The sequence below is a fragment of the Cervus canadensis genome, chromosome 13, assembly GCF_019320065.1.
Source record: "Cervus canadensis isolate Bull #8, Minnesota chromosome 13, ASM1932006v1, whole genome shotgun sequence".
NCBI lineage: Eukaryota > Metazoa > Chordata > Mammalia > Artiodactyla > Cervidae > Cervus > Cervus canadensis.
Window position 1 is genome coordinate 72,146,037 of NC_057398.1, and position 106,819 is coordinate 72,252,855.

At 39.8% G+C, this 106,819-nt stretch overlaps 1 protein-coding gene across 1 annotated transcript; it reads right to left on the reverse strand.

The window, feature by feature from the left end:
* Window positions 1–14,620: 14,620 nt before the first annotated feature.
* Window positions 14,621–81,126, reverse strand: LOC122451770 (C4b-binding protein alpha chain-like). Its single transcript, XM_043484673.1, has 19 exons — window positions 80,951–81,126; window positions 75,874–76,040; window positions 74,478–74,657; window positions 73,415–73,514; window positions 66,357–66,442; window positions 65,995–66,189; window positions 63,353–63,535; window positions 61,774–61,971; window positions 53,723–53,905; window positions 49,908–50,105; window positions 46,288–46,470; window positions 31,811–32,025; window positions 27,901–28,110; window positions 27,531–27,809; window positions 27,379–27,490; window positions 24,197–24,490; window positions 16,727–16,897; window positions 15,552–15,727; window positions 14,621–15,037 (listed from the first exon to the last, which is right to left on the reverse strand). The coding sequence occupies exons 1-19, from the start codon at window positions 80,980–80,982 to the stop codon at window positions 14,873–14,875; spliced, it is 3,327 nt and encodes a 1,108-aa protein (XP_043340608.1). The 5' UTR covers window positions 80,983–81,126; the 3' UTR covers window positions 14,621–14,872.
* Between the last annotated feature and the right edge of the window lie 25,693 nt (window positions 81,127–106,819).

Below are 106,819 nucleotides of genomic sequence, written 5' to 3' on the forward strand. Positions count from 1 at the left end.
TATGCCTCCTTTGCTGCCCTGCCAGTAGGACCATCAGTACTATCTTTCTAGATTCCATACATATGTGTTAATATACAACATTTGTCTTTTTCTTTCGGACTTGCTTCACTCCATATAATAGGCTCTAGATGTATCCACCTCATTTGAACTGACTGAAATGTGTTCCCTTTTTATAGCTGAGTAATATTCCATTGCCTGGAGGAGGCATGGCAACCCACTCCAGTATTCTTGTCTGGAGAATCCTATGGACAGAGGAGCCTGGTGGGTTATGGTCCATAATGTCACTAAGAGTTGGACACGACTGAAGTGACTTAGCAGCAGCAGCAGCAATATTCCATTGTGTATATGTACAACAACTTCCTTATCTGAATGGCCAGTTCTTATCTGTGACTCCTGGACAAGCAAGTGTTTTAATTAATGAGTGGGTTTCCCTGTAGGAGCACTGCAAGATATGAGGACTTGGCCTCCCCCACTCCTGTAAATTTCTGTCACCTGAGAAAACTATAACTGGCCAGGAAGAGTCTTGTCCCTTTTCTTCAGAGCAAAGCTCTCATTAATATCTTCACCTTTATCCCATCTCTTAAGGCAGCTGGATTGAGGGAAAGCATCAGATCAGGAAAAGCAGCTTGCTTAACTACTCAGCACATACCATTCAGTCTTCTATGACTGAACAACCTTGATATCTTTCAACTGAGCCCTGGGTATTCCTCAGTATCTTTCAACCAGGCCTCCCTGGTATCTTTCAGGCAGCCCTTCACCCAAGTATCTTTCAATTGGGTTGTAATTCCTTTATATCTTTCAACTGAGCTCCATTCAATGTCTAGGCCATAAGTGGGTATGTCCCAGTATATTTCAACTGCCACCCCCCAGTATCTTTCAGCTGGGAGGGGGCAGGCAACCTGCCCCACTGCCAAATAAAACTCAGGATCATCAACAAACATGGGAGATCTGAGAACCAGGAGAGACTTACAAAATTCATCTGGCCTCTCTGAGGAGATGGATGGGTACAAGGGCTGCTGCTGGAACCAAAGCTCCAGTTACTCACAGAGTTCAGGGCACTTCTTCAGTCGCTATAACTGTTGACTTTAAATACGCACAATATGAGAGTAGCAAGTTAAGTTTTCTTTGGGGCGATATGAGGACTGCAGCCTGGGAGACAGAACCTCCGATAGCTCTGAGAAACTGTTCCATTGAGGTAGGACGGAAGGACGGGATATATGTGATTTCGGTAAAGTGGGAGTACATGCAATCAATCACGTTTTTTAAGAAAGTTTCTGCTTGTTTTGTGAAGCTTCATCTAGTCATGAGAAGCAGTAGTCACCATGAAGGATTCTAAATATGAGGAAACACAAGAAGTGGATTCATAAAATTTCATGCAAAATGGACACAGTAAAGGACAGAAGTGGTATGAACCTAACAGAAGCAGAAGATATTAAGAAGAGGTGGGAAGAATACACAGAAGAACGACACAAAAAGGATCTTCATGACCCAGATAATCACAGTGGTGTGATCACTCATCTAGAGCCAGACATCCAGGAATGCAAAGTCAAGTGGGCCTTATGAAGCATCACTATGAACAAAGCTAGTGGAGGTGATGGATTTTCAGCTGAACTATTTCAAATCCTAAAAGATGATGCTGTGAAAGTGCTGCACTCACTATGCCAGCAAATTTGGAAAATTCAACAGTGGCCCCAGGACTGAAAAAGGTCAGTTTTCATTCCAATCCCAAGGAAAGGCAATGCCAAAGAATGTTCAAACTACCACACAATTGCACTCACCTCACACCCTAGGAGAAGGCAATGGCACCCCACTCCATTACTCTTGCTTGGAAAATCCCATGGATGGAGGAGCCTGGTAGGCTGCAGTCCATGGGGTCGCTAAGAGTCAGACATGACTTATATGCAGAGCACATCATGCAAAATACCAGGCTGGATGAAGCACAAACTGGAATGAAGATTGCCGGGAGAAATATCGATAACCTCAGATATGCAGATGACATCACCCTTATGGCAGGAAGCAAAGAAGAATTAAAGAGCCTCTTGAGCAAAGTAAAAGAGGAGAGTGAAAGAGTTGGCTTAAAACTCAACATTCAGAAAGCTTAAGATCACGGCATCTGGTCCCATCACTTCATGGCAAATAGATAGAAACATTGGAAACAATGGAAGATGTGAGAGAGTTTATTTTGGGGGGCTCCAAAATCTCTGCAGATGGTGACAGCAGCCATGAAATTAAAAGAAACTTGCTCCTTGGAAGGAAAGCTGTGACTAACCTAGACAGCATATTAAAAAGCAGAGACATTACTTTGCCAATAGGTCCATCTAGTCACAGCTATGGTTTTCCCAGTAATCATGTATGGATGTGAGAGTTGGACTATAAAGAAAGCTGAGCATCGAAGAACTGATGCTTTTGAACTGTGGTGTTGGAAAAGACTCTTGAGAGTCTCTTGGCCTGCAAGGAGATCCAACCAGCCTATCTGAAAGGAAATCAGTCCTGAATATTCATTGGAAGAACTGATGCAGAAGCTGAAACTCCTGGCCACCTGATGCTTAGAACTGACTCATTGGAAAAGACCCTGATTCTGGGAAAGATTGAAGGTGGGAAGAGAAGGAGATGACAGAGGATGAGATGGTTGGATGGCATCACCAACTCGATGAACATGAGTTTGAGTAAACTCCGGAAGTTGGTGAGGGACAGGGAAGCATGGCATGTTGCAGTTCATGGGTTCACAAGGGTTCGGACACAACTGAACGACTGAACTGAACTGAACAAGAGTTGGACTCATAAAATCAGCTCCTGAGAATATCTAACTATCTGAAGACCTGTCCTGCCAGTTTTCTGGGAGCAGAGAGTGCTTCATTTCATTTCCGTTCTCCACTTTGTACCCTTGAAAGGGGTTGTGGAAGTCAGCAACTATAGCAGCACATGATTTAATCCTGGTAGAGGTAGATGGCAAGCACCTATGGCAAGTGCCAATTTGTGGTTGACACGATCAGTGGAAAAAATAAAGTCAAGAAATTCACTAATACATGTATAGTTGATTGATTGGTTAACAAAGGTACCAAGGTAATGCAGGAAGAAGGATAGACTTTTCAATAAATGGTACCAGAGCAGTTGACCATTCATATGCAAAAAGAAAAAAGGAAAAGAAAGTTTGACTCTTACCTTTTACCATATGCAAAAATTAATTCAAAATGGGTCATAGACATAAATATAAAACTAATTTGAGAACTACTAGCTTTCTTAATGGAGAAGGCAATGGCACCCCACTCCAGTACTCTTGCCTGGAAAATCCCATGGACAGAGGAGCCTGGTAGGCTGCAGTCCACGGGGTCGCCAAGAGTCGGACACGACTGAACGACTTCACTTTCACTTTTCCCTTTCATGCATTGGAGAAGGAAATGGCAACCCACTCCAGTGTTCTTGCCTGGAGAACCCCAGGGACAGGGGAGCCTGGTGGGCTTCCGTCTATGGGGTCACACAGAGTCGGACACGACTGAAGCGACTTAGCAGCAGCAGCAGCTTTCTTAAGCTAGTATAATATGCACTCATTCGTCTATGTATACCAGAGTCTAACATTTGTTATAGAACACTATCTCTAGCGCACACCTGCCTGAGCCACAGTCATTTAACTCCTTGCAATGAGTTAATGCGAAGTCAGATTTTAATATATCATCTCACTTTTATAAAGCAGCGGTCCCTAGCTTCCTTCCCCACACACCCCACTCCCAGGTCACACATCAGGAGGTAAGCAAGAATGGCAGGCAAGCAAGGGAAGCTTCATCTGCTCCCCACTGCTCATGTTACCTGAACTGTCCCTGCCTCCCATCACCCTCCCGCCATGGAAAAATTGTTTTCCACAAAACTGGTCCCTGGTGCCAAAAAGGTTGGGGACTGCTGTTATAAAGGAGTGATATATTTAGCTTTTTAAAAAACTCATGACCTGAGGTTGAAGACATAATCTATTATGTTATTCACTGTTCCTTATAAAATAACCCCAACAATAAACTGCTTTTCTATTTTTATATCAGACCAAAAAAAGTTCTCCTGTACAATAATGCTTTTTTTTTTTTTAACAATGAATGTAAATATTTGATCCATTATATTTCCCACTTTTGCTTGATGTTGACTTTTAAAAAATTCACAATGTGAGAGTTGCAAGTTAAGTTTTATTTGGGGGAAAGTGAGGACTACAACCCAGGAAAGAGAACCTTAGGTAGCTCTGAGAAACTGCTCTAAAGAGGCAAGGGAAAGGTCAATACATACGTGATTTTGGTGAAGGGGGAATACATGCAGTCAAGCACATTTTTTCCCAGGTTTCTACTGGTCTCATGAAGTTTTTGATAGTCACAAGGAATAGTCATCACCATGAAGGACTTTAGTGCTTGTCTAGATATGGGGGGATACAAGAGTTGGGCTCATTAAATCAGCTCCTGAAAGCATCTCTCTGAAGCCCTGTCCTGCCCGTTTTCCCAAGCACAGAGTGCCCCACTTGCGCTCTCCATCCTGTACTCCTTTCAGGGGAGGGTCAGCAGCTGTAGAAATCCTTGGAGTACCTCTACAAGTACCAATGGCAAGTGGAAATTAGTAGCTGACACTGAAAATAAACTCAATCAAAATTACTATGTAAATTAAATTTTAGTAAATTTACTTCTCTCTCTAACATGACTTTAATTTTTCATTTTTATTTTAGCAAGCTTAAACTATGCATACTACTATTAATATAAACTGATATATTCTTTTTTAATTTTGAAATTATTGTTTCTACTGCATAATGTGCCAAACCTTAAAAAAAAAAAACTACTTAACAAAACTCTTTAGCAAGAAAAAACTTCAGTTATATAAATACACATCATTTGTTATGTATAAGTGTTACAATGCATGATAGTTCATTTTATCTTTAAATCTAAAAATATCAGTATCAGAATGTTTATGATTTGCTAAAAATGATGGGTACACATGATTAGGAGTGAATTATTCACATTCACTATTAGATCAGAGAAATTTTAAGGAAATCTTGCTCCTTTTGTGACCCATTGCTTCCCTAAGGAGGCAGCAAAATGGCAGCACAATTCAGTTTCCATTCATATAAAATGTTATATCTGAAAGATTCTGATTCATCAACGTTGTTCTCCCAGGTTCTCTTATTAAACCTGAAAAAAGAGTGTCATATACTTACAGGTTGTTTCGCTATAGTCAGAGAACAATATTTAGCAGTAGAAACTTTTCATCAATCTTTTGTTCAGCTGTGTTAGTACCAAACTAGCATGTCATGTAACTTCATAGACTCTTTCTTCATGATATCCATTATTCAGCACATACTGTCAGCAAACCTGTAATGGAAATATAAAGATGAACTTAAGAGGGACAATTCCACTTAAAACAAGGAAATGAATACAACTGCTCTACTTTCTAGGCATGGGAGCCATCATTTCAAGGAAGAAAGAAAATCTTAGCACTAAATATGGGAAAGTAATGTTGCAGTGGAAATGAGTTGAGGATCTTAGGGAGAAGCAGAGAAGCAATAATCTCATCTTGCTTGGTAGAAGTTCAAGTCAATAAAGAAGCCAGCAAGAAACCGGAGGATCCTTCTTGGAAGAAACTGAATGGTATCAGAGAGGATACCAATGAACATTGATGCTTGCAGAGTCTCCTGAATGTATTATGATAAAACTAAGCTGATGAAACAAGGATAGTAGTTCATATCTTTTTTCTGCAATAGTACAGAGGCAGAACTGTATTCAGACTGGTCAGCAGCTTGTCCAAAGAGGTTATCAGGGATCAGGCCCCTTCCTCTTTGTTGCCCCAACATCTCCAAGCATGTTGCCCCCATGAGCATGGTGGAAGTTCATTCAGCAGCACCCTGTCAGCATTTCAGGCCTCAGAGTGTGAAAGAGGAAGTGAAAAGTAAGCAGCTTCCTTCTCAGGAAAGTGAGTAGGAAGCCGCACCCACTGGGAGGTTGCTCCAAGGGAAGTTTAGCTGAGGAGCCGTTTGCCCTGCTAATATCTAAAGGGGTAAGAGTAGTTCTGTTATTTACAGGAGGCAGGAACTACTAGGAAACAACACCTCCATTATAGCCCCCAACAAGAAAAAAATAGCTCACTGCCTAATCTCCCCATGCATCTAGAACCTAAATCAGTTTTTGTGGGCCTCACCCTTGAAAATGAACATACAATCCAGAATTATCATCAACAGATATTTGTGATGAATAGAAATTCCAAACTGTTATTAGTATTCTCTGAACTATGTGAGTAACCTTCACATATCTAAAGAACAGAATACTTTTTAAAATGCTGTGAACATTTTATAAAATCAATAAAATTATTAAAGTATAAAGTCAAGGAAATATCCCCAAAGACCGTGGGGGAGTAATGAGTCAGAGATGATGGTATAGGAGACAGAAAGAAAATTATAGGATTGGTAGAGAGGTTTGTTATCTGAGTAATAGAATACCCATAAATTTTTTTAAAAAATGGAGAAGAGAAATATGAAGAAACTATACCAAATATATAGAAGTTATACAAAATGTCTCTGAAAGAAAATAATACAAGTGTCCTTACAGAAGATTAGATATGAAAAAGTCCTATACAAGTAATAGTTAAAATGACTTCTGACTTTTTCACCTCAGTGTTGGAAACTATCACACTTAAGAAGATCCTATCTTTAAAAGTTCTGAAAGAAAATTACTTTTAATCTAGCTTTCTACATTCAGCAGAGTTATCAATCACATGTTCAAATAAAAACAGTTTAAACATGCAGGAACTCAAGGCCTTACTTTATATCATTTTCCTAAGCAGCTCCTTGAGGATGGCAATAGTGGTAAAGAACCCGCCTGACAACGCAGGAGACAAAAGAGATGCAGGTTTGATCCCTGGGTCAGGAAGATCCCCTGGAGGGGGGAATGACAACCCACTCCAGTATTCTTGCCTGAAGAATCCCATGGACAGAAGAGCCTGGTGGGCTGCAGTCCATGGGGTCGCAAAGAGTCAGATATGACTGAAGCGACTTAGCACACATGTATCATTTCCCAAGCAGCTCCTTGAAGACGTACTCCAGGAAAACGAGGAAATAAATTAATAAAGAGGAGAACATGAAGCCAAGAAGCTTAGACAGAGTAGGGAGGCAAGTATACAGACATGGGAGTATCCACTTCTGCCGAAGAGTATAACAGAAAAGTCCTGCCAGAATCACCAGAGCCCTAGCACGTCAGCACAGTCTGGACAATTTTTAAAAGCCGGTATCTCTGCTTTGTTTTGCCCAGACTTTCTTCAGAGCCTATGCAGGCTACTCTGACAGCTTGCAAAACAGATCAAAAGTATCAGGTAATTAGCACTTCCCAAAGGCAAACCTTAACATCTATGAGGGATGGAAGACATTGTACCAATACCTCATCCCTTGCCTTTGAGAGAGATAACCCTCAGGTATATGTTTGACACCCCTTTATAGCTTCCCCATGGGTTTAGGTTCCAGTCACCCACAGAGGTAGGTGGCCACCTTCCCTTGTCTGCTCATTATCTCACTCAATTTCTTAAACACTCATAAACATATTTTGAGCACTGACATAAAATTTACCAAGTATTTCTGAATATATAACACTGAAACAGCAGTTATCTATCACTAGATGAACTCACAAGTGAGTTTTTGCTGCAGAATACACTGATATGCTACAATGTAAAATATGAAATAGTTTTTCATCCTCCTCTCTAAAAAGTTTATTAAGATATAAAACTAATTCAAAAAGCAGTTAAAAGAAAATAAGCAAGGAAATGTTGCTTAAAAAAATTATTAATGATTTAAAAATTTTCTGAATGAGACTTGGTAGCAAGAGAAGGGGGCTGGGAAGAAGAGTATAGTCACTCTTTCTGGTGGGAGGTGAGATTAATGAGAGCCAGCGAGTGAAGCAGTAAGTGCCTGATAATTGTCTACATCTAACCTTAAGGAACGAGTCAACACCACCTCCTCCAGGCCATGCAGACTTTGTAAGTACATAGAGAGCACCACTCAGAAAGTCACAGATACAAAATGATCCTCTGTTTGAATTTCTTTTTCTCACAATTATGCAGACCCTGCTAGCACATGCTGGCAATTCATTTCTTGCTTTTGTTTTTCATGTAGTAAATCTGCCCACCTCCTGATAAGGCAATAGGAATTATATTCCATATGTTCTACAAGTTACTTTTAATATTTTAAATTAAATTATCCGGTTCTTTTCCTACCCTTTCACCAACTACCAGTGAGCATCACACTGAATGCTTCTGGTTAGTTCTTCTGATGAGGCTTTTCTAGGCCACTGAGTCCCACCAGCATTCTAAACAGGCTCTTCCACTCTCAGTGATTTTATTTTCAATGAAAAAAGTGGAGAAATAATATTGAAAATGCACAAAATGCTTACTGAGAGCAGAAAGATGATCAATTGGGAATTGTCTGAGGCACCATGGGGACTCATCCGGTATCCTTATGCCCCAAACGAAAAAGGGAAACTCAAAGGATTGTGCTACAGCCAGCTAAAACATGCGATGCAGAGTCTGATAAAGGGAAGTGAGAGATTTGAAAAGAGATAAAAAGTGATAAACAGGATCATCACAACATATCATATCACTTTTCTGCGTGATGCCCACATAGCTGTATAGAAAAGGCAGCTGCAGAAGAGGCCATCTGTGCTCCACTCATATCCCTACCCTGGAGGTCACTGGGAACAGCCCTGTAGCTGTCACTGCCTCCCACTGTTGGCATTTTCAGGAGGGTGCCCAGCTGGCGCCCACAGTGCAAGTCAGACGTCCTGGAAGATAGTGCTGCTAGAGCAAGCCTGCTCCAATGAGGGAAGAGGGGTTGGACAAATACCTCAGGTCCATTTTTAACTTTTTTAATGAACCTCCATACTGTTCTCCCTAGTGGCTGTACCAATTTACATTCCCACCAACAATGTATGAGTGTTCCCTTTTCTCCACACCTTCTCCAGCATTTGTTGTTGGCTGTGTGAGGTGATACCTCATTGTAGTCTTGATGTGCATGTCTCTAATAATTAGCAATGGTGAGCATCTTTCCATCTGACCTTTGGGCATCTGTATCTCTTCTTTGAATAAATGTCTCTTGAGATTTTCTGCCTATTGAGAGAGTTTATTCTTAGGTTGGTTGACAGGAAGTCCAGGGCCCTTGAGGAGGAGGAAGCAAACATTTTTTTCTACATTCCTTCACCTTAGTCACATAGGATGTTTTTCTTAAGCTCTGGGTTGCTACGGCAACAAACTATTTCACCTGAAACTAGCTTTCTTTATGCCCAGAGCTAATGATTATTCAGCAAAACAATATATCTTACTCATGGAACTGTTTTTATTAAGCTTTATGTTAATGATTATAATTTGGACCAATATATCTTACTTGGAAACATATTTTTCTTCAAAAACCTATGCCCTTGGTTATATGGATACAAAATATCTCATCCAGAGACATCTTACCCCAAGACTGTTTCCCTTGGTTAATCTGGTGTTGAGGTTATTGCAAGATGTATGTTGTGGGAGAGGAGCCTGGTAAAACTTTCACAGCCTTGAGGTATTTCTGTTATCTATGTTTAGCAGTCCACCAAAAAGTATATAATGACCCACCTAAACTAGTGATGGTGGGTACAATTCCACCCCCTTCCAGTGCCTTTTGCTGGAAGCTTTTCTCTATCCTTTCACTTTAATAAAATCTCTGCTACATAAACCTCTGCGTGACTGAGGCCACGTCTTTGGTCCTAGAGTGAATTCTTCTCCTTCAGAGACCACAAATCTGACACCATTCACTGTAAGCTATGTTTTTCTATTGGGTTTCTTTTTTTTTTTTTTATTAAGCTGTATGCACTATTTGTATATTTTGGAGATTAATCCCCTGTCATGCAAGTCATTTGCAAATATTTTCTCCCATTCTGTATGTTGTCTTTTCATTACAGTTTCCATTGCTGTGTACAGCTTTTAAGTTTAACTAGGTCCCATTTGTTTATTTTTGTTCTTATTTCTCTTACCCTAGGAGAGGAATCCAAAAAGACACTGCTGCATTTTATGTGGAAGCCCTGCCTATGGACCCTCTAGGAGTTTCACAGTATCCAGTCTTATGTTCAGGTCTTTAATCCATTTTGAGTTTAGTTTTGTGTGTGTTGTTAGAGAATGTTCTAATTTCATTCTTTCATTTGTCACTATCCAGTTTTCCCAGCACCATTTCTTAAAGAGACTTCTCCATTGTATATTCTTGCCTCCTTTGTAGTAGGTTAATTGACCATAGATGCATGGGTTTGTTTCTGAGACATCTATCCCATCCCATTGACTCACATGTCTGTTTTTTTTTTTTTTTTTTTTTACATGTCTGTTTTTATGCCAGTACTTTCTAATCGCTGTCACTTTGTTGCTTAGTCTGGAATCAGGGAGCCTGATTCCTCCAAGCTACGTTTTTCTTTTTCAAGATTGCTTTGGCCATTTGGGTTCTTTTGTGTTTCCATATAAATTTTAAAATGTTTTGTTCTAGTCCTATGAAAAACAACACTGGTAATTTGATGGGGATTTCATAGAATATATAGATTGCCTTGGGTAGTACAATCAATATTGATTCATCCAATCCAAAAATATATCTTTCCTTCGGTTTATGTCATCTTTGATTTTTTTGTCAGTGTCTTATAGTTTTCAGAGTACAGATCTTGTCCTTCCTTAGATATATTTATTCATAGGTATTTTATTCTTTTTGATGCAATAAGTGAGGTTGTATCCTTCATTTCTCTTTCTGATTTTTCATTGTCAGTATATAGATGCAACAGATTTCTGTGTATATAATCCTGCAGTCTCACTCCTGGGCATATATCTAGAGAAAATCACAATTCAAAAAGACTAATTCACCCCAATATTCATTGTTGCACTGTTCACAATAGCCAAGACATGGAAGCAAACTAAATATCCATTGACAGATGAAGTGATAAAGATACGGTATATTTATATAATGGAATGGTACTCAGTCATAGAAAAATGAAATAGTGCCATCTGTAGCAACATGGATGGACTGAAAGATTATAATACTAAGTGAAACAAGCAAGACAGAAAAAGACAAATATCATATGATATCACTTATATGGGGAATCTGAAAAAGATTTTTACAAATTAACTTATAAGCATAACAAAAAGACACTCACAGACATAGAAAGCAAATTTATGGTTACCAAAGGAGAAGGAGGGGTGAGGGATAAATTAGGAGTTTGAGATTAACATATACATACTACTATATATAACTCAGACTTAAACTGAAGAAAGTAAGGAAAACCACTAGACCATTCAGGTAGGACCTAAATCAAATCCCATATGATTACACAGTAGAAGTGACAAATAGATTCAAGGGACTAGATCTGATAGACAGAGAACCTGATGAACTATGGATGGAGGTTCGTGACATTGTACAGGAAGCTGTGATCAAGACCATCCCCAAGAAAAAGAAACACAAAAAAGCAAAATGGTTGTCTGAGGAGACTTTACAAATGCTGAGAAAAGAAGAGAAGCAAAAGGCAAAGGAGAAAAGGAAGGATATACTCACCTGAATGCAGAGTTCCAAAGAAAAGCAAGGAGAGATAAGAAAGCCTTCCTCAGTGATCAATGCAAAGAAATAGAGGAAAATAATAGAGTGGGAAAGATGAGCGATCTCCTCAAGAAAATCAGAGATACCAAGGGAACAGTTCATGCAAAGATGGACAAAATAAAAGACAGAAACAGAAGCAGAAGATATTAAGAAGAGGTGGAAAGGACCCACAGAAGAACTATATGAAAAAGATCTTAATGATCTAGATAACCATGATGGTGTGATCACTCATCTAGAACCAGACATCCTGGAATGCGAAGTCAAGGGGGCCTTATGAAGCATCACTATGAACAAAGCTAGTGGAGGTGATGGAATTCTAGCTGAGCTATTTCAGGTCCTAAAATATGATGTTGTAAAAGAGCTGCACTCAATATGCCAGCAAATTTGGAAAACTCAACAGTGGCCACAGGACTGGAAAAGGTCAGTTTTCATTCCAATTCCAAAGAAAGGCAATGCCAAAGAATGTTCAAACTACCATACAGTTGCACTCATCTCACACACTAGCAAAGTAATGCTCAAAATTCTCCCAAGAAAGGCTTCAATAGTAGGTGAACTAAGAATTTTCAGATGTTCAAGCTGGATATAGGAAAGACAGAGGAACCAGAGATCAAATTGCCAACATCCATCGGATCATAGAAAAAGCAAGAGAATTCCAGAAAAACATCTACTTCTGCTTCATTGACTATGCCAAAGCCTTTGACTGTGTGGATCACAGCAAACTGGAAAAATCCTTCAAGAGATAGGAATACCTTACCTGCCTTCTGAGAAATCTGCATGCAGGTCAAGAAGCAACAGTTAGAACCAGACATGGAACAACAGACTGGCTCAAAATAGGGAAAGGAGAATCTCAAAGCTATATGTTGTCACCCTGCTTATTTAACTTCTATGCAGAGTACATCATGCAAAATGCTGGGCCGGATGAAGCACAAGCTAGAATCAAGATTGCCAGGAAAAATATCAATAACCTCAGATATGCAGATGACATTACCCTTATGGCAGAAAGTGAAGAGGAACTAAACAGCCTCTTGCTGGAAGTGAAAGAGAAGAGTGGAAAAGCTGGTGTAAAGCTCAACATTCAAAAAGCTAAGCTCATGGCATCTGATCCCATCACTTCATGGCAAGCAGATGGGGGAACAATGGAAACAGTGACAGACTTTGTTTTCTTCGACTCCAAAGTCACTGCAGATGGTGACTGAAGCCATGAAATTAAAAGATGCTTGCTCCTTGGAAGAAAAGCTATGACCAACCTGGACAGCATATTAAAAAGCAGAGACATTACTCTGCAGACAAAGGTCCATCTAGTCAAAGCTATGGTTTTTCCAGTAGTCATGTACGGATGTGAGAGTTGGACTATAAAGAAAGCTGAGCATAGAAGAATTGATTGTTTTGAACTGTGGTGTTGGAGAAGATTCTTGAGAGTCCCTTGGACAGCAAGGAGATCAAACTAATCAATCCTAAAGGAAATCAGTCCTGAATATTCATTGGAAGGGCTGATGCTGAAGCTGAAACTCAATACTTCAGCCACACGATGCCAAGAAGTGACTCACTGGAAGACTCTGATGCTGGGAAAGATTGAAGGCAGGAGGAGAAGGGGATAAGAGAGAATGAGATGATTGAATGGCATCACTGACTCGACTGACGTGAGTTTGAGCAAGTTCTGGGAGTTGGTGATGGACAGGGAAGCCTGGCGTGCTGCAGTCCATGGGGTTGCAAAGAGTCGGACAGGAATGAGTGACTGAACTAAACTGATATGTAAAATAGAAAACCAACAAGGACATATTGTATGGCACAGGGAACTATATTCAATATTCTTTAACAATCTATAAAAGAAAAGAAACTAATACCGATAGATACATATCTGTATAGATAGAAACAGAGATAGGTACATATATATATGTATATATGTATGTATAACTGAACCAATTTGCTATACACCTGAAATTAACACAGCATTGTAAACCATTTATAGTCCAACTAGAATTTTTTAAAAAATCCTCAAATCTCAGTCCTCAGGAGTAGATTCTCAGTTTTGCTCCATACACGTTCAGAAGGTACTCAGCACAGTGTAGATCCTGTTAGCAACAACAATGATCCCCTCAAACTTGCTCCCTTTTTAGGCTGTCCTCCCTTCCCCATCTTACTACCTTGCTCTCACAGTGCTTTCCCGGATCAGAAACTAGATACTCACAAGTCTTTGACTCATGAGAACCAAAATAAATATCAGCCAAAATAATTCCCAATAGCAGAGGCAGATGACAGCTTTTAAGACAATGAATAAACACCTTCTCTATTAAGTAGGTTCCTCTAACCATTCAAGATCCTCTGTAGCATCTAAGGGTTAGGAAAGCCTGCTATACAACTTTGTCTTATCGGAGTACACTTGAAGAAGTTAAATCAATGAGACCAACATTCCCCATAGAGTTCTATGTACAAAACGGATGGGACAAGGAGCCAAGATATGAGTGGGACAGAGATATCAGAGGATGCAAGAGTTTGGAAAAGTGATAAATGCAAAGAATAAAAGAGTCCAAACACCCCAAGATATAAGTGTGATGGACACGGGTCCTCTCATGTGCGGGGTGGTTGCTCAAGCCATTTTAACACTTCTAATAAGGAAAATGGGACCAATCATTTTGAGGATTTGGGATTCCATTCACCAGGCTTTCAGAGTCTGTTCCTAAGGAAAGGATCAGGAGACCAAAACAGATAGGAATCCCCTTACTGTAAGGCAAAAGCCAAGAGGGACCATTACTGAGGCAGAGGCCAAGTGCATGGGGGCTTACAAAAGGACCTAACTGCCTCAAATTGCAGACAATGGACAAGAATTTTGGGGTGTGTTGATGTTTAATCTAAATACTGAGCCCCTGAGTAACCTACATATGGAACTGTAGAGTAAAGGCAATCCATGGAAATGTACTGCTGTGAACCCAAGTCCCTGTGTCCAAGATCCCAACAGTAAAATAAACGTATCAACTTTATGTATGTGTGTGTTCACAACCTTATTTTACAAAATTAAACACAAAGACAAAATGATATTGGATATGCTAATTTTTTACTTAAAAAATGTGTACTCTGTGTCCAGAAAAGCAAAAACATGAGTCAGAAAATCATCAGTAACTCCACAATCTCAAAGCACTAAATATTAACAAATTATCCTTTCTAGATAATTATTACCACAACTGGTGGTGTAAAAGAGATGGTAAATGTGATTAACTGAGGTGATCCGTATTGGAATGAAGACAGCAAGAAACGTTTTCCTCTCTCTCTTGAGAAACATTACAGTGATTACCACTCAGAGGTATCCTTTCTCTTATCTATCTGAAGCTCCAGGAGTGCAATCTCCAGGGACAGCTTGTACACTTCCAGGGCGAATTTCACCTCCTCTGGCCTTGAGAGGCACTGCAAGAGTTTCTTGCTTGCGATTACTTGCTCGCAGCCTTCAGGATACTCCTAGAGGAGAAACACATGATGAGTATGCTTGAAAGACTTCTCTCCCGATTGTAGGGGGCATAGTTCATGTGGAAACTGGCAGGGTTACAGATTCAGGACCAAGACACACCCCAGGACTGGTGGGTGGGCAGGAAAACCAGACACACCTTGTTTCCCACCATCATCTTCCTGAGAGGAATATAGATCTGCTCTGAGGCAGCCTGCCAGAAAGCTTCTGGGGGATCAGACACTACTTCTGACCATCTGGAAATGGGACAAGAGTATATCAAATCCTCTAGAAAAGTCGGGAGTCAGTACTACCAGGTCTGAGACCTCCACTCCAAAGGGGCTCAGTTTTCCCTGATCACAAGTGAGAACAGGAAAACTGCATCTCCTATCTGACCAGAAGGCTTCAAAGCAAAATTGAGAGTTCCTTTGAATGACTGAATCTTGACAAGCCAGATATCTCCTTTGCTGGCAGGACAGTGCTTCGGGGTTTAATAACACAAAAACTACCCCAAATTGTGTGACTTACCCACTCACACTTGGGTGCCGCTGGGGACCAGGTTCTGTCCTCTGAGCAAGTGATATTTTCTGAACCAACCAAACGATAGCCAGACTCACACTGGATGGTAATTCTTTCAGGTTCAACATAGCTAACCTTCTCCACAGATAACCTTCCATGTTCTATTGTTGGTTTCGGACACAATGCTGCAATGGAATCACAATTTTAAGCAAGTTACAGACCTAAGAAAAAACATACAAGCCTAGGGTACTAAGAATGAACTGTATTTAAGTGTTGCTAATTGTTTTACCTTTTTTTTAATCTTGAGGAGAAAAATAATATTCATTAGCATATTTACTGAGCATTGGGATAGTACTTTATCAGACTTTGGGGTAGATCTTTATGTGATTATCTTATTAAAGTCTCACTATTTTATCTAAGAGAAAGTGAGATACAGAGAGATTAAGGGACTTGCTGAGGGATATAACAATTTTAAATAGCATGACAGAATAAAAAAGGGTATGTGACCCCAAGTCTTCAACTATCAAATCAGCTTGTATCTTGTATCTTGATTCCTGTAAGACAATAGATAAAAAATTTTCCCTCTTGCTTATTACTCTCCTGTGTGCAAATGAGACAACGGTGGCAAATCATCCCTAAAGTTGTTGATGACGAAGTGATATTAAACCTGTGTGCCTGCAATAATCAGACCTGATTTTGACCTCTTGTCCCTGTAACTGCTGGAAAATGAGGAGTCCCTCACCACACAGCTACACCGTGAGCAGCTGGTGCCCTGCACTGGCTCTGACGGAAATGCTTGTGATTTCACAATGCTTGGCATCAGCCCACTGGGGCTTACATTCTAGACCAACTTCTCATGAAAGTTTTGCTGCAGGCCACAGCTACACTCAGATAGAATGTACCATCTGTAGACTATTTCTGGAATTACACAAGAAACTGGGAAATGGGGCTGCCTCACAAAGGTTGAATTCTATACCTGGGAGAAAGAAGGGGAGATTAATGTTCTTTTCTCTGAGCTTTTTGCTTTGGATACCATCAGACTATAGTGATTATTTTAAATAAATCAAATTCAAATGGGGTTTTTCTTTTTTTTTTGCTGCCTCTCACAGGGAAAAAACTGTGCTCTCAATCCTTTGATGATAGCCCCACCCCCGCCCCTAAAATGAAGAGGGAGCCAGAGTTACCTTTACACTGAGGGGTTGCAGGTGACCAGCCTGAAGAACTGCAGGAGAGTCTGTTCGCTCCAACCAGGGTGTACCCTTCATCACATTCATATTCAGCTTCACGTTCAAATTGAAAGTATTTAGAGACTATGTTACGTTGTCCATGGTCAATGCCAGGAGGGGATTCGCAATCTTGAGGTAAGACACAAAAGTGAAAAGAGGTCGGCATGTAGAATGTATATAATAACACTTCCTAGAACCTGTGTGGCAAAGTAGGCTTCCGTCTGTCCTTCTGTCTTCTCGGCCCATCCAATCACTTAGCCAAATGCAGGACTCCAGCTGCCTTCATGAAGGCCTGAGGCTCGGGAACCATGGAAAGGTTACAGTGGACTGACAAGCACTTAGGATTTGCTTCCTTTTTCTGAAAATTCACTAAACTTGACACTATTTAGGAGCCATTTTGGCAGGAAGACAGAATTCAGTCAAAGCCACACTGTACCGGTATCACACTCCACTGCTTTCATGCTAAATGCAGAGATGTGTATCTGGGAGAAACTAAAGATGCAAGATAAATCCACAGTCTCTGACTCATTGCTCCCAATAAAACCAGTCCACCCATCCTCCCAAGAATATACTCACTGTCCTCTAAAATAGTTCAGAAAGAGCTTATAGAAAGAATACAAATGATGGCTTGCATGCTGGAAAATAGACATGACACGGTGCTGGGCACCTGTGTGAAAGGGAACACTGTCAGGACCCACACACACTGCATGAGAACTTTAGATAAAACAGGTCATTGGAAATGCCTTCCCTGGTGGTTCAGACTGTAAAGAATCTGCCTGCAGTGAGGGAGACCCAGGTTTGATCCCTGGATCGGGAAGATTCTCTGGGGAGTGGAATGGCAACACACCCCAGCATTCTTGCCTGGAGAATTCCGTGGATAAAGAAGCCTGGTGGGCTGCCTGGTGGGAACACAGAGAGTCAGTCACGACTGAGCAACACTTGACACTTTTGGAAATGTCAGTAAAATATTAAACTGATGGATGATAGTATCTATAGTACTATCCTAAGATGCCTCCTTGAGGCATGGAAAATGTGATGCCAACAATGAGGTTCAAATGCTGAAGCTTCTGTGGCAAGTGGTAGAGAGAGTGATTAAGTGATTCAGAAGAGTGAGTAAGCTGGAGTAGATGTGCCACACACATGCAGGAAACTCCACCACATGATTATGTTGTCTGGGAAGACCTGGAAGATACATTTACCAAGGACAGAAGGAATATCATAATGAGACGAGCACCTGTATCAGAGACCAGAGCTGATGATGGGAAGGCATTAAAGAACAAGTTTCACTCTTAGCAATCACAGTCTGAGAGGTGCTCATTGGCTTTAGAAGCTAAGTAAATGTAATCATCATAAGGAGTGGCAAGTTAGAGATACAACCACAGTGAGATTAGGAAGATGGTTAATAGAACATGACATTCCTAAGAGCAAAAACAGATGAGCAGCCAACTAGATACAACTCAATCTGTACTGGAAAGAAATAAAGAATGGGTGACCAGGAGGCTGATGGCCTTCGGTCCATTGAAAAGTTACAATATGTTACTCAGTTTCTGCTTTGTGGTTAGTCACTCAGTCATGTCTGACTCTCTGCAACTCCATAGACTGTAGCCCACCAGGCTCCTCTGTCCATGGAATTCTCCAAGCAAGAATACTGGAGTGGGTTGCTATGCCCTCCTCCAGGGGATCTCTCCCACCCAGGGATCAAACCAAGGTCTCTCACATTGCAGGCAGATTCTCTACCATCTGAGACACCAGGGAAGCCCGCTGAGTTTTTGTACCTGTGCTATTAATGTTGTCAGGTCTGGAGATCACTAAGCAAAGAAAAAATTTCCAAGAGTAAGGATACAGCACCTTGAGACATATGCACGGTAATAGTTCCCAGTCTTTCAAGAGGACCTGTGTCTACTTTCATAGGTAACTGTGCACAGATGAGAGGTGCACAAAAATCCAAGAATTACTGAACACAGCTTGAGTTAGCACAGATACCTGGAACCATCAAGGTTCCCTTATTAAGCCACTTGCTGGGCATTTCCATTAGCTGTGAAAGTGTAAGCTGGATAGACAAAATTGGTCATTGGCACAATCCCAAATGGGTCCTTGGCCTCTGGGATAAGACCATTCTATCCAAGAAGACAAGTAGAAGTCATTGATATGACCTAAACCCTCCCCTTGGAGGCAAAGATACGTTCTTTTAAATATCATGTACTAATAGTTGGGGGAAAGGGGAAATATGTGCCACTCTTAAAGAATTAAAGATGCAAGAGTGGTCATCATATCCCCGTGTACTTCATAAGTCTGTCTCCTATGAAAAATTAGGATTCTGGAGAATTACAGTAGACTACTAAAAACGCAACAGCATTGCAGCCGCTGTACCACACGTGGTATCTTTGCTAGAGCAGATTAACATGTCTTCTGGTAGCTGAGGCCACTGATTCAGCACAGGCCTTCTTTTCCATCCCTGTCAGAAAAGAGCATCACAAGCAGTTTGCATACATATGGAAAGGTCAAGATCATCCATCTGCATTTTTAGTCCTTGGCTATGATAACACTTCTGTCCCTTTCATAACAGAGTCTGAAGGTATCATGACCATGCAGACATCCATAGAACAGCACATTGACACAGAACATCAATGGCATCATGTTAATTGTATTGAATAAGCAAGAAATAGATGGCATGATGATATCCCAGAATATGGAACTTAGAGAAGGAAGAAAAGAAGTAAACTCTGAAAGGCAGGTTCAAATAGATTTCAGCAGGTTTTACACTGTAGTGAAGTCACTCAGTCGTGTCCAACTCATTGTCACCCCATAGCCTGCAGCCTGCCAGGCTCCTCTTTCCATGGGATTTTCCAGGCAGGAGTACTGGAGTGGGTTGCCATTTCCTTCTCCAGGGGATCTTCCTGACCCAGGGATTGAGCCCAGGCCTCCCGCACTGCAGGCAGACTCTTTACCATCTGAGCCACCAGTAGGTGAAACCGGAAAGAAAGAAAGGAAAAAGAATAAACATCAAGAAACAAAAGGTAATAATTCAAACATCTAGCTTGTCTATTAGATGTGGCCTATTTTCACTGATTCAGAAAAGGGAAGGAAACCAGCAAGGTCAAAAGAATGTGAACAAACAATTGGGGGAAAAGAGAAAATTGGACTAAGGAGCAGTATTTTTTAACAAACTATCCACTTAAAAAGCACTCAGTAAATACAAACTTTTAACCTAGTGTGTTTTTTGTTTTGTTTTGTTTCCTTTTTCCAACTTAATGATGCTGCAGTAAAGGATTTTCACTGCAAGTTCATTTGCTGTGTTCAAATGATACAAACAATTTAGGGGTAAAGAGTAGAACACATAAAAGCATCAGAATCAAAAAAATCACCACCATTACACATTTTTTAAATTTTAAACTTACATTTTAAAATCAAATTATGAAAAAAGCATGGAAGGGAATGAACAATGGTATATTGTCTCTTTCTTGATGGAAAATATGTTACTAGTATGTATCCCCTGTGAAGTTCATTGTTCTAATTTCCATTATCCAAGGAGGAATTCTGTCCTTGAGGATATCCAAAACCCTATTATGCTATGGTATTAGCAGCATCCTTGACACTGGGACAAAAGCCAAGCTTTTTCTGTGTTCAGGTAATTGATCTACAAACACACAATAATAGGGTCATTACATTATTACCAGGTGTCCTGGGAGGGTGCCCACATGTTTCAACCAATGGGTCCTGAGATCAACATACTTACAACTGAGCAGGGTATGGGAACTTCTAGGTAAAAAGGTGCCAAAGTATAAGAAAAATTTCTAGTAATGGACCTTTCTGCAGTCCACACACACTTCAGATGAATTAAGAGTAAATTTCTAAGAGAATAAATCAAATCTAAATTTGATAATTTCATCTGCTTCTAGATTGCTCTTCTTTCCTACTGCTCCAACACTTACACTGTAAAAATATAAGGAGGAGAAAAATGACACTCATCTCAAGATCTGATTTTCTCTGCTTTCATTCATTTAACAGATAGAGACTGAGAGCTACTGGGTGCTGGGCTGTGCACCCCTCCCTGCCTTTAATAAGTCAGCAGCTGGCTTTACTGAGAATAAGACGGGAGCTAGAGAATTTGTGCCAGCTTTATTTAACATCTTCCTTTTTTGAACTGTGGATTCAGATCTGACCATACGATTGCATAGTTATAAGCATTTTTTCTTCTGCATGAAATTGATCAGGATCTTGTGGGACTTCTGGGCAGGGAAGCCCTTTTGTCCCCGGTTTCTCATAGGGAACACACCTCCCACCACCATGACCTTCCCTGAGTTCCAAAGGGCAGATTCGAACAAGTACTAATCTGGGAAATGGCAACCCACTCCAGTATTCCTACCAGAAGAATACCATGGACAGAGGAGTCTGGCTGGCTACAATCCATGGGGTTGTAGAGAGTCAGACATGATTAAGCACAGACAGAGTAATCTGGGAAGGGAATGGATACAAAGGCAAGGGTTCAGTTCAGTTCATTTCAGTCACTCAGTCATGTCCAACCGTTTGTGACCCCCTGGACTGTGCACGCCAGGCCTCCATGTCCATCACCAACTCTGGGAGCTTGCTCAAACTCATGCCCACTGAGTCAGTGACGCCATCCAACCATCTCACGTTCTGTCGTCCACTTTCCTCCTGCCTTCAATCTTTCCCAGCATAAGAGTGTTTTCCAGGGAGTCAGTTCTAAGCATCAGGTGGCCAAAGTATTGGAGTTTCAACTTCACCATCAGTCCTGCCAATGAATATTCAGGACTGATTTCCTTTAGGGTTGACTGGTTGGATTTCCTAGCAGTTCAAGGGACTCTCAAGAGTCTTCTCCAACACCACAGTTCTAAAACATCAATTCTTCATCCCTCAACTTTCCTTATAGTCCAACTCTCACATCCATACATGACTAATGGAAAAACCATAGCTTTGACTAGATGGACCTTTTTCAGCAAAGTAATGTCCCTGCTTTTTAATATGCTGTCTAGGTTGGTCATAGCTTTTCTTCCAAGGATTAAGCATCTTTTAATTTCATGGCCACAGTCACCATCTGCAGTGACTTTGGAGCCCAAAAAAATAAAGTCTGTCACTGTTTCCATTGTTCCCCCATCTATTTGCCATGAAGTGATGGGACTGGATGCAATGATCTTAGTTTTTTAACACTGAGTTTTAAGCCACATTTTTCACTCTCCTCTTTCACTTTCATCAAGAGGCTCTTCAGTTCTTCTTCACTCTCTGGAGAGTGAGGAGAAGGGAACGACAGAGAATGAGATGGTTGGTGGCATCACCGACTCAATGGACATGAGTTTGGGTAAACTCCAGGAGCTGGTGATGGACAGGGAAGCCTGGCATACTTCAGTCCATCAGGTCACAGAGTTAGACACAACTGAGCGACTGAGCTGAACTGAGCCATTTCAATTTCCAAGAGAGGAGAATCACCCAGAATATATGAGCTCTTTCACTTCAACTTAAGGTTTTCCTTAAAGTATCTACTATTATGATGTAAAAAACTTCCAAAGTAAAATACTTTAGTATCCCTGCCTTAGATACAACTGAGTCACTCTATGATATTAAGAAAGTTCACAAAGCCTAAATAACATGATATCATTCTGGAGCCTTAGATATTAATTTTGACAAAGGATGACAAGGTGGCATTTTGGGACTCCAGATTCCCACTCCTTGGCATGTAATCCTTTGTATCATCAGAACTGGGAAATATCCCATATCACATGAATAGGAGACACAGTCTCCATGGAAATAGAGCCTCTAGTGAAATCTCTTCTCAGTTGAGTGATTTTGCCATTCTGTGAAAATGCTCTACATTAAATGCTCTGATAGAAGATATAAGGAAAATGTATGTACATTTTAATACTCTTGGAATTTCATTCTTTAGAAGAAATCCCATGGCAGAGGAATTACCATGTTTTTATTGGCATATTTCCATTTACAAGCTAAATTGCATATCTGCAATTACAACCAGCACTACCATATTGTCACCCTGCTTATTTAACTTATATGCAGAGTACATCATGAGAAACGTTGGGCTGGAGGAAGCATAAGCTGGAATCAAGATTGCCAGGAGAAATATCAATAACCTCAGATATGCAGATGACACCACCCTTATGACAGAAAGTGAAGAACTAGAGAGCCTCTTGATGAAAGTGAAAGAGGAAAGTGAAAAAGTTGGCTTAAAATTCAACATTCAGAAAACTAATATCATGGCATCTGGTCCCATCACATCATGGCAAATAGATGGGCAAACAGTGGAAACAGTGAGAGACTTTATTTTGGGGGGCTCCAAAATCACTGCAGATGGTGACTGCAGCCATGAAATTAAAAGAAACTTGCTCCTTGGAAGAAAAGTTATGACCAACCTTGACAGCTTATTAAAAAGCAGAGACATTACTTTGCTAAAAAAGGTCCATGTAGTCAAAACTATGGTTTTTCCAGTAGTCATGTACAGATGTGAGAGTTGGACTATAAAGAAAGCTGAGCGCCAAAGAATTGATGCTTTTGAACTGTGGTGTTGGAGAAGACTCTTGAGAGTCCCTTTGACTGCAAGGAGATCCAACCAGTCAATCCTAAAGGAAATCACTCCTGATTATTCATTGGAAGGACTGATGCTAAAGCTGAAACCCCAATACTTTGGCCACCTGATGCGAAGAACTGATTCATTGGAAAAGACCCTGATGCTGGGAAAGATTGAAGACAGGAGGAGAAGGGGACGACAGATGAGACGCTTGGATGGCATCACTGACTCAATGGACATGAGTTTGAGTAAACTCCGGGAGTTGGTGGTGGACAGGAAAGCCTGGCGTGCTGCAGTCAATGGGGTTGCAAAAAGAGTCGGACACAACTGAGCGACTGAAGTGAAGTGAACTGAACTGAACCCTAGTGGGGCCTGCAGATACTTGCAATTCCTTTCGGTGTTCATTAGTTAGCAAAAATTATACCCTAATTTGCAATGCTAGATCTTTCAGTTATATAATGCTTTTAGTTTATACAGTGCTTTTTAATTTTACTCTAATAAGCTCACTCATTATTTTCAATGATATAAAAGTTTACTTTCTGGATGGCAAAAACTTTCTACACAACCTTGATGAAATAGAAAACTAATGAACCTTATATAATAATTAATTCTTTAAGAATTTAGGTTTAGCCACTTAAATATAGCCACTTAATATAAAAATTAAAAGGTTTCTCTTGTGGCTATATCAGCTCCTCAAGGGTTTGCAATATTTTGCTTTCCACTAATTATGGCCTATATCAAAAGGACTAAAATTATTTAATTTAATCATTAATTATTTAATATTGAAATTAATATAACCTATGTTTGGTTATATTTAATGAGTTCTTAATAAGAAATTCTTCCCCCTGCCTTAATTTAAACTTTCCCCTCTTCCTTATCACCTCTGTACTTACCACACAGGCCAGGCGGGCAGTGCAGTAGAGACAGGACCCCAAGGAGGCACAGCGCGGGGAAAATTCTCTGCAGCCTGGGGGACATCGTAAAGAATCTCAGAAACACAGCCCTGAGACTCAATGTTCTCAGACCCTGAGTCAGGCTGAAGTGAAAGCTTGAAGTCGGTGGTAAGTTGGTGCCTGACTCAAGGAACTCAGGCTGGGGAAGTCCACTGCTCTGAGTTACTAAAGGGAAGAAGCAGAATTGAGGAGACCGAGTACTGGACAAGACTTGAGGGGAGCAATCCAATAGAGCTCAAGTCTTAGGGAGGACGATAACAGTGAGAGCTCTCTAGGGGTCTATGGGGATTCACAATTGCAACCCCATGACTTTCTCACTGTTGTGGGGAGCACTTGTTGGCTTATCTACCCATAAACATCATTTCCCTTTGAGGAATCAAGAAAAACTAGGCAAATGATAGTGAGCCAGTTCCTTCATGGAACAGGGTGAGATGCCAAGGTGTGTTCTATGTCATCCCTCAGTGGTATCAAATCTTCATTCACTAGTGTGTATTCTCAATAGGAAGACAGGATGAAAAACAGATTTATAAAGTCTCTTCCTAAATATTTCACAAGACTAATTGGAATAAAGCCTATAATTGTGAAAAGACAAAAATACAGTCCAAACAGCAATTAGTCCCTCAATTTTTAAGTTTCCTTGAGTATCTTTGGCACCAAATTAATCAACTTTGGGGTTACACTGGTCAAAAAGCAAAGGGAAACTTCTCAGAGTAGTTTTTTATAGCACAAATAAAGGAAAATTAAATGATAAAGAATTAAGCATTATAAATAGGCATGACAATTTCAAGAATTTCTGCATGTCACTAGGTAAAGACCTTCCAGCCCAGCAATATATCTCTGACAAAAGCACTAGATGATAAGTTGTAAAGGGCTTTTTTGTTAACCCCAGGACTAGTTAAGACTGACCTATTAAAAAAGGAGTCTTTCACTCATAATTTCTTTTTCCAGCATCTGCAAAGGATACAGGTGAAGTTATCAACCTGAATTTCACGTTGGTCCCTGGACCATGTGCTTGAAGATACATAGATAAGTTTGAAGATACATAGATATTCATTCACAGAAGATGGTGAACGCTGGAAAATGTCCCCAGATGACCTTCACTATTCAGTTGAACTGTAAAGAGAGCAAAAATAGTCATATAACAATCAAGCTGCTTAACTCTCAAAAATAAAGAGGAACATTCCCCAAAAATAAATGGGTAAGCTCCTCTAAAATATTGATGACAGCACAATTAATTAAGAGGAACTAAATTAAATCTAAGTATGCCAGATATGTCAGATAAAATAGTTTAAATAATTTAACCGGAGGTTGTTATTTTTTCAGAAAAGTTTCTGCTTATTAATCATATTGCAAACTTTTACATAAGTCATTGCAATTAATTTCTTAAAGCAATCCTATAACACAGATGGTATAACCACATTTTACAAATGAGGAAATTGGTTCAGGAAGACTGAGTACACTTCCTAAAGCCTCTCTCATCAGTGGCCAAGTCAGATTCTGAATCCAAGACTATCTTAAATCCCCAGGCCTTTTCACTATGCCAAACTATTTTCTATCTAATGGAATTAGACTACAAAGTTTTCTTGCACAGAATCTAGTACCTATCATTTAGAAGAATATGTCTAGGAGCCCTCTGTTTCTACTACGGTGGGAAAGACCCCAGACTGCCCTTCTCTCAGGAGACCAGATCCCTATATGACCTACCAAGAATTAATGCTCAAACAGGACCCAGTAACAGGCCTCAGGGGCTTCTCTTGTGGCTCAGCTGGTAAGGAATCTGCCCACAATGCAGGAGACCTGGGTTCGATCCCTGGGTTGGGAAGACACCCTGGAGACAGAAATGGTAACCCACTCCAGTTTTCTTGCCAGGTTTCTCCCCATGGACTGAGGAGCCTGGAGGTCTATAGTCCATGGATACAAAAGAGTCAGACGCAACTTAGCAACTGTATCTCCGATCCTGCTCATGACACCAACTGTTTCTCTGTATTTCACTGTGCATACTGTTCGCTGAACCCAGGGTAGGCAAGACTCCAGCTAAGAGGCGGGAAGAAGACCGGAGGAGCCAGTAGGAACTGCAGACGCGCTTATTCTCGCCTGGCAACAGCCGTAGCAAAGCCTAACACAACACAGCCTCTCTCCTGCGGGCACAGCGGCCGTAGCAGTATTCTCTCCCGGCTGATGCAGCAGCCGTAGCAGTAGACTCGCTATATTCTCTCCTCTAGTGGCTGACCCAATGGACACAGCGTGACGCCGCAGTAAGCTGCCGCTTTCTAGGTGGAGCTCACACATCCAATAGCACAAAGTAGCTCGTGACCAAGCGAGTACCTCGTGATGCTCATGCGCAGTGTTATATGTGAGCTCAGCTGTTACATAGTCATGATTTACAAAACAAAGGGCTAGAGAGCCTGACCACTGCCATCTTGGCCAACTTGCTCTCTCCCCACACTCCAACCCTTCAGGGTCTCTCGCCTCACATTCTATGTGCGGTCCATCTTCTGTGATATTCCCTTGGCAAGTAACACTGACCCTTGGATTTACATCTTGCAACAGCATTAGCTACAATGGACAGTTACATCCCCAATACACAGCAAAGCCCAGTCACCTGGAACTCATGTTGCAGTCCTCACCCTCATGGGGCTAGAAGAGCCACCCACTGCATGTGGAGTGCCTCTGTCTTCCATAGCCAAGTCCAACCCACTATCTCGCCCTGTGAGACTGCTTAAAAGCCTTCTCAGGGGCAACTCCATCCCTGCGGGATTTCTCACTAAGGACCTGCAGACCCCCCACAGGCACCAGGCCCACCCGTTCACGGAGGGGATTTTTGTGGCATTCACAGCCCACCCGCATGATTACACTCTTCTAAATCTGAGGACACAGCCTTTACAGTACCCTCTGCACAGATCCACCCACATGCACAACCGCGTCACCCAGGTGGGACCCCTGCAAGCTCGGGGCCCCTTCAGGGGTCTTCACACTTTCTCACTGGTGTCTCGCATACCATCCCTCTACTTCTGTCAGTAGGACCTGCAAACGCCCCACAGGTGCTGGGCCCACCCCTGCATCCCGAAGTCGCAAAAGCCATGCTGCCAAGGGTTCCCTGTGCGTTTGCTGAAACTTCTTACCCGAGTTGACCAACTCCTCCTGAGTATATGGTCGATATGTGGTGAACTCAGTCACCTTGGGGGACCCTTGAGGGTGTCCTCCCTGGGCCATAGGCTGCTCACACTTCACTTTCTGCTGACGACCCATAACATTCATCATCACCATCACTTACCACCTCGCAGTCAGAGATGCTGGGCTCTTCAGGGCCACAAGGTTCTTGCTGTAATGCCAATGTGCATTGCTCTAGTTCTTCCAAGCGTCTCTGCACATTGAGCACTGGTGCAGCATCGCCTACAGCGCGATCCATATTCGCCTTCAGGATAGTCAGGAAAATCCACCCCCCGGTGTCAGCAGCAGTCCAAGACACCTTATTCAGCAAACAGGAACTCTCCGCCTGTAACGCCTGTAGTGCCTGTAAACCCGTCCACTGCTTCCCAGTCTTCCACCGGAGCTGAAGCCAGGAGGATCACCGTCACAAAGTACCACAGACTATATGGTGGCCACTGGCTTCCTCCTTTCGGTGGAACCTCAGGCTCCCCCACCCACTGTGTATCCTGCCAACTCTTCTTCTGAGGAGCACCAGGCTCCTCTATCTGCTGGGTATCCTGCAGACCATGCCAACTGTATTGCTCTTCATCCTGTTCACGGTGCCAGTTATCTTGCTGTTCACACTGTCCGCACTGATCGCTGAAACCAGGGGAGGCAAGGCTCCAGCCAAGAGGCTGGAAGAAGGTTGGAGGAGTTGGCAGGAGCTGCAGACACATTTATTCCCTACAGGCAAAGCCTAACACATAGCCAAGCCTAACACATAGCCAAGCCTAACACACAGCCAAGCCTAACACGACACAGCCTCTCTCCTGCTGGCATAGCAGCCATAACAGTATTCTCTCCCGGCTGATGCAGCAGCCATAGCAGTAGACTCGCTACATTCTCCCCTCTCTGGCTGACCCAATGGTCACAGCCATGACGCAGCAGCAAGGCCGCCACCTTCTAGGTGGAGCTCATGTATCCCTACCGCACAAAGTAGCTGTCTCGAGTACCTCCTGACGCGCACGTGCAGTGCTATAAGTGAGCTCAGCTGTTACATAGTGGTTACTTACAAAATGAGGGGCCAGACAGCCTGGCCATGCCATCTCGGCTAATTTTCTCTCTCCCCACAGCAACTAAACAACAACAAACCGCAGGCCTCACTCTCCACATAAGCTTAAAGAAGGGTTTGGAAGTAGAATGCGATCTAATATTTTTAGTTCAGAAATTCTAAGTTTGTGCAAAAGAGTGAAGAAAATATGTTTTTATTTTCTTAAATAAAGGGTAGGAAGGACAGGGACAGGTCTTAAAAAAAATTTTTTAAGCCCAACTCTCCATGGAAAGATCACCTCAACACCTGCTAAATAAACAAAATATATGAATGAACAAGAATTTGCTATTTGCCTTAGTCTGACAACAAGCAGTTCTTGAGACAGGATTTGAGTGCAATAAATGTATCTAATAGGTAATTCTAGAAAGCATCATTAAAGGAATGGAGATGTAAAAATGGAAGGGAAGAAAAGGAATACAGCTTGCATTGGTGAGCAGGCAGGTTCTGGCAGGGATTGAAGTAGGGAGTAGAGGGTGTAGGGAGGGATGCACTTTGGTATAGCCACCTTGGAAAACTGCTGAACAAATAGATACATATCTCTTATGATCCAGCAATTCCATCCTTAGGTATTTGTGCAACAAGAACACATATGTTCAGCAAAAGACACATGAAGAAATGTTCATAGCCAAGAAAATTGATAATAAATGTCCATTAAAAACAGAACAAATATGTAAATTGTGATATAATCATACAAGAGTGAAATACTTAATAGAAATGGAAATGAATGAACCTTAACTGCATACAACATAGATGAATCTCACAAATACAATACTTAGTAGGAAAAGTCATGAAAGAAAGGATGCACAATATATTATTTCATTTCTGTGAAGTTAAATAACATAAAACCAATTTGTGCTGTTAAAAGTGAGAAAAGTGGAATCCTCTGTGGGGACAGAGTGGTGAGTTAGTAACTAACAAGTGGGCAACAAAGGACTTCTGTACTTTAAGTGTTTTTTTCTTTTTTCCCTTTGGTTTCTAGTTACAGAAATGTTTTATTTTGAGAATCCAAAAAGTTTTGTGCCCTATTCTCTTGATAAAGAGTAGGTAGATTTTGGATATGTTGAGATATGGAGTAAAAGCATTCAAGCAAAAGTAACTGTATAAACACCTTTTGAAGTTCCTGGCTTGCATTCTTTCTGAGGTACAAAAAAAAAGGAACTTAGTTGCAGACATTTGTGGATTTTTGTACTAGAGGTGTGTCATATTCTATATGACATACTAACCAAGAAGACTTGTGAACCCATGAGTAGTCATTAGTTAAATCCATTTCATCTAGTCAAGGTCATTTTTAAATTTTTATTTATTTTTAATTGAAGGATAATCACAATATTGTGTTGGTTTCTGCCATACATCAACATGAATCATCCATAGGTATAAAGGAGGTCATTTCAATTGTTACAACAAAAGACTTGCATGTCCTCCAAGCAGCATGTAGCCAAAACAATCAGATGTTTGCCTGTTGTTTTCTAGGGATGCGGAGTCAGTTGCATCTGGTTGGACCTACGCTGGTTGACATTGGATAGGACCACTGACCCTCCAACTGGGCAGGCACTAGTGTCCACGTGATGACATTTTGAACATGCAGAGGCCCTTAGCTTAGGTGTACCTGTGTAGATGACAATTACTATGCCCTTTCCCAATCGCCTTTCCCCACACTCCACACGCTCCCTGTGCCTCATCCCTCCCAGCTTCTCCGTTCTTTATTTCGTAAATACCCAAGCCCTGTGCCTTCAGGGAGGTGGGTTTGAGATGTGTTCTCCTTGTAAGCTTTGGTTTGCTGTGCATGGAACAACGGACATGGCACAATAACAACAACAGAGACAATGTGATATTTGAAAAATGCTTATTTAACCAACCAGTGCTTCACGTCCAGAAGATTAAATATTTGGATCACAAAAGTCTAGATAATCTAAAGTCGCACATTTTCAGTAGCAATCATCATAATCCCAGCTCTCCAAGCCAAGACACTTACTACAACAAGTGATGGTGCTTAAGGAACAGCACATTTGTTGACCAGAGACTGTGTACATTGATCTAAAGGCAAAAATAACCCTTTTCTTTCCTCTTTTTAAGGAAATGTCTTAGTGATGTTCTTAAACTTGACTCTCTCCTTCCAGTTGTTTAAGAGGAGCTCCTATCAGGCAGCAAGTGCGAATGGGGGCTGATTGTCACAGTTTAAAGCTGCCACCTCAGGATGATTTTCAAAAACGGTTCCCTCCACCCTGAAGGCTTTGCACGTGACTGGGATCAGCTCTAGCTCCAGGGCCCGGAGGTCTCCCGCTGCCCAAGGCATGCAGAAGAGGTGCATGTGGGGGCCACACAGCTGAGGATAGCCAAGCACCTAGAATGCTGCTGCCGTCAGGGCAAGGCCCAGGTCGGGGGGCGGGGGGCGGTTTAGTCGCTCAGTCGTGTCCGACTCTTGCGACCCCATGGACTGTAGCCTGCCAGGCTCCTCTGTACATGGGATTCTGCAGGCAAGAATACTGGAGGGGGCTGCCATTTCCTTCTCCAGGGGGATCTTCCCGACCCAGGAATCGAACCCGGGTCTCCTGCACTGCAGGCAGTCTTTACCAACCGGGCTACGAGGGAAGTAAAGATACAGGGCATCTGCCTAATTCCAAGCCCCGACCTACACAAATGTGCATATTCTACTTAAAGAAATGGCTGGAAGAATTGGCGGGCTGGCCAGGGTATCCTTCAATAAAAAACATCTGGTCCTTAAAGACAATTTATGCAGCTCTAGGGTCGTTTTCTCATCCTGCAGGCTTGGGAGACACTGCCTGAAGTGTCTGCCTGTGTGCACTTGCTCTCAGACTTCCTAAAAGTGATTTAAAGAAAAGAGGAGGCAAAGGGGTCAGGATGATTTAAGAGGCATTACTGATAAATGCGAGCTTGTCCAGTGGATGGATAGATGAGTAGGATATCAAGAAAGATTGCATCCTAGCAAACGTGACCATTCAGGCCAAGCCCAAACCTGTTCTGAGCAGCAGCCAAGCAGAGGTGAAGAAGAAAAGATGCAGAGATGCAAAGGAGACCTAGAGCACCCCTGAAAGGACAACCGAGGAATAATTCTAATGACCAATAAGGAATGGAGCAAGCAGCGTTTATTATATAAAATGTAGAGCCAAGGGTAAGGATACCTGGGACTATGGGAACCCACCAAATCTAGCAGGGAAAGTTGCCTCTGCCAGCTCACCACAGTGCTTCTAGGTGGAAAGTGGTGGTAATTTTGGTGAGTTGTTTATACATCCTGACAAAGTCAGGTCTCACCTGTGCTGGCTGGGATAAATGCTTTGGGGGAGGCACAATTTTTAAGGTTTGAAAGCACAGGGACACACAATTGTGCAATTTACCCAGTGACATGTGGGCACAGTTGGGTGCCAGGTTGTATTCTCTGAGCAAGTGATAATCTGGGGACCGACCAAACTAAACCCAGGGTTACACTGGACGGTGACATTCTCAGATGCAACATACTTTTCCTTATCCACGGACAGCTTTCCATTTTCTACTTCTGGTTTCACACACGTAACTGTAAGGGAAACATATTTTTGAGCACACTGTTTCTCAATAAAAAGCGATATAACAGCATTTAACAATCAGAATGATGAGAAAGTCTGTTCATAAGTTATACTCAGGTCTTGCAAGTTGTTCTACATTATCTTTCATTTTCATAATACAAAAGTATTATAATAGCAATAATACAAGTTACAGTAGTAATAATTAACATTTGTTGAGCAAGTCCTTTTGTCAGTCATGTGCTAAATCCTTTACATGCCTTATCTCATTTAATTCCCACTACAACTCTGATCAGATGCTACAAAGAAACTGTAAAACAATTTCCTCAGTGTCACATCACTTTTAGGCAGCAGAAACTTTGCTCTTAGTTGCTACACCCCCCCAGCCTTGATCTACATATGGTCTTAGGTATGTACTTTTCATTTTTCAGGCCTCATAATCTTCCTGGGTTAAATGAAATTGTTAGCAAAATCACAAAAATACCATGGACGTTGAAGGCAAGCCCATTCTTGACTCATCTAGTTACTGCAAGTTGACCAACCAGGAGCACCACCAGGTCATTGAAAATGGAAGGTCATGGGAAAATGGTAGCCATTATGATGGTCTGTGAAGATTTCTAACTCTTCATGATTTGGGAAGAGCCGAATCATTGGAAAAGACCCTGATGATGGGAAAGATTGAAGGCAAAAGGAGAAACGGGAGGCAGAGGATGAGAAGGCTGGATGGCGTCACTGACTCGATGGACGTGAGTTTGAGCAAGCTCCGGGAGATGGTGAGGGACAGGGAAGCCTGGAGTGCTGCAATTCATGCTCACTCAGTCATGGCCGACTCTTTGCCACTGCATGGATTGTAGCCGTCGGGTTCCTCTGTCTGTGGGATTTCCCAGGCAGGAATATCGGAGTGGGTTTCCATTTCCTACTCCAGGGATTCTTCCTGACCCAGGGCTGAACTCGCATCTCCTATGTCTCCTGCCTTGCAGGCAGATTCTGGTGTCTGCAGTTCACAGGGTCACAAAGAGTCACTAGTCAGATACAACTTAGCGACTGAACAACATAATTTGGGATTTAACACATGAAATTCCTCTTTCCTGAATAGTTGGAATTAACTCATGAGATTGTCATGAAAACTTTAGTGGAGCCACAAAGATATTCTCAGGTAAAGGAGTCTCTAGATACTCTGGAATATATGTAGACACTCTAGATACTCTGGAAAGATACCTGGGAACCGGGTAGTAGTAGGTGCTTCTGAAAAACCGTGAGCTGTGTTTTTGCAAGACAGGAGAGTAAAGTTTATGTGCAATGTACCTGCCAATGACTTTTTAAAGTTTACCATGTGTGTGGCTTAAATGTTCAAGCTAGCTAAATAAAAGACAAATGTATGTGCTCCCTTTGATCAACAAGAAACATTGCTCCCACTATTTTCTAATTCTGTCTTCTTACAGTGGACTGTGGGTGGAGCCGGAGGAATCAGCTCCCCTTTCACCTCCTTGTCGTTGAAAAGGTGAAGGCGACTAGCGTAAAGACTTGCAGAAGATTTTAGTCTCTCCAGTCAGAACATATACTTCATTACATTCATATGTAGCTTTAGGATGAGAAGCTGTTAAAATCTCTTGCTAGTTTTGGCTAGTGAGATGTTGATAATGCAGAGGAGTATGCATGTGTAGAGGCAGGTATGCATGTGAGAAATTTCTGAGAGGAGACCTCTGTATATTCCTCTCAATTTTGTTGGAAACCTAAAGCTCCTATAAAATGGTAAAGCTTTAAAAAAAATTTTTTTTAACTACAGTTACAAAAAAAAACCCCTAAATGGAATGCTTAATCTTACAACAAATCAAGAGCATTAGTGGAACAAAATGAAAACTTTGAATAAGGTATGTAATATTATTTCAATGTTGATTTCCTTATTTTGATCATCTAATCGTGGTTATGTTAGATGTTAATATTGAAGGAATCTGAATGAACAGCATATGAAAATATTCTGTGCTGGTTTTCCAATTTTTTTAAGTCTGAAATTATCTCAAAATGAAAAAATTGTGGAATGATAAAAGATGTGGGACATCAGTGAACACTGTACAACTCTCTGAAATTATCTTGAAAATAGAACTGAAAACTGGGGTTTAGAGGATGGATGAGAATTTAAGGGATACAGAAATTTAACTGGACATAAGATTGAAAAGCAATGCAAAATCTTCAGCTTTTAAATCTAATAAAAAATAAAATGTATATATAAAATATCTCCCTTGTAATGTCCACAGGCACTTCTGGGAGGTGAACTGCAAACTGGAATGGTAAGAGAGAGAGAAAAGTGTGAGTTCATAGTATCGGATTAACAGGACTCTCCTAAATCCAGGTGACTTATAGGAGATTTCATTCTTCCCATTCATATCCTTTTCTCAGGATAACTTGCCACAGCTCAAAAATATCTACTGCTTTTAAGCTGAGAAGCTGAAAGAAAACGTGTGTGAATATAAGCAATGTAGGCTGAGGGAATTCTCCCACTTGGCATGAAAGCATAAATTATTCACAGAGAGTCATGTTAAACTAGGATTGTTCTCAATAGACATCAGGCTGAAAAAAAGAAAATATTCAACTGTGAAAAATTATAAAGACTCTGAATAAGTGCAGGATTTCCAAACAAGCCCTAACTTTCTCACAACTAAAATACCACCATAAGAGTCTAATTACTATATTTTACAACTTAGTAACTTACCTGTTGAAACAAGGAAAAGAAATGTTTGGGTAAAAACACTGGAAAGGAATTGTTTGCAGTTTCACAATTTTATATGAAAAATTACAATAAATTTAGAGGCGTGGGCATGCCAGAGGAAAGCCTATGTTGAAGCATAATTTCTTCCTAAGGTTAAAACTAAGTGAAAGGGATTTGGAAATGCTCTGTTTTCTAAAAATAAAATAAGTAGCACATGTAACAACCCGTAGACATCAAGAAGTCTCATTCCTCAGATATAAAAGTTGGTTATCCCATCTAGCAGGCAACCTGAGCCAACTCAAGTGCTAGCTAAAGGTAAGAAAAATGTAGAATGGGTGGTAGCAAAGGAAGTCATGATCAGAGGTAACATGCAACTATCCCTCTCTTAGAGAGATTTTTGAGAGACTGCAGCCAGCCAGCCAGTTCTTTAAAGAGTCAGTGATAGAGTACAAGTAAAGTGAAAGTGAAGTCGCTCAGTTGTGTCTAACTCTTTGCGACCCTGTAGACTATAGCCCACCAGGCTCCTCTGTCCATGGGATTCTCCAGGCAAGAATACTGGAGTGGGTTGCCATTTCCTTCTCCAGGGGATCTTCCCAACCCAGGGATCAAACCCAGGTCTCCCACATTGTAGGCGGACCCTTTAACCTCTGAGCCACCAGGGAACAAGTAAAAGGGGCATAAATGGGTTGGAGTGGTATAAATGCTTCTGCACCCACGTGACATCCCTTGGCCCACTTCTGATTACCGTCTCAGCCGGGGTACACAGTTTACACAAGCTTATGTTTATATGGATGGTGTTCTACAGAAAGCATTCACAGTAAATCTATTTTCCTGACTTGGGCCTATTCTGAAGCTGGAGAACTATAGTTGGAATTGACCAGGGGGCAGTTACTGCCCTCAGGGCAACCCTAAACTGATGGGAGACAGAAAGCAGTGGATAAACACCCCAGTCTCCCATCCTTCAGACAGACAATTTTGAAAGGCATTCCTTACACTTCGTGTTCTCAAAGAATTGAGCACCTACTGTTCACAATACTTATCTTTTCCTTTTTCCCCTGTCTCCATGTCATCCTGCACACCTGCTCCCCAAGATCCTAGTTCCCACTTTTGGAGCCAAGAGCATCCAAAATGAACCACTGGTACTCCAGTCACTTTGTTAAGCTTGGCTTTCAGAGTAACACAAACTATGGTACCCAATAATCTCTATCGTGTTGGTGTGAAGAATCTTTCACAATGATGATATTTCATTTCTTAACCTGATTAGAGACAGATCTTTATAGCCCTAGGTACTCATTTCTTCTCCTTTCTGGCATTTAAACAAACAGATGAATCAGCAAGACTGAGTTAGAGCAAGAAATGTCACTAGACTTCAAAGATTCCCCTTTCTAAGTCAATTCCTCAACGTGGGAGCTTCCATTGTTACATAAGTTTATAAATGCTTCTTGTCCTCTTGACTTAAACAGAGCTTTGTAGGGTGGTGTCTCTCTTCACTGGAACATCAGCCACAATGCTTACACACTATATATGCAGGAAAAATGAGAAAATGAAGACTTTGAGGGGGATTTTATCAACTCTGCCATTTTCTCTTGCAAGAAAACTTTTCTTATAAGACTTTTTGTTTATTTATGTTTTCCAACTGATAAACTTCATTCTATAGCTCCTTGCATGTCACTAGTGGTATGTATAGTATCTGCGACCACCTTTGGACAATATTTCTGAAAAGAACAACCCCAAAGTCACCTGGTATTAAGTACTATGATCATTTGTGGAACCAAGTGGGACCATGTGAGAAATCTGTAGAATACTTGTGGAAAAGTTCTCTCCCTGTTCTTAACTTTTTTACATGCTGGCATTTCAGGCTTCCATGTGACATCTTCTTGGCATATACTTGTTCTATCAGGAGAAACAAGGTAATAGCCTCCATCACATGTTTATGAAATATGGTCCTCATTGGTATACTCACTCCTGTCAGGAAAACCTCTGTTTTCACTTATGATTCTAATAGTCTCCATCCCTTGTGTTGAGCAGTATACCTCTGATAAATAAAAAGTGATACTCATGTGTTTAACAAAATCATCAGGGAGACGTGCAAACCTGTCTCAGGAACTGATAAAACTGACAAGAAGTCAGCATGGAAATGGATGCAGATTTGAATAGCACCATTAACAAATTCAAAAATTTCAAATTTGCACCCCAAAATTGCAAAATATACTTCTTTTCAAGTACATGCTAAACATTTGCAAAAAAATTACCTCATGCTTTGCAATGAAAGAAGTCTCAATAAATTTCAAGGACTGAGATAATATAGACTACTATTTTTTTAAATTTTGACATTATCTACTATTTATGAACATTTATACTTATGTCATAGCAGTTTCGCTCTTGGATGTTTATCTGGCACACATCTGTGCACCCAGAGACATACAATAATACTAAAAGTAGCATTGTTCTTAATAACTCTAAACTGGAAACAATCCAAATGCCCATCAAGAAGAGAATGAATGACTCAATTATATATATGTTACAAGGGAATAATAAACAGGTATAAAAATAAACATGTCAGAGCTTCAATACAGAATATGAACATCACAAACATAATGTGATCAAAAGAAGCAAAGTACAAAACACCAAATCATTCTGTTTATATAAAGCTCTAAAATGTATAAGTCAGCAGAACATTTACCTCTAGATAGGAAAGTGACTGATGACTGGCTAATGCCATGGGGACACGTCTCAGTGGTTACATAGGTGTGTTACTGTGTTCGCTTCTGTGTGTTAGTCTTCAACAAAAATGTTGAAAACTTAGGTGCTAAAGGAAGCCTGTATAAGATTTTAATTTTCAACATTTTTTCATGAACAATGATAAATTCTTAATTCATCTTTTTGTGATCTTCCTTGGGGTTACCACGTCCAGAATGATTGCAACTGCCTATTAACATATACCTCTTGGCAAAATTTTATTGACCCATGTATACCTCTCTCTCTTCTCAAGGATGAAGAAATAAATATATTCAGAGTTTTATATCAGCTTTAGAGTTAATACACAGGATGAAATTTAGTCATTGCTTGAGGTTAGGATTTTTTCTTCTTTTGTTATAAAATTGAAGAGAAAGAATACTTTAAAACCTTTATTTGGATGTCTGCTTCTGATCAAGATGGAATAACAAGAATAGGATTCACTCTCAGCCTGGAACAATTTAAAAAGGGCAAAGGGGAAAAAGACAAACTAAGTGAAATAATGTTTTTTGACATTAAGTATCAAGCAATACAAGACATTGGTCCCTCGTACTGAGGAAGCAAATGAGAAAAGCTCTCTGATGGTCACAGTCTGAGAGTTTTCAGGCTTCAGCACAGAGAAGGGAGAACCAAGGCAGAAATTCTGCCTCTCCCTGAAGGTCATTAAGGAGTTAAGGAAACAGAGATGGGAGTCCAGAGAGGTCAATGTTCACAGGGCAGAGTGAGGAAGAGAAAATGTCTGATCAGAGACAGAGCATTGCAGATCTTCAGAGGATCCCTTCAAGTTTTCAGCTACATGTTAAGTTTCAGCTGTATGTAAGCAAATAACCAACAAAGAACCCCAAAGAGCAGACAGAACAATATCTATATCCACTCGGGCCTGAATATCGTTCATTTTACCACCAGATAGACTGGAAAGCTTCATATTTTGTGGAGAATTGATAAAATAATCAGAATAATATTACCTCTGCAGGGGGCTTATCTGATCCCTCTAGACAAAGGTAAAAAGCAAGCCTCAAGATGATCAGCTTCTGAATAGTTTAACTGCATCCCATACTAAACTCAAGGATATTTTCAACAAATGCAAAAATATCCAGCACCAAAACATCACATTCAAAATGTCTGGCATTCAACTTTAAAACTACTACAAATACAAAGAGGCAAAGAAAATATAACACATAATGAAGAGAAAACTCAATTAATAGAAACAAACCCTTAAATGACACATGATATAATTAGAAAATAAAGACACTAAAATGGTTATTATAACTATATTTCATATATTTAAGTATATAGAGGAGAGATTGAGCATATTAAGTGGAGACATTAAAAATATTTTAAAAGACCCAACTTAAACTTTTAGAAATAAAAACTTGTAGTTGAGAGGTCTCACATAACAGATGAGTGTTTGAAAGTAAAAAAAGAAAAAAGTTAGTCAGATTTACATTATATTAGACACCCTAAAAGAAAAGATTAAGAAATTTGAACACACAGCAATTATTGAAAATGAAATACCAAGAGATCAAAAGACTGGAAAAAAAGAATCAGAGCTACAATGAATTGTGAAGCAATTTCAGGTGGTTTCATATATGCATAAGCAGAGCCCCTGAAAGAAAGAAGGGAAGAGAGGTGAAAAATATTTTAGTAAATAGTGGTTATAATTTATCAAGTTTTGTGAAAATTATTAACTCATAGATTAAATAAACTCAACAAACTCCAGTGACAAGAAACAAAAAGAAAACTGAATAATGATACAACATATTAGAATCAAATTTCTTAAAATCAAAGATAAAAAAATTTTTTTTTAATCTTTCTAAAGAAAAAAGACACCCTAAATACAGAGGAGCAAAGAACAAGGCTGACAACAAACATCTTGTTGGAAAAAAGTATTGTATGATTTCACTTATATGTGAAATATAAAAACCAAACAAACTGTATGAAAAAAACAAACATGTGGATGCAGAGAACATAGTGGCTGCCGGAGGAAAAGAGGCAGGGGGAGGGCAAAATTGGGAAAGAGATCAACTGTACGGTGATGAATGTAAACCCGAATTCTGGTGGGCAGCATGCTGTAGTATATGCCAAAGCTGAAATATACTATTGCATACATCAAACATATAATGCCATAAACCAATGATACCTCAACAAAAGTTAAAAAAAAAAAAAAAAGACGATAGGGACTTCCCCAGTGATCCAGTGGTTAAGAATCTGCCTTTCAACGCAGAGAACTCAGGTTCAATCCCTGTTTGGGGAACTAATATCCCACATGCAATGCAGCAAGTAAGATCCCCCCACACACCCCGCAACTACTGAGCCTGCACACTTGGGAGCCCACATGTAATATCAAGAGAGAAGCCTGGCCACCACAGCAAAAGGGTCCCACATGCCACAGCGAAGGGCCCACTTGCTGCAACTAACACCCGATGCAGCCAAATAAATAAGTATTTTTAAAAAGAAGATAATAGAAGCAGTATTTTTAAAGTAGCAAAAGAAAACAACAATCAATCTAGAATTGTCCATTCAGAACAAATATCTTCCAACACAAAGGCAAACTAAATTTTTTTCAAATGTTTAAACCTAAAAGAATTCATTACCAACATGTCTAAATTATAAGAAATATGGTGGAAGTAATTCAAGCAAAAGAAAGATGATACCAGATGGAAATCTGTATCTACACAAAGGATGAAGAGCATCAGAAATGGTAAATATGTAAAAGTTTTTCCCTTGACGTGTCCCTCAGTCAGGAAATAGCTGAACATCTGTGGGATATTTATACCATGGAATACGATTCAGCAATAAAAAGGAATAAATTATTGATGTACATAATCACATCTATCAATTTGAAAATAATTGTGCTGAATGAAAAAAGCCTTACAAAAAAGCACATTATTTCATCTGTTTAAGATTCTAGAAAATGTGAACCAGTCTACAAAAGCAGAGCAGCGATTTTCTGGAGGCAGTGAGGGAAGAACAGAGGAAGGAATCACAAAGAAGCACGAGAAAGCTTTCAGACAGATCGATACATTCATTACCTGACTGTACTGACAATTGCAAAAGTGTAAACGCATGTCAGATTGATAGACTCACATACTCTACATGCATGTGTTTTATTACATGTCAATAAAAAAATAAAGCTGTAAAAAAAAATACCTAATTTGAAATGTTCTGAAAAGCTGACATAAGGAAAATGTAAATAAATATATATTTATTTTTTTATTTTAATTGAAATGTATTTGATTTACAATGTTATGTTAGTTTCAGGTGTATAATAATAATCATTCAGTTATACATACACACACAGACACAAATGTACATATATTAATATGCATCAAATAAATATACTTTTTAAAGCTGTAGAAATTTTCTCTCAGATAACACTTTTCCACACTAGATTTCTTTTTATTTTTTCTTTTTATTTTTTTTTTTAGATTTCTTTTTAAATAATTTAGAATAAAATACTCCAGCTCTCTAATTGAAAATAAATCTAGAATTATCTCTGTATCTGTCAAACTTCTTAATTTTTCAAAATAAGTCATAAAATGTCATAGTAATACCTGACATTTATATCAGGTTATAATTTACCCATAAATATCATCAATTACCAATATATGGATATAGCACATTTGTGACAACTTGGATACACAACTTCTCATTTTATGATTTATAGATGGTAAAAATTTTTTGTTTTTAACATAGCAGTCAGTGAAACTTTAAACCTAACTTAGAAAACAAGTAGATTTTTAAATATCTGTGAGCATTCTTTATATATGAGAAACTAATATATTAGCTGCTTTTTCTATTCATTAGGGTAGATTCCTCCAAAGATCCTATTTATTCACCCTTCTATTCTTCTTTAAGTATGCTTTTAATTTTGTCTTTTTATTAATAAAATATGCCCTATTTTTCCCAATAGAATTAGTCATATTATTAATACCATTCCTTTCAAATGTATTTAGTTAATTCCTGATTTTGAATATTGATTTCTCAATAGGTTGATCTAAACCAGGACTGCTCATTATTTGGCTCTACATAATACATTAAAATCTAACTGTGTGGAATCCATGTAGTCTGGGCCTCCATGATGTCACTTACAGAATGACAGAATCCTTGTCGTCTGATTGGAGTTATTTTCCTCATTTCCTGACATCCCTATCTAAGGCCAGAAGAGTATCCACCGATCCCTCACCTCCTTGCTCACTTTCCCCAAAGGACACAGAGGTGGAGGAAGAGATGGTGGGAGCGTCTCATCTGTGAAAAAGTCTCTACATTTCTGGTCAAGGCTTCCTTCCTTCTATGGCAGGACCTAACTCCTGAGACTATGTTCCCTAGACCAGATAAGGAGGCCCAGATCTTGCCTAAAGGGGAATTACAATAGAAGTTGTAGTGTCCCCCAGATACTATAACACTGTCACCAGGAACTTCATGATTTGAGCTTGAACATTGCCCCCACTTAGCTCTTGGATTTTGCTTTTTTCCCTTACTGAATATAATGCCAAAGGCAGACCTGGGTTAAAGAGAGGATACATGTCTGTCATGTCTCCCCTTCATGGAACACAGCCTTGTTCTCCTGGTGAAAAGATTTGCCTAACTCAATGAAATGCTAAGCCATGCCATGCGGGGCCACCCAAAACAGGGGATCTAGTGAAGAGTTCTGAAAAAGTGAACTACTGCAGAAGGAAGTGACAATCCACTCCAGTATTCTTGCCATGAGAACTCCAGGAACAGTATGAAAAACCAGAAAGATATGACACCAGAAGATGAGCCCTCTAGGGTGGAAGCTTTTCAGTATGCTACTGGGGAAGAGTGAAGGGCAGTTACTAATAGCTCTAGAAAGAATGAAATAGCTGGGCCAAGGCAGAAATGATGCTCTGTTGTGGATGTGTCTGGTGTTGAAAGTAAAGTCCAATGCCATAAAGGACATATGACATAGGAACCTGGAATGTTAGGTCCATGAATCAAGGTAAACTGGATGTGGCCAAACAGGAGATGGCAAGAGTGAACATCGACATCTTAGGAATCAGTGAACTAAAATGGGTGGGAATGAGTGAATTTAATTCAGAAAGTGAAAGTCACTCAGTTGTGTCCGATCCCATGGACTATACAGTCCATGAAATTCTCCAGGCCAGAATACTGGTGTGAGTAGCCTTTCCCTTCTCCAGGGGATCTTCCAAACCCAGGGATAGGACCCAGGTCTCCCGCATTGCAGGCAGATTCTTTACCAGCTGATCTGCAAGGGAAGACCTTAATTCAGGTGACTATTCTATCTACTACTGTGGGCAAGAATCTTTTAGAAGAAATGGAGTAGCCCTCATAGTCAAACAAAAGAGTATGAAATGCAGTACTTGGGTGCAATCTCAAAAGCAACAGAATGATCTCAGTTTGTATCCAAGGCAAACCATTCAGTTTCAGAGTAACCCAAATCTATGCCCCAAACACTAATGCTGAAGAAGCTGAAGTTGACTGACTCTGTGCAAACCTACAACACTTTCTAGAACTAACATCAAAAAAACGATGTTCTTTTCTTCATAGAATGCAAAAGGAGGAAGTCCAGAGATACCTGGAATAACAGGTGAGTTTGGCCTTGGAGTACAAAATGAAGCAGGGAAAAGGCTAACAGAGTTTTGTCAAGCAAACACACTGGTCATAGCAAACATCTTTTCCAACAACCCAAAAGATGACTCTGCACATGGACATCACCTTATGGTCAGTACGGAAATCAGACTGATTACATTCTCTGCAGCCAAAGATGGAGAAACTCTATCAGACAGTAAAAACAAGACCTGGAGCTGACTGTGGTCCACAGCATGAGCTCCTTGTTGTAAAATCCAGGCTTAAATTGAAGAAAGTAGGGGAAACCACTAAGCCATTCAAGTACGACCTAAATCAAATCCCTTATGATTATACAGTGGAGGTGATGAATAGATCCAAGGGGTTAGATCTGGTAGAAAGAATGACCGAAGAACTACAGAGAGAGGTTCATAACACCATACAGGAGGCAGTGACCAAAACCATCCCAAAGAAAAATCAATGCAAAAAAGCAAAGTGGTTGTCTGAGGAGGCCTTACAATAGCTGAGGAAAGAAGTGAAGTAAAAAGCAAGGGAGAAAGGGAAAGGTATACCCAACTGAATGCAGAGTTCCAGAGAATAGCAAGGAGAGATAAGAAAGCCTTCTGAAATGAACAAAGAAATCAAGGAAAACAATAGGATGGGAAAGATGAGAGATCTCATCAAGAAAATTGGAGTTATCAAGGGAACACATGCAAAGATGGGCATGACAAAGGACAAGAATGGTATGGACCTAACAGAAGCAGAGAGATTAAGAAGAGATGGCAAAAAATACACAGAAGAACTATACAAAAATGATCTTAACAACCCTAATAACCACAAAGCTATGGTCACTCATCTAGAGCCAGATATACTGGACTGTGAAGTCAAGTAGGCCTTAGGAAGCATCACTATGAACAAGGCTAGTGCATGTGATGGAATTCCAACTGAACTATTTAATATCCTAAAAGATGATGCTGTTAAAGTGCTGCACTCAACATGCCAGCAAAAATTCAGCAGTGACTATAGGACTGGAAAAGGTCAGTTTTCATTCTAATCCCAAAGAAGGGGAGTTCCAAAGAATGTTCAAACTACTGAACAACTGTGCTCATTTCACATGCTAGCAAGGTTATGCTCAAAATACTTCAAGCTAGGTTTCAGGTATGTGAACTGAGAACTTCCAGATATACAGGCTGGGTTTTGAAAAGGCAAGAGGAACCAGAAATCAAATTGCCAGCATTCAGTAGATCATAGAGAAAGCAAGGGAGTTCCAGAAAAACATCTACTTCTGCTTCAAAGTCTATACGAAAGCCTTTGACTGTGTTGGTCACATCAATCTGCGGAAAATTCTTAAAGAGATGGGAATATCAAACCACCTTACCTGTCTCCTGAGAATCCTGTATGTGGGTCAAGAAGCAACAGTTACAACCAGACATGAAACAATGGAATGGTTGAAAACTGGGAAAGGAGAATGACAAGACTGTATATTGTCACCCTGCTTATTTAACTTACATGCACAGTACATAATATGAAATATCAGGCTGAATGAATCACAAGCTGGAATCAAAACAACCTTAGATATGCAGATGATACCACTCTAATGGCAGAAAGTGAAGAGGAAACTAAAGAGCCTCTTGATGAGGATGAAAGAAGAGAGTGAAAAAGCTGACTTTAAACTCAACATTCAAATAACTAAGATCACAGCATCTGGTCCCATCATTTCTTGGGCAAATAGATGGGGAAACAGTGGAAACAGTGACAGACTTTATTTTCTTGGGCTCCAAAATCACTGTGATCAGGGACTGCAGCCATGAAGTTAAAAGACGCCTGCTGCTTGGAAGCTATGACAGACTGAGACAGCATATTAAAAAGCAGAGACACCACTTTGCCAACAAAGGTCCACATAGTCAAAGCTATGGTTTCTCCAGTAGTCATATATGGATGTGAGTGTTGGTCCATAGAGAAGACTGTTTGCTCCTTCTATTCGAAATTTGATGCTTTCGAATTGTGGTGCTAGAGAAGACTCAAGAGTCCCTTGGCCTGTAAGGAGACCGAATGAGTCCATCCTAAAGGAAATCAACCCTGAATATTCATTGGAAGAACTGTGGCTGCAGCTGAAGCTCCAATACTTTGGCCCGCTGATGTTAAAAGCTGGTTCATTAGAAAAGACCTTGATGCTGGGAAAGACTGAAGGCAAAAGGAGAATTGGGTGGCAGAGGATGAGATGGTTAGATAACATCACTGACTGAATTTGAGCAAATTCCCAGAGATAGTAGAGGACAGAGGAGCCTGGCATGCTTCAGTCCATGGGGTAGGAAGAGTCATACATGACTTAGCAGTGGAGCAACAACAACACTTCTGTCAATTTGCATATTTATCAAATTTTTTCACTACATAGGTAAAATGTCACCTAATTTCTTGTGACAGCAGAAGGGATTGAATAAACCACATGGTAGGAGTGGCTTCCACCCCTAACTAACTGAGTTTGTGCTGGTTACTTACTCATTTCTTTTCCCAACACTAAAATGGAATTTTAAAAAGTAATAACTACCTCTTAGGATCATGTGTGCATATTTAGTCAATCAGTCATGTCCGACTCTGCAATCCTTTGGACTGTACCCGCCAGGCACCACTGTCCTTGGGATTTTTCAAGTGAGAATACTGGAGTGGGTTGCTGTTTCCTCCTCCAGCGATTTTCCTACCCAGAGACTGAATATGCAGTAAATATTAAGTAATTGAATTAATTGAAAGTTATATATTTAGAGCAGTCCTTGATATACAGAAAGTGCTTTGTGAATGTTAACAATAAGTATTATTCGTATGATGACCTATGTGTATGTATTTACCACTTCAACATATCAAGGCCAACATCAGCCCATAAAGCATCTCTGTGCAAACTTTAAAAAGGAAAATCTTGAAGGAATTTTTACCTCCATCTTTCAAAAAATTCTCAGAATATGTTTATTTTGTGAGGATGAGACACTTCACTAGTGTCTACTGAAATACTTTTGTAAGGAATTAATAATTCTGCAATATCTATGATATCACTTATGTCAAAATCATGTTACAGGTGCACAAAATCCTCAGACAGATAACATAAAGAAACTACTATCAGGAAAAAATAATAACTTAAACCTTTCTCCTGACATGAGAAAATTAGAGAAAAGTACTTATTTAATTTAAAATTACCCTTGGGATTTAAGTGGGCTTGTGCCTATGAGCATGCTACACCCATATTCCTGGAAAACTTTTGATGGCAATTATGAAAATCCCTTTGGTGCATACTCACTGAGTTCACAAGTGGGAAGAGAAGGATGCCACTTGTCATTAGCACCACAATGGATTAAATTGCTGCCATTGAGGATATAGCCTTTCTCGCAGCTGAACAGAACAGAGTCTTCATAGTTATAGGTGGGTCCAACTCCAGAGAGAATGATTCCATTTGGAACTTGAGGTGGATCACAGACAATAGCTAAAGAAGCATATAAAGAATATCTGAGTCATAAAAGAGAAATGATCATAATGATGTGACTACTATTGATTTGGGTCTCATGGAGACCTGATACAAGCCTACATCAAGTACATACAAAGAAAACTTTTTAAAGTTTTATGTATATCCTTTTTTAAAAAATTAACTTATTTATTTTAATTGGAGGCTAATTACTTTACAATATTGTAGTGGTTTTTGCCATACATTGACATGAATCAGCCATGGGTGTACATGTGTTCCCCATCCTGAACCCCCCTCCCACCTCCCTCCCCATCCCATCCCTCAGGGTCATCCCAGTGCACCAGCTCTGAGCACCCTGTCTCATGCATTGAACCTGGACTGGCAATCTATTTCACATATGATAATATACATGTTTCAATGCTATTTCCTCAAATCATCCCACCCTCACCTTCTCCCACAGAATCCAAAAGTCTGTTCTTTACATCTGTGTCTCTTTCACTGTCTCACATATAGGGTCATCGTTACCATCTTTCTAAATTCCATATATATGCATTAATATACTGTATTGGTGTTTTTCTTTCTGACTTACGCTCTGTATAATAGGCTCCAGTTTCATCCACCTCATTAGAACTGAATCAAATGCATTCTTTTTAATAGCTGAGTAATATTCCATTGTGTATATGTACCACAGCTTTCTTATCCATTTGTCTGCTGATGGACATCTGGGTTGCTTCCATGTCCTGGCTATTGTAAACAGTGCTGTGATGAACATTGGGGTACATGTGTCTCTTTCAATTCTGGTTTCCTCAGTGAGTGGGTTGTTATTTCCTTCTCCAGGGGATCTTCCAGATTCTGGGGTGGAATCCATGTCTCCTTCATTGGCAGGTGGCCAGGCTTGGTGGTAAAGAAACCACCTGCCAATGAAGGAGACATGAATTCAACCCCAGGGTCTGGAAGATCCCCTGGAAAAGGAAATAACAACCCACTCCAGTATTCTTGTTTGGGAAATCCCATTGACAGAGGAGTCTGGCTGGCTATGGCCCAAGGGGTCGAAAAGGGTCGGAAATGACTTAGCAACTAAGGATGGATGATATCCTTTTAGTTCCTAGTTCCTCAGTGAAATGAGGTTCCGTCATGTTATTCAATGTGGAAAAAAATTGAAAAAGCAATTTGTTAGTTCCCAATAATAGGTTGGTGGTTGCCAGAGGTGGGGATACAGAGTGGACAAAATGAGTGAAGTGGGTCAAAAGGTACAAACTTCCAGTTATAAATAAATCATGGGGATGTAGGATACAGCATGGTGCCTGAAGTTAATCGCTCTGTAACATATGTTTGAAAGTTGCTTGGAGAATGAACTTAAAATGTTTCATCATAAGAAAAGTTATTTTGTAACTTTAATGGTGATAAATGTTCACTAAAGTTATTATGATCATTTCACTATATTTACACAAATATCAAATCACTGATGTATACCTTAAATTAGTATTTTAAGTCAATTATATCTCAAAAAAAAAAAAAAAAACCTTAGCAATATCTAAAGTCCAAATTCCAAAGACCCCAAATCTTCCTCTTCTCCTGGCCCACTCTCCTGGATGATTGTGGTGGTGGGTCCGTGGTCAATAGTATTGATATGATGGTTGTTATGTAGAGGCAGCCAGGGCATCAGAGATCACAAGCACAGAACGAACCCCCCTCCCCCGCTACCCCATAGCTGTCAGTCATCGAGTCCTGTCAGTCCTGCCACTTTAACTCCTTTTCTCAATTTCTATTCAGGTCTATTGCCACCGCTACAGCCGAAACCAGCCTCACTAATTGGCTGGATAGCTGCAGCAGATGTCTATGGGTTAAGTTCTGTCCCACTTCAAATTGTTGCCCACCTACAGCCAGACTTCTCCACAGCACATTTGCATTTTAAATGCAGCACAATTACTCCCCTGGTTAAAGCCTTTCAATGTCTGCTCTTCACATACATTCTTAACTTCTGAAGACACACAAGGTCCTTCCTAACCTAGTCCTGTTACCTTTCCAGCCTCAGGTCCTAGCAATTCCAGCACTTGCAGGCTAGAAGAAGACATATGAGAGTCCCTTGGACTGCAAGGAGATTAAACCAGTCAATCCTAAAAGAAATCAACCCTGAATATTCATTGGAAGGACTGATGCTGAAGCTGAAGCTCCAATACTTTGGCCACCTGATGGGAAAAGCCAACTCATTGGAAAAGACTCTGGTGCTGAGAACGATTGAGGTCAAGAGAAGGGGATGACAAAGGATGAGATGGTTGGGTGGCATCACTGACTCAATGGACATGAGTTTGAGTAAACTCAGGGACATAGTGAAGAACAGGGAAGCCTAACAAGCTACAGTCTGTGGGGTCCCAAAGAGTCACACATGACTTAGGGACTGAACAACAACAATGCCTCAGCATTGTACTGAAACAAAACAGTAAGTGACCCTGTGTTTTTAACTGCTGTAAAAGATATGTATTAGGCCAGGAAGCTGAGTCATTACTGATACTGACAGAACATTCCTTTTGGCTTTTCCAGAGAAGGTGAACATGATATCTCTACTTGCCTTTTACTATTGATCTACAAATGTTGGTATGATTTTATTTTCATCCTGTAGGCCTGCTGACATCACCAGTGTGGAGTCCACCGATATTTTCAGTTGCTTCAGAAGAAGCAGAATACTATATTTTTTTTTCTTTTTCACTAGGCAGAAACAAGGTACTCTGTGTGTGTGTGTGTGTGTGTGTGCGCTAAGTGGTTTCAGTTCTGTGCCTTTGTGGCCCTATGGACACACCCCATGAGGCCCCTCAGGCTCCTCTGTCCATGGGATTCTCCAGATAAAGAATACTGAAGTGGGTTGTCATGCTCTCCTCCTGGGGATCTTCCCCACCCAGTGACTGAACCTACATCTCTTATGTCTCCTGCATTGGCAGATGGGTTCCTTATCTCTAGCACCATCTGGGAAGCCCCAACAAGGGACCAGACTAGCCAAAAGGCTTTAATGAAAAGTAAAATATACTATTTTCAATTCACGGATTTATGTCTCCTTATTCGTTAGGTCTGCAAAACAGACAATGGAGGTTTTATCCTGGAGTTGTTACAGATCTAAACAATCTGGATAACCGTATAAATGACAGCTGACCTACAGGGTTAGCAATCACAAAGGGGATACCCGTGTTTGATACCCAAGTTGATTTTTCATTTGATGCTGAGTTCAAAGGGGCAGAGTATGAAGGACATGACTTTTCAGCTCTCCCAGTCTTCAGGATGACCTTTAAAATAGCTCCTCTACTACTTTGCAAAGATCCAATAAGCTAACTCTAGAAGTATTTCAAAGCATACATTTTAAGAAATCAATTATAATCAATAAAGTATAAAATCCGAGCACCTGCTCAACATTTTCAATGGAAAAGAAGATACCACAAATAAGAGTACATAAAACAAAGTTTACTTACATTCACACCCTTTGGATGGTGTCCACGTGAAATTTTCCTGACAAGTCAAAGTCAGAGGCTCATCTGGAATAGGTCTGTAGCCAAACTTGCATTGATATTTCAACTCAGTCCCAACTTCAAATACTTCTTGATTGCTTAGCTTGTTGTCTCTTCCATCCCAGACAGCATAGGGAATGTCTGGTAATCCAATACAACTATCTGATCGTGAAAGAAGCAAAAAGATGAAAGAAAACTGTTTTGGAGGTTGGCAGACTGACCCAATGAGCTAGGCATACCTGACCCCCAGAACAAGTATAACTCATATTAACTGAGGAAGAAACAGATGGCAAAGGTTAATGGGAATTCCAGGAAGAGACTTGGCAGCATCAACCTCTGATAGACTCTTGCCAAGCAGTCAGTGCACACTCCAGACCATCCCCAAGAAAAAGTAATGCAAAGGGCAAAACAGCTGTCTGAGGAGGCCTTACAAATGCTGAGAAAAGAAGAGAAGTGAAAGGCAAAGGAGGAAAGGAAAGATATGCCCATTTGAATGCAGACTTCCAAGAATAGCAAGGAGAGATAAGAGAACCTTCCTCAGTGATCAGTGCAAAGAGACAGAGGAACACAATAGAATGGGAAACACTAGCGATCTCTTCAAGAAACTTAGAGATACCAATGGAACATTTCATGCGAAGATGGGCACAATAAAGGACAGAAATGGTATGGACCTAACAGAAGCAGAAGATATTAAGAAGAGGTGGCAAGAATACACAGAAGAACTATACAAAAAAGATCTTAATGACCCAGACAACCATGATAGTGTGATCACTCACCTAGAGGCAGACATCCTGGAATGATAAGTCAAGTGGGCCTTAGGAAGCATCACTACAAACAAAGCTAGTGGAGGTGATGGAATTCCATTTGAGCTATTTCAAATCCTGAAAGATGATGCTGTGAAAGTGCTGCACTCAATATGCCAGCAAATTTGGAAAACTCAGCAGTGGCCACAGGACTGGAAAACGTCAGTTTTCATTCCAATCCCAAAGAAAGGGAAAGAGAAGTGAAAAATCACTCAGTCAGATCTGACTCTTTGGGACTCCATGGACTGTATAGTCCATGTAATTCTCTAGGCCAGAATACTGGAGTGGTAGCCTTTCCCTTCTCCAGGGGATCTTCCCAACACAGGGATAGAACCCAGGTCTGCCCCAATGCAGGCAGATTCTTTACCAGCTGAGCCACAAAGGAAGCCTAAGAATACTGAAGTAGGTATCTGATCCCTTCTCCAGCATATCTTCATGACCAAGGAATCAAACCGGTGTCTCCTGCATTACAGGTGGATTCTTTACCAACTGAGATATCAGGGAAGCCCCAGTCACAAAGAAAGGCAATTCCAAAGAATGCTCAAACTATCGCACAATTGCACTCATCTCAAACGCTAGCAAAATAATGCTCAAAATTCTCCAAGCCACGCTTCAACAGTACATGAACTGTGAACTTCCAGATAGTCAAGCTGGATTTAGAAAAGGCAGAGGAACCAGAAGTCAAATAGCCAACATCCATTGGATCATTGAAAAAGCAAGGGAGTTCCAGAAACACATCTACTTCTGCTTTATTGACTACGCCAAACCTTTTGCCTGTATGGATCACAGGAAACTGAGGAAAATTCTTAATCAGATCATTTTACCTGCCTCCTGAGAAATCTGTATGCAGGTCAAGAAGCAACATTTAGAACGGGACATGGAACAACAGATTGGTTCCAAACTGGGAAAGAAGTTTATCAACTCTGTATATTGTCATCCTGCTTATTTAACATATATGCAGAGTATATCATGCTAAATGCCAGGCTGGGTGAAGCACAAGCTAGATCAAGATTGATGGGAGAAATATCAGTAACCTCAGATATGCAGATAACAACACCCTTATGGCAGAAAGCAAAGTTTAGTTCTCTTGAGCCTCTTGATAAAAGTGAAAGAGGAGAGTGAAAAAGTTGGCTTAAAACTCAACATTCAAAAAATGAGGTCATGGCATCTGGTCCTATCACTTCATGGCAAACAGATGGGGAAACAATGAAACAGTGAGAGACTTTATTTTCCTGGGCTCCAAAATCACTGCAGATGGTGACTGCAGCCATGAAATTAAAAGACACCTGCTCCTTGGAAGAAAATCTATGACCAAACTAGACAGTACCTTAAAAAGCAGAGACATTACCTTGCCAACAAAAGTCTGCCTAGTCCAAGCTATGGTTTTTCCAGTAGTCATGTATGGATGTGGGAGTTGGACTATAAAGAAAGCTGAGTGCCAAAGAATTGATGCCTTTGATCTGCAGTTTTGGAGAAAACTCTTGAGAGTCCCTTGGACTGAAAGGAGATACAACCAGAATTCAGTCCTGAACATTCATTGGAAGGACTGATGCTGAAGCTGAAACTCCAATACTTTGGCCACCTGATGTGAAGAACTGACTCATTGGAAAAGACCCTGATGCTGGGAAAGATTAAAGGCAGGAAAAGAAGCGGACAACAGAGGATGAGATTGTTGGATGGCATCATCGACTGGATGGACATGAGTTTGCGCAAGTTTCAAGAGTTGGTAATGGACAGGGAAGCCTGGCGTGCTGCAGTCCATGGGGTCGTAAAGAGTCAGACACAACTGAGTGACTGAACTGACTGACACTGACAATGCACACAGCAGTCCAGAGGATGTCATTGAGGAAACACACCTTGGTGCAGAAAGGGGCAATATCTAGGTTACTGGGTCAGCCTCCAGGAGCTTAGTTCTCCTTCCATGTCAAAGCACTTCAGCATGAGAAATATCAGAGATCACTGAGGATACATAGCACTAATTTGCTGCTAAATAAACCAAATGTTCCCCTGGTTCTCCTTGCCTAAAATGGAATTACAGTAGGAGTTGTCGTGTTCCCCAGATGCTATAACACTGTCACCAGGAACTTCTGATTGAGCTTAAACCTTGTTCCACATAATACTGGATTCTGCTTTTATTCCCTACTGGATATGTTGCCAAAGGTACATAGGGGTTGAAAAAGGGATACAGGTCTGTCATATCACATATTTATCAAATTTTGTCACTACATAAGTAAATCGTCACCTAACTTCTCATGATGGCAGAAGGGAATGAATAAATTACAATATAGCAGTGGCTTCCATTGCCAAATCACTATGTGAGCTTGTGCTAGCTACTTAATCACTCTGTTTTGTCATCATTAAGATGTGGTTTTTAAAAAAGTAATATCTACCTCTTAGGATCATTGTAAATACTAAATGAATTAAATGATGTCATGTACTTATAATAATGCTTGATACAAAGTGCTTAATAATTCTTAGCAATAAATATCATTAATCTTATGACTGATCTGTATGTATTTACAACTTCAAGGTATCAAGGCCAACATCAGCCCATAAAGCATCTCTGTGCAAATTTTTAAATGGAATATCTTGAAGGAATTTTACCTCCATCTTTCAAAAAATTCTCAGAATATGTTTATTTTGTTAGGATGAGACAATTTACTAGTGTCTACTGAAATATTTTTCTAAGGAATAAATAAATCTGCCATGTCTGTGATGTCACTGGGGTCAAAACTGTATGATATACATGTATAGAAAATCCTCAGATAACACAAAGAAATTGCTAGCAGGAAAAGGAAAAACAAAAAACAAAATAAAAAAAAACCTTCCTCCCGACATGAGAAAACTAGAGAAAAGTACTAATTTAATGTAAAATGACTCTTGGGATTTAAGTGGGCTTGTGCCTGTAAGCATGCTACACTCATTCCTGGATAACTTTAGATGCCAATTATGAAAATCCCTTTGGTGCATACTCACTGAGTTCACAAGTGGGAGGAGAAGGATGCCACTTGTCATTAGCACCACAATGGATTGAACTGCTGCCATTGAGGATATAGCCTTTCTTGCAGCTGAACAGAATAGAGTCTTTGTAGTGATAGGTGGGTCCAACTCCAGAGAGAATGATTCCATTTGGAACTTGAGGTCGATGACAGACAATATCTAAAGAAACATAGAAAGGACATCTGAGTTACAAAAAAGAAATGGTGATAATGATGTGATTACTATTGATATATGGGTCTCAGGGAGACCTGATACAAGCCCACATCAAGTAAACATAAAGAAAACATTTTAAAGCTTTATGTATATCCTTTTAGTGGACTTCCCAAATGGCTCAGTGGTTAAGAAATTGCCTGTCAATAAAGGAGATGTGCATTCAACTCAGGGTCTGGAAAGTCCTCTGGAGAAGGAAATGACAACCCACTCTAGTATTCGTGCTTGGGAAATCCCATGGACAGAGGAGTCTGGTGGACTACAGACTGTAAAGTCTCAAAGAGTCAGATATGACTTAGCAAACAGTTCCTAGGAACCTGAGTGAAATGTGGTCCCATAATATTATTCGAGGTGGATAAAGCCCTATATCTTTTTCATTAAAAAATTGAAAAACAATTTCTCAGTGGTTGCCAGAGGTGAGAATGCAGAGTGGACAAATGAATGAAGTGGGTCAAAAGGTACAAGCTTCCAGTTATACATAAATTATGGGGATGTAATGTACAGCACAATGCCTATAGTTAATACACTGTAATATATATATTTGAACGTTGCTTAGAGTATAGGATTTGAAAGTTCTCATCATAGGAAAAATTATTTTGTAACTATGTAAGGTGATAGATGTTCACTAGAATTATTACAATCAATTAACTATACTAACAAATATCAAATCAGTATGAGGTACACCTAAAATAATATTATATGTCAATAACATCACAAAATTCCATGTCCTGTTCTAACTGTTGCTTCTTGACCTGCATTTAGATTTCTCAAGAGGCAGGTCAGGTGGTCTGGTATTCCCATCTTTTGAAGAATTTTCCACAGTTTGTTGTGATCCACACAGTCAAAGGTCTTGTAGGTCTTCATAGAACCGTTCAACTTTAGCTTCTTCAGTGTTACTAGTTGGGGCATAGGCTTGGATCACCGTGATATTGAATGGTTTGCCTTGGAAACGAACAGAGATCATTCTGTCGTTTTTGAGATTGCATCAAAGTACTGCATTTCGGACTCTTTTGTTGACCATGTTGGCTACTCCATTTCCTCTAAGGGATTCCTGTCCACAGTAGTAGATATAATGATCATCTGAGTTAAATTCACCCATTCCAGTCCATTTTAGTTTGCTGATTCCTAGAATGTTGGCGATCACTCTTGCCATCTCCTGTTTGACCACTTCCAATTTGCCTTGATTCATGGACCTAACATTCCAAGTTTCTCTTGAGAAACCTGTATGCATGTCAGGAAGCAACAGTAAGAACTGGACGTGGAACAACAGACTGGTTCCAAATAGGAAAAGGAGTACATCAAGGCTGTATATTGTCACCCTGCAACTTATATGCAGAGTACATCATGAGAAAAGCTGGGCTGGAAGAAGCACAAGTTGGAATCAAGATTGTCAGGAGAAATATCAATAACCTCAGATATGCAGATGACACCACCCTTATGGCAGAAAGTGAAGAGGAACTAAAAAGCCTCTTGATGAAAGTGAAAGAGGAAAGTCAAAAGTTGGCTTAAAGCTCAACATTCAGAAAACTAAGATCATGGCATCTGGTCCCATCCTTTCACGGCAAATAGATGGCAAAACAGTGGAAACAGTGATAGACTTTTTTTTGGTTGGGGGGAGGGGCTCCAAATCACTGCAGATGGTGACTGCAGCCACGAAATTAAAAGACGCTTACTCCTTGGAAGGAAAGTTATGACCAACCTAGCTAGCATATTAAAAAGCAGAGACATTACTTTGCCAACAAAGGTCCGTCTAGTCAAGGTTATGGTTTTTCCAGTGGTCATGTATGGATGTGAGAGTTGGACTGTGAAGAAAGCTGAATGCCGAAGAATTGATGCTTTTGAACTGTGGTGTTGGAGAAGACTCTTGAGAGTTCCTTGGACTGCAAGGAGATCCAACCAGTCCATCCTAAAGGAAATCAGTCCTGGGTGTTCATTGGAAGGACTGATGCTGAGGCTGAAACTCCAATACTTTGTCCACCTGATGCGAAGAACTGATTCATTTGAAAAGACCCTGATGTGGGGAAAGATTGAAAGCAGAAGGAGAAGGGGACTACAGAGGATGAGATGGGTGGATGGGGTCACTGACTCAATGGACATGAGTTTGGTTAAACTCTGGGAGTTGGTGATGGACAAGGAGGCCATGGGGTCGTAAAATGTAGGATATGACTGAGCAACTAAACTGAACTGAAGTGAAGGGTGATGTGAACTGGATGTGAGAGTTGGACTGTGAAGAAAGCTGATCACCGAAGAATTGATGCTTTTGAACTGTGGTGTTGGAGAAGACTCTTGAGAGTCCCTTGGACTGCAAGGAGATCCAACCAGTGCATCCTAAAGGAGATCAGTCCTGGGTGTTCATTGGAAGGACTGATGCTGAAGCTGAAACTCCAATACTTTGGCCACCTCATGCGAAGAGTTGACTCATTGGAAAAGACCCTGATGCTGGGAGGGATTGGTGGCAGGAGAAGGGGATGGCAGAGGATGAGATGATTGGATGGCATCACTGACTCGATGGACATGAGTTTGGGTGAACTCAGGGAGTTGGTGATGGACAGGGAGGCCTGGCGTGTTGCAGTTCACGGGGTCACAAAGAGTCAGACACAACTGAGCGACTGAACTGACACAGTCAAAAACTTTGTCATAGTCAATAAAACAGAAGTAGATGTTCTTCTGGAACTCTCTTGCTTTTTTGACCTCTGGTTCCTCTGCCTTTTCTAAATCCAGCTTGAACATCTGAACGTTCACAGTTCACATACTGTTGAAGCCTGGCATAGAGAACTTTGCGCATTACTTTGCTAGCATGTGAGATGAGTGCAGTTGTGTGATAGTTTGAGCATTCTTGGGCATTACCTTTCTTTGGGATTGGAATGAAAACTGACCTTTTCCAGTCCTGTCACCACTGCTGAGTTTTCCAATTTTCTGGCATATTGAGAGCAGTACTTTCACGGCATTTTCTTTTAGAATTTGAAATAGTTCAACTGAAATTCCATCACCTCCACTAGCTTTATTCATAGTGATGCTTCCTAAGGCCCACTTGACTTCACACTCCAGGATGTCTGGCTCTAGGTGAGTGATCACACCATCGTGGTTATCTGGGTCATCAAGATCTTTTTTCTATAGTTCTTCTGTGTATTCTTGCCACCTCTTCTTATATCTTCGCTTCTGTTAGATCCATACCATTTCTGTTCTTTATTGTGCCCATCTTTGCAAGAAATTTTCCCTTAGTATCTCTAATTTTCTTAAAGAGATCTCCAGTCTTTCCCATTCTGTTGTTTTCATCTGTTTCTTTGCATTGATTACTGAGAAGGCTTTCTTATCTCTCCTTGCTATTCTTTGGAACTCTGCATTGCTGGGAGCCAGCACCCGAGATCCCACCCATGACAAGGTCATGAGGAGAAGACCTGACAAGCAAGGCAGATCAGGACCTCAGGGATTTCGAAAAGTTGCCCTGGCGCTCACCTTAAAGATGATCTCTGTCTTTCTGATGCTTGCTATATTAGACTACTCCCTAATTTCTGTGACACAGGTAGAAGGCCTTCCCCGATCTCTTTCCAAACAGAATCAACTTAGAACTTTAATCAATATGTCCCCCGGACGGTGGTATCCTATAAGATTATCCAGGATGAAAGGAGTGTTTCAATTAGACCCCTTTGCTGGCATTCTAGCCTGCTTGGCAAATGCGAACTAATGCACATGACTGCTCACAACACCTTAACCATAAACAGCATAAAGAACCTGATCACACGAAAGGCCCTAATAGACACAGAGCCCTTCCGGAGGTGAGGAAGCCCTATTAGAGAACATAAAAATATTATTCTAAAAGTGGTTATAGTTAAAGATTTAGAAAAATAAGAGTTTAGAATTGTTAATTTTAACCAGGAATGCTAAACAGGGGCTGCCCCACCGGAGCTGCAGAGTCTTTCTGTGGTAAACCTTTTAGATAAATTTAACTGATAACTTCTGCAAAAGGACTGACCTTTGTGTTCAACAAAGAATAGATCACAGGAAACAGCTTTGCATTCACCTAGGTCATAAAATGTCAATAGGCCCTAAGGCCAGAAGATAATGTACAAGACTCTCTCAAAGAAGTATGCAGAAAACACCCTGGTTTTGTGAAGGACAAGCTGATGTAATATTAAACTATCTTCCCCTTAAAAATGTACTAACTTAGAATATAAAAGCTATGGTAAAAAATAAAGATTTGAAAAATAAATAAATAAATAAATAAAGATTTGCCGGACTCTGCTGCACACCCCCAGTCTGGTCTCCTTCTCTCTTTCTCTCTCTCTCGCCGACACCGTTCATCCTGAGGGTACCCCTGGATCCTGCTGAGGCTGGACCCCGGCACTGCATTTAAATGGGTTTATCTTTTCTTTTCTCCTTTGCCTTTAATGTCTCTTCTTTTCTCGGATATTTTAAGGCCTCCTCAGACAACCATTTTGCCTTTTTACATTTCTTCTTCTTGGGGATGGTCTTGATCACTGCCTCCTGTACAATGTCACGAACCTCCATCCATAGTTCTTCAGGCACTCTGTCTATCAGATCTAATCCCTTGAATCTATTTGTCACTTCCACTGTATAGTCATTAGAGATTTGATTTAGGTCATACCTGAATGGTCTACTAGTTTTCCCTACTTTCTTCAATTTAAGTTTGAATTTGGCAATAAGGAGTACATGATCTGAGCCACAGTCATCTCCTGGTCTTGTTTCTGCTGACTGTATAGAGCTTCTCCATCTTTGGCTGCAAAGAATATAATCAATCTGATTTTGGTGTTGACCATTTGGTGATGTCCGTGTGTAGAGTCTTCTCTTGTGTTGTTGGAAGAGTGTGTATGCTGTGATCAGTGTGTTCTCTTTGCAAAACTCTGTTAGCCTTTGCCCTGCTTCATTCCATACTCCAAGGCCAAATTTGCCCGTTACTCCAGGTATTTCTTGACTTCCTACTTTTGCATTTCAGTTCCCTCTAGTGAAAAGGACATCTTTTTTGGGTGTTAGTTCTAGAATGTCTTCTGGTCTTCATAGAACTGTTCAACTTCAGCTTCTTCAGCATTACTGGTTGCGGCATTTGCATGAATTACTGTGATATTGAATGGTTTGCCTTGGAAACGAACAGAGATCATTCTGTCATTTTTGAGATTGCATCCAAGTACTGCATTTTGGACTCTTTTGTTGACCATGATGCCTACTCCATTTCTTCTAAGGGATTCCTGCCCACAGTAGTAGATATAATGATCATCTGAGTTAAATTCCCCCGTTCCAATCCATTTTAGTTCACTGATTCCTAAACTATCAATGTTCACTATTGCCCTCTACTGTGTGACCACTTTCAATTTGCCTTGATTCATGGACCTAACATTCTAGGTTCCTATGCAGTATTGCTCTTTACAGTATCGGACTTTACTTTCATCACCAGTCACATCCATAAATGGTTGTTGTTTTTGCTTTGGCTCCATCTCCTCACTCTTTTGGGAGTTATTTCTCTACTGATCTCCAGTAGCATAATGGGCACCTACCAACCTGGGGAGTTCATCTTTCAGTGTCCTATCTTTTTGCCTTTTCATACTGTTTATGGGGTTCTCAAGGTAGGAATACTGAAGTGGTTTGCATTTCTCCAGTGGACCATGTTTTGTCAGAATTCTCCATCATGACCTGTCCGTCTTGGGTGGGCCTAGTTTCACTGAGGCATGGCTCATGGTTTCACTGAGTTAGACAAAGCTGTGGTCCATGTGATCAGATTGCTTAGTTTTCTGTGATTGTGGTTTTCAGTCTGTCTGCCCTCTGATGGAGAAGCATCAGAGGCTTATGGAAGCTTCCTGATGGGAGAGACTGACTGAGGGGGAAACTGGGTTTTGTTCAGATAGGCAGGGCCATGCTCAGTAAATCTTTTACCCAATTTTCTGTTGAAGGGCAGGGCTGTGTTCCCTCCCTGTCATTTGACCTGAGGCCAAATATGGTGGAGGTAATGAAGATAAGTGGTGGGTCCCTGACCAATAATAATGACATGATGGTTGTGATGTAGAGGCATCAGAGATCACAAGCAAAGAACAAACCTCCCCCTCCCCCACTACCCCGAAGCTGTCAGTCATCTAGTCCTGTCAGTCCTGCCACTTTAATTCCGTCAGCATTTCTCAACTTCTCTTCAGGCCTATTGCCATTGCCTCAGCTGAAATCAGCCTCACTACTTGGCTGGACAGCTGCAGCAGATGTCTATGGGTTAAGTTCTGTCCCACTTCAAACTGTTGCCCACCCACAGCCAGACTTCTCTTTCTATGATGCAGCACAGTTACTCCCCTGGCTAAAGACTTTCAGTGTCTCGCCTTCCTCTTCATACTGAACTGCTGAGAGTCATACACCAGGTCCTTCATAACCTAGCCCTGCGAACTTCCCAGCCTTAGGTCCTGTCCATTTCAGCACTTGCAGGCTAGAAAAGACATATGAGAATCCCTTGGACAGCAAGTGATCAAACCAGTCAACCCTAAAGGAAATCAACCCTGAATATTCATGGAAGGACTGATGCTGAAGCTGAAGCTCCAATACTTTGGCCACCTGGTGGGAAAAGCCAACTCATTGGAAAAGACCCTGGTGCTGGGAAAGATTGGGGGCAAGAGGAGAAGTGGGCAACAGAGGATAAGATGGTTGGATGGCATCACTGACTTGATGGACATGAGTTTGAGTAAACTCAGGGAGATAGTGAAGGACAGGGAAGCCTAGCCTGCTACATTCTGTGGGGTCCCAAAGAGTCAGACACAACTTAGTGACTGAAAAACAAAAATGTTCTCTTGGCCTGGCATTTTACTGAATGAAGACGTAAATGACACTGTGATGTTAATTGCTGTAAAGATAAGTTTTAGACCAGGAAGCCGAGTCATTACTGATATTTACATAACCTCCCTTCTGACTTTTCCAGAGAAGAATGTGAACATGCTTTCTCTGCTTGCCTTTTACTATTGATCTACTAACGTCAGTATGATTTTTTTTTTTTTTTGTCCTGTGGGCCTGTTAACATCACTAGTGCGGTGTTCACTGATATTTTCAGTTGCTTCAGAAGAAGCAGGATACTATATTTTTTATTTCTTTTTCACTAGGCAGAAACAAGGCACTGTGTGTGTGTGTGTGCTAAGTGGTTTCAGTTCTGTGCCTTTGTGGCCCTATGGACACACCCCATGAGGCCCCTCAGGCTCCTCTGTCCATGGGATTCTCCAGACAAGAACACTGAAGTGGGTTGTCATACCCTCCTCCAGGGAATCTTCCCCACCCTGTGATTGAACCTACATCTCTTATGTCTCCTGCATTGGCAGATGGGTTCCTTATCTCTAGCACCATCTGGGAAGCCCCAACAAGGGACCAGACTAGCCAAAAGGCTTTAATGAAAAGTAAAATATACTATTTTCAATTCACGGATTTATGTCTCCTTATTCGTTAGGTCTGCAAAACAGACAATGGAGGTTTTATCCTGGAGGTGTTACAGATCTAAACAATCTGGATAACCGTATAAATGACAGCTGACCTACAGGGTTAGCAATCACAAAGGGGATACCCGTGTTTGATACCCAAGTTGATTTTTCATTTGATGCTGAATTCAAAGGGGCAGAGTATGAAGGACATGACTTTTCAGCTCTCCCAGTCTTCAGGATGACCTTTAAAATAGCTCCTCTACTACTTTGCAAAGATCCAATAAGCTAACTCTAGAAGTATTTCAAAGCATACATTTTAAGAAATCAATTATAACCAGTAAAGTACAAAATCCGAGCACATGCTCAACATTTTCAATGGAAAAGAAGATACCACAAATAAGAGTACATAAAACAAAGTTTACTTACATTCACACCCTTTGGATGGTGTCCACGTGAAATTTTCCTGACAAGTCAAAGTCAGAGGCTCATCTGGAATAGGTCTGTAGCCAAACTTGCATTGATATTTCAACTCAGTCCCAACTTCAAATACTTCTTGATTGCTTAGCTTGTTGTCTCTTCCATCCCAGACAGCATGGGGAATGTCTGGTAATCCAATACAACTATCTGATCATGAAAGAAGCACAAAGATGAAAGAAAGCTGTTTTGGGGATGGCACACTGACCCAATAAGCCTGGCACACACCAGCCCCCGTTCCCAGAAAAGGTATAGCTCATATTAACTGAGGAAGAAACAGATGGCAAAGGTTAATGGGAATTCCAGGAAGAGACTTGGCAGCATCAACCTCTGATAGACTATTGCCAAGCATTCAGTGCACACAGCAATCCAGAGGATGTTATTGAAGCAACACACCATGGTGCAGAAAGGGGCAATATCTAGGTTACTGGGTCGGCCTCAGGAGCTTAGTTCTCCTTCCATGTCAAAGCACTTCAGCATGGAAGCATCAGAGATCGCTGAGGATACAGAGCACAAGTTTGCTGCTAAGTAACAAAATGTTCGCCTGATTCTCATTGCCTAAAAGGGAATTAGAATAGGCGTTGTAGTGTTCCCCAGATACTGTAACACTGTCACCAGGAACTTCTGATTGAGCTTAAACCTTGTTCCACATAATATTGGATTCTGCTTTTATTGCCTACTGGATATGATGCCAAAGGTATGTACGGATTGAAGAAGGGGTACAGGTCTGTCAAATCACATATTTATCAAGTTTTGTCACTACATATGTAAATCATCACCTTTTTCTCCTAATGGCAGAAGGAAATGAGTATATTACAATGTAGCAGTGGCTTCCATTGCCAAATCATTATGTGAGCTTGTGCTAGTTACTTACTCACTCTGTTCTGTCATCATAAAGATGTGAATTTTTAAAAAGTAATATCTACCTCTTAGGATCATGGTAAATACTAAATGAATTAATTGATGTCATGCACTTAGAACAATGCTTGATACAAAGTGCTTAATAATTTTTAGCAATAAGTATCATTGCAATGCAGAAGTATCATTGCATCTTATGTAATCTTATGTCTGTATGTATTTACAACTTCAAGGTATCAAGGCCAACATTAGAGCATCTATGTGCAAAGTTTTAAATGGAATATCTTGAAGGAATTTTACCTCCATCTTTCAAAAAATTCTCAGAATATGTTTATTTTGTTAGGATGAGACAATTTACTAGTGTCTACTGAAATATTTTTCTAAGGAATAAATAAATCTGCCATGTCTGTGATGTCACTGGGGTCAAAACTGTATGATATACATGTATAGAAAATCCTCAGATAACACAAAGAGATTACTAGCAGGAAAAGGAAAAACAAAAAAACAGAATTAAAAAAACTTTCTGCTGACATGAGAAAACTAGAGAAAAGTACTAATTTAATGTAAAATGACTCTTGGGATTTAAGTGGGCTTGTGCCTGTGAGCATGCTGCAGCCATGTTCCTGGATAACTTTAGATGCCAATTATGAAAATCCCTTTGGTGCATACTCACTGAGTTCACAAGTGGGAGGAGAAGGATGCCACTTGTTATTAGCATCACAACGGATTAAACTGCTGCCATTGAGGATATAGCCTTTCTTGCAGCTGAACAGAATAGAGTCTTTGTAGTGATAGATGGGTCCAAATCCAGAGAGAATGTTTCCATTTCGAACTCGTGGTGGGTGACAAACTATATCTAAAGAAGTATAAAAAGGACATCTGAGTTATAAAAAAGAAATGGTGATAATGATGTGATTACTATTGATATATGGGTCTCAGGGAGACCTGATACAAGCCTACATCAAGTATATACAAAGAAAATATTTTAAAGCTCTATGTATGTTCTTTTAATTCCTAGGAATCTCAGCAAAATGACGTCCTGTCATGTTAGTCAATGTGGATAAAGTCCTAAAATTTCTCATCAAAGAAAAGAGTATTTGCAAAACCCATTTCATCGTTACAAAGAATAGATTGGTGGTTGCCAGAGGTGGGAATGTGCAATGGGCAAAATGAGTGATGTGGGCTAAAGAGTACAAACTTCCGGATATAAATGAGTCATGGGGATGTGATGTACAGCCTGGTGTCTATAGTTAATGACACTGAAATATATATTTGAGAGTTGCAAAGAGGGTAGAGTCTTAAAAGTCTCATCACAAGAGAAATTATTTTGTAACTATGTATGGTGAAAGATGTCAACTGGACTTATTATGATCAATTTCACTGTATATACACAATATCAAATCACTATGGTGTACACCTGAAATTAATATTATAGGTCAATTATATCTTAAAAACCCCTAATCAATATCTAAAACCCAAAGTCAAAATTCCAAAGACCCCCAAATCTTCCTCTTCTCTGGATGATTTTGGTGGTGGGTCAGTGGCCAATTGGGAAAGGCTACCCACTCCAGTATTCTGGCCTGGAGAATTCCATGGACTATACAGTCCATGGGGTCGCAAAGAGTCAGACAGGACTGAGCAGGTTTCACTTTCAGGTTCAGTGGCCAATAGTACTGATATGATGGTTGTGATGTAGAGGCAGCCAGGGCAGCAGAGATCACAAGCACAGAACAAACCTCCCCTCCCCCACTACCCTACAGCCGTTCCTTCAGGATTTCTCAACTTCTCTTCAGGCCTACTGCCATTGCCTCTGCTGAAACCAGCCTCACTACTTGGCTGGATAGCTGCAGCAGATGTCTATGGGTTAAGTTCTGTCCCACTTCAAACTGTTGCCCACCTACAGCCAGACTTCTCCGCAGCACATTTACATTTTAAATGCAGCACATTTACTCCCCTGGTTAAAACCTTTCAATGTCTGCCCTTCACATTTGTTCTGAACTCCTGAAGACACACAAGGTCCTTCATAACCTAGCCCTGAGAACTTTCCAGCCTCAGGTCCTGTCAATTCCAGCTCTTGAAGCTAGACTCTAGGCATTTTGAACTCTTCACGATTCTCTCTCTAGCCCCAGCATTGTACTAAATCAAAACAGTAAATGACACTGTGTTGTTAAAGTCTGTTAATTGCCACAATTAAAGGTGTTTTATACCAGTAAGATGAGTCATTCCTGATCCTGGCATAGCTTTTAGAGATGAAAGGGAAAATGTCTTCTATGCTTATCTTTTACTTTTGAACTACTAACGTTGGTATGACTTTGTGCCCTATATATATATATGTGGTTAATGTTACTAGTGTGGTGTCCACCCCTATTTCTAGTTGTTCCAGGGAAACAGAAGACTATATTACCTATTTAATTTATACTAGGCAGAAAAAAGGGACTAATCTGGCCAAAATTTTTAATGAAAAGCAAGATATATCACTTCCAAGTCAAAGAACAAGGACTGTCTACTTGTTCACGTCCCCTGATGAACTGATTGTGGAATTTTTGTGGTTTTTCTTAACTTATTTGTTGGTGCATAATTGCTTTACAATGCTGTGCTATTTTCTGCAGCCAAAAAAAAGGACAATTTACTTACAATTTACAAAAAGACAAAATTGGGTCTACAAATTTGTAGTGCTGTGGATGAACCTAAAGTCTGTCATACAGAGTGAAATAAGTTAGAAAGAAAAACAAATATCGTATATTAACGCATATGTATAGAATCAAGAAAGATGGTGCAGGTGAGCCTGTTTGCAGAACAGGAATAGAGATGCAGATGTACAGAGCAGACGTAATTTTGGATGTTTTGTGAGGGAGTTGTCAAAAGATATAAACAATCTGGATTACCATGTAAATGACTGCCCCCTAGAGGATTTCCCAGGTGAGCTGTACACTAACAAGGGGCCTAAAAGAAATAAAAATGTATATATGTATACATTTACATGTTGGTGATGGACAGGGAGGCCTAGTGTGCTGAAGTCCATGGGGTTGCAGAGTCGGACACGACTGAGCGATTGAACTGACTGACTGATACATGTATGTATATATATATACACACACACACAAAGAACAAAGCTTTTACTGTTGAAATATCTAGGGATTTTGGTATTGATTATTATTGCAGTATAGCCTATGCTTTCTGACTAATAATAGCATATGAGTAGCTGAACAAGTGAATGAATTCAACTTTGCCTTGATTAGTTTGTCTTTGAATCATTCCATTTCTCTTAATACATTCAGCATTATGGGTCACTTACACTTACAAGCAGTCACTTACTTTTACAAGTAGGAGGGCTTGGATACCAGACACCTATTGTTTTATTTTCCACTGTGCAAGAAATGGAGGCTTTGCCTAACATTGAGAAGTCAGGGTCACAGCTGTAGGTGACAGAAGAACCATATGTGTAGAAGTCTTCATCTCCACCATTGTGCCTTCCATTGCTGATGGCTGGAGGAGGCTCACACTTGGCAACTGAGATGAGTGAAGAGGAAGAAATAATGAGGGAAGGCATACTGACAAATCTAACACTCATGATGCAAATTCTAATGGAGTGCACAATAAGCAACAAAAAGGCATAGGTGTTTTATTACCTAACATGGTTTAGGTTTATAGTCAAGTCATAAGGAGTGTTTACTTACTTATACACTGAGGGAGCGGGTCACTCCAGTCAACTCCTTTATCTTGGATCTCACAATGACTAGTAGCTGAGCCAACTAAGATATACCTGAATAAGATAGGCCACAGATTTTAGTGGAAGTTGTCTTATTCTAAATGTAAATTTCCAATTAATAAGGTCTGGATGAAAATAAATTTTATTCAACATTTAAAAATGAAAAAATAATGATCTCTTGATTACTAATTACCATTTAGGCCAACTTGGAGTTAAATTTCATCATATCAAGGAGAAAGCCTTATTTTTCCATTTTTCTTTTATTTACTCATTTTTTTAAACCATATTATTAAGCTTTTTCTACAGGGCATATATTCATCACTATTAAAAAAAAAAGTAAATGACAAGTTTTGCATTCAGAATCTTAGAACTCCACTTAAACTCTTTATCTAACAAGCCACAAATAAAGCAGTACAAAAAAGTAAAAATATACTTGAGTTTCCTATATAGTTTCATTTGAATAGAAGAGCCAGATAAATTGCTGATTAAAAAAACACTTTTGACCTCTAATTTGAATCATTCTTCTGGCACTAGAGTTTGGCTTATTCTCATAAGCCACTAACTTCCTGATTATCATCTTGTTATTCTTGCCCTTGAAACAAGTCTCAGTAATTCTTCCAGAACTTGTTACTTTAAAAAAAAAATTATATATCAATATACCCTGAGTATCAATAAAAAGTTCCTGAATAAAATAAACAAAATTTAAAAACACTTCAAAGAGAAACATGCCAAAATCAAATAGGTTTATACAAAAAATTAAAGGAACCTTCAAAATTAGGAAACATATCAATATACAATATATTGTTATAAACTGAATATATGTGTCCTCCCAAAATTCATGTATTGACACCCTCACCCCCAGTATGGCTATATCCGGAGTAAGGAAGTAATGAAGGCTAAATTAAGTGATAAGGGTGGGACCCTGATTCACTAGGATTAGAGTTCTTATAAGAAGAGACATCACAGAGCTCACAGAGCTCTCTCTCTCAATCTCTCTCTGTCTCAACCTCTTTCTCCTTCCATGTGCACGTGCAGAGAGAAGGCCATGTGACTGAATGCTGTCAGACCTAAATCTAGGACTTCCCGGCTTCAGAACTGTAAAAATAAATTTCTGTTGCTGTGACAGCCTGAGCAGATTAATATATACATGATGTAATAAATCTAAGAAGAAAAATGCACTATCATCTTGATACAGTACATTGACATTTTTAAAAAACCAAGCATTCTTAGCAAAAGTGTCCAATATAATGGGAAGCAGTAGAGACAGAGCCCTACCAAACTTGCGGGGAAAACACTAGAGTTGTTTCTGCTAAAGTCAAGAAGAAGAAAGCAAAGGCCAGTATTAGTATTTTATTTGACATAAAATTGCTAGCATAATTATGAGAAAAAGAAATTCAAAATATAAAAATTAGAAAGCAAAAATAATAATATCATTATTTTCAGATGACATAATTGCTTGCCAGGCAATTCCAAGAGAATACAATTGAAATGCTATTAAAAGTAAGGAGTGATTTCAGTATATTAGATGAGATACAAAATTAATATATAGAAATCCATAGTTACCATATAGAGATAAAAGCTCTCTTAAGGTATAACAGAATAAAACAAACCATTCCAAATATCAAAAATAAAACATGAAATCAAAGAATAAACAAAATAAAATCTAAATGGGGAAAATCTTTAAAACAATCCTGAAATACACACACACAAGACTAGGACAAATGGAAAGGCATAACAAATTCTGGGCTAGGAAGGCTCAACATCATATAGTGTCTGTGCACCTAAAGTTAGTTTAAAAAATCAATGTAATTTATTAGAAATTAAAAATCAACTAATTTTAAAGTTAATACAGAAATACAAATAAGCAAACATAGTCAGAAAAACCCTGGAAAAACATAGAGCAAGGAAGATACTTCAAAGCAATGTTACACAATATGAAAACTCAGTAATTAAAACACAGAGGAACTGGTTGTGTGAATATATAGACAAACTAAAAGCATTCAGTTTAAGTCCAAAAATAGACTATATTCATATGGAAATTAAATATAGTTTTTAAAAGTGTTATCACAAATTACCAAATTAATCATGGACTTCAATAAATGGTGGCAAGACAATATGAAATCCATTTAGGGAAAGATAAAATTGGCTAGTGCCTCTGAACTCTCTGAATTAAATAACATCAAACCATAAAAATAGTTGAATAGTTGTGGGTAATTACAATCTTCAAGCAACGAAGGCCTTTTGACTATAACTCAAATCCAAAAGCCTTTGAAAAAAAAAAGATTGATAAGTTCGACATATATGGCACATACATTTTGCTTGGCAAGAAAGAAATACTATAAGCCAAGTCAAAGGAAAGATGACACAGTAAGGAAATACTGTAATTCATTGACATAAAAAGAAACAAAGGAGTTGAAGTCAGTTTACACATAAATAAATATAGATATCTTTTTGTTGTTGTTCAGTAGCCAAGTTGTGTCCAACTCTTCGCAATTCCATGGACTGTAGTATGCCAGGTTTCCCTGTCCCTCCCCATCTCCCAGAGTTTACCCAAGTTCATATCCATTGAATCGGTGACACCATCCAACCATCTCATCCTCTGTCACCCTCTTTTCCTCTGCCCTCAATCTTTCCCAACATCAGGGTCTTTTCCAGTGTTTCATTTGTTCTCATCACATGGTCAAAGTATTGGAGATTCAGTTTCAGCATCAGCTGAACATCTTTTAGATATATGAAATACGCTCAGCATCACTTGTAAATAGAAAAATGCACATTAAGACTACAGGGAAGCCATTCAACAGCAGCAGAATACACATTTTTCCCAAGCACCCAGAGAAATTCACCAGGAAAAATTATATCCTGGACCATGAAATAAATCTCAGTAGACATATAAAAATTTAAATCATGCAATGTATATTTTCTGACTGTAATGGAATTAAACTAGAGACAAATAACAGGAAGACAAGAGAAAACTCTCAAAACAATTGAAAATTAAATAGCATAGTTCTAAATAATCCATGGTCAAAAGGAAGTCTCAAAGGAAATTAAATACACAGAAGAAAAATGAAACTATGACATAAGAGAATGTGTGGAACACAGATAAATCAGTGCTGAAATGGAAATTCATAGCAATAAATGCTTACATCGGAAAATAGAAAAGTTCTCAAATCAGGAATCAAAATTCCTACTTCAAGAAACATGAATAAAGAAGAAGCCATAAACCCAAAGCAAAGAGGAAAAAGGAAACAAAAGCAGAAATCAGTAAGTTTAAAACAGGAAAACAATAAGGAAATAATGAAACAAAAAGCTGACTCTAAAAAAAAAAAAGATAAAATTGGTAAATCTCTTGTAAGATTGATAAAGGTAGAAGACAGAAGTCAGCAATATCATGAATATCATGAAATGAAATTTCACTACAGATCCTGCAGCCATTGAAGGGAGAATAAAAGAATGAACAATTTTATTCTCATAAATTTAACAACTTAAAAGAAAAAGAATAATTCTTTGAAAAGTACAAAATGTAACAAAGTCAAAATAAACAATTTGAGTAATCCTAGAACTATTAAAGAAATTGACTTCATATTAAGAGTACAGAAAAAGAAATGTCTAGGCCCAGATGGTTTTATAGGAGAATTCTATCAGACATTTTAAAAAATTATTTTCCACAATCCCTTCTGGAAAACTGAAGAGAAAGGAACACTTCTTAACTCACTTTATAATGTGTATCATTACTTGTATATCGAATTCAAACATAGTACAAAGAAAAGAAAAATATAGACCAATTTATTTCTCTTAAAAGTATCCACAAAAATCCTCAGCAAAATATTAGAAAATCAACCCAAGAATTTGTAAAAACAATGATGCATCATGTCCAAATGAAACTTATTTGAGGTAAACAGTTTTAAAACTTGAAAACTACTCAATGTAGCCCATCATACCAAAAGGATAAAAAAAGAAAAGAAGAAAGAAAATTCATGTGATCATATGCACAGTGATGAATAAAAAGCATTTTAAAAAATCCAGAACCTTTCATGATAAAATCTCTCAGTAAACTAAGAATAGAGGAGCACTTCTCAATAAAGAGCGTCTATTTTAAAAAAAAGCCTGTACTAACATACTTAATGGTAGAAGATTGAAGCTTTGCTCCAAGATTGGGAATAAGGCAAGGGTGTCCACAGTCACCATGGTTGTTCAACATAGAATTAGAAGTTTTAGCCAGCACAATAGGAAAGAAAAAGAAATAAAAGACATATACCTTGTGAATGGGGGAAAAAAAAAAAAACTTTCTATTTGTAGATGACATTAATGTTTAAGTAGAAAATCACAAGCGACCTACAAGAACAAAACAAAAATCTTTCAGAACTAGCTTAGTGGATTCAGTAAGACAGCAGGACAAAGATCAACACACAGGATCAATCATATTACTATGTACCAAGAACAGATATGAGAAAATCAAACTTTAAGAGACAATGCCATTTACCATTGCTCCAAAAAAAAATGATACAAATATAGATAAAAATATAATAAAATATGTATATAAAACATGCACTAAAAGTTACAAAATTCTGAAAAAGAAATCTTAAAAGACTTAAGTAAATGGAAAAGAGTATTGTGTTCATGAATTGGGAAACTAGACATTTTGAAGATGTCAAATTTTACACAGAATGCAAATCTTATCAAAATTCTAGCAAAGTTTGTTGTGGACATAGAGAAGTTTATTCTAAAAGCTGTATGGAAATACACAGAATCTAGAATACCTAAAACAATTCTGAAAAACAAAAAGGGGGTGAAAGGAATTTCTCTACCCAACGTTGACTTCCTATGTAGCTATAGTAATTAAGACAGTGTGGTGTTGGCAGAAAAATAGATCCAGTGCAACAAAATGAAAACCCAGAAATAGACCCACACAAGCACACAGTATCAAAGTGAAAAATTCTTAGACTTAACACCAATAAAATGATGCCTAAAAGAAAATTGAAAAGTTGCACCTCACCAAAATTAAAAACCTTAACTCTGTGAAAGATCTGTGAAAAAGGATGAAAGATCTGTGAAAAAGGATGAAAAATCAAGCTACAAACTAGAGGAAAACATTAGCAAATCATATATCCAACAAAGGACTAGCATACAGAATTTAAAAAAAAAAAAATCTCAAAACTCAACGGTAGAAAGCTAAACAATCCAGCTAGAAAATGGGCAAAAGATAGGAACAGATATAGAAAGGGACAAGAGAGGATCAGATGGTTGGATGGCATCACCGACTCAATGGACATAAGTTTAAGCAAACTGCCACAGGTGGTGAAGGACAGGGAAGCCTGGTGTGCTGCAGTCCACGGGGTCGCAAAGAGTCAGACACAACTGAATGACTGAACAACAATCACGGAAGAGGATACAAATGGCAAATAAGCACATAAAAAGAAGTTCAACATCAATGTCTATGACAGAAATACAAATTAAAACCACAGTGAGATATTACCACACCTATCAAAGTGTCTGAAATAATTGGCAACATCAAATGCTGATGTGGATGGTACGGATTAGTCTGACATTGCTGATGGGAACATAAATTGGTTCCACCTCTCTGGAAAACAGGCAATTTCCTTTAAAAATTAAATGTGTGACTATTATATGACCCACCTATGTATCTATCCCAGAAAAAAATGAAGACTTAAGTTCACATACACACACACACACAAAACCTGTATGCAAATGTTTTCAACAGGTGAATGGCTAAACAAATTTCATACCATGGAATATGGTCTCAGCGATAAAGTCTCACACACAGAGAGAGAAATGAAATCTGAATAAGGTGAATGAATTATACTAAGGTCGATTTCTTGATTGTGATACTGTACTGACGTTGAAAGACGTTACCACTGGGACAAACTGGAACAATAATGTATAGAATTTTTCTTTACTGTTTCTTGTGACTGCATATCAACCTACACATCTCAAATTAATAAGTCTTAAAAAACTACAAGGAAGGTTTATTTTCTCATCTAAATGGGCAATCCAAAATTGAAGAGATGGTGGAAAATTAGATGTTTGTTTGCATTACAAAATTGTACAAAGTCTGTGAAGAGAAATTTAGCAATATTTATCAATATTTTAAAGTATGTTCTCTGTGATCCAGTAATCTTACTTCTGGAAATTTTTCCTACAGACATAACTGCATGAATGTAAAATATCATGTACAGAAAATTATGCATCAGGGCATTGTAGGTAATAACACAAGAATAGAAACTCACAAATTCTATCAATAGGAACCATTAAATAAACTATGATAAGCTATGATTCATCCACTGGAAAACTATACAGTTGTAAACATATATGTGCAGAATGAGGAAACAGCACATGAATATCAAAGATCTCCAGTAAGTATTTATCTTAGTCCAAGGTGCTATAACGGAATAGCATGGATTGATGGTTTAAACAACAGAAATTTACTTCTCACAGTTCTGGAAGTTGGAGATCAGGACACCAGCAGGATCATGTTCCAGCAAGAACCTGCTCCTGGATTATAAGGGGCAGTCCTCTTGCTGTGTCCTCACATGGTGCAGACAGACAGAAAGGAAACTAGCTCTGTGTTTCTTCTTATATTGGCCCTAATCCCATCATGTCGGCTCCACTCCTGTGACTTAATTAACTTCCCAAGGCCTTATCTCCAAATACTATCACACTGGGAGTCAGGGTTCAACACACAAATTTGGGAAGGATACAAACATTCAATCCATGGCAATATTGTGAAGTGAACAAAATAAAAGCAAGGTTCAAGCTAACAAGGGCAGTCAGCTGTCTTCTGTGTGATAAAGTACTCATTTGTATTCACATATGTAAAAACTAAAAAGATAAATCAAAAACTAAAGTCACTGCCTGTCAGAGGGCAGAGAGGAATGAGGTGGACAGGAAGTAAGAATTCTGGGTGATACCTTTTATATCATTTTATTTTTGAAACATGTGAATGCATTATCTACTTATAAAAAATTAATTGAAAAGAAAAATATTGCTTCTGGGTTGCCTTATACTTACCCCTCTGAGCAGCTGAATTCTATAGTTGAACCGAAAAGAAAATCTGTCTTAACTTCCACTTTCCCATTGGGTAAATCTCCTAGGTTTCTGCATTGCTTCTCTAGGAGGAAAATGAAAATAATGACTGATTACAATTACTGACAAAGTTTAGGGGTGGGGGGAAGTCTGATTGATTAGCTTTAACTATTCCACATAAACACAGAAAATTTTTTCAAAACTTATTTCTAACCTTGACTTACTGAACTTTATATTTTGAGGAAAAATAAAAGTAAACATCTATCCCATTTTTTGAATATTTTAAGAAGTTTTTAAAAAAGAAAAAATATACTCAGATTTGGTGGCTCAATTAGATCATTGTGATAATAAAGGATGAAAAAGTTATCCATGTAAATATGTTCTAAAAATATATGTTCTTGGTCACAGGGAAACAGAAGAAGAGGAAAAAATTATTTATTTTTACTGTTAGCAAAATGTCTGCATATATTTCCAACTGACTGGCTCCAAATATTATAGGTAATGTTAATTTTGAAGACTACTTTCATCAAAGTAGTCTTTGAATTAAAGAATCTATTAAGTTCTTAAGAGAACTTTCCCCCCATAAAACAAAAGTACACTAGTCATGTATGGATGTGAGAGTTGGACTATAAAGAAAGCTGAGCACGAAGAACTGATGTTTTTGAACTGTGGTGTTGGAGAAGATGCTTGAGAGTCCCTTGGACTGCAAGGAGATCCAAGCAGTCCATCCTAAAAAAACTTAGTCCTGAATATTCATTGAAAGGACTGATGCTGAAGCTGAAACTCCAATACTTTGGCCACCTGATGGAAGAACTGACTCATTGGAAAAGACCCTGATGTGGGGAAAGATTGAAGGCAGGAGAAGAGGACGACAGAGGATGAGATGGTTGGATGGTATCACCAATTCGATGAACATGAGTTTGAGCAAGTTCTGAGCGTTAGTGATGGACAGGGAAGCGTGGGGTTCTGCAGTCCATGGGGTCTCAAAGAGTCAGACAGAACTGAGCGACTGAACTGACAGGTGAGAAAAATAAACTTTAATACCTACTAGCACAAAAAACACGATAGTCCCATGAGCCTCTATCATTACAAGTAACTGAACTGGAACCGATTCTGCTATAACCAGGCAGGCAGGTGTACTTCAGTGTAATTCCAGTTTTGAAGTCTTTGTTATTCAACTTGTTATTTGGAGAAGCAAACTGTAAATCAGGTGGAGGACCACAATCTCCTGGGTACCAAAATGACAAGGAGAATCAAGTTATAGACTAGGACATAGCACCTCAGTGATTCAATAATAGGACTTTTAGAGCAGAGATCATGCTCTTTTTTTTCATGACTCCTATCAGCCCGCTGTTCAGTGAACATGGTAGACAATCCATAATGCATGTTTGTTGTTTGATAACAATGACAATAATAATGGGAAATGGCAAAAAAAGTTCATCCTTCCTCTCCTGTATACGTGATAATTTGTCAGAAAATGGATGAACAGACCCGAATTTCATCATTCTATTAGATTCCCCAATCTACATATTCAGAACACTGGCATTTATACCTTGCCATGTAATCCTATCTTCTTGCCTGAAGATAATCCTATCTTCTTGCCATGTAATCCTATCTTCTTGCTATATATTCTAGCAATAATAGCATTATATAAGATTAGTTAGCTCAGGAGTCAGAAATGAGGAGATATTTCCTTATGTCCTTTTGGACCTTTGGGATTTTGTTCTTTTTCTTTTTTTCCCTCTACTAGCTCTTTTTTAAACTTGTTTTTTAATTGGAGGAAAATTGTTTACAGTGTTGTGTTGGTTTCTGCCATACAACAATGCAATCAGCCATAGTTATACATATATCCCCTCTCCCCATCCCACCCCTCTAGGTCATCACAGAGTGCCAGGCTTGGTTCCCTGTGTTACATAGCTACTTCTCACCAGCTATCTATTTTACACATGATTTTGAATAGACTATGTATTTGAAAATAAAATGTTTTTCAAAAAGCATCACAAGGTAGAGATTCATTAAATCCTTAAAAAATGAAGCCTTAATAGTACCTCCCTTGGAATAATTAAATAAAGGGATGGGAGCCTCAGCATAATTACACCCAATTCACTCCTTTCTGAAGAACCACACAGGCAATGAAAGCTTTCCATGGTCAGGTGGCAGGTAATACGTGTTTACTCCAAATCATGGAGTAAAGTATTTTGAGGTTAGATCATTTGAAGAGTCCCTGGAGAGAAAGTTCTAAAAAGGAGTATTAAAAGTGACCATAAGTAAACCTTTAGTGCTGGGGGAACGTAAGGGGTTATAATAAATTTCCCTAAATTTCAAGTGGTCAATTACACTCCACAGTGTTAAAGATGGGTATCTTTTAGACAACCCTTAAAATAGGATGTGCGGATGAACTCAGTTGCATGGTGACAGTCTGACCTCATTTTCCCATTACTCACCAAGAACAGAAGCCAACAGACCAGCGACCAAGGTCATTTGTAACAGAGTTGGATCAGAGACTTTCCACAGCCCTGAGAAGGGCCTGGCTGCCGTTTTCCTCTTTGTATCAAGGGCCGCATGTGGAACTCTTGGAGGATGCATGATCTGATGTTTCCTCAATATCTCTCTGTTGGAAGAACTCATCCTAATAAATAGTTACTGAATTTCCCCTTGTAAAGGGCTACAAAAAAATCTCATAGGAACCATCCCTTCAAGGAGATTACAACTGAGTGTAGAAGATAAAACATTAAGCACAAATAATTGCAATCAGTTCAGTTCAGATCAGTCACTCAGTCTTGCCCAACTCATTGCGACCCCGTGAATCGCAGCACACCAGGCCTCCCTGTCCATCACCAACTCCCGGAGTTTACCTAAGCTCACGTCCATCAGGTCGGTGATGCCATCCAGCCATCTCATCCTCTAACATTCCCTTCTCCTCCTGCCCCCAGTCCCTCCCAGCATCAGGGTCTTTTCCAAAGAGTCATCTCTTCGCATGAGGTGACCCAAGTATTGGAGTTTCAGCCTCAGCATCAGTCCTTTCAATGAACACCCAGGACTGATATCCTTCAGGATGGACTGGTTGGATCTCCTTGCAGTCCAAGGGATTCTCAAGAATCTTCTCCAACACCACAGTTCAAAAGCATCAAGTTTTTGGCGCTCAGCTTTCCTCACAGTCCAACTCTCACATCCATACACGACCACTGGAAAAACCATAGCCTTGACTAGATGGATCTTTGTTGGCAAAGTAATGTCTCTGCTTTTTAATATGCTAGCTAGGTTGGTCATAACTTTCCTTCCAAGGGGTAAGCGTCTTTTAATTTCATGGCTGCAATCACCATCTGCAGTGATTTTGGAGTCCAAAAAAATGAAGTCTGACACTGTTTCCACTGTTTCTCCATTTATTTGCAGAGTACATCATGAGAAACGCTGGGCTGGAAGAAGCACAAGCTGGAATCAAGATTGCCAGGAGAAATATCAATAACCTCAGATATGCAGATGACACCACCCTTATGGCAGAAAGTGAAGAGGAACTAAAAAGCCTCTTGATGAAAGTGAAGGAGGAGAGTCAAAAGTTGGCTTAAAGCTCAACATTTAGAAAACTAAGATCATGGCATCTGGTTCCATCACTTCATGGCAAATAGATGGGGAAACAGTGGAAACAGTGTCAGACTTTATTTTTTTGGGCTCCAAAATTTTCAATAATAGATAGCATATATCTGTTTCAGGAGCATGTTCAGGAGGATAGTTAATGCCAGGTAAAGAAATGGGAGTGGGCTTTATGGACATGGCTGCATCTGAGGTGGCAGATACTGCTATGAAATTGGAAGCATTGGATGCAAGCATTTCATTTCTAAATGAAAATATAGAAAAACATAGCAGTAGGTATAGAAGATAAAGATTATTTGTGGGCAACAATAATTATTGCTTCCATTTTTTTTTTTTTTTGGGGCAGGTAAGGAATGTGTGAAGGAGACAAAATGGTGAAAAATGGACTGGTTAGAACTGGGATTTATTGAGTTTTCAGTGCCAAGATTAGGAGTTTGGATAGGAAATGGACAGCCACTGATTTTTTTAAGTGACATGATTACTGTGCTTTTGGGATCACTATGACAGCTGTGAACAAGATAGATTGAAAGAGGCGGAGAGAGGAGACAGGGAGATTAAGAAAATTATTGCAGATGACCAGATAAACCAGTGGAGATGCTCTGAACAAGGAAATGGCACAGGAATTAGGGAAGTAGAAGCAAATGAAAGAAAAGTGAGAAATGATGAGATAGAGGAAAGGAGTTATACCTATTGATCTATCTATTATTTACCAACTTATATATTTATCTATAGCTATGTAAGTTTCTCATGGCAGCTATCAACAAGAACAGTAATCCTCTGGGTCAATTCAAAATTTTCAAAGCATCAGTTTTGCCACCAAAAAGAAAGGAAAAAGAGAGAGGGAAAGAGAGGAGAGGGGGAGGAAGGAAGGAAGGAAGGAAGGAGGAAAGGGGAGAGACATTGCTGGTGTTTTTCTTGGTTCTGGTCATTCATTAATCAGAGACCTCTTTAATGGCCAGCCCTATTGTGTCATTTTTACCCTATGATTGTGGGATAAAACCTCACATACCCCTAGCTTACTTAAAAATAGTCCTTATATCTAAAGTGATATATAAAATTGTTGTTGTTTAATCACTATGTCACGTCCAACTCTTTGTGATCACACGGACTGTAGCCTGCCAGGCTCCTCTGTCAGTGGCATTTCCCAGGCAAGAACACTGGAGAGGGTTACCATTTCCTTCTCCAGAGTATCTTCCCAACCCAGGGATCAAACCTGCATCTCCTGCTTGTTTATCACTCTTTACCACTGAGTCACATGGGAAGCTTGATATATGAAATTAACTTTTAGTAAAATACAAAATTTCACTTTTTACTCTAAAACCTGACATAGATTGAGATGGTTTCATATTACCATTAATCCTCAATTATACTAATTGTCAGCAGGTGCTCACTTAAGTCAAAGCAGTTTTCTCGCTATTTTTCCCAAAGCTTTCACTTTGCTCCCTGCTAGGGGGGAGCTTATAGTACCTCTCACATTGTACGCAGCAGCTTAACTCTCTTTTTTTCCCAAATGTATACACAGTTTGTTATGTGATAAAGGTAGCATTTCAAGTAAGGGTAGAAAGATGAATTTTTACAATGAATAGTGTTCACCATTCAGAAAACTAAGATCATGTCATCCAGTCCCATCACTTCATGGCAGATAGATGGGGAAACAGTGGCTGACTTTATTTTGGGGGGCTCCAAAATCACTGCAGATGGTGATTGCAGCCATGAAATTAAAAGACGCTTACTCCTTGGAAGGAAAGTTATGACCAACCTAGCTAGCATATTAAAAAGCAGAGACATTACTTTGCCAACAAAGATCCATCTAGTCAAGGCTATGGTTTTTCCAGTGGTCATGTATGGATGTGAGAGTTGGACTATAAAGAGAGCTGAGCACTGAAGAGTTGATGCTTTTGAACTTTGGTGTTAGAGAAGACTCTTGAGAGTCCCTTGGACTGCAAGGAGATCCAACCAGTCCATCCTAAAGAATATCAGTCCTGGGTGTTCATTAGAAGGACTGACGCTGAAGGTGAAACTCCAATACTTTGGCCACCTCATTGTGACTTTTAGCACATTTCCAGAGTTGTATAGCCATTACCATCATCTGATTTTTGAATATTTTTATCACTCCCAAAGAAACGCTATACCTATTAGCAGTCACTCCCCATTTCTGTCTCCCTCCCAAGCCCTGGAGACCACTAACTTACTTTCTGTCTCTGTGGATCTATCTATTCTAGACTCTTCATGTAAATGGAATCATATAGTATGTGGGGTTTTGTGCCTGGCTTCCTTCACTTAGTATAATGTTTTAGGGCTCATCGCTATCATAACTTTAGTGCTTCATTCCTTTTTGTGACTGAAGAGTATTCTGCTATATGACTATTCCACCTTTTGTTTATCCATTCTTTAGCTGATGGACATTTGCGTTGTTTCCACTTTTGAGCTATTAGGAATAATTCTGCTATGGACATTCATGTACATTTTTTGTGTGTAGACACTTGTTTTCTTTTTTTCTTGGGTGTATTTCCTTTTTTCTAGGACTAGAATTGCTGGATCATACAGTGACTCTAGGTTTAATATGTTGATGAGCTGCCAAATAATTTTCGAAAGTGACTACATCGTTTTACATTCCCAGCATCAGTGAATGAGGGCTTCAGTTTCTCCCCATTATCCCTCAACACTTGCAATTGGTTGTCCTTTTTAATTTAGCCACCTTAGTATGTATGAAGTAGTACCTTATTGTGGGTTTGATTTACATTTCTCTAATGCCTACTGATGTTGAATATTTGTATGTACTTATTATTATACAGATATCTTCTTTAAAGAAATCTCTATTAAAATCATTTGCTCATTTCTAATTGGGTTAATTGTCTTTCTGTTTCTAAGTTGTATGAGGTCTTTTTATATTCTGGATACAAGTCACTTGTCATTCTGTGGGATTTCCATTTATTCTTGATATTGTCTTTTGAAGCACAAATACTTTTAATTTAGATGAATTTTTTATTTCTTTTTAAATGTTGTTGTTTATATATCAAAGAAACTATTGCCTAACTCAACGTGAAGATTTACTCCTGTGATTTCTTCAAAGTGTTTCATAGTTTTAGTTCTTCTGCTTGTCTGAGATCCATTCTGAGTTTTTGTTTTTGTTTCTTTTTTTTTTTTTAATGCTTCTGCTTATTCTAGTTACTTTACTTTTGCTCTCCTTTTACTACCAGTTTAAGTCAGAACAGGATGCAACCAAGGAAAGGAGTGAGTGAATGAATGAATTGGCAACCAAAATGCAACTATGCCATGCTCAACCAAGGTAGAAGAGCACTCCAAGGCAGAAGAGAACAATGCCAATTACAGAAGGTGAGGGAGAGAAAAGAGGTGAGGAAGATTATGATTTCTTGCTTAAAAGACTGAATAGAGGGTTACCAGTAACCACTTATTATCTACAAATCTTTGCTTTCAAAGACTGATGACAGGTGGATGAAATCGCCAAAGAGAAACCTAACACGTTTGCTGAATGTAGGCTCTGAAAACCAGACCTCCTGTGTCCTACTTTCTCACTGGACCACCCTTGTCTTTCCAGCAAATATGAGTTACTTCCAGCTTCTTCTTCCAGACGTGAGACATAGGCAGAAAACTAACAAACACACATATTTTAGAATCAGTAAAAATAGCATCTTACACTCCTGATTTACTTTACAATTTACTTCATTGGCAAGCATTATTCTCTCCCCCATCTATAAGTAAATAATCAAGACTTCAAAATTTTTTAAATACTTTTCAAGTCCCACAAACTGTTTTCTTTCTACCACAAAACACAGGAATCCTGAAAAGATTTCTGATGAACAGACACTTGATTATTTCTCTCTGCCTTATCCTTTGAAGTCTTCACTCCTCAGATAAAAACATCGGGCTCTTCCTTAAGGTAATCTGAGTGCTTAGTAAATTACTTACCTGTAGGTTTCTGAATGAGAGACAGACTCCATAGTGTTGCCTTGATTTCTTTCTCTCAGAATGAGTTACCTTTGATCTCAGATATTCTTAGCTCTTTCTACAACAGCATTTATCACAACATCCTTGCCTTTCAAGCAAGTGCTCAGCTTAAAATCCTCTGAGTTCCAGCGATGTGATTGGTGCCTGGCTGGTCAGGTAAAAATGAGCGGGTGGCATAGATAAGAAGTAACCGTTAATTGTCCCTGCAAATGATTAACTGCAGAAAACAGTGGCAGTGGATATTTAATTTCCTCCTTCCCTTTAGCCAGTCTTCAAATTGATAACATGTGATAGTAGTTCATTGTTCCTTTTGCTTACCTTACCCATGAGGGATAATTAGAAGGATGATTCCCATGACCTAACCAAAAAACAGTGTTCACTGGGAAAGAAAATGTAGAACTGGAGGCTAGGAAAGCTGGATTTATGATATCTTCTCGTCTTGGGGTCTGGATTTTATTTTCTGAAAAATGAAAGCATTAAAACCTGCTACTCCTAACTCAGAGTGTTAGATGAAGAACTAGCTCCTATAATTAAGTTTAAACAATGCATAAATAAAATCCACCTTAAAGCTCATCTCGAAGCAAGGTCCGATGCTGTAAAGAGCAATATTGCATAGGAACCCAGAATTTTAGGTTCATGAATCAAGGCAAATTGGAAGTGGTCAAACAGGAGATGGCAAGAGTGAATGTTGACATTCTAGGAATCAGCGAACAAAAATGGACTGGAGTGGGTGGATTTAACTCAGATGACCATTATATCTACTACTGTGGGCAGGAACCCCTTAGAAGAAATGGAGTAGCCATCATGGTCAACAAAAGAGTCCAAAATGCAGTACTTGGATCCAATCTCAAAAATGACAGAATGATCTCTATCCATTTCCAAGGCAAACCATTCAATATCACAGTAATCCAAGCCTATATCCCAACCAGTAATGCTGAAGAAGCTGAAGTTGAACGGTTCTATGAAGACCAACAAGACCTTTCAGAACTAACACCCAAAAAAGATGTCCTTCTCATTATAGGGGACTGGAATGCAAAAGTAGGCAGTCAAGAAACACCTGGAGTAACAGGCAAATTTGGCCTTGGAGTACGGAATGAAGCAGGGCAAAGGCTAATAGAGTTTTGCCAAGAGAACGCACTGGTCATAGCAAACACCCTCTTCCAACAACACAAGGGAAGACTCTACACATGGACATCACCAGATGGTCAACACTGAAGTCAGACTGATTATATTCTTTGTAGCCAAAGATGGAGAAGCTCTATACAGTCAGCAAAAACAAGACCGGGAGCTGACTGTGGATCAGATCATGAACTTCTTCTTGCCAAATTCAGACTTAAATTGAAGAAAGTAGGGAAAACCACTAGACCATTCAGGTATGACCTAAATCAAATCCCTTATGACTATACAGTGGAAGTGAGAGATAGATTTAAGGGACTATATCTGATAGAGAGCCTGATGAACTATGGACAGAGGTTCGTGACATTGTAGAGGAGACAGGGATCAAGACCACCCCCATGGAAGAGAAATGCAAAAAGGCAAAATGGTTGTCGGAGGCGGCCTTACAAATAGCTGTGAGAAGAAGAGAAGCGAAAAGCAAAGGAGAAAAGAAAAGATATTCTCATTTGAATGCAGAGTTCCAAAGGAAAGCCAGGAGAGATAAGAAAGCCTTCCTCAGTGATCAATGCAAAGAAATAAAGGAAAACAACAGAATGGGAAAGACTCGAGATCTCTTCAAGAAAATTAGAGATACCAAGGGAACATTTCACACAAAGATGGGTTCGATAAAGGACAGAAATGGTATGGACCTAACAGAAGCAGAAGATATTAAGAAGAGGCGGCAAAAATACACAGAAGAACTGTACAAAAGAAGATCTTCATGACCCAGATAATCACAATGGTATGATCACTCACCTAGAGCCAGACATCTTGGAATGTGAAGGCAGGTGGGCCTTAGAAAGCATCACTACAAACAAAGCTAGTGGATGTGATGGAATTCTAGTTGAGTTATTTCAAATCCTGAAAGATGATGCTGTGAAAGTGCTGCACTCAATATGCCAGCAAATTTGGAAAATTCAGCAGTGGCCACAGGACTCGAAAAGGTCAGTTTTCATTCCAATCCTGAAGAAAGGCAATCCCAAAGAATGCTCAAACTACTGCACAATTGCACTCATCTCACACGCTAGTAAAGTAATGCTCAAAATTCTCCAAGCCAGGCTTCAGCAATACATGAACCGTGAACTTCCAGAGGTTCAAGCTGATTTTAGAAAAGGCAGAGGAACCAGACATCAAATTGCCAACATCTGCTGGATCATAGAAAAAGCAAGAGCGTTCCAAAAAGCATCTATTTCTGCTTTATTGACTCTGCCAAAGCCTTTGACTGTGTGGATCACAATAAACTGTGGGAAATTCTTTAAGAGATGGGAATACCAGACCACCTGACCTGCCTCTTGAGAAACCTATATGCACATCAGAAAGCAACAGTTAGAACTGGACATGTGTCAACAGACTGGTTCCAAATAGGAAAAGGAGTATGTCAAGGCTGTGTATTGTCACCCTGCTTATTTAACTTATACGCAGAGCACATCATGAGAAATGCTGGAAGAAGCACAAGTTGGAATCAAGATTGCCAGGAGAAATATCAATAGCCTCAGATATGCAGAAACTAAAGGCCTGCATGGACATGTCTACACATGGACATCACCAGATGGTCAACTGGTGAAGAGGAACTAAAAAGTGAAGAGGAACTAAAAAGCCTCTTGATGAAAGTGAAAGAGGAGAGTCAAAAGTTGGCTTAAAGCTCAACATTCAGAAAACTAAGATCAAGGCATCTGGTCCCATCACTTCATGGGAATAGATGGGGAGACAGTGGAAACAGTGTCAGACTTTATTCTTTTGGGCTCCAAAAGTACTGCAGATGGTGACTCCAGACATGAAATTAAAAGACGCTTACTCCTTGGAAGGAAAGTTATGACCAACCTAGATAGAATATTAAAAAGCAAAGACATTACTTTGCCAACAAAGGTCTGTCTAGTCAAGGCTATGGTTTTTCCAGTGGTCATGTATGGATGTGAGAGTTGGACTGTGAGGAAAGCTGAGTGCCGGAAAATTGATGCTTTTGAACTGTGGTGTTGAATAAGACTCTTGAGAGTCCCTTGGACTGCAAGGAGATCCAACCAGTCCATCCTAAAGGAGATCAGTCCTGGGTGTTCATTGGAAGGACTGATGCTGAAGCTGAAACTCCAGTACTTTGGCCACCTCATGTGAAGAGTTGACTCATTGGAAAAGACCCTGATGCTGGGAGGGACTGGGGGCAGAAGGAGAAGGGGATGACAGAGGATGAGATGGCTGGATGGCATCACTGACTCAATGGGCATGAGATTGAGTAAACTCCGGGAGTTGGTGATGGACAGGGAGGCCTGGCGTGCTGTGATTCATGAGGTCGCAAAGAGTCAGACACGACTGAGAGACTGAACTGAACTGACTAAAGCTCATCTCACCAGCAGCAATTGAGATAGTGCATGAATGCGTGTGCTAAGTCGCTTCAGTCATGTCCGACTCTTGGCGACCCCATGGACTGTACCCTGCCAGGCTCCTCTGTCCATGTGTTTCTCCAGGCAAGAATACTGGAGTGGGTTGCCATGCATTCCTCTAGGGGATCTTCCTGACCCAGGGATCCAACCTGTGTCTCTTGTGTCTCCTGCATTGGCAGGTGGATTCTTTTACCACTGAGCCACCTGGGAAGCCCATAATATACATTGTATGATCCCGATTATAAAAAGAAATAAATCAACCCCTAGCTTGTAATTGGACTTCCTGGGTGACTCGGTGGTTAAAGGTCCACTTGCCAAAGTAGGAGACGAAGGTTCAAACCCTAGGTTGGGAAGGTCCCCTGGAGAAGGAAATGGCAACTCACTCCAGTATTTTTGCCTGGAAAATTCCATGGATGGAGGAACCTGGCAGGCTACAGTCCACGGGGTTGCAAATAGTCGGACATGACTCAAGTGACTGAGCACGCAAACTAGTAATTAAGGATGCACACTTATTTATAAAACTATAAATAACAGAAAGGAAGTGACCACCACACATCAAGAGAGCGGTGATATTTGAAAAAAAAAAAAAAAGTGATAGGACAATGATGGAGGCATGAGGAAATCATATAAGACAAAGTTGTGGCAGACAGAATTGAAGCCTTTCTGAAATAAGTTGGAGATATATTTCGGAGGTGGATAGAAACCGAATAGATAAGAAATACTATGATATTGAACCAGAGTCTCCTACATGCTGAATATGAGCAGCTATACTGTCTTAGTTTCCAAACACTCTTGGAAGATTTGGATTCAAAAGTGAGGGCTTGATAAAAACCATCACATAGGTACATTGACTGTTGTCTAAGACCAAATTTGTTGCTGGAGATTAAAGCGTGATACAAATGTCATCACTAAACATTGGTATCCTCAAATATTACCCATAGCAAAGGCTCTGACTGTAACTGCCCTCTTACAGGAGTCAAATCCTCTGAGGGCTTTGTAATTTTAGTGTGAGGGCACTTATGCCTTTGCTGATGAGATCTTTCATATTGTCTCCTTTATAGCAAAACTTCAGAAGTAAGGGTTAGAATCCCCAGTCTGCTCCTTATGATTCTCACTCTGCCCCTTGGTCATTTTGTTCGCTATTCACTCTTCTGATATGTCCTCCTCCATGCAGGCAATCCTTGAAGATTGCTTTTATCTATGGATTTTTTGTGTTTTCAGTAACTCCCTTGGGAGCATTCTAAATGTCCATGAAGAATCACATATTTGGGAGGTATAAAGCTTTTAAGCATAATATCAAAGGTGAAAACAAAGGGGGAAAATGCTTAACTCAAATATAAATTTTATACCACTCACACCTCAAACGGTAGAAAAGATAATAATTGAAACATATATAACAAATTAAGATTTAATGCCATAAAGAGAAAAAGACTTCTTTACAAATCATTCCAAAAATAGAACTGGCATATAAAAGTGTGAACAAGGAACAAGTCAATCAAAATAGAAGATATTTCACAGGTTGGGTTAACCAATGAATAGTTCATACATTCAGTTCCCTGGGAAATAGACTCAAACGTGGAGGCTGCATGCAGGTGGGTCATTCAGGAGTCCTTTCAGGAACAATGCCTTAAAGGCATGCTGGGGACATGATAGGGTGGAGGGAAAAGCTGACCTGGGAAGCAGTGGCATCAGCCGTTACAGAAGGTCCCCCAGGCACTCAAAAGATGGAAGATCAAGGTCAAGGGAGCTGAGCCTTTGAAACACTACATCAACCTGTGAATGATTATCAGATGCCCTCAAGGAGAGATTGCAAATTTAGGTGAGGTAGTTCCCCCAAAATGCCATATGGTGGTTAAAAATGCAGATTCTCAGGCTCTATCCCCTAAAGAAATACATCTGGTAAGGCTTCGAGGATCTGAAATATTCCTGAAATGGCCCTAGTGATTCTCATATGCAACAAGTTGGGGAACCACAAATCTAACAGAGATGCTATTTATTCATTTCTCTATGTATTCCATGGTCTATCTTTGTTTCAAAATAGAGCTTTAGTAGCTATTTATCTGAATATCAGTAGCTTCAGTTCAGTTCAGTTCAGTGCCTCAGTCATGTCTGACTCTTTGCTACCCCATGAATTGCAGCACACCAGGCCTCCCTGTCCATCACCAACTCCCGGAGTTTACTCAAACTCATGTCCATCGAGTCGGTGATGCCATCCATCCATCTCATCCTTCAGTAGCTTACCTCCTTGCAAATGCATCAATCTCAACTTATTCTTTAATAGATCAACCAACTCAGTTCTTATAAAAGGCTATACATTTGGCTATTGAAAGAAGAGCTTTGCAGTTGGTGTTGTCCATGATGTTATTCAGTTTCTTATAAAGTAACCTGAGATCAATTTTAATTTTCTATTTAATATTACCTGTTTTAGTAAGAGCAAATAAGGTCCTCTGTCAGAAATATGTTTAATTTTATCAACCAACAGGAAATATATAACCACTGTATTTCTCATTTTTTCCTTGATGGAAAGTTAAGATTATGAATCTAAGTTTTGGGACTTCCCTGGCAGTCCAGTGGTTAAGACTCCTCACTTCCACTGCTGGGGGCATGGGTTCAGTCCCTGGTTGGGGAACTACAATCCCACATGCCGTGTGGTGCAGTCAAAAATTAAAATAAGTAAATAAACCTAAATTTTAGTAAATTTTCTGCTTCTCTTCCAGCATTTCCTTCTTTATAGACTTAACTCTGAAGCAATCATAGAGTGTCTTGACTTCACATTTCTGTTTTAGCAACTTTAAAGTATAAATTCTCTGCCAGTTATCACTGTACTGCCCTTTGGCTCCAATTACAGGCAACTGTGATAATGAACATTTCCCCTTCGCAGTGAGCCTGATGCTAAACTTTCTCAGTAGAGGGTGCTAAAGGAACAATGTAGGAAGAAGGTATCTCCTGCTGTTTCCTGCTGCTTCACAGTGGGTTAGCATTGTGAGTGTGAGGTTATGTAGCAGCAGTCAGCCCCAGTCCTTGCCCAGAATGCAGAATATCAAGGTAATTTTGCAGCCCTGAGTTGGCCTGGCCACCAGCTTCCTATAGGTTCTCCTGCCAGGGATGCTATACCCGCCCTTTTGCCATACCAGCACTGTCTGCATGTCCACACACCTGGCTGCCAGGTGCCACATGCCTGCACCAGTCTGTCCTCTGGGCTTGCACCTGGGCTCCCTGTCACTCTGCACACCTGTGCTCCTAGACGCCACGGGCAGCCACTGCACAGAGAATGCTCTAGTGCCCCGGCCAGCTGCAGGCCCACAAGCACAGTCACCAGCCGCAGCTCAGCTAGGCTCTGCCTGCACTCCTAAGGGCTGGCTTCTGCAGACCAGCTCCGATTTAGGCAACTTACTGAACTTCTCTGGCATCTAGTAGGTTACAATTATGCCTTTTCCAACAAGATCTAAACCCAAACATCAGAAAAGGTCCCCCTTTGAAGTTTGTCCTGCTTGAGTACCTTCCTGCAGCCTTCGGGAACCATGTAGAGTTTTCTTATAGCCTTAAGTTTCTCTTTCATCAAAATTTAACCATTCTTTATATTAAACTTTCCCCATTAAAATCACTGTGTTGTTTTTTTCTTTCCAGATTAGACCCAGATGGATACATGTACATTTTGGTATACATTAAAAATGGATATAATTTAAAACTTATAATACCCAAGCTTCTGTCAGGTGAGCTAGATGACACCTAAAGGCTTTAAGAAAAACAAATATTTTCGGAAATAAAAATTTTTAATTATGTAAATTCATGTAGCATATTTCAATATATTTCGAACATAGGAAGGAGAACTCATCAAATTTCTAAATCTGCAAATAGGCTCATTATCATACCAGAAAATTGATTATTTGCCTTAAATCACTGAAAGAAAAGACTAAGAAGATTAATTCCTGAATGCAGATGAATTTTAGAAAATAACATGCCCCGCTTTTGGTTCCCATAAATACAAAATGGCAGTACAATCAATATAGTCTACCTTTAGCTAATATTTTTCTTGACAGAAACTCTGGTTTATCAATTTGCTTCTCCCCAAGGTTATCAAATCTAAAATAGAAATAATTCACTTTGTTGTAATTCATTTTCCTGTGGTCAGAGAATATTTTGGCTTTGTAGTTGACTTCTCTTAGGCTGAACTAAACTTTAGCACCAAATTAACATTTCACATAACTGTATACACTTTTTACTCACAATATAATTATTCGGCACTACTATGAGCAAACCTCTGAGTGAAATAACAAAGATGAACTAATCATAGTCGAAGGGAAAACGCTGTTAAAGAGACAAATGCAAAACATCTGCATTCCAAGAAAGGGAGCAATTATCTAAGCAAAGAATGAAAGTTCTCTCACTGTTGAGAGTGCAAAAGTAATGTGATGGAAATAAGCTGAGGAGATGGAGGGAGAAAACAGAATTCAAAGAGAATATAGAAGCAGTAATCTTTTCATCTTGCATGATAGAAGTTCAAATGAACAAGCAGGCAGAAGGCCAGAAGCCGCTTCTCTGGAGACCTGGGACAGAAGCAGAGAAGACACCGATAAACACTAATATTGGGGGATTCCCTACCTGTATTTGGGCTGCCCTGGTGGCTCCGCTGGGAAAGAATCTGCCTGCAATGCGGGAGACCTGGGTTCGATCCCTGGGTTGGGAAGATCCTCTGGAGAAGGGAAAGGCTACCCACTCCAGTATTCTGGCCTGGAGAATTCTACGGGCTGTATAGGCCATGGGGCGGCAAAGAGTCGGACACAACGGAGCAACTTCCACTGTCACCCTGTACTTGTCAGGAAATAGGACATCCGAAAGCTCAGTGGCTCGAAGTAGAAATGTATTTGTCTTTGATGAAAGAGGAGGCATAAAGGCATTTAGGATGGTCAGCTGTTCTGACCACATGATGGACTGTGGAGAAGTTAGCCAAGATGGCATGTTCAGGCTCTCTCGCCCCACATTTTGGACATAATGGCTGTGTAACAGCTGACCTAAGTTGTAGCCCCGCGCATGACTATCTTGTGCTGCGCAGATACATGAGCTCCACCCATGAAGTGGCGTGAGTTTCTGCTGCGTCATGGCCGTGACCGTTGGGTCAGCCACAAGCGGAGAGAATATAGTGTGAATACTGCCACGGCTGCTGCATCAGCCGGGAGAGCCCACTGTTACGGCTGTTGAGTGTAAGGAAAGCAGAAGTAACGCCATGGCAGGCAGCTTAGATTAGGAGTAGGCCTTCCTACTTCTGGGTGGTAAGATTATCAGGCCACCTGGATACAACCAATTAGCTTTCCTTAACACTCACCGCTGTTTGCCAATTAGGAAATTAGGAGCTGGGCGGAAACCCCCGGGAAAGCCCCGCCCGCGCGAAAGTTTTGACCAATGAAATTGCTTTGCAAACTTGTAACCAATCCGCTTAAACCAACTACCAACGGCGTGTGCTCACCCTATAAATTAGTGTAACAGCTTGGGCTCGGGGCTCTCTGACCCTGCACCACTGCATTGGTTGCGGCAGAGGCCCTGGCTCGAGTCAGTAACAAACTTCCCTTTTTGCGAGTTGCATTGTCTTGGAAGCCTTCTCTCTTCCCGCTCGGGGATTCGGACATCGGGCATAACATTGAGTCAGCCAGGAGAGCAGCTGTGTTGTGTTATGTCTGCTGCTACAGCTGCGGCGCCAGCCAGAAGAGAATGAACAAGTCTGTAGTCCCTGCGGTTCTGGCATCTTCTTTCACCCTCCCAGCTCCCACCTTGCCCAGTGCAGACGGTGTGAGCAGCAAGACAGCTGGCACTGTGAACAGGATGACGAGCAGTAGTTCAACCAAAGCCCAGATTCCTTCTGCCTTGTTGCTTCAGCATCCCGCAGGATGCTGTCCCCCGAAGCACGGCGGAAACTGGCTCACCAGCAATATATCTGCATTTCAGCCCTTACTCTGGGGATAAAGGAAGCAAAGCGCAAGCAGCTAGCTTCTTACTCCCCACCCCTTCCCACGTTTACCAAGGTATAATCGATGTATACTACCGCCTAGGTTTAAAGTGTACAGCATAATGATTTGATTTATATACATCACCAAACTATTATCACAGTAAGTTTAGCGAATATCCATCATCTCATACAGATACAAAATTTTAAAAATAGAAAAAAAAATTTCTTGTGATAAAAACCCTTAAGGTTTACTCTGGTAACACTTTCATATATAACATACAGCAGTGCTATTTATATTTATTATGTAGTACATTACATCCCTGTGTGTGAATGTACTCAGTGGTGTCTGACTCCTTGTGACCCCATGGACTGTAGCCTGCCAGGCTCCTCTATCCATGGAATTTTCCTGACAAGAATACTGGCGCAGGTTGCCATTTCCTCCTCCTGACCCAGTGATTGAACCTGTGGCTCTTGAGTCTCCTGCAGATTCTTCACCACCTTGCAAGCCCACATCACATCCCTAGTGCAGATTTATCTTATTACTGGAAGTGTGTACCTCTTGACTGCTTTCATCCGATTCCCTCTGCCATCTCAATCTGATCTCTTTTTCTTTGTTAGTTTCTGAAGTATATTGATTTACAATAACACTATAGACAATAAACTGTGGAAAATTCTGAAAGAGATGGGAATACCAGACCACCTGACCTGCCTCTTGAGAAACCTATATGCACATCAGAAAGCAACAGTTAAAACGGGACATGGAACAACAGACTGGTTCCAAATAGGAAAAGGAGTATGCCAAGGCTGTGTATTGTCACCCTGCTTATTTAACTTATATGCAGAGTACATCATGAGAAACGCTGGGCTGGAAGAAGCACAAGCTGGAATCAAGATTGCCAGGAGAAATATCAATAACCTCAGATATGCAGATGACACCACCCTTATGGCAGAAAGTGAAGAGGAACTAAAAAGTCTCTTGATGAAAGTGAAAGAGGAGAGTGGAAAAGTTGGCTTAAAGCTCAACATTCAGAAAACTAAGATCAAGGTGTCTGGTCCCATCACTTCATGGGAAATAGATGGGGAGACAGTGGAAACAGTGGCTGACTTTATTCTTTGGGGCTCCAAAAGTACTGCAGATGGTGACTGCAGCCAAGAAATTAAAAGACACTTACTCCTTGGAAGGAAAGTTATGACCAACCTAGATAGCATATTAAAAAGCAGAGACATTACTTTGCCAACAAAGGTCTGTCTAGTCAAGGCTATGGTTTTGCCAGTGGTCCTGTAGGGATGTGAGAGTTGGACTGTGAAGAAAGCTGAGAGCCAAAGAATTGATGCTTTTGAACTGTGGTGTTGAATAAGACTCTTGAGAGTCCCTTGGACTACAAGGAGATCCAACCAGTCCATCCTAAAGGAGATCAGTCCTGGGTGTTCATTGGAAGGACTGATGCTGAAGCTGAAACTCCAGTACTTTGGCCACCTCATGTGAAGAGTTGACTCATTGGAAAAGACCCTGATGCTGGGAGGGATTGGGGTCAGGAGGAGAAGGGGACGACAGAGGATGAGATGGCTGATGGCATCACCAACTCGATGGACATGAGTTTGAGTAAACTCTGGGAGTTGGTGATGGACAGGGAGGCCTGGCGTGCTGTGATTCATGAGGTCGCAAAGAGTCGGACACGACTGAGCAACTGTACTGAACTGATGGTAGTTCCTGTTACACAACATGATGACTTAATATTTCTAAACATTTCAAAATGATCACCATGATAAGAATAGTTAGAAAATGTCATTATACAAGAATTTAACATAGTTACTGACTATATTCCCCATATTATGCATTTCATACAGGTGGCTAATTTATTCTACAATGTGAAGTTTATACCTTGTGAAGGTGAAAGCTGCTCAGTCGTGTCCGACTCTTTGCGACCCCATGGACTATACTGTCCAGGAAATTTTCCAGGCCAGAATACTGGAGTGAGTAGCCGTTCCCATCTCCAGAGGATCTTCCCACCACAGGAATCGAACCCAGGTCTCCCACACTGCAGGGGGATTCTTTACCAGCTGAGACACCAGGGAAGCCCTTGTTCCTTTTAATCCCCCTCATCTGTTTATTTCCCTCCCCTACCCCTCTCCCCTCTGGTAACCACCTATTCATTCTCTGTATCTCTGACTTTGTCAAGCAGCTTCTTTTCTAAGTAAGTGATCAGGAAGTTGTATTCATTAGAAAGTTGCTCCAAGATAGGTTCTAGTGAAAAGTGATGTGTTCAACTGATATTTAAAATGATGAACCAGAAGTGGTTCTGTTTCTTAAAATCAAAGGGAGGGGTCTTAATATAGAAAAACACTTAGCAATCTGTGTTATGACAACAATTTAATTGTAAATACCTCACCTGTACCTTCAGACTACAAGCAAGACTACAGTCAGCAAAATTTGTTCATATACACAGAACTTTAAATGAGATTATTCAGGCCTCAATCTTCAGTGACCATGTTCATTAATAAAAGTTTGCAGGGAGAAAGATAACACTCCTCTATTACAAATAGCTGCATGAAGACAGAATGAATCTAGGTAGGAAAAAACAGGCAGTACTTTTTTTAAGAGAGAAGAATAGAAATCTTTTGGAAAATGTTATTAAATGTTCTTAAAAGAAACTGAAAATCAACAAAAGGTTTGGAATATAAAGCCAAGGAAACCTCCTAAGAAGTGTGTGTAAGAATGAAGATAGAAAACATAGGAAAGGTAAACCATCAACCAATCAACAAGGAAATCCAATTATCAGACAAATTAGACTTCCAGTAAGAGATAAAAGTGAAGAAATATTATAGAACAAATCATATAAGAAAATTTCTCAGACCAGAAGAACATGAGTTTATAGACTGAATATATTCATCAAATACTGGAAAAACAAAGGAAGAAACAAAATATAGCAGGGTGCATCAACATATTTTAGAACATCATGGGTGACAAGCGTGTATCCTAAAAAAGCCCAGTGGAGGGTGTAGAAAGTCAGGTCAGAAGTCAGGAGGTTCTCTGACTTCTCAATAGATACACTGCAAGTAACAGGAGAAATTCCTTTAAAATGAGAGAAAAAATTCCTTTAAAATGAGAGAAAAAATTCCTTTAAAATGAGAGGAATAATTATTTTTAGCCCAGCCTTCTACATACAGTCAAACTAAATCACGTGTGACAGTGAAGACAGTTTCAAACATGCAAAGATCCAAAATTTTACTTTCTATGCATCATTTCTCAGGCAGTTCCCAAAGGATGGGCTTTTGTAAAATGAAAATTCAAGAGAGAGGAAAACATGGATCAAGAACCAGAGAAAGTAACAAAAGCAGGTGTGAGAGCATCCACCATGGGCTAAAGTGTGTGGCAGACCATAAAGTATATTGTCCTGTCACCAGGGCCTTACCACTTCAGCTCAGCCTGGACAACTTCCACCTGTCAGTTCAGCTTCCTTAAGCCCAGGCTTTTCCAGAACTGTTTAAAGTCACTCTGATTTTCACTTAGCAGGAAAAATGGAGGTAAGTAACACCTCCCAGAAGCAGCTCTCAGTTAACAACTGATGGAAGTTAGCATCACTACCCCAGCTCCCTCACATTTGGATGATTCTCCTGAGGTGTGAGTTCAACATATGTACCAGTTTCCCCTGGCATTAGCCTCCTGGCATCCTAAGTGGCTTCATAATACATCCCTTATTGGCTGTCTTTCCTTCCCTGTCTCACTGCCCTACTCATCTCCTGAATAGGGTGTTTCCTGAACCTTCCAAATAAACTACTTATCCTTTCATTCCTCTCTCAGGGTCTGCCTCTAGTGGAACCCGAATTAAGACCATGTAGGAGGATGGAGGGCCCTGAGAGGAAGGTCTGTATGGACTGGAAGGGAGTGGATAAGCATCTGATATCTCTAAACATTGGAACAACACTGGTAGACTGAAAAACCTCTTGGAGCATCTGAGAGGAATTGGAAATAGAAATATAAAAAACTAAGCTAGCAAGCAAACAACATCACTAGAGAGGGCACTAACAACACCAGAATAAAACAGAAGAAAGTTGTAAAGATAGGAACATGCTTACAGAACACTACTTGATTTATTTCAGTCATGGCATTTAAAAGTTTTTATTGATTTAACTGAAATTATGCAATAACTACCTTGGGAAAAGGAGGAAATGTAGATGATTAAGTTAGAAGATGACTGAATCTTTGTCTGTATTCAACAGACGAATAGACAATTCATTAAAAAGTAGGAAAAAAAAGTTACTTAAAATATGGTGATAAGTACCAGGGAAAAAAATGCTGCAAGACATGACAATGTTTCTCTGAGACCAGGGAAAAGGAATTGTGTGGGTCCAGTTAGCACATCATATGTTAAATGTTCTTCTATTTTAAATTAATTTTAAAGATAAGTGATAAGTCAAGAAATAGTTTCACTTGTCATGTGGTTTACTATTTATAATTTTATAAGTTATATAATTTATTCGTTGTTCAGTCACTAAGTCATGTCCAACTCTTTGCCACCCCACGAACTGCAGCACACCAGGCTTCCTGTCCTTTACTATCTCCTGGAGCTCACTCAAACTCAATGTATACTTTTATATAATTTATAACTTAAATATGTAATTATAATTTTATAAAAATTAACAATTTAAATGTGAAATTTAAATTTAAAATGAAATGATAAACAGAAAATATTAACAGATCTGAGCTGTTTACACCCATCTTTACTGCTTCAGTGTCTGTTTATGTGCACATGCATTTATTTTAGATATTTTAGAGTCAATTAAATAAAAGAAAAAAGAATAGAGAAGTAACTCACATCAGTGTGAATTATCGTCTCTGTACCTCTCCTTCATACTCACAGAGAGCCGTATGGAAGGTAACATGAAGGATTGGCATTTAAAGGCCTCAACTATTTCTGCTGTACAGCTAAAGAATGAAGCTTGAGTAAGATTATTCATTATCTAAGCACATAAATAAAACCATAAGCGTACTTAGCTATTCAGTTCTAATCCACTAATAAAATGATGTGGAAGTAGGAATCAGATAGTAGAAATCTTACTATCATTGATGAAAATAAGAAAAATGATTCTTTCCTAACCCATCCCAGTATCCCACTTAATTTCTCTATATCAGTAAAGCATTCATTCTTAAACACAGCTACAAAAATCTACCAGGATTTCTATGTATATGATGCATTTAGAAAGACATCAACTATCTATTTATCTAATAATCAGTGAACTCATTAGTGAGTATAACTGCAAGCAATATTCAATGAAACTATATAGTATGAAATAGAAACTATGTTTTTATTCTATTGTAGAGAAAACATGTGCTATAGTAAAAAAATGTAATAGAAATAATAAATGATATAAATTATAATGAAATAAGTTAATTCCACCATTATGTAACAAAATAAAATAAAGACTTGGTTTTCAAATTATTACAGTACTTAATGAATGAAGACTTTCCTGAGGGAGCTTTGTTGGCAAAGGAGAAACACAGGAGAATATAATCACTCCTGCTGTGGGAGAAGATGAGTGAGAAGTAGTGAAAGTTAGTGAGTGAAACAACAATTTCCAGATATTTATTCACATCTAATCACAAGGAATTGTCAGCATCTTCTCCTCCAGTCCTTACTGATGTCATAAGTAGAGAGAACCATCACAGGAAGACACACACACAAACAGAATGAATGTCTGTTTGGGTTTCCTTTGCTTACAAATTGTACAGTTCCTGCTAACACAAGACTATACTGGCAATTTAATTTTTAAAAATGATATGTCTTCCCTACCCTCTCATCATAAGGAAATGGCAATTATTTTCCATATCTTCTAAGCTTAAAAATTTTTATAATTATGTTTATTTTTAATTGATCGATGATTGATTTGCCACAGATCAACATGAGTTAACCATAAGTACACATATGTCACCTCCCTCTTGAAACTCCCTTCCACTTCCCACCCTTTCCTACCCATCTAGGTTATTACAGAGCCCCAGTTTGGACTCCTTGAATCATGCAGCAAATTTCCACTGGCTATCTTTTTTACATACATTAGTGTATATGCTTCCATGCTACCATCTCCATTCATCCCACTCTCTCCTTCTCTCCCCCACCTTGTCCGTAGGTCTGTTTTCTAATGTCTGTGCCTCCATTGCTGCCCTGAAAATAGGTTCATCAGTACCATCTTTCTAGATTCCATATATATGCATTAGTATGTATGGAGCTTCCCTGGTGGCTCAGCTGGTAAAGACTCTGCCTGCAGTGTGGGAGACCTGGGTTCAATCCCTCGGTTGGGAAGATCCACTGGAGAAGGGGAAGGCTACCCACTCCAGTATTCTGGCCTGGAGAATTCCATGGACTGTATAGTTCGTGGGGTTGCAAAGAGTCAGACATGACTGATTTTCACTTCTGACTTCACTCTGTGTAATAGGTTCTAGGTTCATTCACCTCATTAGAACTGACTTAAATGTGTTCCTTTTTATGGCTGAGTAGTATTCCATTGTATATATGTACCACAGTTTCTTTACCCATTCATTTGTTGATGGACATCTAGGCTGCTTCATTCATGTCCTAGCTATTGTAAATAGTACTGCAATGAACAATGGGATAAATGTGTCTTTTTCAGTTTTGGTTTCCTCAGGGTATATGCCTAGAAGTGGTATTGCTGGGTTGTATGGTGGTTTTATTCCTAGTTTTTAAAGGAATCTCCATGGCTCCATGACTATATCAATTTACATTCACACCAGCTTTGCAAAATTGTTCCCTTTTCTCCACAACTTTCCAGCATTTATTGTTTGTGGATTTTTTGATGATGGCCATTCTGATCACTGTGAGGTGATATATCAATGTAGTTTTGATTTGCTTTTCTGTAATAGTGAGCAATGTTGAGCTTTCTTCATGTGATTATTAGGCATCCATTTGTCTTCTTTGGAAGAAGGTCTGTTTAGGTCTTTGCCTGCTGTTTGAGTTGTTTGCTTTTCTGGTATTGAGTTGTATGATCTGCTTGTATATTTTAGAGATCAATCCTTTGTCAGTTGTTTCATTTACTACTGTTTTGTCCCATTCTGAGGGCTTCCTTTTCACCTTGTTTATAGTTTCTTTTGCTGTGAAAAAGCTCTTAAGTTTAATTAAGGTCCCACTTGTTTATTTTTGTTTTTATTTCCATTATTCTAGGAGGTGGGTCATAGAGGACCTTGCTATGATTTATCTCATACAGTGTTATGTCTATATTTCCTTCTAAGAGTTTTATGGTTTCTGGTCTTACATTTAGGTCTTTAATCCATTTCAAGTTTATCTTGATGTATGGTGTTAGAAGGGCTTTCCTGGTGGTTTAGACAGTAAAGAATCCACCTGGAATGTGGGATACTTGGGTTTGATCCCTGGGTTGGGAAGATCCAGGGCCTGGGAACCCACTCCAGTATTCTTGCCTGGAGAATCCCCATGGACAGAGGAGCCTGGCAGGTTACAGTCCATGGGGTCACAAAGAGTTAGGCATGACTGAGCGACTAAGCACAGTACAGCAGAGCACAGTATGGTGTTAGGAAGTGACCCAATTTCATGCTTTTACACAGAGTTATCTGGTTCTCCCAGCACCACCTATTGAAAAGACTATCTTTATCCCACTGTATATTCTTGACTCCTTTGTCAAAGATAAGGTGCCCATAGGTGTGTGGGTTTATCTCTGGGTTTATAAATCCCAGGGTTTATCTCTGGGCTTTCTATTCTATTCCATTGGTCTATACGTCTCTTTTTGTGCCAGTACCGTACTGTCTTGATGACTGTAGCTTTGTAGTACAGTCTGAAATCAGGTAAGTTTATTCCTCTAGCTCCATTCTTCTTTCTCAAGATTGCTTTCAATATTTGGGGTCATTTGTGTTTTTTTCATATGGATTGTAAAATTTTTGTTCTAGTTCTGCGAAAACTGCCATGGGTAATTTGATAGGGATTGCATTGAATGTGTAGATTGCATTTGGTAGTATAGTCATTTTTATAATATTGATTCTTCCATCCCAGGAACATGGGATATCCCTCCATCTGCTTATGTCCTCTCTGATTTCTTTCATCAGTGTCTTATAGTTTTCTGTATACAGTTCTTTTGTCTTCCTAGTTAGGTTTATTTTTAGGTATTTCGTCTTTTTGTTGGAATGGTAAATGGGATTGATTACTTAATTTCTCTTTATGGAATTTCTTTGTTAGCATATAGGAATGCAAGAGATTTATACATATTGATTTTGTATCCTGTGACTTTACTAAATTCACTGATTAGCTCTAGTGATATTCTGATAGTATCTTTAGGTACATGATAGTACATGATACTATGTACAGTATCATGTCATCTGCAAATAGTGAGAATTTTACTTCTTCCTTTCAAATCTAGATTCCTTTTATTCCTTTTTCTTCTCTTATTGCCATACTAGGATTTCCAAAACTTTGTTGAATAATAATAGCAAGAGTGGGCACCCTTGTCTTGTTCCTGATCTTAGAGAGAATGCTTTCAGTTCCTCACCATTGAGAATAATATTTGCTGTGGGCTTGTTGTATATGCCCTTTATTTTGTTAGGGTATGTTCCTTCTATGCCCATTTTTGAAGAGTTTTTATCATATATGGGTGCTGAATTTTGTCAAAAACTTTTTCTGCATTTATTGAGATTATTATATGGTTTTTAATCTTTCAACTTGATAATATGATGTATCACATTGATTTGTGTATATTGAAGAATCCTTGTGTCACTGGCATAAACTCAACTTGATCGTGGTGTATGATCTTTTTAATGTGTTGTTGAATTCTGTTTGCTAGAATTTTGTTGAGGATTTTTAATCTATGTTCATCAGTGATACTGGCCTGTAATTTTCTTTTTTGTGATGTCTTTCTCTGGCTTTGGTATCAGGGTGATTGTGGCCTCATAGAATAAGCTTGGAAATGTTCTTTCCTCTGCAATTTTTTGGAAGAGTTTCAGGATATGCATTAGCTCTTCTCTGAATGTTTGATAGAGTTTACCTGTGAAGCCATCTGACACTGGACTTTTGTTTTGGGGGAAATTTTTGTTTATCACAGTTTCGATTTCAGTATTGGCAGTTGGCTTGTTCATAATTTCTATTTCTTCCTTGCTCAGTCTTAGAAGGTTAAACCTTTTAAGAATCTGTCCATTTCCTCTATGTTGTCTATTTTATTAGCATATAGTTGCTTTTAATAGTTTCTCAAGACCCCTTGTATTTTTACGTTGTCTGTTGTAACCTCTCCTTTTTCATTCCTAATTTTTTTATTTGATTTTTTTTCCTCTAACCCCCTCCTTTTTTTTTTTTTTTTTTTTTGGATGACTCTGGCTAACGGTTTGTCAATTTTGCTTATCTTTTCAAAGAACTGGCTTTTAGTTTTATTAATCTTCACTATTACTTCCTTCATTTCTTTTTCAGTTATTTCTGCTCTGATCTTTATGATTTCTTTCCTTCCACTAACTTTGAGGTCATTTCTGTTCTTCTTTTTCCAGCTGTTTAGATGTAGAGTTAGGTTGTCTATTCAATGTTTTTCTTGTTTCTGGAGGTAGGATTGTATTGCTACAAACTTCCTTCTTAGAATTGCTTTTGCTGCATCCCACAGGTTTTGGGTCATTGTGTTTTCACTGTCATTTGTTTCTAGGAATCTTTTTTTTTCCTTCTTATTTCTTCAGTAACCTGTTTGTTGCTTAGAAATGTATTCTTTAATCTCCATGTGATTGTGGTTTTTTTTACAGTATTATTTTCCTATAACTGATATCTAGTCTCATAGTGTTGTAGTCAGAAAAAATGCTTTATACAATTTCAATTTTCTTAAATTTACTGAAGTTTGATTTGTGACCCCAAATGTGGTCTATTCTAGAGAATGTTCCATGTGCACTTGAAGAGAAAGTGTATTCTGCGTTTGGACAGAAAGTCCTAATGGTCTAATATTTCATTTAATGTTTGTGTTTCCTTATTGATTTTCTGTTGTGATGATCTGTCCATTGCTGTAAGTGGAGTGTTAAAATCCCCTACTATTATTGTGTTACTGTCAATTTCCTCTTTTATGTCTGTTAATGTTTGCTTATGTACTGAGATGATCCTGTGTTGGGTGCCTAAATATTTCCAAACGTTCTGTCTTCTTCTTGGATTAATCCCTTGATTATTATGTAGTGTCCTTCTTTATATCTTGCAGTCTTTTTTATTTTTAGTGTATTTTGTCTGAAATGAGAGTTTCCACCCCAGCTTTCTTTTGATTTCCATTTGCATGCAATATAATTTTCCACCCTTTTACATTCATTCTGTTTATGTCTCTAGATCTGAAGTAGGTCTCTTTTTTATGATTTATTGATTTATTAAAAATCAATGTAAATTTTTTAAATTATTTATTTATTTATTTTACTTTATAATATTGTATTGGTTTTGCCATACATTCACTTGAATCCACCATGGGTGAAGTAGGTCTCTTATAGACAGCATATATATGGGTTTTTCGTGTGTGTGTGTATTGATTCAGCCAGTCTGTGTCTTTTGGTTGGAGTATTTAATCCACTTACATTTAACATGATTGTTGATATATATGTTCCTATTGGCATTTTCTTAATTGTTTGGGGTTTGTTTTTCCGGTCTTTCCTTTCTCTTGTGTTTACTACCTATATAAGTTCCTTTAATATTTGTTGTAAAGCTGGTTTGGTGGTGCTCAATTCCCTTAACTTTTGCTTATCTGTAAAGCTTTTGATTTCTCCATCAATTTTGAATGTGATCCTTGCTGGGTAGAGTAAGCATGGTTGTAGATATTTTGCTTTCAGTACTTTAAATATATCCTGCCAGTCCCTCTAGCCTGCAGAGTTTCTGCCAAAAGATTAGTGTTAATCGTATGGGTTTTTTCTTGTATGTTACTTGTTGCTTTTCCTTTGCTGCTTTCTTTCTTTCTTTTTTTTTTTTTTTTTTTTACAATATTTTTACAATATTGTGGTGGTTTCCACCATGCATCGACATGAATCAGCCATGGGTGCACATGTTTCCCCTCATCCTGACCCCCACTCCCACCTTCCTCCCCACCCCATCCCTCTGGGTTGTCCCAGAGCACAGGTTTTGAGCGCCCTGCTTCATGCATTCAATTTGCACTGGTCATCTATTTTACATATGGCAACATATATGTTGCAATGCTATTCTCTCAAATCATCCCACCCTCATCTTCTCCCACGTAGTCCAAAAGTCTGTTCTTTACATCTGTGCCTCTTTTGCTGCCTTGCATGTAGGATCATTGTTACCGTCTTTCCAAATTCCATATGTACACCTCAGTACACGTATCGCTGTTTCCCTTGCTGCTCTCTTCCTTTGTGTTTAATCTCTGTTAGCTTGATTAGGATGTGTTTCGATGAGTTTCTCCTTGGGTTTCTCCTGCATGGGACTGCACTTCTTGGACTTGATTGACTATTTCCTTTCCCGTGTTGGGGAAGTTTTCGACTATAATCTCTTCAAAAATTTTCTCAGTGCCTTTCTTTTTCTCTTTTCCCTCTAGGACTCCTGTAACTCTAATGTTGGTGCATTTAATATTGTCCCAGAGTCTCTGAGACTATCCTCAATACTTTTCATTCTTTATCCTTTACTCTGCTCTTCAGCAGAATTCACCATCTATCTTCCAGCTCACCTATCCGTTCTTCTGCTTCAGTTATTGTACTTTTGGTTCCTTCTAGGGTATTTTTAATTTCAGTAATTGTGTTATTCATCTCTGTTTATTCTTTACTTCTCTTATGTCATTGTTAATTGTATTAATTGCTTCTTATATTTACTCCGTTTATTTTAGAGGCTTTGGAACATCTTCACTATCATTATTCTGAATTTTTTTTCAGGTAGTTTTCCTATTTCCTCTTTGTTTATTTGATCTTGTGAGTTTTGACTTTGTTTATTCCTTTGTGCTATATTTCTGTCTTTTCATTTTTTCTCCCCAACTTGCTCCATTTGAGATCTCCTTTTCCCAGGCTTTAGGGTCGTATTCCTTTCTCCTTTTGGTTTTTGCCCTCAGTGGTTAAGGTTGGTTCAGTTGTCTGTGTTGACTTCTTGTTAGGGGTGACTTGTGCCTGTATTCTAGTGGGAGGAGGTGAATTGGGAGGTTTTCGTTGTTGTTGTTTATCTTTTTTTTCCTTCTGATAGGCAGGACTGTGTGAGGTGGTATATTTTGGAGTGTCTGTGGGAATCTTGTCAGCGATGATTATTTTTGTGTTTTTGTCTTGCTTGTTCTTTGAGTGAGGTGTCCTAAACTGGGTGCCTTGGCAACTGGGTGATACCAGACTTTGTGTACAGGTGTAGGACCTCATGGAAGTTCTCAATAATTAATATCCCCTGGGGTTAGGAGTTCTCTGGCAGTCTGGGTTCCTGGGCTGAGGGCTCCCACTTCAATGGTTCAGCCCGAATCCCTGGATGGGAGACTCCATAAGTCATTTTTGGGGGATTAAAGGGGATTAAAACAAACATACCAAGACAAAAAGCAAAACATAACAAGAAATAAAAGATTAACCTACATAAATTGTAAATACAAGGTCAGGCAGATAATTACAAAAGCAATGGGACATATACACACCCTTACACACACACAAATATAACCAATGTATTCCAAAGAAAAGAAAGTACAAGAGGTTGACTTGGTGAGCAAAGGAAACCAAAAGTGATACTGACCAATTAAAAACAGGGTTAGCTAAAACTCAGACTGGAAAACTGAGCCAGAGCAGAGTGTCAGCTGGGGAATACAGCAAAGAAAATATAAATTAACATACCTGGTAAAAAAAAGAAAGAGTGAAGGAAAAAAGAGAAGAAGGGAAATAAAAGAGAAAAGGAGGGGGCAGAAGAAAAGAAAAAAGAAGAAAAATAGAAAAGCCAAGATAAATAGGTATATATGAAAAAGATTTATATTTATTAAGGAATAGCTACAGCAGGAAAAACAATAAGAAAAACAGTCAAACAGAACAACAACAAAAAATCCCAAAAGAGGAAAAAACAATCTTTTTAAAAAGATTTTAAAAAGGAAAAATCCACAGCATTGCAAAAGGCCAATGTAGAAGTATAAGTATGTAGGGAGAATTAAAAAAGTGTGATTTAAAAGAAGAAAAAGAAAAAAGTTCTCAAGGTCACAGTTCTTCCTAGTTGTGGACTCTGCTCCCTGTGGGTGTGGTTGGACGAGTGTCCTGGGATGGTCTCCTGGCTGGGGGGGCTTATGCCTGTGTTCTGGTTATATCTTCTCTCTCTGAAGGCAGCACCATGTCCAGTAGTAGGTTTTGGGGTGTCTATGGGTTCAGTATGGCTTTGGGCAGCCTGTCTGCTAATGTGCAGCACTGTGTTCCTGTCTCATTGAAGAATTGGTGTGGGTATCTGGGCACTGGTGCTTGCTGGCTTTGGGGTGGGCCTGGTTTTGGTGTTGAGACAAAGGCCTTTGGGAAGGCTCTCATCTATTAATGTTCCCTGGGGTCAGGAGTGCTCCGGTGGTTCGAAGTCCTAGGCTTGAGTCTCTCACCTCAGGGGTTCAGGCTCGATGCCTATGGAAGTTCCAAACCTCACAAGCCACACAGCACAACAAACAGATTACCAACAGACAGATTCTCTTTTTTCCTTCACTCTTTCTATTTTCACCAGGTATATTACCAACACTCTTGGTGAAGGCAACACTCAGCAGCCCAGAACACCCAGTGAGGCTTACACCAAAGACCTCTAATATTGCCAGGAAGGCCTCTGGACCTGTTGTGGGCAGTGTAGGGTGACTTCAGTGTCAGATCTGGCCTTATCCCAGCTTGTGGCAACTCCCAGTGTGTGGAGTTGCCCCTTGGGTCCACTGTCTGTGCCTGCCCTGGACATGAGGGGGCAAAGGCCAAGTCTCATTGGGGTTCTCTTGCTCTCTTGGGCTGGGGAGAGGGGAGGATATGGCCACCACACATGGGTTGTCCTGGGGAGTGCCTGTGCAGTAGTGACCTATTGGATGTTGATACAATCTGAGGTAGGTCTCGAGTTCTCCCGGGGGAAAGGGTTCCTAGAAAGAGCTCAGCTCTTCAAGCTCCCAGCAAGGTGCAAGCAGTAACCTGGACCTGCTAACTGCCTCGTGGTAGCTGCAACCTCTGGGATCAGGACCCAATCAGTGGTGTTTTGTCCACTGTCTCTGGCACCCCTCCTGGCTTTGGCAGTAATAGACAAGTCTATTTCTGCAGCCGCACTGAAGTATCTCAGCACATCCTCACTGCCACCAGCCCGCTACCTCTCCCTGGGACCTTTGCCAGAGCTTCCGACCCGGGTCCTACCCAGTGTTGCAGGTGGAGCCTGCTAGGGGGAGGCTCACGTCGTGCTTTTCTCGGCTTCTTGCCCCCTCCTTCTGGGCAGGGCTGGGGCTTGTTAGCCACTTCTCTTGGCTCCTGGTCTCCACCCTCTGGTCAGGGCTAAGACTTGTGAGCTGCTTATGGGCTGAGAAGTGCAGCTCTCTCTGTATTTTGCCTCTGGGCTCCCACTTTTGCATGGCTCTCTGAGGTTCTGCAGCTCCCTCTTGGTCCCACCTGTGAGGGAATTCCCCAGTGCATGGAAACTTTTCCTGCTTCATGACTCCCTCCCTCCCTTGGGGCACAAGCTCCTGTCCTGAAGTTCTCTTTCTCTCTCTCTCTCTCTTTCTCTTTTAATGTCTTTATCTTTCATCCTACCTCATTCCAGGGACCTTAGCTTGCCCCTTTGGAGATCTCGGGTCTTCAGCTGTCATTTAGAGGTTGCTTTGTAATTGTTTCATATCTTGATGAGTTTTTTATGTTTCTGGGGAGGCAGGTGATCTCCCCATCTTACTGCTCCATGATCTTCTTCTGCTCTAAACTTTAAAATTTTGATATAAAATATCCAGGTCCCTTTTCTCCCTCTCACTCAAACCCTCAGGAAGCACCAAGTTGAAAAAATTAATCTCTTGCAAATTCTTCTAATAAAGCTTTCCTAAGCTTTCTCAGCTCATGTATATACCTAACAGGATATTCCACTTTCTTAGATCATATTTTTGATGATGAATGTGAAGATAGTTATAATACATGAGAAATTTGGACAATTATAGAAGATGATGGTGAAATCCTATTCACACAGTGTCTAAAGGACCACTGAGGCTTATGCTTCATCCTCATGTCCCAAACCAAAAGAAGAGGAATCAATATTTGTTACAGCACATGTATGAATTGTAACTGTTTTGTACACAGTGTGTGCCGGGCTCCCCATGTGGCCCAGTGGTAAAAGAATCCACCTGCCAATGCAGGAGACACAAGAGACACAAGACCCCTCCAGGGGTCAGGAAGATCCCCTGGAGGAGGAAATGGCAACCCACTGCAGTCCTTTTACCTGGAGAATCCCATGAACAGAGGAGCCTAGCAGGCTATACCCCATGGGATCGTAGAGTCAGACACAACTGAAATGGCTGAGCACAAGCACAAGAGATTTGAGTGGGAAAAAAATGGATAGGCTGGAACAGCACTTCAACAGAGAAAAAGCAACTGGAGAAGACGTGACTTGTGCTCTGCCCACATACCTGCTCTGGAGGTTACCACGAGCAGCCCCACGGAACCATCGGCTACCCGTGTCTCTCTGCCTTGATGTCTCATTGCTGCCTCCACTGGCCCACAGTGCAGGTCAGATGTGACTGAGTGTCAGTGCTGCCAGAGTGAGTCTTTACCACTGAAAGGAGAGAACTGGCAATAAATACCCCAGGTCCTCCTCCTTGGAAAGACAACTTGTGTTCCACATGCTCCCAGAAAGCAGTTAGCACGACTGAGCTTCTGCTTGCAGCAGCAATGACCTCTTGAGGCGATCCTCCCTTTCCCACTCCTCCCACTCAATCACAGCACTTTCTGGGGCACCTCCCACGAAGAGTAGTCCCTCACTTGTCTCAGGAGAAAACCAAAACAAATATCAACCAAAAGAAATTCTGAGTAAAAGGATCAGACAAATGGCTTTTAAGACCATGAACAGATACCTTCTGTGTTAAGTAGGTAACTATAGCAATTCAAACTTATTGACGGTTTAGTGAAAGCCTGTTATACAACATTGTCTCATTGGAGTATGTTGAGGGGAGTTAAAGAAGCCACTGTTCCCACATAGAGTTCTGTGTACAAAGCAGATGGAATAACCAAAAGAGCCAAGATATGACTAAGAGAGAGATTTCAGAGGATGCAAGAGTTGGAGAAAGTGGTTTGTGCAAAGAATAAAAGTCTCTGAACACCCTGAGACATAAAAGTGATTGATATGAGGTTTCTCCTCAGATGGGAAACAATTGCTCAAGCCATTTTTCTTTCTATTTAGGAAAATAAGGACCAAGCCAGATCAAGGACTTAGGAGCACAAAGGTGGCTGCCGGGTTGGCTTCCACTCATCAAATTTTC

Coding starts and splice junctions, on each gene's coding strand:
- LOC122451770 (XM_043484673.1), bottom strand. CDS start 80,982: ATGGAGTCTGTCTCTCATTCAGAAACCTACAG. Junction 74,658..75,873: donor TCTGTTGGCTTCTGTTCTTG/GTGAGTAATGGG, acceptor TTTGGTACCCAG/GAGATTGTGGTCCTCCACCT. Junction 66,190..66,356: donor CCCGCTCCCTCAGTGTATAA/GTAAGTAAACAC, acceptor CACTCATCTCAG/TTGCCAAGTGTGAGCCTCCT.